Here is a 136,484-nt window from a genome sequence, read left to right as displayed (position 1 = left end):
TCTTCCGTATTCTTCCTAACTGAAAGATGGAATTTGATATCGTGTGTGTAATTCAAGATGGCCTCAACTATGCAACCGAAGGATGATCTTGAACTTGACTCCTAAAACTTATTATTGAGTGAATAAGCGTGCGCAAGCATGCAGTGGAGGACAGAGTACAGCTCTGCTTCTCTCCCACCATGTGGGTCCTGTGGTTTGAACTCACATTACCAGGCTTGGCAGAAAGTGCCTTTACCCAGTGAACCATCAGGCTGGCCCTTTTATTTGTAAAGGATTTAATCTAACTTTTTAAGGTTTATTTTTGTTTCTATGTATGCGGATGTGTTAACGTATCCCACACACACAGGTATCTGTGGAGGTCAGAAGAGGGCATCAAATATTCAGGAGCTGGAATTACAGGTGGCTTTGAATCACCCAACGAGGTTGGGTGTGTGAACAAGCGTGCGTGTGTGTTTGTGTGCGTGCGTGTATGCTTGTGTGTGTGTAAGACACAGAGACAGAGACACGGACCTATTGTGTTTAAGAGATGCGTGGTAGAGTATGGGGGTGGTTATTTGTGGGAGCAAGGGTACACCACTTAAGACTGATTCTGTTAGACATGATGGGGCTCACCTTTAATCCTAGCAAAGACAGGTGGATCTCTGTGATTCTCTGAGTTCCACCTAAATATGGAACTCCATATTTACATAGCAAGACCCTGTACCCAAAGAGGAAAAAAAGAAAAAGATTTAAAAGGGTAAGAGCATTGGCTCGGGGTTGAGAGCCCTCGTTGCTCTTGCAGGACTGGAGTTTGTTCCCAGCACCCACATCACAACTCAGTTCTAGGGGATCTAACACCTTCTTCTGGCCTCTGTGGTCATCTGCATACATGCAGACACAGAGACATACATTTAAAACTATACGATAAATCTTTAAAAACAGAAAAAGATTTGATATCCCTAGCAACCGCAAACACACACACACACACATGCACACACACACGCCTGTGAGTGAATGTGATCAGCTCCACCTTGTGCTGGGTTCCTCAGTACAGCAGTCACACACGTTCAGAAAGTGTGTTCCACAGATACTCCCCCTCCTCGGGCTGCCACATTCTCTTTGGCCTGTCTTCGCAGTGTTCCCAGGCTTTGGAGGTGCCAACACAGATGTCCTGTTTAGGGCTGAGCATTCAACTGTCTTGTTTCAAAACTTAAACCAGGGCTGGAGAGATGGCTCAGAGGTTAAGAGCTTTACCTGCTCTACCAAAGATCCTGAGTTCAATTCCCAGCAACCACATGGTGGCTCACAACTATCTGTAATTGGGTCTGGTGCCCTCTTGTGGCCTGCAGGCATAGACACAGACAGAATATTGTATACATAAATATTTAAAAAAAAACTTAAACCAGTTATGACTGTTAGCCATTGGCCACTGTAAACGGAAGCGAGCCGCACCGACCCAGGGTGTAACATGAAATGTTGTAAACGTGAACATTTAGATGGCAGTCTGAGCACACAGCCATGGCAGGGCAGCAGGCTTCAGCACTGATGACCTCCTTAGAATGGGCTTTTTTATTGGTTCTTTGTTTTTGTTCTGTTTTGGAGACAGCGATTCACTGTGTAGCCCTGGCTGTCCTAGAACTCACTTTGTAGACCAGGCTGGCATTGAACTCAGAGATCTGCCTGCCTCTGCCTCCTGAGGGCTGGGATCAAAGGAGGTACCATGCATGCATCACCATGACTGGCTCTAGAATGTTGTAATTGGAGCGGCAGGGCTGCGTCCCCAGCACCCCAGCCGCCTGGCTAGCTTATGCCCCGAAATAACAACACACAAACTGTATTCTTTTAAACACTGCTTGGCCCATTAACTCTAGCCCTTACAGGCTAATTCTCATATCCCGATCAACCCATCTCTAATAATCTGTGTAGCCCACGAGGTGGCTTACCAGGGAAGATCTTAACCTACGTCCATCCTGGGTTGGAGCTTCATCGATAGCGTCTGCCTCAGAGAGCAGAGCTATCGTGTCTGCCAGGGAGAGGGGAGCATGGCATCTCTCTGAGGCGTCTTACCTCACTTCCTCTTCCTCCCAGCATTCCGTTCTGTTTACTCCTCCCACCTATGTTTTAACCTATCAGGGCCAAGCAGTTTCTTTATTGCTTAACCAATGAAATCAACAGATTGATATATGACACTCCCACATCACTTCCCCTTTTTCTGTTTAAACAAAAAAAAGGCTTTAACTTTAACATAGCAAAATTACATATAACAAAACAGTTATCAAGTAAAAGTTACAATATTTACATCTATTTTATCTTTTTTCATAACTAAGGAAAACTATAACTATCTATATATTCTTTAACTCCATCAAAGACTCCAGAAGGATATAATATTACCCAAGCAAACAAGAAATCCAAAACTCTAGAAATGACAGAGACATCTCGCTGCCTGGACAATCACCCAAAGTTTCTCTGTACCGTGGGGGCATCCATCTTTGGCCTACAGGCCCATAGTTTCCAGCAGACATTTCCATGAAGCAGGAAATTTCAAAGGCAGTTCAGTCACTATCTGTTGTGTCCTGCAGAATGTCTCACAGACTCTTTCATGAATCAGAAACCCCGAAAGACCATCTCACCTTTAGGCAAGTTCAGCAGTCCTCTGCGGGTTCTTTGTGTCCAGTTTATGCATCAGTCCAGGCAAGAGCAGTTTCTTGCCCAAATGGCTATCAGATTCCATAAGGATCCTCTTCGATGCCCATCCTCCTCTTGAAGTAGATTGGTACTGCCAGGAGCAGAGTGTCTCATTGTCATGAAAAGCCCTAAGTTATTAAAACATTTAAAATGCCATACTCTATAATCTTTAAAAGATATAAAGAATGCCTATCTAAAATATATCTATGTACATCTAGAAATTCTTAACTAACATGACTACAAGCTTGACTATTGATTATCCATTAACAAACTATATACATTACATTTTAAGTGAACTACACAATCACAATACCTTAATCAAGATCAGAAATACATATACATATAACAAAATTGATCTTAAATCTCTATCAATAAAGCAGAATCTATACTAATGCAAATTATTCATACCTATATCATATCCTCCTTTAAATGTAAAAGAACATTTATAAACCATATTTGGGAACATGGGCACAGTTTTTTCTCTCCAAACTGCTTCCTGCTGAATGGGGGCACTGTTAATTAGGTCTTTCATGGTATAACCTATATGCTAGTTTCATCTCAGTTGGCAGTTGAGAGAAGCAACCCTTCAGGAGGGCATGGTCCATCATACCATATTGGAATAGAAGCAATCCACAGACTCTCATCCTCTGTGAAAACAAAATAAGAAACTCCTTTCCAAAGTATCATGTCCTTAGATCCAAATTTCAAAGTCAAGGCATTTTCAAAATATCTATGTTGGATTAGATCAGCAGCATTTATAAACAAATATCTTTTAGCAGCTGTTGCTCTTTCCTCAGCATTCAAACAATTCAAAGAGAGCATAATAGCATACAGTATCAAGATTCTCTGTGTACTTTCCATCTTTGTGCACTTTATTTTAACCTCTATTTTGTTTATTTTTATTTTTTGCTTTTTGAGACAGGTTCTCTGTATCTTTGACCTGGAATAACTCTGTAGACCAGGCTGTCCTTGAACTCTCAGAGAGCCACCTGTCTCTGCCTCCCAGGCATTGGGATTAAAGGCGTGTGCTACCACACCTAGAAGTCACAGAGGTCAATCTCCCTCTGCCTCCTAAGTGTTGGGATTCAAGGTGTGTACTACCACACCCAACAACTCTCTTCCTTTTTTTTAAATATTTATTTATTTATTATGCATACAATATTCTGTCTGTGTGCAGACCTGAAGAGGGCACCAGACCTCATTACAGATGGTTGTCAGCCACCATGTGGTTGCTGGGAACTGAACTCAGGACCTTTGGAAGAGCAGGCAATGCTCTTAACCGCTGAGCCATCTCTCCAGCCCTCTTCCTTTTTTTTTTTACTTTAAGAACTTCAACTTTTAGCCTGCATATATTTTTTTTTTTTGGTTTTTTCGAGACAGGGTTTCTCTGTGGTTTTGGAGCCTGTCCTGGAACTAGCTCTTGTAGACCAGGCTGGTCTCGAACTCACAGAGATCCGCCTGCCTCTGCCTCCCGAGTGCTGGAATTAAAGGCGTGCGCCACCACCGCCCGGCTGCCTGCATATATTTTTAACACACAGTAAACCATTTAGAAATTTTCTTTGTCCTTGAATCTCTCTTTACTGTATATCTCTCTTTTTCTGACCACACGAGCCTTTAAATTACTGAGCAATATGGGTGGGATTAAAGCCGTGGCTTTGGCAGCTAGATCCAGCCCATTTCTTAGCTTTCCAGCCTCATGGCTGAGGTACTGGCTGTAGCCATGTTTACTGCCACAACTCTATGGCATTGCAAGCGAGCTTCAGCAGCCTGTGCTTGCAAACCGCACGAACCGCCTGTGTAAAAGAGTCAGAGTTTATAAAAAAAAAAAAAAAAAAAAAAAGAGTCAGAGTTTGCCCTGGCAGGACAGCCCAGGAAGCCAGCATTTTTAAACGGCGCAGCTTTTTTCCTGCTATGGCTGAAAACCGAAAAGCATGCTTTCAGCTTTTCGTCAACACCGTTTAAGTGTTTTGTGGCAGGACCTCTTAAGAGCAGCAGGGTTTTGCAGCTGAAGCTGAATCAGGAAACCTCTCTTAGATGAGAGCGCTTGCTTGCCTCTAGCAAGCAGAGCAGACCCGAGAAAGTGTTGCTACCAAGAAAACATGCTTTACACTTTCCCAAGCTTTCTCAGGCTTTCAGTGGATTCAGTTGCCCCATGTTGGGCGCCATTCTGTTGTAATTGGAGCAGCGGGGCTGCGTCCCCAGCACCCCAGCCGCCTGGCTAGCTTATGCCCCGAAATAACAACACACAAACTGTATTCTTTTAAACACTGCTTGGCCCATTAACTCTAGCCCTTACAGGCTAATTCTCATATCCCGATCAACCCATCTCTAATAATCTGTGTAGCCCACGAGGTGGCTTACCAGAGAAGATCTTAACCTACGTCCATCCTGGGTTGGAGCTTCATCGATAGCGTCTGCCTCAGAGAGCAGAGCTATCGTGTCTGCCAGGGAGAGGGGAGCATGGCGTCTCTCTGAGGCGTCTTACCTCACTTCCTCTTCCTCCCAGCATTCCGTTCTGTTTACTCCTCCCACCTATGTTTTAACCTATCAGGGCCAAGCAGTTTCTTTATTGCTTAACCAATGAAATCAACAGATTGATATATGACACTCCCATATCACTAGAATTGACTTTTGACCATCCATGCAGGGTACCTCTGATCAACTTTGAAAAAAAAAAGTTTTTAAATTAGCTTACAAAATAGTAGGTTTACAGATGGCATTTTCATATTTCCTTAACAATGGATAATCTTCCTCCAGCCCCCACCCCATGCCAGCTTAACTTTCCACCTCCAGCACCCACCAATTCACATAACAGAAATCCTACTGTCCTCCCTGCTGGAAGGCCTCTCCCCAACCGGGTGCCCTTTGTAGCTTCCTGGTTTCTAGAAGCACTCTGGATCAAAGACACAAATCTAAACATTTTAAGCAACTAGAATCCACATTGAGATAGAACTTGTCATTTGATGCTTCAGGAATTTTTGTGAGGCCCAGCAGTGGTGGCACACGACTCTAATCCCAGCACTCAGGAGGCAGAGGCAGGTGGATCTCTTTGAGTTCAAGGCTAGCCTGATGTATAGAGTAAGTGCCAGGACAGGCTCCAAAGCCACACAGAGAAACCCAATCTTGAAAAAACCAAAAAACAAGCAACCCAATCAACTGAAGAAAAACAAACAACAACAACAAAACAGCAAACATTTTTTGTATCTATCTAGTATAGTGGTGCATGCCTTTAATTGCAGTAATAGGGGTGGGTGGGAGAGCAGAGGAAAGTGGATCTGTGAGTTCAAGACCACCTGGTCTTGCTGTTAAAACAAACAAACATACAAAAGCAATAAGGACCATCCTTTCAGAGTTTATGCAGTTCTCCATATCCCTCCAGCTTTAGTATACGTGCTGCTGACAGGAGCATATATAACCTTGAACTTCTAATTCTCCTGCTTGCTGGGAACACAGGTGTGTACCACCATGCTCAGCTGGTTTATCTGGTGCTGAGAGTGAACCAAGAGCCTCAAGCCTGCTGTGCCAGCGAGCGCTGTACCAGTGAGCTCTAGCCGGCTGTGATTACTCTGACTATTCAGCCAGGTTTTGTACTTCCTTATCAACTCTTCCAGACTTCAGGCTTGCTCTTTTCTTTATTATGATTTCCTTTTTTCTTCTGAATTTTCAAGTTTCTTTTTTTGTTTTTTTTTTTTTTTTTTTTCCGAGAGAGGGTTTCTCTGTAGCTTTGGTGCCCGTCCCGGAACTAGCTCTTGTAGACCAGGCTGGCCTCGAACTCCCAGAGATCCGCCTGCCTCTGCCTCCCGAGTGCTGGGATTAAAGGCGTGCGCCACCACCGCCCGGCATCAAGTTTCTTTTTTAAGTATCTCTTTTTGCTAAATTAAAAACACTGGGAAAAAAACCCCAAACCCTAATTTTGATAAGATTCAGACATAAACTAAAATTCTGACTGCTACACAATAGTTCCCCAGCCACCAGCAATCCTCGCTCTTTATGTATACATCAGGCTACTTTATGTACCTTGTATAAATGAGATCACAAAGTGTCTGTCCTTTTGTGACTTGTTTCACTTGGGTGTTGATATCCAAGGCTCATCCATGCACAATTTAGAATCTTCCTCCTCTCCAGGGAGGTTTAACATTCTGTTGCCAGTAGATCCACTTCCTGCTCTGCAGTGTCTGACACTGCTTTCTCTGTCTGGCTGCTAGTAAATACAATGGATTTAAATCATACCCACCCCCAACCAGTGCTGGACCTCCCCAAACATCCTCGCCTTCTTCAGCGCCACCCACTGGCACAGGGTCCACCTACTAATGGCCAAACTGCAGAATACTGACTCTCCCTCTCTTCTGTGGGCAAAGGCTCCTTGGTTACGGGTGGGCCTGGAGCTCCTGTGCAATCCATGCAGGAATGCTGCCTGACTTGGTTATGTGTAGATGCTGGAGCTGTGAGTTCCGGAGTGCAATGCCGCTGCCAGGTTCAGCCTTGTCCAGAAGACACTGAAGACACGGACATGGTTCTAGAGCAACCGAAGAATAAGGGTACTTTTTGTTTGTTTTTTAAATTATTTATTTATTTATTTCAAGTCCCAAACTGCCCTGGCTGTTCTGGAACTCACACTGTAGACCAGGCTGGCCTCGAACTCACAGAGATCCGCCTGCATCTGCTCCCGAGTGCTGGGACTAAAGGCGTGCATTTCCACTGCCCGGTCATTTGAAGGGCTTCTTTTTTTTTAAACCGGGTTTCTCTGGTTGTTCTGGAACTCCTTCTGTAGACCAGTCTGGCCTGAAACTCACAGAAATCTGCCTGCCCGCCTGCCTCTACCTCCCAAGTGCTCCCAAGGTGTGGTACACCACTGCCTGGCATTTGAAGGGATCTTGATCATTATTTTCTTCCACAAAATATCACATTGGTTCCCTATATTGCTGACATTATGCTGACTGGACCGAGTGAGCAAGAAGTAGCAAATATTACTTGGTAAGATATTTGCGCATAAGAGGTTGGGAAAGAAATCCAACCAGAATTCAAGGACCTTCTTACCTTAGTGTGATTCTTAGGAGTCCAGCAGTGTGGGACATGCAGAGATATTCCTTCCAAGGTGAAGGGTAAGTTATTGCACCTAGTCCCTTCCATCACCAAGACAGAAGCACAAGTTTAGTGGGAGCATTAGGATTCTGGAGACAGTCCATTCCCACTTGGGTGTGTTATTCCGCCCCAAATACCAAGTGACTTGGGAAGCTGCTGGCTTTGTGAGGGACCTGGAACAGGAGAAGGCTCTTCAACAGGTCCAGGCTGCTGGGTAGGCTGTTCTACTGCGTGGACCACATAATCCAGCAGACCCCATGGTACTTGAGGTGTCAGCGGCAGACAGGGATGCTGTTTGGGGTCTTTGGTCAACCCTGGAGGTGAACCACAGAGGAGACGACGTTTGGGATTTTGGAGCAAGGCTCTATCATTTGCAGACAGCTACTCTCCCTTTGAGTGACAGTTCTTGGCTGTGATTGGGCTTTATAGAAACTGAACATTTGACAATGGGCTACCAAGTTCCCATAAGACCTGACCTGCCCATCATGAGCTGGGTGTTACTGGACCCATCAGGTCATAAAGTAGGCTATGCACAGCAGCGATCTGTTATCCAGTAGAAGTGGTATATATATACCAGATCCAGCCTGAGCAGGTTCTGAAGGCACAAACAAGCTACACGAAGAATTGCCCAGATGCCTCTGGTTTCTATTCCCATTTACAATGCCATCTTTCAAGCATGCACCTGTAGCCTCATGGGGTGTGCCCTATGAGTAGCTGGCTGAGGAAGAGATGGCGAGGGTCTGGTCTACTGATGATTCTGCACGCTCCGCAGCACTGGACAGCTGGAAGTGGACAGCTGCAGCATCACAACCCCTTTCTGGAACAACCTGAAAGACACTATCAAAGGGAACTCTTCACTGTGGGCAGAACTTCAGCTCTGCATTGTTTGGAAGGAGAAAGGACCAGATGTGTGATTGTTCACTGATTCATGGGCTATAGCCAATGCACTGACTTGGAAAGAGCATGATTGGAAAGTTGGTGAGAAAGACATCTGGGGAAGAAGTATTTGGATAGTTCTTTACAAAGGAAGATGTGAAGAACCTGTGTTCCATGTAAATGCTCACCAAAGGTGACTGTAGTGGCATTTCAATTGTATTTTAATAAATAAAGTTTGCCTGAAGATCTGAGAGTAAAACAGCCCCACTGGTCAGCCTTACAGACCAGGTAATGGACACACACACCTTTAATCCCGGTAGTCACACTAGTTTGTCATAGGAATCGGGTGGTGCATGCCTTTTATCCCAATGATGCACAACTTTAATCCCAGCCCTAGAGAAGATTATAAAATGGGAAGAGAGAGATCTCAAATAGTCTCATTCTGAGATTCCTGGAGGCAGGATCGCCATTTTTAGGCTGAGGCTGAGATAAGAACCAGTGGCTGGCTATTTTGCCATTTGGGTCTTCAGGTTGAACCCCAATTTCTTTCCCTAAGCTTTTATTAATCATGCTTCAGGTGACTTCAGCTGAGGAGGAGTTCAGGAACCAAGTACATAGGATGACCCATTCTGTGGACAGTCAGCCTCTCTCCCAGCCATCCCTGTCACTGCTCAATGGGCCCATGAACAAAGTGGCCATGGTGGCAGGGATGGGGGTCTACATGGGTTTAACAACATGGACTTCCACTCACCAAGGCTGACCTGGCTACATCTGATGCTGAGTGCCAGATCTGCCAACAGTGGAGACCAACACTGAGCCCTAGATACGGCCCCATTCCCTGGGGAGAGCAGCTAGCAACCTGGAGGCTGGTTCACTGCACTGGACGACTTCCTCTGTGGGAAGGACAATGCTTTGTCCTTCCTGGAGTAGATATTTATTCCGGTCATGGATTTACCTTTCCTACACGTACTGCTTCTGCCAAAACCACCATGCATGGACTTCTCTACCATCATGGTATTCCACACAGTACTGATTCTGACAAAGGAACTCACTTTACAGCCAGAGACATGCAACAGTGGCCGACAATCATGGAATCCACAGGTCTTACCATGCTCCCCACCTTCCTGAAGCAGCTGGCTTGATAGAAAGATGGAATAACCTTTTAAAGGCACTGTTACAGCATCAACTAGCTGGCAGCGGCCAGGGGGCTGGGCAGGGCTCTCCAGAAGGTAGTATATACTTCTTAGCTAGGGTTACTATTGCTATGGTGAAACACACGACCAAAGCAACTTGGTGAGGAAAGTTTATCCGGCTTACACTTTGATATCACCATTCATCATCAAAGGAAGACAGGACAGGAACTTAAGCCGGGCAGGACCCTGGAGGCAGGAGCTGGTGCAGAGGCCATGGAGGGTGCTGCTTACTGGCTTGCTCCTCAGGGCTTGCTCGGTCTGCTTTCTTATAGAATCCAGAACCCAGGAATGGCACCACCCACAATGGGCTAGGCCCTCATCCATCAATCACTAATTAAGAAAATGCCCTATAGGGTTCAATGGGATCTTATGGAGGCCATTTTCAGATGACTTTAGCATGTGTCAACTTGACATGAAACCATCCAGCACAGCTTTGAATCAGCATCCAACATATGGTACGGTTTCTCCCATAGCCAAGATCCATAGCCCAGGAGTCAAGGGGAGAAAGAGGAAATGGTTCTGTTCCTGCAACCTCAAGTTCTGCCGGCCTAGAAGTTATGGTTCCAGATGGGGAAGCGCTCCTGCCAGAAGATACAACAAACATTCCCATTCGATTGGAAGCACAGACTTCCCCCTGGCCACTGTGGGCTTCTGATACCCTTGAGCCAACAGGCTAAGAAAGACAACAATGTTAAGAGGGGCAACTGACCCAGATTACCAAGGGGAAATTGGATTTCTTCTCCCCAGTGGAGGAAGACAGATTATGTCTGAAGTGTAGAAGATCCTCTAGGGTGTTTCTTAGTCCTACCGTGTCCTGTGATTCACGCCAATAGGAAACTACAACAACCTGATCCAGGCAGGATGACAAAGGACACGGGCCCTTCAAGAATGAAGGTATGGGTTACTCTTCCAGGAAAAGCCAGTACCTGCCGAGATGCTTGTTGAGGGTGGAGGAAACACGGAATGGAGGAAGGTAGTTAGAAATGCCAGCTAGGGTCATGTGACCATGGCAGAGATGAGGATTGTAACTGACATGAGTGCTTCTGTCATATTTTGTTAAGAAGGTGTTTTTACAGATATCTGTAAAATATCTTTTTTCCTTGATTTCCTTATCATGTAACATAACATCAATTAAGAGAGCATCAATGGTAATCATGTTCGAGATAATAAAGAATGTCCCTCAGGGGACAGTGACACCTATTCTGAAATTTATATTGCATTTGCAGTTGTGTGTTATAAGATAGTAGGCATAGTTATGAACTGGTTATTGTTTTCATTTGTAAATTAATATGATAGAGGAGATATGATTGTGTATCAAGTAGAGTGGACTTGTGATGGTCGTTCTTGGTTATCAACTTTCTGGAATTAACTAAAGCCCAAATGATGGGTACACCTGCGAGGGATTTTTTTTTATAACTAAATCTTTTTTTTTCTTTTTCATTTTTTTAATATTTATTTATTTATCTAATATGTGTACAGCATTCCTTCCATGTGTGCCCACAAGCCAGAAGGGGGCGCCAGGTCTCATTATAGATGGCTGTGAGCCACCATGTGGTTGCTGGGAATTGAACTCAGGACCTCTGGAAGAGCAGTCAAGTGCTCTCAACTACTGAGCCATCTCTCCAGCTCCCTAAATCTTTTTTAAAAATTATTTTAGTTTATGTGCATTGGTGTTATGCCTGCATGTATGTCTGTGTGAGGGTCTCAGATCCCTGGAACTGGAGATACAGACAGTTGTGAGCTGCTGTGTAGGTGCTGGGAATTGAACCGGGGTCCTCTGGAAGAGCAGCCAGTGCTCTTAACCGCTGAGCCATCTCTCCAGCCCCATAATTAACTCTTTTGAGGTGGGAAACCCCACTTTTAATCGAGACATCCCTTTTGCTGGCAGCCTATATATAGGACACAGAAGAAAGAAGCATACTCTCATTCCTTCACCGGCATTAGAACCCAAGTCTTTAGGACTGCAGCGTATACTGAAGACCAGCTGAGACATCCAGGCTCATGAACAGAAAAACAGGATTCTTGGACCTTCCACTGGTAGACAGCCATCGTTGGACTAGCTGAACCATAGCCTGTATCATTCTAATAAGTCCCCTGTATATATCTTATCAGTTCTTCCACTAGAGAACCCTGACGAAGAGACCTTGCTTTTGATTCTTTGAGCTATATCCCGAAGCAAAGCTGTTTGTTCTAAAGTGGCGACAGCACCATTCTACAGGCCCGTCAGCACTGAACAAGGGGCGCTATCTTTGATGACAGTTTTTTTCAAAGTGGGTCTCATAGATCTTCAACTTACTCCACATCTGGAAATGACCTTGCTATTCTGATCTTCTTGCCTGAACCTATCAAGTGCTAGGATTGCAGACATGTGCCACCACACGTCACTTACGTCTTGATGAGGATTGAACGCAGGGTTTCATGCATGCTGGGTAAACACTCAACACTTGAGTTGCACCTCCAGCCCCCAACTCCCACTTTGTTTTGTTTGTGGATGCAAAACCACAGATCTGATGTCAAAGGGAGAAGGGATTAATCTGGAGCTAGCTACAGCAGCCAGGGAACAGGTTCAAGTTCAGGTTCCCACCTGGAAATAGCTTCATAAGCTTTTTACAGTAACAAGAGCCATAAGTCAAGCCATTTGGAGAATGGCCAAGCGGGGAAATCTTGCTATCGGCTTAGATGTCATCTGATAGCATCCTTAGGCAGTCCTTTGATTGGTGGAAAATACAGTTTTGGTAACATATTCCAAAAGGCTGGCTATCTGGAGATGATCTGCAATCAGTGTCTGGAGCAGCAACACTCCAGCCTCTCCACACCACTGAGGTTCTAATGGGTCAGCAGCTTTTGCAGGCGGAGCTTTTTTTCAGGAATCCCATTCAGTTGACATTTGCCACCCTAATGGGGGTGTGGGGAGACTTCACTGTGACTTTCATTTGGTATACCAAATACTTAGTAACGTGTGCTTCTTTTGAACATGTCATTGGCCTGAAACGTTTTTAACCATGGCCCACATGACCCACACCTTTTATCTCTACAGAGCTGTTTGGGGATACACAGTTGAAAGGAGTGGGCTGGTTGTACGACAGTGGCCCTAACACTACCACTAATTTAAAAACTGCCACAATTGCAGGCTCTACAGCCCTCATCTAAAAGCCTACATGCTGGAAATGCTCCAAAATCTGAAATGCTCGGAGCGTTTAGCATGATATCCTAAGTGGAAATTTATGGGACGGGCCTGGTCAGGCATGAGTACAGGGACTGGAGCTGAACGCAGTGGTGCTCAGCCCCATGTGAAGCCACACAGTAAAGTCGTCTCCAGCGAATGACTCTAGGTAAAGGAACTCTCCTGCCAGGACAGACATTCAGGGCCTTAGAGACCCCACTAGAGGCTGAGGAGAGGCCAGTGCTGTCACCTGTGGCTTCCACCTGTGCTCTGCAGCAGGCTATTCTCTGGCGCCTTACCCGTCTTTCCTCACCTTCCGGGTTCTGCTCACCTGCGCCTTCCCACTGTCAGCACACAGAGAGCAATGCCTTTGCCCTCTCCCCTTTTCTTCCTCATTCTCCCCATTCCCTTGGGGAGATGCTTACTCCTGAAGGCAGGGACTCAGTGTGCTCCTCTGTTGCTCAGTGCTAAGGACTTGTGCTGAGGGAGGTGTGCTGAGGGCATGGGTAAAGCCCAAGATGGCAGCCAGAGTCACTGCTCAGGACGGTTAGTCCTCCAGATATTTCCTCTCAGAAGCCCCAGCAGGGCTTCCTAGTCAGCAGGAAAGTGCTCACTTAGCACATGCCCAGCTCCAAAGTCAATTCCACCAAAACCAAACAGCAGGGGCAGTAGCTCATGACAAATCCCGAGTGCCTGGCATGGTGGTGAGTGCTTGCAATCCCAATGCTAAGACAGGAGGCGCTCAGGGGCTAACCAGAGAGACCCTGCCTCAAAGAGTATGGTGGAGAGTGACGAGGGAGACACCTGACATTTTCTGGCCTCCACAGGCCCCATGCGCACGTGAGCACACACACACTGGTAGGGGCAGGGGGCTGCAGAGATGGCTCAGTGGGCAAAGTGCTGGCTACACAAGCATGAGGACTTGAGATGAACCCCCAGGATCCATGTAAGAGTTCTGTGCAGTGTGGCACACCTATAATCCCAGTGGTGTGTGTGTGTGTGTGTGTGTGAGAGAGAGAGAGAGAGAGAGAGAGAGAGAGAGAGAGAAAGAGAGAGAGAAGGAGAGGAGGGGGAGAGGGAGAGGTGGATCTCAGTGAGTTCAAGGCCAGCCTGGTCTACAGAGTGAGTTCCAGTACAGCCAGGGCTTTTACACAGACCCCATCTTGTAAAACCAAAACAGGGGGCTGGAGAGATGGCTCAGTGGTTAAGAGCATTGCCTGCTCTTCCAAAGGTCCTGAGTTCAATTCCTGACAACCACATGGTGGCTCACAACCATCTGTAATGAGGTCTGGTGCCCTCTTCTGGCCTGCAGACATACACACAGACGGAATATTGTATGCATAATAAATAAATATTTTAAAAAACCAAAATAAGGGGCTGGGGAGATAGCTCAGTGGTTAAGAGCATTGCCTGCTCTTCTGAAGGTCCTGAGTTTAATTCCCGGCAACCACATGGTGGCTCATAACCATCTGGAATGAGGTCTGGTGCCCTCTTCTGACCTGCAGACATACACACTGACAGAATATTGTATACATAATAAATTTAAAAAAAAATAAAATAAAAATAAAAAAAAATAAAAAACCAAAATAAACAAACAAAAAACACAAAACCAAAAAACTATCCGGTGGCAGGAGTGGGCTCCCTCTTTCGGAGTTGCCAACATTACAAGCTTAGCCATTGCTAAGAACTGGACACGAGTCACGGAGCTGATGCTCACCCTACCCAGCTGGCTCATACAGTGCAGGGGGGTGCTGTGTACACTGCAGAAAGTGAAGTGAATGTCTTCCTCCAACCAGGCTGGCCTTGAACTCACAGAGATCCTCCTGCCTCTGCCTCCTAAGTGCTAGGATTAAAGGTGTGTGCCACCACCATCCAGCAAAAGCAAATTATATACTTTTTGTTTGTTTGGTTTTGTTTTTTCAAAATAGGGTTTCTCTGTGTAGCTTTGGAGCCTACCCTGGAACTCAACCAGGTTGGCCTCAAACTCACTGGAAGGCCTGCGCCACCACCTCCCAGCTGGAACTGTAATGTTGCCACTGTTCTGAATTGTAATGTTAACAGCTGTGTTTTCTGATGGTCTTAGGCGACCCCTGTGAAAAAGCCATTTGAACTCCCAAAGGGGTCGCCACCCACAGGTTGAGAACCAAAGGAAATGCATGCACTTAGAGATAGCTCTTACTGGATGTGCTGGTGCACGTCTTTAATCCCGGCACTCGGGAGGCAGAGGCAGGAGGATCTCAGTGATTCTGAGGCCAGCCTGGGCTACATACCAAGTTCCAGGACAGCTAGGGCTACTGAGACCCTGTCTCAATAGAGATAGCACTAGGTGGACTCTGGGATTAAAAAACAGTACACATGAAGATGGGAAGGAAAAGTGGGACCAGGAGAGAGGTTAACTGTAGGGGGAGGGAGGTAGACTTTGTCAAACATATTAAATACATACATGAAATTCTCTAACAATAATAAAGGGGGAAACGCAGTGGCTAGTGATTGAGGCAGACAGCAGACATCTCTGCCCACCACGTACATTCATGCATGTGTGTACTTTTGCACAAATATCTACACATCTCTCTTTACTTTCCCCACTCCTAAGAAGGGCTGAGAGCTGTGAGGGAGACAGGCCTTCAAACACACACAGCAAAGGCAAGGTGACCCCAGAGGGTCCAGGCTGGAGATGGACTGACTGTTACCCCAAATGTGACTGCAGTTTTTAAGATTTTTATGTATGTGGTGTTTTTCCTGCCTGCATATCTAGGCACCGTATGCCTGGTGCCTGCAGAGGTCAGAAGAGGATGTCAGGTTCCCAGACTGGAGTTACAGGTATCTGTGAGCCACCATGTGGGTGCCAGGAATTGTACCCAGTCTTCTGCAAGAGCAGCAAGTGCTCCTAACTGCTGTCATCTCTTCAGCTCGTTTGTCCCCTCTTAAGATCAGACTGGCTTCAAACTTACAATATTCCTCTGTCAGTCTCCCAAATATCAGAGAGAACAGCCACGAACTACCCGTGTGCAGCTTGCTGAAACTCAAGAAAACGGTAATTAGGAGCCTGGTGTGGTGGCGCACACCTTTAATTTCAGCACGCAGGAGGCAGAGGCAGGTAGCTGTCTGTGTGTTCAAGGCCAGCCTGGCCTACAAAGAGAGTTCCAGAACAACCAGGGCTATACAGGGAAACCCTGTCTGAAAAAAAATGAAACAAAACAAAACCAACAGTTAATTAGGTTACAATGGCGTCATTAGGGTGGACCTAAAATATTCTGGCCAGACACCTACCAGATGTGAAGCCACAGGCCAAAGAGAGGCATCCACAAGTTAAGAGGCCTCAGAGGAAACCAACCCCAGCAACACTTTGGCATCAACCCCCAGTACTACGGTGATTCACCACTTCAGCCGCCAGTGCAGGGCGCTGTTCTGCGGCCCTAGCAGACAAACACATTGTCTTGGCAAAGAGACCTACCTAAAGCAGTCCCCTGAAGGGTCTGCCAGTCTGCTTCCACCCCACAGCTCTGTTCCAAACCCTGGAATCAGCCAGGTGGAAGCAATCCACACAGGTGTAACTTCCATGAAGACTGGACGGATCGCTGGGTGCCACGTGAGGAGCAGGGATGAGAGCTCGTCACAGCTCCCTCGTGTCTAAACTTAGCTGGTTCTCTAATAGTTTTCTGTCTGACCTTTCTAGTCCATTATGGAAGCGTGCAGATGCCACTGACATAGCAACCACACATTATCGTATGTTCTTTCCAAATTAAAACATTTCCAGCTTTAGGACCAAGAAGAGGAAAATCTAAGAGCAGAGATGAAAGTAAGCTATTGATGGAAGCCGTTGCCATGGCACTGTGCTGTCCTTGGAGCTGCCAGCTGCCACTTGATTTCCTCATTTTTCCTGCAAATGAAGGAGTACACGAAGCTAAGGACTTGCCTCCCACTGTGCGGGAGAAAATAAACTCTGCATTTTAACTAGAAAGTTAACCAGTGATGGGAATAGGTCTCTACAGTGGCGATGCAACCAAGGCACAGTGCTGCTCTCTCACGAGACGATCCCGTTAAAAACGCACACACTGAACTGCTAAGTCCGGAGCCTACTGTAAAGTACAGGGGCTGGGTGGGGGAGTGCGGCAGAGATGAGCAGTTAAGAGCAATGGCTGTTCTTCTGGGGTTAGGATTCGAATCCTAGCACCCTCAGGCAGCTTGCAACCATCTGTAACTCCAGTCCCAGGCAGCCCCATCTGGCCTTAGTGGACAATGCATACATGTAGCATACAGACATACACACAGACAAAACACCTATACAAAAGTAACTAATCAAAATGTAAAACGAATCTTTTAGCCCTTTTATTCTCATTTACCCCTCAAATTTGGTATGTAGCTAAGGATGACCTTGAACGTCGATCCTCCTGAGTTTAGAGATTATGCCGCCATGCTTGGTTTATTCTGTGCGGGGGACTGAACCCAGGGCTTCATGGATACTGGACATGCACTTTGCCTGAGCTTCATCTTCAGCTCCACCACAAACACCTCTGTTGTTGCAGGGTCAGGATCTTGCCCAGATTGCATGACCCATTTTTATTTTTCTTTCTTTCTTCCTTTTTTCTCTCTTCCTTCTTTTTCCTCTCCTTCCTTCCCTTTTTCTTTTTAGTTTTTTTAAAAGATTTATTATGTATACAACATTCTGCCTCGATGTATGCCCGCACGCCAGAGGAGGGCTCCAGATCTCAATACAGATGATTGTGAGCCACCATGTGGTTGCTGGGAATTGAACTCAGGACCTCTGGAAGAGCAGCCAGTGCTCTTAACCTCTGAGCCATCTCTCCAGCCCTCTTTTTAGTTTTTTTTGAGACAGGGTTTCTTTCTGTAATAGCTCTAGCTGTTCTGGAACTAGCTCTGTAGACCAGGTTGGCCTCAAACTCACAGAGATCCTCCTGCCTCAGCCTCTAGAGGGCTGGGATTAAAGGCGTGCGCCATCACTGCATGGCTGGCTGCATGACCCACTTCTAAGTGCAGAGGAAGGTTGGGTATATTATGCACATACCACTGTTGATGGAACCTTCTCTTTTGTTCCCAGCCACCCAGACCTGAAAAAAAAAATCACACAGAAACTATATTATAACACTGTTTGGCCTATTAGCTCAGGCTTCTTATTAACTAACTCTTACATCTTAAATTAACCAATTTCTATTACTCTATGTATCACCATGAGGCTGTGGCCTACTGTTAAGGTTCTGGTGTCCTCCTTCAGCAACTACATGGAGTCTCTGACTCTGCCTACTCCATATATCTCTTTCAGCCTGGCTATATTCTGCCTTGCCATAGGCCAAGGCAATTTCTTTATTAACCAATGGTAATAAAATATACTCAGAGCATACAGAGGAAAATCCCACATCATACCACCTCCAAAAATTTCTTTTCTTCTTCAGTGCTAGGAACATACCTGCTAGGCAAGTGTGCCACTATTGCTGAGCTGTGTTGCCAGCTCAGTTAAAATACATCCTTCAACAAGGGCACTCTACTTCCATTCAGTCCTCCCACAGTGACTGGGTGTGGCTAGGTCGCAGGTGCTGGTCTCTAGGCCCGATATTTGAATGTGAAGCTTTTATTTAGAACCATTTTTGATACCTGAACCTGAGGAAGCCAGCAGCCAGTGTGACATGCACACACAACAATGTTTTTGTCGTAATTTCCTGGATGAGAGAACAGGCAACGTGACTTTTGGCGTAGACAGCAAGCCTCCCTAGCTCAGAAACACGGCTAGAATCTGTACCGTGTGGGGAGACACAGCTGCTAAATCTTGCTCTTGTTTGGAGATGGTCTGAGTGACCTTCCAGAACTTTACAGGCTGAGGTTCAATTCATACCGTCAGGCATGAGAAGAGCAGATGCTTAGTCCGATGTTTAGACGGGGTGGGGTGGGGGCAGGTTGTTGTGGGAGCTGCGGGCCTCTTCCCACAGCCCGGCTCCTGGCCGCTTGACTAGCTTATACCCCGAAATAACAACACACAAATTGTATTCTTTTAAACACTGCCTGGCCCATTAGTTTCAGCCTCTTAACCCATTTCTAATAATCTATGTAGTACCATGAGGTGTGCTTACCAGGAAAGATTCAGCATGTCTGACCTGGTGGCTGGCTGTATCGTGTCTGCCCTGGAGAGAGCTGCATGGCATCTGAGCTCACTTCCTCTTCCTCCCAGCATTCTGTTCTGTTTACTCCGCCTATCTAAATTTTAACCTATCAGGGCCAAGGCAGTTTCTTTATTTAACCAATGACCTTCCTCCATCAGCAGGTGACTAAGATCATACAGTCAAAAGGCTGCAGCTGGGATGGCGTGCATCCTAAAGAGGAAAGAAGCACCCGGGAGGCAGAGGCAGGAGGATCTCTGTGAGTTTGAGGCCAGCCTGGTCTACAGAGTTCCAGAACAGTTAGGAATATACAGAGAAACCCTGTCTCAAAGCCCCTCCCCCTCAAAGGAAGCAAGATGGCCAAGGCAGTGTGTGTGCCGTTTCTTGCCATATGAAACGCTATGCTAAAAAAAATTCTCACCAATTGCCACACTGCTGTGTTGACTTGCTGAGATTGCCAGCCTGGTAGGAAACTGACGTGACATGCTTTCTTTTTGCCATGCTAAAACACTAGCTGGTATCAACGTCTTTACCCATGCTGCCACTTTCTCTTTCATTATTGTCCCGGGATATCCGATGGTGGCATCGCTAAGGTGACACTCAGTTCTCGCTGGGCCCAGGCATGCTGGCAGGCCAGATGCACTGCATTTATTTCTAGTAGGGCGCACACTACTTTACAACCGTACAGCAGCTGGCCTTTACCATTCCCATTTGCTGAAAGCAAAACCACCACCAAGACAGGATTATTCACTAATAGACACCTAATTAGCTCGGTAATCGTTAGTGGTGACAGGTAAGGGCTCTTGGCTGAACGAGGCAGGGGTTTTCATTGTTGATTCTTAAGCTTTGTCTCAAGCTGCATCAGCTCTTTGCACTATTGTCTGTGGTGGCTTGTGTGACATCAGAAAAAAAACCCAAGACAACAACAAGATGACTGAGTGGTTGAAAGTTCTTGCTTGCCGTACAAGCATGACGACCCACGTCTCATCCTCAGATACCATGGTAGATGCACAGTGGTCAGGACAACCTGTAGGAGTTGATTTTCTCCTTCCATCCACCCCCCCCCCCAACTCATTAGCAGGATCTTTCCTGTGTAGCCCTGGCTGTCCTGGAACTAACAGAGGTCTGCCTAGCTCGATTTCCTGCATGCTGAGATTAGAGCCTTGTTACTTTTTCCCAGACAGGTTCTCTGTAAGTAGCTCAAGCTGGAGCTTGTGATTCCCAGGCCTTAGCTTTGCCAGTGCTAGGATTACAGGCCAAGAACGTGCTTGACCCAAGGTCTACGTAAACACACTGTATCAATGGAGGGAAGGTAGTAAAATGAAAATTTTGAGATGGGCTCATCATAAAGTCCAGGCTAGCCTAGAACCTGTGTTCCTCCCACCTCAGCCTCCTTTTCTGCTCTCCAACGTGTCCTTAAGTTTCTTTCTAGGTTGAAAACTTCCCTTTCTCTTGTTGCCAGGGTCATACAAAGCACCAAGCCCTGTGGCTGGGCTGGGGTTGTAGCTTGGTGGTAGAGAACATGCTGAGCAAATACAAACCTCAGGCATCTGTTGGGATGCTGGAGGATGTTGCCTTATACAAATTCCCTGGTTGTAGTAGGAGCGGTGGGCAGCATTCCCAGGGCCCGGCTGCCTGCATGGTTAGTTTTACCCAAAATAATTACATGGAAACTGTAAACACTGCTTGGCCCATTAGTTTTAGCCTCTTACTGGCTAACTCTCACATCTTGCTTTAACCCATTTCTAATAATGTGTGTAGCACCACGAGGTGGCTTACCAGGGAAGATCTTAACCTGCATCTGTGTCGGGTGGGAGAATCATGGTGACTGCCTGACTCGGCTTTCTTTCTCCTAGAATTCTGTTCTGTCTACTCCACCCACCTAAGGGCTGGCCTATCAAAGGCCAAGCAGTTTCTTTATTAACCAATGAAAGCAACAGATAGATGACACTCCCAGATCACCTGGTGTATCAGGTAAGCTACTGGTGAAGCGGAGACTGTGGAACAATCATGATGAGACTATCCCAGAAGCAGACCTCCCATGGGTGCAGGTTGGGGAGCTCTTGGTCTCTACTCTGGAAGACTTGCCTTTCTGTCCTGCCTTGAGGAGTGGTAGTTTGGTTCTTGAGTCAGACCTGGTAAGGATTCACCACTGGGAACGGGCAAGCTGCCCAGCTTAGCCCTGTGGTGAGCGGGCTCGGGTGACCTCAGAGACTTCTTAGGGCATGTGACCTGGTTCTTGCTGTGTGCTTGCTGCTGAGACTGGGATGGAGATGGGGATGTCCTCGGCTGGGCAGGTCGGTGCTCACTTCTGACATCAAATACTCGGCATGACCTGTACAATCAAGGAAAAACAAAACTCAAAGCAAGCAGGATATAGGAGAAGAGGGAAAGAGGATGTGTCGGCAGGCCTTTGGGGTAGGCATGGTGAGACAGAGCAACTTCAGGCTGAGACCGACTTGTTTGACGCTACTCAATCACAGCACAGCTGGGTCTATACAGGATGTATGGGGGGATAACTAAGGCATGCCAGCAATCAGCCGTGGCCTGGCTCTAGCTGCCAAGGTGGCCCAACAGTGGCTCCTGGTGACCAGGGTGGACTTGTTTTCTTCTAAGACATGTTTTTTGCTCTCTAGTGAGCATCATTCTATGACCACAACCCATTCTTAAGCGAAAACAGCAGAAAAGCAGCCATGCAATGCCAAGTGGACTCTGTGCCAGTTCTACATGGCTTCGAGTCAAGCTCTGGCTGCTCCCTATGTGGGCAGAACTGCAGCCTGTGTGCTAGCTGACTGCTTACAGTCTGCAAACCCCAGTGCCTCCAGGGTGCACAAAGGGGAGGGGCAGAAGCATGCTGTTCCTTTCCTGACATCTTCTACTTTTCAAAAACAAAAGATTAAAATGCCCTTTGTGTGGTTTACTCACTCCCGGCTGCAGCAAATACTTCAGGCAGGCCCAGGGTTCCCAGCTTTAAATGCTGTGCCTCAGCCTGTTTCCCGGGATTAATCCCTCTTATCCTTATATTAACTCCTTTAACCTTTCCTTGGGGTGGGGTAGTGCCACCACTAACAGCCTAGTTTCCTTTGTTAAATGTTTTGGTATTGCATTTCCGTTACAACTGAACTGAGTTCAGCTAAGGCAGCTGCTTTGACATGTAGGGATTTAAAGTTAAAAAGCAAACAAACAATAACAAAAAAGAATTACTTCATGCGTCTGTGTGAGTGCAAGGGGTTCAAAGAATCAATCTCAGGATTAATGGCAAGTGCTCCTATCCTTGAAGCCATCTCAAGGGCTCAGAGATTTATTCTTAACGTAGCAGTAGCCAGTGCACCGTCTAACAAGGTAGGAGCAGGGTGCTACTCACTCCTGTAGGCAATGGAGCATAAAGCTCCATCTCAAGCCCACCCTCACCTCGGGAGTTGCCTTGGGCTAGACTCCCACCTCTGGGAAAGCCTGCTACGCTCTGACCCTGGAGGGTCAGGACCACCCCCACAGGCTATTTAGGCCAGAAAAAGGAACACATAGTCTTTGGGTGTTGTATGTGTTCTCCCTGTATCCCCCCCATGCTCTGGATCACCCGAGAGTGCTGCAGTCATTAAACATGGGCATCTTTGATTTGGTCCAATCTGAGTTATTTTGCATCAGCAGAGAGGCCTATTTTAAGATTTCCTATCGGAGCTTTCCCACGGAAACGGTTTGCATTTTCCCTGAGGGACCAGGGCCATGTGCCAGAAAAAGCCCCTCATTCACTCTCCACCAGGCAAGATCGGGTTCAGGTGACTTCCCCTTTTAAAGTTCCCGGGGTGACCCATTTGCTTTTCAGGCTTTCTGCTCAAGTTGTAGCCTGCACTGGAAGCCTGACCCACACTGACTTCACACTGAGGTGAAGATTGCATGCAGGGATGCCTGCCATTCAATTTTCACAGCCCCATTTTTGGCTCAGGGTCTGTCCCAGTGGATGCACGATGACAGACTTGAGTCACACAGGCATGTGCTTCTAATGGGTTGCTTGCGATTCCAAGCTGATTCCTAAAACACCTTTTGATGGCCTTTTACAAAAATCCTTTAAAATTGGGTTTAACATTTTAAGTAAACAAGACTCCAAAAGCCCGCGGTTTAGGCTACGCTCCCCTGCTCTCCCCTCTCCTGCTGTTTGCCTCATTCTGCTAAACTACACCAGGGTTTTTAAGTTGGTCAGCTGACACAGGTTCCCAAGAGCTTCGTCTGTCCATACGAATGATGTGGTCACAGTATGTCTCTGTGTGTAAATGTGTTTTCATGATGTGGATTTATGTTTCTGTGTGCTCATGTGCTCATTTTAAGATAACTCCAGACTGTGACAGCTCTGGAAAAATCCAAACACGTGGGTAGCTGCTATTTTGACCTCAGCACCATCTTTGGGCAAAAGTAACACATGTGCTATAATTCTTTGGCTCATTAAAATATTCCTTTTAATCTTCTTACATTACTACCATTGGTAAGCTAACCTATTGGATAGAATACACGCCTAAATTTAGCTTGTATGTCCAACTTAAAATAACAGGAAATGGTACCTAATTCTCAAGTGCCTTTACAGATCTGAGAATACGGCATTTAACAAAAGAGCTTCTAACACAGACATGCCAGCCTTTGCAGCACCCTTTAGCTCCTCCAAGACAGAAAACCTTCCACATCCTGGCCTTGCCTTTGGGTTTGGTAAACCCACCCACATAGCAAAAAGTGGCCTTTCACCTCTTCAGCTTCCTGCATTGATCTTCTCATTCTGCCGAGACAGGTAGACTAAATCTTCCCCACATAGGAAAAATCTTAGGGCCTCTTGTATTCAGCAGCAAGCACTGCTTCTAAGACTGGTGTTCTCTAAGGACTAAGGGAAGGATTTGGGATTGCCTGCACAGCTAAAAAGCTGTCTCATTTTTGCTAATTTAGGTACTATTAACTTATTACTTCATCCATGACATTTAATGAAGTTTCCTGCTAAAATACAGACAGGTGTGCCTCTTTAACAAGCTTCAGTCAGGATTAACAGGTTTCATGTGTATCCTAAAAGCAATAGCCTCTTCCAGTTTTCTTACAGGTTCTGGGAAAAGTCTTGCCATGCTAACCCCAGCCAGTCTCAAATATATTTTACAGGTCACTCCTGCTGCCTGGGCCAAGAACAACTTATAAAGCACTCTCCAGACAACGCCAACAATCTACACCAGCTACTGGGACTTCACCATTGGTATCTGCTACTGTGTCCCATCCCAAGGCTAGCCCCATTTCACAAGGCCAATAGTCACCTGCCTTCTCATCTCCCTCAAAAAGCAGCTGCCTGAGGACTCCAGGATGACCGTATACTGGATGCCATTCTACCCATACCTCTTGCTGAGTGTGAGTGCACCAACTCCCAGGTCCCCCTCTCCCACGTTGCCCCATGCCTGCAGGAAGTAGCCAGACTTGAGCCAACACCTCTATATCCAAGGACTCTGGGATGTTTGATTGAAAGTGAGACCCCAACCCCCTCACATCCCTATATCCAAGGAGATGATTGAAAGCATCACCCTAGTGTCATCTATTCTAGGAGCACCAATGGAGCACAATGCTACATCTCAAATACTCTCCCCCTGGGAGTTGCCTCTGGCTGGACTCTACTTCCCAGAAAGCCTGCCAAGCGCTGACCCCAAGGAGGGTTAGGACCACTCCCACAGGTTAGGCTGGAAAAAGAAAAACATAACCAATCTTTGGGTTTGGCATGGTCTGTCTTTCCCCTGCCATGCTCCCCAGGAACACTGCATTCATTAAATGTGGGAATCTTTGATTTGGTCTAATCTGTTCTAATTGAAGTTATTTTGTGTCGGTGGAGAGGCTCATCTTAAGATTATACTTAACACCTTGTTCTTTAGTTTTTTGAGACAGGGATTTATCTGTACTGTAGCCCTGGGTGGCCTCAAACTCAGAGATCCTATCTCTACCTCCCAAGTACTGGGATTAAAAGTGTGCCACCTGTCAGGCAACGCCTTTCTTTACAAGGTCTTGCTATGTAGCCGGTGCTGGCCTTGATTTCTACCATTTCTTTCTCAAGTCTTTGTCCCCTGTACATCACTGAGCCCAAACCCTGGGCAACCTTCCCGTCCTTGGCCTGGTCCAGCCTGGCACTCTTGTCACAAGTCCTGTCAGTCAAGGAGATCACCTCCAAGCTCTTATGTGGACAAGAACAACCCTCAGGCTGGAGGCAGGCTCAGTGACTGTGTCCTTGCTCTTGTTCATGCTGCAAACTATAGAGTTCACCTCTAGCACTGTAAACATCAAAACCCCCAAAATAATCACTTCTCTCCATTCTCTCATAAACCCTCAAGTTTGTGAAGAGGAAATTAGGAAATTGTAAATGAAGGGAAAGCAGGAAACAAAGCAGTTTCCCCAGACACTAATGATTAAACATGTCCTGAATTTCAAAAACCACCCAAGAGCTTATGTGCCCACAACCAAAGTCAGCAAAGGGTACCTAGTGGGCCCTGCTGATGTTCTCAGAATGTTAAGAAAGCTGTTTTAGCAGTGACTACTTTTCACATTCTTGTCACAATTGTTGCTTTTAAGTGAATACTTCGTGAATCCCCACAGGAATACCCCCAAATCTACTACAGGAAAGTTTGTTGTTTTTCTTTTGGGAGAAAGGTCTTGCATGTTACAGTCAAGCGTTCTCTCCCTTCTCTGCAGAGGCATACAACTCTGGTGGTTTCATGAAGACACCGATGGTTCTTGAGGCAGTCAGTAGCTGGCTTTGCAGGTTCCCAGCAGGAATTTAGTGTTTTCTGGATTCACTTGAAATTAGTAAATCAAGGGAAAGACACACAGACAAGTTTCTTTCACTGATTTTTATTTTATATATGTATTTTTTGAAACAAGGTCTCCTTAAGTATCTTCAGCTGGTCTGGAACGCCCTCTTTAAAGACCAGGCTCTGTCTCCAGAGTGCTGGGATTCAATGTGTATGCTATCATGTCTAGCCGCAACTGGACGATTACTGAAATGGACAGTCTCTTCTGCTCCTCCGTCCTGGCTATGTAGTGTCACTATGTGCATGGGAGACACACCCAGACTGTGTAAATAGTTCTACTGACTTTTCTGCCCTTCTGTGGAGATAGGGGAATCTGCCTTCTGCCTCCTACCGTACCCTCTCTGTACGAAGTGTCTACACCTCACTTACCTACACCATAGCCCTTTGCCCCTGGCCCTCTGCTGATTTTCTCACTGAGTCACCGCTCCACTGCCCTCTAGAGGATAGCCCTTTAATTTCTACTTCTCACAGAGGATCTTCCTCACCATTAGCCGTGATCTTTACTTCACCAAAACAAACAAACAAATAAATAAGACATATTGTGAGGCATGAGCCTGCTGTTTCTTCCCCACCTGAAAAATCACTGGTTTTAGCTATTCTTTATGGCTGAGTCACAGAAGCTGGCATCTATCTACTGTCCTTTTTCACTGACTATTTTCTCTTCCCTGTTGTCTCTTTCCTCTTAGACCTGGAGAAACACAAACCGTATGCTACAGAAAACCCATCACATTACTACTCCTATGGACACTCTCAGGCCGTATCCTGTTCACCTGGGTACTGGACCTCAAGGAGGACTTCTACATTTGTATCTACCTGCTGTGACTCCACTCCCAGTCTTAGTTCAGACTAAGTATGGCAATGAAGATGCTGGTCTGTCATGGCTGTTAAGGGCTGGCAAAGTAGGTCAACCATAACCATCAGGCTTCAGCACTGAACAAAGAAAATAGTCATTTCCATCGTTTTCTCCTGAAGATTTGAATGTGATATGCCAAGCAGCTCAAAACACCCTTCTGAACCATTCAGCTTAGGTGACACCATTTCTTGAGGAGTTTTCAAAGCAGAGATTTACTAGCACCATGCAACAACGTGCAACATCTTAAGAAACATTTGGGAAGACTTGGTACTCACTCAGTATTTGCTGTGTGGTATGGTGATAAGTACTTGAAATATATTTTTATACCTTCTGTACACATGGCATACTGATTCCCTTTCACAGCTAACAGTCTGCTACAGAGACTGAGCACAAAGAGAGCCAGTTACAGCTAAGAAAAGAGGGAAAGGTGGTCAAATTGGCGTTTAGTGACTAAAGCCACCCCAGCATTTAAAAAAAAAAAAAAACTTGCCCGTATCTCTAACTTGTAAATAAGTCACTGCCAACAACACTAAGAATCCAATGCTCAAGACTTGTTAACAGTCATGAATTTCTGGCGTGAAAAGAGACTGCACCTGATGTCTGCCTGTACTGGGGCTACTGAAGGCCAGGGGTTGGGGCGGGGGATGGAGGGGCCTTCTCTTTCCCCATAACCAAGGTCTCAACAGAATACTCAGAGTCACCCAGAGCATCCATCTGTGACTACTAACAGCTACAGTAGAGTCAAAGTCAGCAGGCATGCTATGTGGAACGACTACACCGTACTGAACAGCACCGTTACCTGGTAACACAGTGACACAATTTAATGATTCTAAGAATTTTTTTTGTAATTCTTTTTACAAGTCAGGTGCCATAAACATTCAAATAATCTCTCTTAAAAAGCACGTTTACAACATCAAAAGAATTAAGATGAAATATAAATTTCTTACAATTTTTATACACATTAACCAAATCACATAAATCACAGATAAATGCTCAAGTTTAACAATATAATGAAACAACATTTAGATTCTTAATAAAATCTTCCTTCAACATTTATTTTTTTTAAACTTACCATTATCCTAAATAATCTATGCATTTTGGGATACAATACCAAAAATGTACCAACAGTACAAAGCAGATACAAAGCAGTGTAAGAACTTCTGGAGTGTTCTGCAGGGATAAATGGCACAAAAGGGCAACAAGCTTTAGGTAAACCTGAAGCAACCCTAGAGACTCTGATCCTGCCGTTGTTGATCCACTATGTCAAGCTGGACACTGTATGAGAAGTCACACTGACTCCCCTCTTTCACGTTTCTCTTCTGGGTCTTAGGTACCATATTCACACAGTAGCACAACAATTTTAAAGCTCAAATGCTTTAAAAATGCGTAAGCAAAAGAACTGCTCAGATTTTCAAAACCATTATTACATTTACAAAAATATTTCCCTTAAACTTGGGATTGTTCCAAAACACTGATTTACAAATATAAAAGAATTATGATGGACCCAAAGCATATGCATATGAGTTTGTGTATTAACATACCATTACCATACTATGTAAGTCACCAAAAATTCAAATGTAACTATTAATATTAACATAAGTGTTATAAGCAGATGAAACTCCCCTAAGTGGTCTGAACACTATGTGGCATGCAGTGTGGATGGTCGACCTTTGTGATCCCTCAGAGACATCTGCTGTTAGTGCACAGCTTGTCAAAGCTAACGGTCACCTCCACCCCACTGTGCTATCCCACTCACAGGAGCAGGAATGAGGTGAGCGAGCACACATGCACACACACCATTCTTTACTGAGAGGCCTCAATGTAGGTCAGTGTTGGCTCAACACTGGGCAGAATGCTCATAATCTGTCTTGGATTGTTGGGCAGGTGTCTTCTTCAACTAACTAAAAGGAGCATAATTTTCTCACCAGTGTTCTGCTCAAATTTTCAGACATGGAAAAACCCACCACCTGATAGCTTATCTGTGTATATACATAATGGAGGCGCTCAATGTCACCAGTGTATCTTGGAAATGTGAGAAGAACCAAAGTCATGAGTGTGACCATACGTGATAGCTGTCACAGTTACAGAGGCTACATGGCCTCGGGTGTGTCACATGCCATGCACATAACGAAAGCTATCCTAGTTGTGGTACAGCGAGTGACTGTAGGATGCAGTGAGTCGTTTCAGGCTAATCTCACCCCACAGTACCAGGAATGGGAGCGCAGACAGCTTAGTCTAGAAGGTGAGGTTATGGTTTCCTTATTTAGAAGATTGCAAATTAAAGTAAAACCTCCCTTAGAAATATAAAGAAGAAATAAGTAGGAAAACTGTCAATGCTTTAAAAAAGAAAAAAGAACAATGAAAACTCACTACTAGTGTATTATTAGAGCTGAGTGGACTTCATGTGTGGAAGTGAAAGGCAGGTACTTAGGGCAAGAATTGAGATCTGGTTTGTGAGGAGGAGTCAGCCATGCTGCAGGCAGGTGAGGTGTGTGTCACTTTGAACCTTGCAGCAGGTACCATGGGCTCTGAGCAGCCCTTCTCATAGCTCTAGGGTCACACAGGCAGGAAGGCCCTTTTCAGAAGGAACCAGATTCCAGCCTGCTTTGTTTGGACTATGTCAGAATCATTTGTTGTCCAGAGAATGAGGAGAGGACCTTTCTTTTACTTGCTTTTTTGAGGCTGGGCCTATGTAGTCCCGAACTTTGCTATGTAAACCAGGCTGGCCTCCAATACAGACAGCCACCTGCCTCTGCCTTCTGAGGGCTGGGACTAAAGGTGTGCACCATCACACTTGGCAGAGGACCTAAGCCATCTTATATAAACAGCTGTGTGGGGCAGTGCAGGGAGGAGGTGGGTGGAGGAGTGGAATGAGGCCCAGGAACATTTCTGTCTGAAGCACAAATTGATTATGACTATCCACTTAACACACACCGATCCAGAGGAAATCAACACTGAATCGTATCATCGGTGTAAAGATAAAAAGATGTACATTTATTTCCATGAGTTACAAGTGCATTGCTGTTCATACTAGCAGGCAGTCTATATAGAATCCATTCTCCATTGCTGTCAAAAAACAAGGGAGAAAAACAACAAAGACAGCTGAGAAATGAAAACCTAACACTAGAATTATCTTTCCTAAGTTATCCTCTGGGTAGCAGTCTCTCTGTGGAAACAACTCAGAGGTCACAATAGATTTTGCTCAATCATAGGCTGTGACACTTAGACAGTGATCTCTGCACAGAAAGCCTTAACAGTCATGCAAGGGCACAGTAAGTATGGAACAAGGCAAACTTCTCACCAGAGAGCAGTGAGGGGGTCAGGAGGCACTGCACTGAGATAACACCATCAACTCCACAGCACACAGCGCAGGAACAGAATAGAGGCAATCAGTAAAGAGAGAGCTCGAACAGTTGCTGCTAGTTTTTTATGACATTAACTCAGCAGTACCAGAAACACCTCAACTTGGCAACAGAACAGAGCCTCATGATGAGAGCTCATGAAGGCTTTATTACAAGTCATTATACTGCTGGAAAGTGGGCTGGAGATGCTGACATGCTGTAAGAGAAGAACTGTACACTTTCTCATTTAAAGACGCAGCGTTCCTCTTAGCTAAATCCCAAGGCAGTGAATGTGGTTACGCAAACAGCCTTCTGTGTGAAATAGCTCAAGGTATATATGGAGCTCCTCCCTGAACATCTAGGTCAGCTTGCTCTCTACTTCACCAGAAACTTCTAAAGCTCAGTGCTTATACATCTTGCAGCAAATGACAAGCACAGCTGTTACTTTAAATCTCTGGTTAAGGACAGCACCTAACATGTTGGCAAGTGTACCTTGATTACAGTACAAGAAAACCTGCAGAATAACATTGCCAGTGCAAGGCTTCCTTTCTAGAACAATGATCAATTTTTTAGAAGCTGCGTAAATAGCACATACCTTAAATATGGAACTAACATGATACACAGAAAAATGCCCCCAAAGGACTCCCATGACAGAAGCACATGCCCCTGCAGCCTGCAATACCATCCAGGGATGTCCACAAGCTCCTGCTCTGGGTAGACAGTTACTAGTCAACCGATGAAGTGCAAATTTTGAGCTGTCAATGACTTAAAGTGCCTTATGTAATAGCATTCTTTACTGTAAAGCGAGAGCCAGTGACTGGGGCCAGTTTGGAAAGACTCTCGCTCTGGTGAGGCTGCATGGTTCAGCAGGATGATATGTAAAGGATTCAGGAGAGGAGGAACCACTGCATCTTTCAAACCAGAAAGCAGTTAGTGACTAAGCAACAGTATGCAGTAAGTGCACTCAATGTGCACACTGCTGCAGGGCACTGGTGCCACCAGGAAGCATCTCTGGACGAAGGGATTCTGTGAAAGTATAAAAGCCACTACTACCAGAAACTGCCCCTCCAAGCGGCTCAAAGGAGTCAGAGTGGGTAAGCTGAGACGGGCTGGAGACAGGACCAGGGGTCAAGAACTGGGAGGAACACCGACATCTGAGCACGTCCAGTCCTCTGAGCCCTTGTCCTGTAAAAAAAAGACAAACTCAGGAGTAAGGATTGAGCCATGTCACAATAACAGTAACAGTACAAAACAGCAAGGTAAAATGCAATGGGAATAAAGAGCCTTAAAAAGGTCACATACATGACATCTCTAACATGCGGGTCCTGAAGGCTGGAACGTGGCCTCATTTCACAGCCGTCTTTCTCAGACACTCCCCGCCCCCGCCAACCAGACGGTTTCTCTGTAACTTTGGTGCCTATCCTGGAACTCGCTCTTTAGACCAGGCTGGCCTCTGACTCAGAGATCCACCTACCTCTACCTCCTGAGTGCTGGGATTAAAGGCATGTACCACCACTGGCCGATTTTTCAGACAATGTTTAAGAGTTTAATTAGTACAGTGTGTTGGTCTGAATGAAAACGTCCCTCCATATGGGGGTGGTGTTACCACAAAGTGTGGCCTTGTGGGAGGAAGTGTGTTACTTGAGGTGGGCTTTGAGGTCTCAGAAGCTCAAGTCAGGCCTAGTGGCTCAGTCTCTCTTCCTGCTGCCTGCCAATGTGGATGCAGAACTCAGCTACCTCTCCAGCACGATGTCTTCCTGTATACTGCCATGCTGATAACCAGCCCCAACTAAATGTTTTCCTTTATAAGCATTGTCAATCATGGTATCTCTTCACAGCAATAGAAACGCTAAGAAAAGTAGTGACTAAGGGAAGACACATGCCCACATTTAATCATACTCACAGCATTGTTGGCTTCCCCAAATACCCTTCATTAACAATGTAGCACCCTCCACTCCAACAGCCAAACATCAGAGTTTAAAGGATCTTTATAAAATATTGCCTCTCTACTGAAAAGACCTTCCTATCTTAGAAAGTTCCCTTTCTGCTAGATGAATAGGCAGGACAGTCACCTATGCTTGCAATGGGACGCTGGGGTTGCTAGTGCCCAAGTTTTGTCTTACTGAGAACAAACTAAGCCCTGATGGGCAGTGAGAGCAGTAGCCTGGGATACTGAAAGGTAAGAAGCTGTAGCTGGTCTCCATGCTAGAAGGTGAAATGAAGCACTCAGGTCAACGGCTTGTCATCTATCTTCTGGTCAACAAAACATCCATCTGTCTGTGCTCAGCAAGACACCTCTCCCTCCCCTCCAGCAGCCTGCATACGGCCGGTCATCTGCAATGTCACTATAGAAAAAACACAAGTCATATCTCTTTTTACTTTTCTGAAGTATGTTTTTACTTGGGAGACACCATACACCAATCTACTCTCACCATAATGCAGTCCAGTGACTGAGTCAGGGCCCCCAAAGCCCTGTGTATTAGGAGTTCTTGGAGGGCTTGTTCAAGTTCACACTACTGGGGGTACACATGGCCGACACTCAGGCTGCCAGAGTACTCACTGCACAGAACAGGTCAGCCTCGTTAGTACCCATCATTTTGTACTATCTCTGAGAAGAGAAAGCGCTGCCATGTAAGTCCTATGTTGTATCCGATTCTGAAAAGGAAATCTAGTTGGGCTGGTATAGTGACCAAGTGCTTCTAATATTAGGAAGATATTCTCTTTGGAATTTTACTGACTTGATAAACTAGCACAAAGATCTGGCGGTGTTGCTTTGATAGGCCGCAAGCAACTTCAGGGATATGGCTTTCACCTGCCACTCAAGAGACAGGGTGGAGGCCAGATGTGTGGTGGCACATGCCTTTAATCCCAGCACTCAGGAGGCAGGGCCAGTGTTTTTCTGAGTTTGATGCCAGTCTGATCTACAGAGTGATTTCAAGGTTAGCTAGGGACACACAGAGAAATCCTGTCCCCCCCCCCCCCCAGTCAGGGTGGGAAGGATGTGTGCCATAGGTCAACTAGGCTGACAGCACTCCCTATCCTCAGCTTGGAGCTTGTCTGAGCTCAAAAACATTTCTTCATACTGTTGTCAAGTTCTTAGATCTATGACTAAGACTGAGGAGTATGATCACATGCAAAATGAACCTGAGAGGACCTGTCTGTCAGCATACACTTTCAGTGCTACCTTCTGGATTTTTACTTTTTTTAACTTAAAAAAATTATCATTTATTTTATGTGTATGGGTGTTTTATGTGTGTGTACAGTGACCATGGAGCCTGCAAGAGGGAGGAGGATCCCCTGGAACTGGAGTTACAGGTGGTTGTGACCACCATGTGGATGCCATTCCTTTGGCCCCTTATTTTAATGTTAAAGGAATAAACTGTAAGTCAGTATAGACGGCAATTTCTCCTTGAAATGTATGAAATAAATGAGATGGGTTAATAGGTAGATGGCGGAAGAGACAGACTGGTAAGAGGAGAAAATGAGCGCAGTCAAACGTCCATGGCACCTGGTGGTGGGATATGGATATGAGTATTTGATGGAGGAAGGTCATTGGCTAATAAAGGAACTGCCTTGGCCCATTTTATTGGTTTGAAGATAGGTGGGAGGAGTAAACAGAACAGAACGCTGGGAGGAAGAGGAAGTGAGCTCAGACTCCACAGCTCTCTCCTAGGGAGCAGAGAGCCTGAGAGAGACGCCATGCCCCGCTCCCAGGCAGACGCATGCTACGAAGCTCCGACCCAGGATGGACATAGGCTAGAATCTTCCCAGTAAGACCGGTGCTACAGTTTATTAGAAATGGGTTGATGGGGATATCAGAATTAGCCAGAGTAAGGGCTAGATAGAAATGGGCCAAGCAGTGATTAAATGAATACAGTTTGTGTGTTGTTATTTTGGAGCATAAGCTAGCCAGGCAGCCGGGGTGCTGGGGATGCAGCCCCACTGCTCATATTACTACAAGTATTTACTTAATTTTTTTTTTTTAATTCTCCAGAATAGTTGAAAATTGTCACTGAAAGCACTGGGAAAATACCAAGCTTTAAGCATATATGGTTCTCCAGCACTAAACTGCTGTAATAGTATTATTGGTTTCTTGTCAACACCACCTTGTCTGCAGTGGCCACGGACAGGACTGTTTGCCGAAGGCTATCATCAGCTCCTTTCATGCTGCTTCTCTAAGTCTTTTCCCTTGTTAGTACTTCAGTCCCATCTAGAATGCTTTACCTCACTGTTTTACATTCTAACACAAATTCTATTTTCTCTCATTTTACCATATTCTCCCTTAAATACCTAAGTTCATGAAGTTCAGTCTAGGAACACACAGATCCTTCTGAGAGATCAGTCTAGACTTTGCCTCAAGAAAGCTTTTCTCAGTTTCTCTAGCCCATAGTCCATGTGTAAACCAGTAACAGTGGTATCTGGCACAGTGACATTTATGGATCAGGTCCATCAGGAGACTCTCTAGCTTAAGTACTTGGGCGTTTTTTTTTGGATTTGTTTCATCTGGGGAGACAATTGGAAAACTCAAACATTGTGGATTACTTCTTCTGCAGCTGTACTTTATTCAAGAGGGACTCTGCCCAAGAACACAGAACAAACAAGAACTGCAGGATGAACAGAGCTGCCAACAAGGCTCATTCATCCCCTTGAGTACAGACAAGAGGGACAAGTAATCCCTAATAAAACTTGGTACTGTGGTGATGGTGTGATGGAGAGGATGGGAAGGAACATGACTCCTAATGAGTAAATCAACTTTAAAATAATCTTTAGTTCTAATTTAAAGGATTATGGAAAAGAATACAAAATGATGGACTACCTTGAGTTATAAGACAGAAGATGGAGGGACAGCTAGAGACCCGACTGCTACTATGAACACACAAAAGCTTAACAAGAGACCCCTCCTCTCTTTGAAAGCAGTGGAACCACTCATGCTTTCTAGCCAGCACAAGAAGTACTGTGCACTGCACGTTCCGATCCCCAACTGAATCCTTCAAAACATGAAGCCACAGCATCACAGCATGAAATCCATTTCCTTCCTTTTTTTTTTTTTTTCAATTGAGACAGGGTTTCTCTGTGAAACATTTCTCGCTATCCTGGAACTCACTTCGTAGACCAAAGTCACAGGGATCCACCTGCCTCTGCGTCTCAAGTGCTGGGATTAAAGGTGTGCACCACCACTGCCCAGTTATGGGACTGTTTATTACTTTTTCTCTCTTCCCACGCTGTGCTCCTCTTTCCTTCCTTTCCTCGATGTCTTCTGCACAGTCTCCATGATCCTCCCCTTACACACTCACTGTTTTCCTAGTTTGCTTAATTCCTACATGTAATTCTCTTTATCAGTGTGTGTCATGAATGGCTCCCATTTAGTTACAGTGTTTAGTGAATAAAATTTTATCTTTTCAAATCTTTATTTTTAAATGTATTTTATTATATATTAATTATACATAATAATGGGTTTCACTGAAATTTTCATACATGATAATGTATTTTGAGCATATTCATCCATTATCCTTTAACCCCCTTTGCCTCTTCTCAAGTCTTAGAAGTGTAGCTCAGTGGTACACTTGCTTAGCATGCATGAGGCCTTGGATCCAATCCTTAACACCACAACCAACCAACCAACCAACCAACCAACCAACCAACCAACCACATGGTCCCAAGGCCATGAAAGTTACACAATAGAATTTCTGAACATTTAAAATGTCATATAAAGTAAAATAAGGTTTTTCAGGAGTAAATGCCTCAAAGCTATTCCTTCCCGAGTAATGTTCTCACATATATCCCACCCCCACAATATACATCACTGTCATAGTGTCTAAGAGCTGCCACTTTATTTCATGTCCTCATATCTGTGAAAGATGAAGTCTAATTTCTTCATTTCACACCATGAAGCAATCAGAAGGAAAGCTCTATCAATCCAAGGGAAAAACAACTGAATTCCTTTTTCCTTCTAAAGATGTTTTTAACTTGTACCATCTCTCCCTTGCTAGGGGGTTAACTGTATAGTTAAAGTTCTAGATACCTGACCAATTTAAGATCTGTATCCTGGCTGGAATCTAGCAGTCTCTTCAAAAATGAGTTCTTTGAGCTTCTCCTTCGGTAAGTCATCCAATTCCATGTCAAACTTGAATGGTGCTTCAGCAATGGGCTTTAAGACAAAAACAATATTTACTAGTCACACATTGTCATGGTCAAGGCAGTGATTTACTGGCTTAAATTCTGAAATTTATACAATAGGATCAATGCCTCACAAAATCTGAAAAGTTCTGGGGCTTAGTGTGCAGCTAAGTGGTAGCATGTGCGAAGTTCTGCACACAGAAAGAGGGGGCATAACCATGGTTATTTTGAGAATTTCTTGAACTTATCACATCCCCTAGGATTTTCAAATGTTTTAAAGGTACTAAATATCTCAGTAACAAAAGTAGAGGTGTGGTTTTATATAAACAAAAACAAAACTAGCAAGAGGACTGTTGAATGTGAGATCAGCCTGGAAAACTTAGCAAGAACTTGTCTTACAGCAAAAAGAGTTGGGCATGTAAGCTCAGGGTAGATCACTTGAGACCTGGATTCAATGCCTAGTACCACAAAACAAAAATGTTACACTAAGACAAATACATTTGAATTATATGAAGATTAGTATTGTGGAGAAATACCCATGTCTATATAAGTAAATGCACCCTACTTTACTCACCAATGTATATAAAATAAAAATAATTAAAAAATTAGATACAGAAAAATATAAAACTGGGCAGGAAATATTTTCTTCATCCTAACTTAAAGACTTTTTGACACAGTTTTACTTTATGTCAAGTTTGGTTTTACATTTATAATTTTCTTGCCCTAGCCCCCTAAAAACTTTGATTATAAGTGCTAGCCACCTGAGACAGGAACTCATGTATCCCAAATTGGCCTCAAATCCTCTATGAAGCCTTTCACTTTTGATTTTCACACCTCCAGAGCACTGGGATTAGAGCATACATGACCATCATGCTCTTTTATGCATGGCTGGGGACTGATACCAGAACTACATTCATGACAGGCGAGAACAAGATCAAGTGAACAATACCCTCGCACCATATTTGATTTCTTGAAAAAACATTTTTCATTGGAGCTTGGAATAGACATTTAACTGCATTTACTCACTGAACCATCTTGCTGGCCCCATTTTTTTTTTTTTTTTAAAGACAGAGTTACTCTGTGTAGCCTGGCTGTTTTCAAACGCAGAACTCAAGTCCGTCTCTGACTCCCAAGTTCTGGGATTTAAGTCATGTGCCACCACCACTTGACCCATATTTTTATTTTAAATGCCTACAACCAAAATCAAAATATTACAGGACTATATGACAGACAATGATGTCAGCTATCAATCAGTATTTACCTAGACCTCCAGATCTTCTGTAGTACTTAATCCTCATACATGGTCATAAATACTGTATATTTTGCCCATGTGAAAAGAATTCCCATCCTCAAGAGAACATCTGTCCCTCAAGGACAGTGAGTGTGCAGGACCACACAAAGCATCCTATGCATGTCATGTACTGCCTCAGTTTGTTTGAGGATAACACTAGCACTTTAGGAAATAAATACCCAGTTCAAGGAAATGAGGAGAGTCTGAGCTCTCTGAGATCCCACTGACTTCTTTGTCATCACACTGTAGCTATGCTGCAAGCTGCCTCAAGTGCTTGAAGGGTGGTCTTGGATGTGGAAGGGAACATCACTTAAAAAAGACATTTTGTGTTGTGTTGTGAATAGGAATGGCCTCCACAGACTCATGTGTTTGAATGCTTGGCAGTATTATTAGAACGCATGGCCTTTTTTGGAGGAAGTGTGTCACTGTAGAGGTGGGCTTTGAGGTCTCAGATGCTCAAGTATGGGACACAGTTCACTTCAGCTGCCTGCAGATCAAGAAGCAGACAGAATTCTCATCTCCTCTAGCACCATGTCTGTATGCCGCCAAGTCCCACCATGATGGTAATAAACTGAACCTCTGAAACTGTACATCAGCCCAATTAAATTTTTTCCATTATATGAGTTGCTGACATTATGGTGTCTCTTCACAGCAATAAAACCCTAAGACATCTTTATTTCTACATTCTTTCATTTTATCACTTTTAGCTATGTTTGTCTTTTGCATCTTAATTTGAATGCTCTACTTGCTTTTTCCTACATTAAGAACAGGTTGTGTTTTCTATGCATAGAAGTCCCCAAGTAGAAAAACCTAAAATTTTAATTCACTTTGTATCTTCTTTTGTTATTCTTGAATGAACAAAGCTTAAACTGGAGCTGGCCAGGGGATCCAGAGAAGCAAGGCACTGGGTCTGCTCTGGAGAAAGCATGGTATAAAGTACACGAGTCTGTTCTCAGGAGCTATCACATCTACCTCTGTATTCATTGGAATGGCACAATGGGAACAGTCATGAGGTCAGTGTGAGTCACTGGCTAACTAACTCTACTTGCTGTCACAACAGAAGACTGCCTATCTCTTCACCCTCAACCCTCAGGACATAATTCATCTATGTCTTTCTGCCACAAGCCATTCCAATTTTAGCTGTGGGAAGCATAGGCTCATGCTTGAATACTTAGTCCTCAGTTGGTGGAACTATCTGGGAAGGATTAGAAGCTGTGGCCTTGTTGGAGGAGGTGTGTCAAGGGCTTTGAGGTTTCAGAAGGCTTTTGAGTTACCTCCCTCTGCTTTGTGCTTTTGTCTCAAGATGAGAGCGCTCACTCTAGTGTTTTGTCTGCCTGTTGCTGTGCCCCTGCCAAGATGATCACGGACTCTAACCTTTGGAACTATGAGCCCCAAATGAAACACTTTCATTTGTAAGCTGTCTTGGTCCCACCGTCCTCTTTCCATGTTCCACAGTGGTGCAGCCGCCGTCCTCTACATGCAATGCTTTACCCGCTGTGCCTGACAGCCTCAGAGAGAAAAGGTGGGCATGGCATTGTGTTCCTCGGAAAATTTTGACAAGGGCACGGCTAAAGCTTCTGCTGACTACTAAACAAACATCTCTGATGCATCAGCCAGGAGCATGGGCTCTTACCTCATCACTTGGGTCATAATACTGCTCCAGGTATGGGTGAGCCAGAGCCTGTTCAACTTCAATCCTCTTGTGAGGGTTAAATGTCAACATTTTATCCAGTAAGTCCAGAGCTACAAAGAGAAAAGATTTTACAGTGGTGAGAAGCAGAGCTCATTAGCAAATGTTTTCCATCTTCTATTAAGCTGACCCTTAAGACAGTGGGGTATCACTGTTAAATCTCTCTTTAAAAAAACAGGTGTATGGGTGTTTTACAGACATGCTGTGCACCATCTGAGGGCAATGTACACTGAGGTCAGAAGAGGAAATTGGATTCTTCCTGGGACTGAAGTTACAGATGATTGTGAGCAGTCATGTGGGTACAGGAAGTTGAACCTGAGTTCTCTGGGAAGAGCAGCTGGTATTCTTAACTACTTAGGCATTTCTCCAGCCTTACTGTAAATCTTTTTTTTTTTTTTTTTTGGGGTTTTTTGAGACAGGGTTTCTCTGTAGCTTTTTGTTCCTGTCCTGGAACTCCCTTTGTAGACCAGGCTGGCCTTGAACTCACAGAGATCCGCCTGCCTCTGCCTCCCGAATGCTGGGATTAAAGGCGTGCACCACCACCACCTGGCTCTTACTGTAAATCTTTTGTGACTATGTGAACATAAATGCTGACCACACAACAATCACAGATACTAATACTCAAATAAGAGGAATGGACAGCCAAAGGAGTAAAGTTTTGCTTACTAAACTTTGACATTTCCTATGTTACTTAGCTTTGTAGACATCAAAAGTATAGAGCTGGGGATATGGCCTCTATAACCACAGGCCTTGAGTTTGGATCTCCAGAACTTGCATAAAAAGGCCAGGCTCAAGAGTGGGATTACCAGAGCAAGGAGGCAGAGTCAAAGAGACTCCAGAGGTCACGCTGAATTGGTTAGCTACAGGCCCAGTAAAGTGAAAAGTAGTTCAGTAAGATACCCAACAAAGGCCTCTGGCCTCCACAAACATATAATTAAGCAATATCACCCACACAGCTATGTGTACAGACATCCATATACTATACTCACATATCCAAATAAGATAGAAAGCAACTGGAGACACCAGATGCTAATCTCCACGCAAACTCACACAAAAATGTGAGCATATGTATTTGTGCATGCATGCACACACGGTTAGGACAAAGTGTTTCTCTTAAATTCACTCCAAAGCCATTTTTTTTTTTTGTTACTGATATGCATGTGTGTGGGGCAAGCATGTAAGCATGGCCAACTTACCTGAAGAAAGCTGGCTCTCCCTGGGCAGCTGCCAAATAGGGGCTTTGAGAGCCCTAAACTGTTTTGCAGCATCTTCCCACACCAGAGATCTGTGGGTACTACTCAGCACAAATTATGGCTGCCTATGTTGTGTGTATGTAACAGGAGTGAAGGGGGCTTGCTAGCTTATACCCGAAATAATCACACAGAAACTGTATTTATTTACAGTATATGAACACTGAACGATCAGTGAATACTCTCCTTTCCCTACCCTTTAAAACAACAACAACAAAATACTGGTCCAGTATCTCTAGCCTCTTATTGGCTAACTCTTACACATTAACTTAACCCATCTCCATTAATGTGTATCGCCACGTGACTGTGGCTTACCGGCAAGATTTTAACCAGTGTCCATCTCAGACAGGAGAACCATGGTGTCTGCCACTATGCCCTTCTTCCCAGCATTCAGTTCTGTCTTCTCTGCCTACCTAAGTTCTGCCCTATCAAAAGGCCAAGGCAGTTTCTTTATTCAACCAATGAAAGCAACACATAAACAGAAGGACCTCCTACACCATGTGTATGTTTTCTTCTACAGTTTATTTTCCATTAAAGACTGAATAATATACCATTGGAAGCTGAGATTATATCTGACTAGGATCACTGATACCTTCTCACAATCCCACATTTTCTAGTACTTTCAAAGGTTATATATACATAGCCAGCCAATTCCTGTGGGACCAGGTGGGAAAGAAACTTCTGTCTACAACTGCGATTAAAGGTGTGTGTCATTGCTGCCTGACTTGTAAGGTTGGCCAGTGTAGCTGTTTTACTTTTCTCATCTCCATGAAAGCTTCATTTATTAAAATACAAAGATTTCCATTCTTTTGCCCTGCCCAGCCTTATTCTTGCCACATCCTGGGCAAGCCAACTAGTTCTCCAGGTCTGTTTAAATTCTCATCTTGGATCAATACTGCAACTTCAACTTGAACAGGGCCAGAGAAAACCAACTAATTTTCAAAACTGCCATAGTAACAGTGCTCCTCACACCTTTGACCTCAGAACCCCTTTATAGCTGTTAAAACTTATTGAAGACATGCTACTTTGAGAACTGATACAAAAGAATCATGTTTAAAGACAGAAAGACTGCCTCAAAATCACCACTACAGACCCATTTTTAAAAGTGGCTAATTTAGATCACAGCTCCAATAAGTGCATGAATACTCTTCTTCAAGAAAGCTGATGCATTCCAAATAGGGCAGAAATATTCTTAAATAGATGTCTTATTTCTTCACACAGAATAGCACAAAGACTTGTACTGAGTTTAGGAGTTAATAAAGGGTGAGGGAGACACTGGGGTCTAAGCAACACACTATTCAGCTACACTACAAAACTTCAGAATTTCTACCGTATCAAATCCTTCACCAGCCTCCTCCTGATTTAAGAGCCTATTCAACTGATGGACTATGGATCTCCTGCTGCTGATTGTTCCCAGAAGTGATATCCCTGGACTTCTGCCTACTCAGTCAACCTTCCCCACTGAGCTCATATCACGAGGCATCCCCTCCAGTGGTCCAGTCATTTCTGTCTCCACTTTGTGTTACAGATGTCTGTTTCAATCACACCCTCCTCCCAGGCTTGATGTGAGTGCAAGTATACAATCTACTGTTAATGTCTCCACAGGTATACAACCTTGGGTGTCAGCCCTCCCCTTCTACCTGTTCATTTCTGTATGTACCAGGTTAACTGACCTGCCAATTTCTGAAGATTCTCTTGTCTCTACCTTCAAATTTCATCATAGGAAAGCTAGGCACTTACTTGTTACAGATATGGACCAGTCTCCATTTTTAAAAAAAAAAGTTTTTCAAAGGCCACGGATTGGGGGCTGGAGAGATGGCTCAGTGGTTAAGAGCATTGCCTGCTCTTCCAAAGGTCCTGAGTTCAATTCCCAACAACCACATGGTGGCTCACAACCATCTGTAAAAGAGGTCTGGCGCCCTCTTCTGGCCTTCAGGCATACAGACAGAATATTGTATACATAATAAATAAATAAATTAAAAAAAAAAGGCCACGGATTAAGCAACATTCAAAGTAGTCTTTAGTTTGAGGTGATTGAGTTCCAGAATAAATGCAACTCTGTGGCACTAACATCACGCTAGCTTATGATTCCAATTATGACTCACATATACAGTATCAGAGTTTAAAAGAGTCCCAAATATTTGATGTGAACCACACTGGATTTTAGTTCATTGACTGAGAGACAGGGTTCTTTCCAAAAGTAACCATTGCGGGGTACTCCCTTCCATATTACAGCTACTGTCGGACTGCTTTAAATGCTATTCAGTTTAGACGTATTCTCTGTATCTCCACAACTAATCAGTCTAATGTTTTAAACCTTAAACATACTTAAAATTTTTGTTTGAATGTGTGTACAAGCTCATATGCAAGGATGCCAAGGTATATGTGAGTGTCAAGAGGACAATGTGCATGAGTTATTCCCTACTATGTAGTCCAAGGGATCAAACTCAGGCTGCAGAAAAGTCATCTCGTTGGCTTTAAATTATTTTAAATGTTATGTGACCAAACTTATTTTTTTCATATTTGCTTTCTTATTTTTTTAAAATATTTATTTATTACGTATACAATATTCAATCTGTGTGTGTTTGCAGACCAGAAGAGGGCACCAGGCCTCATTACAGATGGTTGTGAGCCACCATGTGGTTGCCGGGAATAGAACTCATGACCTTTGGAAGAGCAGGCAATGCTCTTAACCACTGAGCCATCTCTCCAGCCCCTTTCTTATTTTTTAAAAAATATTTATCCATTTATGGGTATAGATGTTTTGCCTGCAAGTGTATCTGTGTACCAAGTGCATACTTGGTACCCACAGAAGCCAGTAGGTGTCAGATCCCCTGAACTGGAGTTACAATTCTATGAGGGTGCTGGGAATCAAACCTGGGTCCTATGGAAGAATGACATCTGAATCATCTATATCCAGCCCTTCTTGGTTTGTGTTTAAAGCTTAGGAAAAAAGTACATGAAGAATTCAGAAAACCATGGAATACCTCGATATTGTTCTCAATAGTATGATTTAAAAAGCTGAGCCAGAGCTGGGCGATGGTGGCGCATGCCTTTAATCCCAGCACTAGGCAGGCAGAGACAGGCGGATCTCTGTGAGCTCGAGGCCAGCCTGGTCTACAAGAGCTAGTTCCAGGACAGGAACAAAAAGCTACAGAGAAACCCTGTCTTGAAAAATAAAATAAAAAAATAAAAAAATAAATAAACCCACTGTTTTAAGATTTGTTATTTTATGTATGAATATTTTTCTTACATGCTTGTATGTGTACCACATGTATGCCTGGTATTCTCAGAGGTCAAAAGAGGCATTGGATTCCCTTGAACTGGAGTTGTGGGTGGTTGTGAGCAGCAATGTGTGTGCTGGGAACTGAACCTGGGTCTTCTGCAAAGGCAGCTAATGCTCTAACTGTTGAGCCACCTCTTCAAACTCACAGCATCATTTAAAACTGCATTTGATCACTGATTCTTTAGGAATTCATTTTTCATGAATGAGCAATAATTTAAACCAAATGTATTCCAAATAAAGTTCCAACTAGCTTGTACCATCTGCTATAATAATTGTTTCCCTCTCACTGAAGTCACCTTGAAGAGAATTCTAAACTACGACTCCTTTGAAGAAGAAACTTGCAGCATTACTGGCTCAAAAGATTCAGCATTAAAAAACTTTCAACAACCATGTAAAACAATTCTCACTTCATCACCCACCACAGGGTTTTTCCGTGTAGTCCTGGCTGTCCTAGAACTCGTTCTGTACACCAAGTTGGTGAGAGATCTGCCTGCCTCTGCCTTCTGAGTACTGGGATTAAAGGCATGAGCCACCACCACATGACGTTCAATTTCATTATTAATTAAAACTAAACAAATTAAATACACATCCACTCTCAATGTTGGCAGAACCAAAAGATGAGTACCTAGAATTATTAGAACAAAAGATCCAAGCAAAACTGCCCAACTTCCCTCCACAGACTCAACCCACATATGTTCTGCTCTATTTCCCACAGCCTTAACCAGAAAATAAGTTCAACTCGCAATATCTGCTATTTTGATACACTGTTTTTTTTTTGTTGTTGTTTTAAAGAGTAGGGAAAGGAGAGTATTCACTGATCGTTCAGTGTTCATATACTGTAAAGATGAGTACTTTCTCTTATATTTAATAACACACTTTTCTATGAATTATTATTATACTTAAAACCTCTACTATTTCAGCTTGAAAATTGAAATCTCAGCTTTCCTGATATCATTCATTTATTTTCTTATGTCATTTTTATATAGATCAGAGCTATTAGCTCCCTGCAGGTAGGTTCTTATTGTTGATTTTGTGTCCAGGGCTGCAGCAGCCAGGGTGATACAGAACAAATGAACAACTTCTCTGGGATTAAACATAACACAACCCTTTGCAATTGCTTCTATCAATTCTTCTTATCTTTTTTAAAGATTTCTTTATTATGTATATAATATTCTCAGTACTCTGTCTGCATGTATGCCTACAGGCCAGAAGAGGGTACCAGATCTCATTACAGATGGTTGTGAGCCACCATGTGGTTGCTGGGAATTGAACTCAGAACCTTTGGAAGAGCAGGCAGTGCTCTAAACCTCTGAGCCATCTCTCCAGCCCTCTTCCTATCTTCTGTACTAGCTAACAGTATACTTTGACTTAATTCACTAAGTGTGACAGATCGTGGTTAGATCTAGTTTCTATTTATTTATTATGTATACAATGTTCTGTGTGCATATATGCCTGTATGCCAGAAGAGGGCACCAGATCTCATTCCAGATGATTGTGAGCCACCATGTGGTGGCTGGGAATTGAACTCAGGACCTTTGGAAGAGCAGGCAATGCTCTTAACCTCTAAGCCATCTCTCCAGCCCCTAGACCTAGTTTCTAAAAAGATCTTGTAGCTTCTGATGTCTTCTTCTGCAGAAGCGTAGTCTAGTCTATCATAGTGAGGAGAAACAACAAGAGCGAGCACCAACAGCAAGGCCACCCTGGACCACTCTACGAGAGGGCACCAGGATCCTCCTCCCTGCGTCGCTGAACCAGCCAAATCAACGAATACCTGGCTGTTATTCCAAGTCCCAAGTTTTGGAGTGGCTTGTTCAACAGTTAAATACAATAAATGTAACTCACGTGAGCTTCAACATCTATTATGAGGCTGAATAAGGATGCTTAAAGGTATTCCCTACAAGAGAACACTATGCACATTTTTAAAGCTACTGATATGTAAAGATCTTCAAAATACATAAACGAGAAAGTTTTACTTGTGGGATCTTAGAATCCAGAGTTATAAACAACTAGTATTATTATGAATTTTCACATAATCCTATGATATAAATACTATTACCAATCCTATTTTATAGATGAGATAATAAGTAGTTTCAAGTTAGTGTCTGGGCTACAGCTGTGTTCCAGCTGCACACTATTCTACTGTCCTCGGTGCTGTCAAGGCCCATTTCTCCACCTCCCACGCTTTAGAGTCACCTAACAGGTAAACTTCTAGGTTAACTTCCTGGGTTTTGCTGTTATTGTTAGACAGGGTTTCCCAGGCTTCCTTCAGACTTGTTATGTAGCTCAAACTGGCCTCAAAACTTATCCTCCTGCTCGAGCCTTCCATGTTCTGGTATTATAGCTGTATACTACACCACTCGTTTCATTTTCTGTTTTGTTCCTTTTTTAATTGTTGTTGCTGCTTTATTTTTGGAGATAGGGTTTCCCTGTGTAACCCTAGCTGTCCTGGAACTCACTTTGGAGATTAGACTGGTACCAAACTCATATAGATCTGCCTGCCTCTGCCTCATGAGTGCTGAGACTAAAGTGTGAGCCACCATCACCTAGCTAATTTCCTGGGTTTTAATGGCATCAATTCTTGTATGACTTTAAGTTAAGGAAAATAAGATGAAAGAGTCAAGCAATCTGATAGAAACCAAAAGCTTGTAGAGAAAGAGTAAGGGAACAAAGGGTGAGTCTAGGAACAGGTCAACTTATATCTTAATCACCTATCTAAGAGAGTAATTCTGAAAATCCAGTCTAAACGTAATGTGTTAGGGTTAGCAACCAACCAAGCCTGACCACCTAAATTTAATCCTAGAACCCATATGGTGGAAGAAGAGTACCAATTCTTGCAGGTTATCTGTCCTCAACACACAAAAAAATAATAAATGTTTTTAAAAAAGGTAGTATGTCATATGGGTTAAGTTCTAATTTTCAAAATTCACAAATAACAGTATGATTCTACATATATGATTTTGTTATACCCACAGCAAAACACTAAGAGCTATTTGGAACTAGGTCAGGTGGCCTATGAATGTAACCCCAGAAACTGAGAGCTGAGGAAAGAGGGTAACTTTTGAGTTCAAGGTCAGCCTGGGCTATACAGAAAGACCCTGTCATAAACAAGCTCTCCCCACAAAGATATTTTGAGATTCTCATTATTCATTATCTACAATAACAAACTGTACTATATCAGAGATGAAAACAGAGAGTTTCTCCTATAACCAAAGTAAATTATAAGCAATTATTTCTGAACCTTAACTTGGGCCCATCCATGTTGCTAGGGGAAGATAGCACAGTAGGTAGAATGTTTGAGGACCTGATCTCAACCCCAGAATGCACTAATGTCCGGGAGAATAAGCAGATCCTTGGGGCTTCCTAGCCAGCTAGAGACACTGTCAAAAAAAGGTAGACAGTGTCTGAGAAACGATATCTAATGTTGTCCTCCTTATAAGACTAGAGTGCACGAATGCGAACTCACTCACCCCCGTCCCCGTCCCCAGCCCCAGCTGTAAATGGGGAGGGACAGAATAAGAACAAAACTTCAAGAAATCCTAAACTCCCAGCACATAAAATCATTAAAGATAAGTCAGATCTACATACTAACATGAAAAGAACAGACACAATACTATGAACAATGACATTTAAGAAAACAATGTTAGAAATAAAATAGTATCAGCTGATTATAGACATTTTTATGGTTTGTCTTTTACACTTTAGACACTAAGCAGAACCTCTTAATCCAATTACTTTGAAAATTATGTTTCTTGTTTCCTTTTTTTTTTAGCTTTTTAAATAAAGGTTTATTTTTACTTAAAAAAAAAAGAAAACAATGTCAGGAAACAAATTTCACCTTTTAAAAATATTCCTGCAATTTAAAAAAACTATTACAAGAATTTATAAGAGTTTACAATTGTTTAAAAGCAGAAATTTTAGGTAAACTGTGTATGGATATTTTTTGGTCATAAGACAGAAGATGAGCAGTGTTATGCCGGCAAGCTGTGAGCTGCCTTCTCCTTGGCCTGTTCAGATCCTCTCTTCTACGTTGTTCACTTACACCAACCAATTGTGTGTGTGTTTGTGTGTGTGTGAGAGAGAGGGAGGGAGGGAAGGAGGGAGGGAAGAGAGAAAGAGCACTCTAGTAGTTAGTTCTAACAATGTCAACACCATTTGGCATAGAGACTGATATAAAAAACTATCAGGTTCTTTATAAGAGTGATCCACAATCTTATCCAAGGAAACATCTTTCCAGTCCATCACTTTCTATTTAAAGAATTCTAAATAGTTACAAGTTAATTTGCTGAGATTTCAGGTTGGAACCTAATAAGCAAACCTAGAGCTAAGCTTAAGAAAAAAATTATCACAACAATGAGGACACTAAGAGAGAATTACATAGATCTAATGTACATGGGAAGTAGAAAAAGACAAGATCTCCTAAGTAAATTTGAAGCATGGGGACCTTGGGGGATGGCTAAGGGTGGGGGGAGAGGCAGGGAGGGGAGCAGAGAAAAATGTAGAGCTCAATAAAAATCAATTTTAAAAAGGGATTAAAAAAAATAAGTATAAAATAAAATAAAATAACTTCCTGAGATAGCACAATCTCTTATTTCAAGCTCTAAATGGGATCAAATCAAAGACCCAGACTTAAATCCACACACCTATGGACATCTGATTTTTGAGAAAGAAGTCAGAATTATACACTGAAAAAACAAAACATCTTCAACAAATGGTGCTGACCAAACTAGATATCTGCACATAGGAGAATGTAAACAGAAAAACATTATCACTAAAGTCAGACTTACCTTTGGAGTCAGCGTTTGGGAACAGCCTGTTCCACGGCACCTTGTTTTTGTGCGGGAGAGAAAGCAAGTAGTTTCTAGCTTTTAAATTTATAATACAATTCAGATCTTCCTGTGATGGAGATCCAAGAATACCTATCAGACAGAATATTAACTGTTAATTGTCAAGGTAAGAACAAATTACTACTACACCAGCTATAGCACAGAAAGGACTCTGCACTTAATGTCTTCTTACCATGCCTGGTAATCACCCCTCATTACAAGTTTTCACAAAAAGATCTTAATATTTTTAAATTGGAGAATATTAAAACAAAACAAATCATCACCATCAACAACGCAACATCTATAGTGAGTCTCATGTAACCATGCTCAAGAACTTACCCAGGATGTGGTTCAGCTGGTCAAGGTAATGTTTTCCTGGGAAGATAGGCCTATTGGAGAGCATCTCTGCCAGGATGCAACCCACAGACCAAATATCAATGGACTTGGTATAACCCTGTAACAGAAAAAGAAAGAAGACAAAGTAATAGACTGTGGTGTCCATAAGAACACAATGAAATCTTATCTGATAACCATGTGGTAGACCAGAGTCTGAACATCTTTGGGACTCCCATTTCAAAACACACAGACACAGAATAAAACACAGTAATTTGGCTTTCAGAAATGCTGCTGGAGAGGGGTAGTGTACGCCTTTGATCCTAGCACCTGGGAAGCAGCGGCAGGAGGATCTCTGTGAGTTCAAGGCCAGCCTGGTCTACAGAGTGAGCTCCGGGACAGTCAGGACTACACAGAGAAACACTTAAAAAGTAAAAGCAAGGGCTGGAGCATTGCCTGCTCTTCCAAAGGTCCTGAGTTCAATTCCCAGCAACCACATGGTGGCTCACAATCATCTGTAATGAGGTCTGGTGCCCTCTTCTGGACTGCAGGCATACAAGCAGACAGAATACTGAGAATATTGTACACATAATAAATAAATATTAAAAAAAAGTAAAAGCAAATAACACCTCCAACCCCACTCCAAAGAAATTGGGGTAGGGGGTGGGGTAGTAATACTCAGTTTATGTCACTTAACTTGTCTTTATGACGTTATAAATAAACTTATAGGGACACTGCTATATTTTTAGAATAATTTTATCCATTTTATAAAGAATAAAAATATTAATATCAATGAGGCAGAGAAAAGCTCCATCTCTAGTGGTAGTGTTGGCACCAACATTCTCACCTTCTCTAGTGTTTCTTAGGTATAAATTTTCTTTTTAAAGTTGTTAAAAATCATGTAATTGCTTTATTTTATTGTTAACAATAAATAGATGATTCTATAAGGAAAACAAGCTGAATTTCATAGAAAATGTTAGGTACAGAAATAAATGGAAAGAGAAATATATACAACAAAGAGGGAAAAGGAGTCAACCAGTAAAACTGAAGAATGAGTTGATTTGGGAAACTAGAGAACCAGGGACTTGGTCCCTGAAGTAACAAAACAACAGGTAGAATTCTAAGTAATTCTTTCTGAAACTCTTGTAGTTTAAAATACCCATTGCTCTGGGCCAAAGCTAAATAAAGGGAACAATGAAAATCCTAAATAATAACACATACAAATTAAGAAGAATCTGGGTTCCTGAGAGAAATGGCTGTTCCAGGTCTGGGGCAGAGGGTGTATGTAAGACAGTCTAGTCTAGTGCAGCCGATGTCAGAGAACAGCAGGAAACTGTCCAAGGGTGCTGGGGAAAGGTCTACATCCCAGACAGAATAGATTATAACTCAAGAGAATAAATAATAAAGAACACCAAAACACAAAAGGGAAGACAGTTATGTTACCACAAAGGAGAGTAAGAAAAGCATTTGAGAGTTTGATGAAAAGAAAACCTCACAACTCTTTTCCCTCCAATTACTATTAACTGCAGTGTTCTAGAAATGACCCAGAAACTGCTCATGAGCATCACCTGTCATCAGTACAAATAGCTTTGCCTTCTAATATACTGAAGTTAGCATCGTTTCTGTGCATACACATTAAACGCATGACATAGAAGTCAAGTCCTGAGATGGTGCCACATGCTTCACCAATAGCATGGGTTAGAGCGGGTATTTGCTGTGCTAAGATGCCGTGACTGGTTCACAGCCATATTGGGTAGCTCATACCACTGCCTATAATTCAGCCTAAGGATCCAATGCCTTCTGGCATCTTTGGGCACTACATATGTGTACTCATAGACACATAACAACAAAACCAAAAAGCCTACCAGAAAAACCCAACAAACCCAAATGGAAGGAATCTCAACACCCTAAACAACCCTCAAGTTTGCCTACTAGCTTATATTTCTAAGAAAAAAATGCATACATACTTCATTTTTTTCCCCAGTCATGTTTGTTTGTTATTTGTGACAAGGTCCTAATAGCCCAGGCTGGCCTTAAATTTGTGGCAATTCTACCTTTGCTCCTGAGAGCTGGGATTATGTCTGCCTGCTTCTCCCTGCTCCACCCTCCCCATTCCTCCCTTTTCTGTTTTTTTTGAGAGATCTCTATGTAGCCTAGGCTATCCTAAAACTTGCTATGCTGAATCATAGAGATCAGCCTACCCTGCCTCCTAAATGCCAGAAACAAAGGTATGTGCTACCACATATTACCACGGTCCAGATTGCTGGATTTTTATTTCTTGAGACAGGGTTTCTCTGTATAGCCCTGGCTATCCTGGAACTCGCTCTGGAGACCAGATTGAATTTGAGACCATGAACTCAGAGGTTTGCCAGCTTCTGCCTCCTGAGTGTTGTGCTATATCGCCTGACTTCCAAGATCCAGGTTTTGTTAGCAGAGTTTGGAAGACCTGTATCTACTCTTAATAGCAACTCAGTGAAGAGGAGGGAAGGGCTTCATTTTGAAATACAACTATCTACCCTGTAATTTCAAGAGTCCACAGTGGTTCCTATTTTTTCCACACCCAGTAATTTTGCTGAAGAGAAATTCTTCATTATCAGGCAAACTGAAGTTTGTAGGACAAACAGCTCTGGAACATACAAAAATAAGAATTACTAGAACTGTAACAACATAAAAGCAGGTGTGAAAGCAGCTATAGGTAATGCCTCAGTACTGCAGATAAGGGAGGGCACAGACATTTATGGTTATGATGAATGAAGATGGTAAACCTAAGGCCCAAAAGTTAATTCTGAGAAAGACTAAGACAGCATTCTGGCTGTGGCCAGATATAGCAGACTGAAGGATGAAGACCAAGGTTTATAGCTATAGTTTTTTTTCTTACCTTGGAATTCAACATAATTTCTGGAGCTCTGTACCAACGTGTGGCTACATACTCTGTCAAGAACCCTGTGTGATCATGATCCGGATCTGCAACACGGGCAAGGCCAAAGTCACAGATCTAAGGGAGAAAAAAGTGGGATACCTTTTTAGAGACACCAAAGAGTTAATATCAAAACACTACGAAAATAAAAAGACAAGAGCAATGACACGAATAACAAACAAGTGTATGCTACCAATACTATGTTAGACACCTTTCTGGAAAGTACAAGCTCATTATTCTGAAGTGATGACAAGACACATGCTAGAGGTGAGGAAACAGGCTAAATGATAATTTATTAGGTCATAATCTGACATGTTTGGATTTCATCACTGTCAGCTAGTGTGAGTGCATAGCACTCTCACTTAGGTGATCTGAGAAAAGCCACTTTAGGGGGACTAGAGAGATGTGGTGGTTTTTTATTTATTATGTATACAATATTCTGTCTGTGTGTGTGCCTACAGGCCAGAAGAGGGCACCAGACCCCATTACAGATGGTTGTGAGCCACCATGTGGTTGCTGGGAATTGAACTCAGGACCTTTGGAAGAGCAGGCAATGCTCTTAACCTCTGAGCCATCTCTCCAGCCCCGAGATGTGTTTTTCGATAGTGAAAAAACCATAGATTCTCTTGCAGAGTAATATCCACACCAAGTGTCTCACAGTTGCCTATAAATTACAAGGGATCTGATCTGAGACTTTCTTCTGGCCTCCTTGGGTATCCGCATATTACAATGTACAGAAATAAAATCACCAAATCACCAAAACCACCTAGAGTCCCTTTCCTCTCCATGCCACTGTAGCTTACAGAATCACTGATGATTTGCTCCTTAATCTGTCTGCCCTGCCCTACTTCTCAAACTCCTCTATTTCTGGCCTTAAAAAAAATATTTTTTTGCTTGTTTCATTTCCAAAAATTCTTCTCACTTCCTTACTTTTCACATAGTCAATCGTGACAGTTTTTCAGCTTTCATGTACTTAAGAGAAATCATTCGTTCTGATGTTCATTTATGTACTGTATGCATGTGTCATAGGTGGTGGTCAGAGGATGACTTTCACAAGTTGATTCACTCCTATCATGTGAGTCCAGATAGCAAACGCAGGTCATCTGGCTTTATCACTGGGCCATCCTGTTGTTCACCACTGCTCTGTACGTATGGCAACCAGCTTCTCACATGCTGACTCCCAGGAGCACCTCCCAAGGCTCTCATCATCCAGCTGTCTAAACACTGTGATGCTACTTAGGTGGGCTTCCTTACAGACCCCAAAGCATATAAAATGCAAGAATACTCTACTTAGGTCAATATAAATAAAAAGATCTGGACCCCAGGAAACCAATGCAGGAAAGACACAAGTTAACAGATGGGACACAGTACAGTACAAGACTATTTGGAAAACAGATTAATATGGAGGCTTCATTGTATTAAGTCAGCTAAAAAACAAGGGCTGGCACTTAAGTTCAACAGTAAAAGACTGGTTAATGATAACAAATACCTTGTGAAACCCCAAGAAAAGGTGAATGTTCCGTGGCCCATAGCATTTTTAAATTATTCATTTTCAAAACTGGTACTTTTTTTTTTTGAATACTGAACTCACCTGCATTTATTTTCCATGTGTTTATATACCTTGACTCAAAAGGGTCAGGGGGAGAAGGCAAACAAAACTGGTACTTTTTAATAAAAACAATTTGACCAAAATTTTGCCAGAGAATTTTGAGATCCAAGAAAATGAGTTGAGAGAGAGAGGGAGGGAGGGAGGGAGGGAGGGAGGGAGGGAGGGAGGGAGAGAACAAGAAAATCCAAGGGCCAGAACTTTGGCTATAACAAAGGACAACAAAGGAAAAGCAAGTCTAAAAGATATAGGACATAGCAATTTGGACCTCCATCTCTGTTTAGACAGCCCAGAGAGTGTATCAGTAATTGAGAAAGATAAGCAAAGAGCCCCTACCCACTGCACAAATATCTTCCTCTAGATCACTGTGTAGGCCTTTGTTCTCAAAGAGCCTCTTGTTTACTTCAAGTACAACATCCAAGAAGCAGCATATTTATTTTACAGAATGTTATCAAAAGACGTAGACAACTTGCTAACTCTCCTGCAGGCTACTTCTCATGTGGGTTCTCATGAAGGGCAGAGAGTGAGGAACTCCTGTGGGAATTGGGAATTCCACAGGGAATGCCCACTCCAGTCTCTCTACCTGGCATACAAAATCTCCTGTGCCTGAGCCTCCTTTAAAAGACAACTTGCTTGCCAATGAGATTATAACCCTGATGGTGACTGGTTCCCATACAGGCTATCAAAGCACTCTACCAATGAGTTACATTTCTAATCCAGCTGTTATTTTCGCTATTATGTGTCTGTATGAAGATGTGTCTGTGCTATGGTGTGTATATAGAGGTCAGAAGATAACTTTTAGGAGTTGATTATCTCCTTTCACTGTTCAATACAGGGATCAAATTCAGGCTGTCAGGCTTAAGCAGCGCTTTTATCCACCTGAGCCATTTCATCAGCCCCCAGCTATCACTTTCGAGGAAGAATACAATTAAGTTCCAAATTCTGTCTGAATGATCTTGAGGCTTTCATTGTTTCCATTCTATGTGTTTCCTTAAGAGTCTTTTCTACCACTAGGTGTGGCAGAACATGAGTCCTAGCACTTAGGAGGCTCTGTGAATTCAAGTCAGCCCCACTTACATAGTGAGTTCCAGGACAGCCAGAGCAACACAGTGAGATGCAGTCTCAAAAAAAAGTCCTATCAATCAATTCCTTACATGAAGGGTTTCCAGCACGAGGCACTGTGGTAGTTAAGACTCAAACAAAAAAAAGCAATGAATAAATGATTTTTTTCCATGTCTTAGCCACTTTCACTACCAATACATTCATTTCTGAGTGATTTAAACTTTTCAACATGTGTGACTCATAGTGTTTCTCTTTTGCAGAGCTAAATGCTTCATTTTATGATTCACCTTCAAGCAAAGCTCACCACTCAGTCCAGCCACAAACAACCCCTCCTCTTCCTTCCCTCTCTTTTCTTTCAGGACAGGGTTTCTCTGTGTAGCTAGAACTCACTCTGTAGATCAGGCTGGCCTTGAACTCATAAAGATCTGCCTGCCTCTGCCTCTTGAGTGCTGTGATTAAAGGTATGGAACACCATGCCTGGCCACGAAGTTTTCTTAATATCACACTACTGAAGACGAACCAAATCAGCAAAGTAATAAAATAACAACAACAAAATCCAAACAAATCTATCATAGCTACAGATAAAGCCCTAGTAATACTCAGAGTAACTCTATAAAAGAAGCCAGACAACTAGTGCAGCCCAAGAATCATAAAAGGCCCTATAAATTTCAGCATTCCCATCTGACCACCTTTTGAACTATGTAAATGTTCATAAAAACATGTTTCATTTTGTATTTTTCTTTACAGGTGTAACTGCAATCAAACAGGCTATGGAAATGCTTACTGATAACTCTATGAGTTCTGTTTTGCAAACAATGACCATATCTTCCATTTTTTGTCCCACAGAAAATGTGCCAACAGAAGCTGTAAATAGTTTTTAAACCCCTTATGTGTTTCTGTGGACCTGGGAAACAAAGGATCATCATGAAGTTCCACAATGTGGTACTACTTGACGTACTCTAGAGCTTGAGTAGGTGAATCACCTCTCCACTATTGTTAACTCATATGGCATATAAATATACTACCGGACAGCCTATTCAGCATGCATATGCTTGCTGTGGCAAGTAAGAATCTCAGTAGAAAAACTACACTCGTTTTAGGAATGAAATGCTCTCCGTATGAATGATATACTCCAGATACACACCTTAAAAATATGAGTGAAGAGCTAGGCGGTGGTGGCGCACGCCTTTAATCCCAGCACTAGGAAGGCAGAGGCAGGCGGATCTCTGTAAGTTTGAGGCCAGCCTGGTCTACAAGAGCTAGTTCCAGGACAGGAACCAAAAGCTACGGAGAAACCCTGTCTCGAAAATTAAAAAAAAAAAAATATCAGTGAAGCTAGCTAGCTATGGTGGAGCATGCCAATAATAAAAAGCTGAAGAGAATGAGGCAGGAGAATGGAGAGTTTGGGATCGGGCCCAACTATACCTTGCTGGGCGTGGCGGTATAAATCTAAAAGGTTGTCCATATCTCATTTTCAGCCGATCTCTCTTGCTTATCAGTGACTGCCCAATCCCCAGTGCTGCCCCAAACGGAAAAGGATGTAGTACTTTTCTTAACTCATCCATTGCTTTTGACTTTTATTCCTCTGGTCTTCCTGCTTATGACACTCTATGTCCAACAGAGCCCCTCAATAATAAAAGCCAGTTCCATCTTGGAGGGCTAACATGGACATTACCATCTTCCTTTGTAAATAAGTATTATTTTCTATGGCCAGATGCAGCGTATGCTGTTAATTATACAATGTCTGCTAGGTTTCCATCTCTCAGTTTTCCACTTTCAGGGGCAGATATTCAGCATCTTGGCTTGGCCTATCTAACAACATCCTATTTACATAAAAATGTTCATTTAACTGAAAACTCAAGAAATTATTATTCCTACACATCTACATATATTTTAAAAATTTCTTTACTGGGATATTCTACACATAGTTAAAGTATACTATACTATAGTTTTTAATATTACAGCTACAGAGTTATGCAACCTCAAACAATTAACAACATAAAAAAACTTTAATGAATTAGTACTATCTCCCCTAATGCTCTCAACTATAAACTCTATATAGATCTACCACATATTATTCACAATTACCTGGACATTTGGATTGTTTACATTTCTCAGTGACAATGATTACACTACCATGAATACCTATGCACAAGTTTTTGTGTGGACACATTATTTTAATTTTCTAAGGTACATATTAAAAAAAAACTTTTTGTGATGTGAGATGCCCTCCTGTATGCTGTTAATATGTTGCTTTTACTGATTGATGAATAAAGCTGCTTTGGCCTATGGCAAGGCAGAATATAGCTAGGTGGGAAAGCCAAACTGAATACAGGGGGAAAAAAAGGCTGAGTAGAGGGAGACACCAGCAGCTGCTGGAGAAACAAGATGTGAAGTAATAAGTCAAAACTCTAATGATAAAATATAAACTAATAGATGGGTTAATTTAAGTTATAAGAGCTAGTTAATAATAAGCCTGAGCAAACAGGCCAAACAGTATGTAATGAATATTACACCACTGAGAGATTATTTTAAAGCAGCTGTGGGACCAGGCAGGACGAGAAATCTCCAGTTACATCTTTGTGAATGTTCGCTATCATATCTTTCTTCTTCTTTTCTTGCCAGCCTGGAACATGTCATATACACCAGGCGGACCTTAAACTTCCAAAGATCTGTTAGCTTCTGCCTCCTAGTGCTGGGATTTGAGGCATATGTGAACATTCCTGACATTATTGAACACTCAAGATTATATTCATCTCAGCAAGAAGCTGTATAATACCATGAACCTTGCTTTATTTTCTTGATACAAAGGATTAAAAAACAAAAACAATGCACATGACACTATATATAAAATATGTAAGCATACACACTCACGTAAGGGCTACTAACTTGCTACAGTAGCTACTATCTCTGGAAAAGAAGAGTGGGTTAAAGGAACAAGACTGATACTGTGTACTTGTGTTTTTGTTATACAATATTGTGTTTCTGGCAGTTTTGAATATAAATAACAATACCTCAAACACGAGTTGTTTTTAAAAGTATGTGTCATTCTTAAGAGTAATCGACTTGGCTGACCTTGAGATCACAAGTGGTGTTTAACAGGAGGTTGGAAGGCTTGAGGTCACGATGCAGAACGTTAGCTGAATGGATATATTTCAATCCTCTCAGGATCTGATAAAGAAAATAGCAGATATGGTCATTGCTCAGGTGTTGTGTCTTCAAGAGCTTGTAGAGATCTGTCTCCATGAGGTCCTGTACTATATATCTGTTTGACAGGTTAAGGTAAAACATCCAACAGTTGGTCATACTTAAGCAAAGCACCAAAAACAAATTCAACTTCTCTTAATCCTTTTCCCATACAGCAAGGGTCATCAATGGGAAGGAGAAACTGAAGAAAACATGGGTACACTCTCATGGAAGAGAATATACATCATCTCTGCCCTATGTGGGCCTAAACTGAGACTTGAAACAGAATATTGGCCAATCTTGAAGTCTCAACTTCCTTCCTTTCCAAAACTGTCCATTATCAGCCAACTGCCTTCAAAGCTTAAAGAGCGTGGCGGTCAACAAACATCAACATTCATCTCTTTGGCCCAGAAGCAATGTGCAATGACACTTGTTTTCTTTACTTCCTGCACCATTATCTTCACAGACCTAGAAATGACATTGCCTCTGAGTCCAAGTCCAATCTCTGCCCTTCTTCCTTATTGACTACTGTTAAATTCTGATACATATATAAGACTAAGGGAAGCAGTGTGAAAAAGGGGATGATGCTGGATTTTTCTCTTCTTCCTTTGCTGCATAGCTACTACTTAAGCACCCAAAATTTCAACTAAGACATATCATTTCTTCTAAAAATTATACTGTGGTGTGCAGTGGTGCCACCCAGCTCTTGGTGGAGAAAGAGGCAGGCGAATCTCTAAGTTCAGAGCTCCAGGACAGATGAGGCCACACAGAGAAACAGTCTTGAAAAACCCAAAACTTAACCAAACCAAACCTGTCATCTACAAGAGGCTCCATGACAAAAGGTAAACCAAGACTAACAAGTGGTGGCAGCAGGAGGCATTTCACTTAAAATACCACACCACCTGCTAACAGAGCTGTTTAAAAGTGGAAAAATCTGACTGGAGACATGGAGCTGCCATTCCCTAGTGGTGCAGACTACAAGGGGATCTTCTAGAGCAGTCTTGACCTCCAATGTAATACATGTAATGTAATGCAATTACGTGTGTCAGAGTTGATCCGGGCTTAAAAGACCAGGGGGCCCAGTTTACCCATTTTAAAGACAGGAAGTTGAGGCTGAAAGAGGAGCAGACTAGGACTTTCTGGAAGGCACTGATCCAGCAGGTGTATCCACTTCCTCATGTGAATGCTTGCTTGTTTCCATTTTCATGATTATAACAAGCACAACAGGGCTGGAAATAACAACACCTAAGATTTTCCAAAACTAAAATTAAAGAAAATTGTTATAGACTGATACAGAAAACACTGGACTCACCTAAAACATAACTAAAATTAGTTACCAAAAACTGATAAAATGTAGAAAAGAGTAAAATGCTTTAAACACTAAAGTAAGTGCAAACAGATTACAATCTCTCCTCTTAGCATGCTATATGTGTATGGGCAGAGTGATTAAAAGAATGCTTTTAATGCACTCTTCCTTGATTCCAGTTATTTAGTCCACAAAGAGACCAAGCAGCAGCAGCGGCTAATGTTAGAAAAGGATACACATCTTTCATTTGCTCAATGGTTGGTGCCCGGATGATGTCATTGATGCCAATGATATTCTCGTGTCTGAAGCGCAGTAAGATTTTTATCTCTCTTAGGGTTCTCTGGCAGTACGTCTGGTGCTCAAAAGGACTGATTTTCTTGATAGCAACTCGAACTTTGTTGAGATTATCATAGGCAGAGCTAAAAATAAAAATTTAAAAAGGTGCTATGAGTGAGAAGACAGTATTAAAAACAGCTCAAAGAATTTTTTGGCAGAAGGAATACAAACCTGTAAAGTATTAAAGTTTTAACATCTGTACTGGTACTTGAAGGTAAAGAAGGCAGCAGATGCTGATTGACACCTAAGAGCTACTACTCACAAGATGAATGTTCATTTCCATAAACAGGACACAAAACAAAACCCCCAAGACAAACGAACAACAACAACAAAAATCAGCACATTTTCCCATTTTCTTAAATAGCAGATACATTTTGTTAGAACATTTCTGCCTCCAAAACAACTATTGACAGTTGCATTGAATTCCCGGACTCAGCAGAAACATCACATAAAATCAACCAACAGGTTTGCCACTAAAAACCAGATTTGGAAAGCTTAACTGTCTTTGATCAATCTCAACCAAATATTTTTTTTTAAAAAGATTTGTTTATTTTTACTCTGTATATATGGATGCTTGTCTCCTTTATCAACCTCAACCTATTTTTTTCTTAAAAGAATTTTTTTGCTTATTTTTATTTTGTGTATATAGATGCTTGTCTCCATATATGACGGTGCACAAGTATACAGTACCTGAGGAGGCTAGAAAGAGCATTAGACCTTTCTGAAATGGAGTTACAGACAGTTGAGAGCTGCCATCTGGCTACTGGGAATGGAACCTGGAAGTTCTGCAAGAACAGCAAGTACTCTTAACAACCAAGGGATCTCTCTAGCCCAATTATCAACTTATGTGAACAAAACAGGACTATTTTTGTTGTTATTGCTTTCAAGAAACTAAATCATAATACTGGAGTAATTCTGTAACAAAACCTACAAAGTAATCTTCTAAAAAATACTTTCACGGATTCAACGCAATGCCCAGTAAAATCCCAGCAAAATTCTTCAAAGACCTCGAAAGAACCTTCATATGGAAAATCAAAAAAACCCAGGATAGCCAAAAAAACTTCTGGAGGCATCACAATCCCTGACTTCAAACTCTACTACAGAGCTACAGTACTGAAAACAGCCTGGTACTGGCATAAGAACAGACAGGAGGACCAACGGAACCGAATAGAAGGCCCAAATATCAATCCACACATCTTTGAACACCTGATCTTTGATAAAGAAGCAAAAAATATCAAATGAAAAAAAGAAAAAATATTTAACAAGTGGTGCTGGCATAACTGGATATCAACATATAGAAGAAGAATGAAAACAGACCCATATCTATCACCATGCACAAAACTCAAGTCCAAATGGATCAAACACCTCAACATAAAGCCAGCCACACTGAACCTTATAGAAGAGAAAGTGGGAAGTATACTTTAACGCATTGGCACAGGGAACCACTTCCTAAATAGAACCCCAGCAGCACAGACACTGAGAGAAACAATTAATAAATGGGACCTCCTGGAACGGAAAAGCTTCTGTAAAGCAAAGACAGCCTACAGAATGGGAAAAGATCTTCACTAACCCCACATCAGACAGAGGTCTGATCATCAAAATATACAAAGAACTCAAGAAATTGGACACCAAAACATCACATAATCCAAAAAAGATGGAGTACAGACCTAAACAGAGAACTCTCAAGAGAGGAATCTAAAATGGCTGAAAGACACTTAAGGAAATGTTCAACATCCTTAGTCATCAGAGAAATGCAAATCAAAACAACTCTGAGATTCCATCTTACACCTGTAAGAATGGCCAAGATCAAAAACACTGATGACAACTTATGCTAGAGAGCTTGTGGGGAAAAGGGAACACTTCTGCGTTGCTGGTGGGAATGCAAATTGGTACAGCCGTTTTAGGTATCAGTATGGCGATTTTTCAAAAATTAGGAAACAGCCTTCCTTAAGACCCACAATACCACTTTTGGGTATATACCCAAAGGAGGCTCAATCGTACCACAAAGACATGTGCTCAACTATGTTCATAGCAACTTTGTTTGTCATAGCCAGAGCCTGGAAACAACCTAAATGCCCCTCGATTGAAGAATGGATAAGAAAAATGTGGTACATTTACACAATGGAGTACTACACAGCAGAAAAAAATAACGATAGCTTGAATTTTGCAGGAAAATGGATGGAGCTAGATAACATTATTTTGAGTGAGGTAGCACAGACACAGAAAGACAATTATCACATGTACTCACTCATAGGTGGTTTTTAAACATAAAGAAAACCAGCCTACAAATCACAATCCCAGAGACCCTAGACAAAAATGAGGACTCTAAGAGACGTACATGGATCTAATCTATATGGGAAGTAGAAAAAGAGAAGATCTCTTGAGTAAATTGGGAGCATGGGGACCTTGGGGGAGGACAGAAGGGGGGTAGGGGAGAGGCAGGGAGGGGAGCAGAGAAAAATGTAGAGCTCAATAAATATCAATAAAAAAATGTAAAACAAAACAAAACTACTTTCACAGCCATGATAGGACTTTAGTTTTTCCCAAGCTATCCTAAAGACACAACTAAATATTCTGAACAGAAGCAATAAATATTTCACTTTCAATTTCAGGATGGTTCAAATTTTTCAATATTACTATTATCTTTTTGGGGGGGCAGTCATTTACTTAAATATTTTCTACAAAGGCATTTTATATTAATAAATGTCAACATCTGGCCACTGACTATGGCAATGAAATATTTTGTTTCCTCATTAAGTACTAGAACCATAACACAGTAAAAAGTTTATTATTCTAAAGTTCATGCTTCTAAAATGGTATTTATTTTTATTGATACCTCTGTTGAGTCCACCCGAAGATGATGCTTTAGGAGTAACCTTGGTGGTGGTTGCAATCATCTCACGATGCCATTAACACGCTGTATTGCCCCCAAATACTTTGAAATGAAATACAATTCTTAAACAGAATTAAGTATTTAAATGTTATTTTCCTTGGTTTGTACAGTAGGGCCCAAAGCAGTGGTTTTCAGGGAGGCAGGCAAAAGGATGTACAGTTTAGGCAAGTCTATCTATACTCGGGCCTACTTTAGGTTGTTGGTGGTGGTGCACACCTTACTGGGGAGGCATAGGCAGGTGGATCTCTGAGTTCAAGGCCACCCTGGTCTATAAAGTTCCAGGACGACAAGAGAAACTCTGTCTCAAAAACAAACAAACAAAAATAAATAAAAGAAATAAATACTCTCTTTGGTAATCATAACAAAGAAAAAACACCATTAAAACAGTTAACAAGGGGGCTGGAGAGATGGCTCAGTGGTTAAGAGCACTGACTGCTCTTCCAGAGGACCTGGGTTCAGTTCCCAGCACCCACATGGCAGCTCACAACTGTCTGAAGATCCAGTTGCAGGGGATCTGACACCTTCACACCAATGCATATAAAATAAAGTTAAATAGACCATAAAAATTTTTAAAAAAACCCCACAGTTAACTAATGTTTGGGATTGTCAGCTCAGTGCCAGAAAGCTGCCTGGTAGCATCATAAAGCTGCGGTATTTGATCCTTCAGCACGGCAAAAATTAAATTAAAAAAAAGTTGTAAAATACTGGTCAAAAACTCAACATTACAAATTCTTAGTTTTCACGGAACACCATAGTCAAATCTGGCCTGATTTACAGAATTATAATCTACCAGGATTGGCTTTTATGTTGTTTGTTCGCATATTTATTTATATTTACTAATTTATTAATGTTTGTTTGTTTTGAGGCGGGGTTTCTCTGTGTAGCCCTGACTGTTCTGGAACTCGCTCTGTAGACCACACTCAAACTCAAAGATCTGCTTCCTGAGTACTGGGATTAAAGGCATGTGCCACCACTGCCGAGCTATTTATTTACTTTTAAAGCAGGGTCTTTCTAGCCCTGGCTGTTCTAGAACTCAGATCTGCCTGCCCCTGCCTACCTGAGTGCTGGGATCAAAGGTGTGGCCAGCACAATGGGTTTGTTTAATGGGGCTGTTTAGGAGTCAAGCATCAGTGCAGCTTTCTACTATATCACCTGTCTTGGTGGTGAAATAAAACGATTTTTTTTGTTTGAAGGTTTGACACCATCCTCTTCCAGCTTCACATAAAAAGGAAGCCATGATCCTGTTCATATAGTGTGGCCTGCTCTTGTCTGCACAGATACACATGCAGGAAAAGGCTCATTTATATAAAGTAAAATTTTTAAAAGAAAGGGGAAAGTGAGCTACAGTATCTGTCCTGATGGCACATGCCTATAATCTCAGTACTAAGGAGGCAGAGGTAGGTGGATCTCTGAGTTCAAGACCAGCCTGGTCTATATAGGAAGTTCCAGATCAGCTAAAGTCATGTAGTAAATGACTCTGCCTGGGTGAGTGGATAAGAGTTCACACTGTTGTTCCAGGAGGCCCAAGTTCAGTACACAGCATCACTTCTGGATTGGATTTGAAGTCTGCTCTACAGGAGAGCTGTGTGTGTCTGGTACTAAAAGTCCACGGCCAGGGAAGCCATGGGTCCTTGAGGAGAATCTACTAATGCTGTTTTGCTAACTGGACATGCTGTCAAATTGCCTTCTAAATATATCTATACCCGTAAGTTTCTTTTAAAGGGTCTTTTAAAAAAAACTTTACTTAAATTTATTTTAATTTAAATTTAAATTCATGTGCATTCGTGTGAAGGTGTCAGATCCCCTGGAACTGGAGTTACAGACAACTGTGAGCTGTCATGTGGGTGCTGGGAATTCAACCAGGGTCCTCTAGAAGAACAACTAGTGCTCTGAGCCATTGAGCCATCCCTAAACCCATTAATTTCAATGCTTTCTCAATCTTGGTCAGAGAAACTTTCTGCAGTGGGCAGCAGTCAATGCAGAGACTTGAAAATGGTCAAAGTGCTGGGAACAAGTGACTGCTGAAATGTTCAGTCCTAAACTGCACATCTGTATCATGTCCCCATACCCCGGTCTCAGGAAATTTCATGGGAGATGGGGGAAAGAATGTAAGAGTTGGAGGATAGAGAGGAATGATATGAAACTCTGCATTATGATCACACCAGCATGAATGAGAGAAGCGTTCATGACATCCAATAATAGCTGAGGAGTAACTGGCAAGTGATGGTTGCTGGGAAAGAAGTAATTTTTCTTTGGAGGCACAGCTGCTGGTGGGTTGTCTATCTTCTGGTAGATGGCCCCATGTCCATGTAGGTACACTAATTGAACTCAAAGGTTATAAGAAAAATAAGAGAATAGGAATGTGGGAGGACTTTGGTGGAAGTGGGAAGAAAGATATGGGCTAGACATCACCCAGACACATTGCATATATGCACAAAATTATCAAGAATAAAAGAATTTAAAAGGGGGGGGGGAGAGACACAGGACTTTGGATATACGGTCTATTTCAGGGCTGAGATGAGTTGGAACAGGTTCCAGAAGCTGTTCTGGAAACGATAGACACAAAGGCCATAAAATTCTGGATATTATTTAACAGAAGCTTTGTGAACACTTAGGGAAGAAATGGGATTTAACATGAGTCAATTATGAATAGTCATGGTAAAGCAACTTCATTTCCTGTTTTTGATAGGGTTACCACAGCAACAAGAAAATGCTGGTCACAGCTTCTGGGGAACTCAAGCTATTCGAAATGTACTTCCTTTCTCAAAGACTTCATCTTAAGGGTGGTGGAGGGAAAAAAAAAATTCCTGCTCTTGAGCTCTGAATTTAGTGAGGAATGGAGATGTCAATACACAACATTACCCTCACACCCTCACAGAAATACTAACACAAAGAGATTAATTCCAAATAAGGATATTAGAGAAAGAATGAAAAATTGGTTCTAAACTCCAGGTGCACATTTTAGGTTTTTCGAGACAGGGTTTCTTTGTATAGCCTTGATTGTCCTGGAACTTGCTTTGTAGACCAGGCTGGTCTTGAACCCACAGAGATCCACCTGCCAAGGATTACATCACCATCGATGACCCAGATGGCCCAAGGTTATTTCAGATGCAATTCTGAAATTGTCCCAAAGCTTGAGGAAAAAAATGAAAAAAGTTACTTTACATAGGAAAAACCAAGCAGCTATTAGCCACTACCAAGAGGTCGCAAGGAAACGCGTACCTTCCAATATGACAGAATACAGGCTCTGCCTCTAATATTCTTGTGTAAGGTTTTTTCTCAAGTCTACAATCCCAACCATAATGAGAAAAATTCAAAATGGGGCCCTTAGGATGGGACCTGAGAATTTCCTCTACCTAAAGAGCAACTCAACTATAAAGCAAAGTTTATGCAGATACAATTCAAGGAGAGGGCCAGTTCTATCTCAAGGCAGAATTGAACAAACACATGGTTCTAGACAGAGTCAGGAACAGAATCTTCCACAGCTATTGAGGAATGCTGTTGAAGTCAAGGGTGTTCCTGTATGGAGGCCTGGAAAGCCACTGCATGAAGCTGTGAAAGTTAAGCCTGGATTCTGATGGAGGCTACAAGATGTTGGAGATGACAGGACAGTGCCATGGGATATCTGCTGAGGACAACTACCGAAAGAGAATGGAACCAGTCCAAAAGAGAGAAGTATGTTGCAGTCTACAAAGCTGGAAGGAGTTGAAGATCTGAAGAGCTATTCAAGCTTTTTTGACATGAGATGTAGAGCTACAGGATTTGGAGTTTGCCCTGCAGGGTTTAGGTCTTGTGTTGGCTCAGAAAGTAGAGGCAGGTGGATCTTGTTTTGGCTCAGAATTTCCTCAATAATCACTCTTTCATCCCTTTGGAAAGGCAAATTCTATGCCATTTGTTGGAAGTATGCAATTTGCCTTTTGCTTTTATAGGGCTTTATAGTTAAAAGATTGCCTTGAGTCTCAGAAGAGACTTCGGATTTTGAAACTGTGTTGAAACCGTGAAAGACTATGGGGACTTTCAAAGTTGGACTGAATACATTTTGTATTATGATATGGTCATGAGCCTCTGCCTCTAGGGGTCAGGGAATGGAATGTGGTAGTTGGAATAAGAATGATCCCCACAGGCCCATATATTTGAATGTTGGTTCCCAGTTGGAACTATTTAGAAAGAATTAGGTGTGTCACTGGAAGGTGGGCTTTGATGTTTCAAAAGCCCATACCAGGCCCAGCCTCTTTGCCTCTAACTTTTGGATAAAATGAAAGTTTTTGCCGGGTAGTAGTGGAGTATGCCCAGTGTCACAGTTCACTTCCTAGTGCCTTCTGATCAAGATGCAGCCAGCACCATGTCTACCTGCACACTACCATGCTCCCTACCATGATGATAATGGACTAAATAAATCTCTGAAACTATAAGCTATCACCTCAATTAAATGTTTTCCTTGTAAGAGCTGCTGAGATCACGGTATCTCTTCACAGTAATAGAAACCTTAACTAAGACAGTTGGTAAAGTACACGCCATACAAGCATGGAAACCTGATTCCTAGCACACACATGTGAAGCAAGGCTCGGTGGTGTGTGCTCATAATCTCAATCCTGGGAAGGTGGAGATAGACAGATTGCTAGGAATGGCAGGCCAGCTATTCTAATCCAACAGCAGAGCCCCAAGCTTCAGGAAGAAATACTATTTCAGAGGGGGGGGGGGGGGAGGAGAAGAAAACGAGGCTGGAGAGATGCATGCTGGCTTCTCGTTCAAAGAACTTCAGCATCTACACCAGTTGGCTCACAACCACCTTTAACTCTAGTCCCAAGGAACCAAATATCCACCTTTGACTTCCAAGTGCAGCTATACACCTGTGACATTTAACTCATATAGACACAAGACATAAAAAACAATAATTATAACAATTTAATTATAACATTTTTTTTTGCTGGACTTTTGAGAGGCAGAGGTAGGCAGATCTCTGATTTCAAGACCAGCCTAGTCTACAGAGTGAGTTCTGGAAAGCTATGGCTACACAGAGAAACCCGTCTTAAAAAACAAAACAAACACAACCAAATCTCTTAAAAGAATACAAGGTAGCCGGGCGGTGGTGGCGCACGCCTTTAATCCCAGCACTCGGGAGGCAGAGGCAGGAGGATCTCTTTGAGTTCGAGACCAGCCTGGTCTACAGAGCTAGTTCCAGGACAGGCTCCAAAGCCACAGAGAAACCCTGTCTCGAAAAACCCCCCTAAAAAGTAGAGGCACTTATGAGAAACCACACTCATTCATGCACACTCACACCCACCTTATAAGAACATGCACCCTTACACACACTGAGCTATGATACAAAATTAAGGGGCTGGTTTCTTTCATGGTTTGTGGTTGATATTGAAGGCAACTCCAAGGGAAATGTTCTGAACAGATTTTGATTAATGACAATACCTTTGGAACAAATGCCTAGCCTTCCACAATCTCCCTATGCTTTGGTATGGAATTTCTGAGTATGTTTAGCTTTTCTCTCTATCCTCTCTAGCTACCTGTCATGCAGTCATAGCGCATGGCAAAAGCTCAATAGTATTTGTCTAAATAAAGTGGTTATGTAAAACTATCACACACTGTACACAATGTTAAGCAACCAAAAAGCTACCTATCAACTGTGAATGGATTATTTTTAGAGGAAGCCATTAAGCTGTTCTCTAAGCCTCCCATTTTGGAGAACTTTAATTATCTAAACACAAAACTACAGTACTTCATTTCACAGATAAAAATTAACTCGTCTTCAGATGCTAAGCAAGTTAGACTGATCCAAATTATTGTTCCAAAAATAAGCAGGTAGATGATAATGATTGCTTTAAAAGTATTCCTTACTTTAACTTAGCTCTCTCATAGTGCACTAAGCCACTGCAACTGGGTTTTTGTCCTTTTCTTTTTCTTTTTTTAAAAGCGAGTTCAAGTCATTAAATGAGGATATAAAAGAACAGAAGCTAGCCTAAAGCCATTTTGGCTCTGAAACCAACAGTAATAAGTGCTTTGGAGCCACTCAAATGATTAGCGTGTAGGTTCCAATACCTTACAGGTACTGTAAAATCTGATGCCATAAGTAACCTCTAGGTGCTCTGGGCTAATGCTGATGGCTGCGAATGCATTGTTTGTTCAACACGTTCTGGCCTTAAAACTATTTTAAGTTTTCTTTCTTTCTAAGATTTATACAACAGGCATGGTGATGCACACCTTTAATTCCTACACTCGGGAGGTAGAGACAGGTGTATCTATCTCTGTGAATTTGAAGCCAGTCTGATCTATACAGAGAGTTCTAGAACAGCCAAAAATGCATAGTAAGACTGTCTCAAACAAAAACACCCCCACCTGCCAAAAACCAAACAGATTTATTTAATTACTTATTACCTTTATGTGCAATGAGCATATCTTCATGAACTCGTGTGCATAAGCATGAAGAAACTCAGATACCAGAAGGAGAAATTAGGTACCCTAAGTTACCATATATGGGTGTTGAGAACTGATGCTGGGTCCTCTTCTAGAACAGCCAGTGCTCTTAACACTAAGCCCCCCAAAATCTTACTGTTTATTACATTTTCCAATATGCTACTCTAAAAAAGAACTAATTTGTCAGAAGTATTCAAATCAAGAGATCTGAGTTTTTGTCCTGACCTAGATATGCCTTACATGTGCTGCAATACTGCTAAATTACAAAGTAAGAAAGCCCTGCCCACGCACTAATACAGAGAAGAGCAGCACGGCACCTGCACAAGGATGATGTACAAGTTCATGAAGAGCCATGTTTTTTTTGTTTTTTGTTTTTTGTTTTTTTTTGAAGAGCCATATTTTAAGAGAAGAAAACCAACCTGTAATAGCTACTCTTGTCAATCCGATCACATCTGGAACTAACTAAAAACCAAGTGTACGGCCAGGCAGTGGCAGCACAGATCTTTAATCTCAACAGAGGCAGGCAGAACTCTGGGAGTTCAAGACCAGCCTGGTCTACAAGAGCTAGTTCCAGGACAGCCTCCAAAGCTACAGAGAAACCCTGTCTCAAAAAACAAAACAAAAACAAACAAACCAAACCAAGTATCTGGGCACACCTGGGAGGGTTTTTTTCCTGATCAAATCATCTGATGTGGGAATAAATGAATTCCCCTTTGATCGGGACCACATCTTCTGCTGGCAGCGGATTTAAGTACATGGAGAAAGGAAGCTTGCTCTCTGCCTACTTGCCCTCATTTTCACTGGCAAGTCCTCTCTCCGCTTTCTAGTCTGGTAATCCAATTATACTGAGGAACCATCTGAGACATCCAGCCCTGTGAACGGGAACAACTACTGGATTCTTGTACTTTCCACTGGGAGCCAGCTACTGTTAGAAGAGTCAGATCATAACCGTAAGCCATTGTAATAAATCGTGTGTGTGTATGAGACAGAGAGAGAGACTGATTTTCATTCCATCAGTTTTCTTTCTCTGGAGAACCCTAAGTAATACACTACCTACCACATATTGGACAGAAGCTGAATACATTAATGTGAATTCGTGTGTAGTATATCCTGCAGAAGCAAATGAATGAGGAAGACAGCTGTGGAGGTTCATGTTTCTAATCCTAGCACCTATTAGAGGTACTTTAAGAGAATTTCACAGAAAAATAGGATGGTAGTTGTTATCCCAAATGGAATAAATACGTAACAAATCAACTTAATTGTAACACAAATGAATTGCAGAACCACACTAAGAACAGTAGGGAAAATTCTGTAAGACAGTACTTTAGTGGGATACTTTAAAGCTAAAGGCATAAAGAAATAAACTACACACAGAAGCTAGAACTTTTGAGTTACGGGCTCACAACTGTAGTCCTGGCTGGCCTCAAATTCACAGAAATCTGCTTGCCTCTGCCTTTTGACTGGTAAGATTAAAGGTATTGAGTGACACCTAGGCAAACAGTCAGTTAACACATACAGAAAAAGACACAATCCGTATACATTTTCCTAGCTCTTCCTACTGAGACCTATAAGCATCAGAACCCCAGGAACAATAAACATACAACTATACTCAAGAAAAAGATGGGGTTTGTTGAAGGAACTTAGGCTAAAGAAGCAAACAACCCTAAAGTTGAAGATTTTGAATTGGATTATTGTCTGTAGAATAAACAGGGACAGACAAAGCAAACATAAGATAATGAGCCACACTGATGAACAGATTACAAACAAGGGAGAAAGCTAAAACTGTGCAGTGCTAGGACCTGGGTGCTGGATCAAAGGTGTGTACCACCATACCTAGTTATAACAATTCTAAATGAAGCTTATTCTACTGTCTATCTTCTCATAATAAACTAAAGATTTAATTAATACCCAATTTCTAATGGATAAACAGCCTAATTATTTAAATAGAATTCAAATACTTGATAGAAGCGCAAAACTGAGTCAAAGATTTAGCTTTACAAAAAACCCCAATAGAATAAGGCAATTCTAACTACCCAATACTCTAAAAAACAACAAAAAGGCACGCGCACACACACCCTAGGCTGTTCTCAACTTTTACATAGCCAGGGATGACCTCAACTTCTAATCCTCCTGCCTTGACATCCTGAGTGTAGGAATTACAGGTGTGCAGCATGCTATCCAGTTTATACAATGTAAGATCGAACCCAGTGCTTTATACATGCAAGGCAGGCACTCTACCAACCCAGCTCTGCCCTCACACATCTATTTAAAAGTAAAAGAAAATCACATCAAGGGGGACTAAGGAGGCACAAAGATATTGCTAACAAGTTTAATGGTATCATAAATGCAAACCCGTTTCTGCATACAGGGCAATCTAGTCATGCACTACAAACACTTTTTTATTTGATCTGGACATTCCATTTCAGATAGAGTCTGGGAGCACTGTGTACTAAGAAAAAGCTTAGAATTGTTTCATTTAAAAATAGTGTCTTACACTTTTAATCTTAGCACTGAAGGCAGAGGCAGGTGGATCTGAGTTGGATGCCAGTCTGGTCCACAAAGTTGAGTTCCAGGACAGCCAAAGATCCACAGAAAAACCCTGTCTCAGAAAACTGGAGATAGAGACAGAGACCCACACTGGAGCACTGGACTGAGCTCCCAAAGTCCCAATGAGGAACAGAAGGAGGGAGAAGATGAGCAAGGAAGTCAGGACCAAGAGGGGTGCACCCATCGACGGAGACAGTGGGGCTGATCTATTGGGAGCTCACCAAGGCCAGCTGGACTGTGACTGAAAAAGCAGGGGATAAAACCGGACTCTCTGAATATGGCGGACAATGAGGGCTGCTGAGAAGCCAAGGACAATGGCACTGGGTTTTGATCCTACTTCATGTTCTGGCTTTGTGGGAGCCTAGCCAGTTTGGATGTTCACCTTCCTAGACATGGACGGAGGGAGGAGGACTTTGGACTTTCCACAGGGCAGGGAACCCTGACTGCTCTTCAGACTTGAGAGGGAGGGGGAGAGAGGTGGGGGGAGGGGGGAGGAGTGGGAGGCTGGGAGGAGGCGGAAATTTTTTTTCTCAATAAAAAAAAAGAAAGAAAATAAAATAAAAAAAAAAGAAAACCAAAACAAACAAAAAAATGGTGAAGCAAAAGAAAGCCAAACAAATGAGGGACAATTTATTTTAAATAAAATTTAACTTTAGGTTGCTAGTACACGTCGTAAGTAACTCACAGATATGTGAAAGAGATAGTAATACACAATCATATAGTGTAAGAAGTACACAGGGTAAAAAACACCAGAAACAAAACACACACAGAAAAACCAAGGGACTAGTTAAGATGGCTCAGTAGTCAAAGGTGCTTGCTGGCAAACCAAACCTGAAAACCTGAGTTCAATCCCAGCGGATCCAATAAAAGAAGAGGAACAGGGTAAGAGAGTAAATAAAACTCAACAACGCCAGGCAGTGGGTGGCACACACCTTTAATCCCAGCACTCGGGAGGCAGAGGCAGGAGGATCTCTGTGAGTTTGAGGCCAGCCTGGTCTACAAGAGCTAGTCCCAGGACAGGCTCTAAAGCTACAGAGAAACCCTGTCTCGAAAAACCAAAAAAAGAAAGAGAGAAAGAAAGAAACTCAACAACAACTAAATAAAGCAAAGTAAAAACTAAATAAACTAATTAAAGTAAAAACAAGTAAATCAAGAAACTCAATAGAGTAATGAGAACTTGAGCCTGAAGTGAGGAGAAGGAAAATCAATAAATAGGAACCTAAAGGAGAGACAAGCTGAAGCAAGAACTGCCTTTACTTTTAGAATGCAGAGCTATGAGCACTTTATGCAACACAACGGCACAAGAATTACGGAAGCTGGGTATGGTGACCCAGGCCTTTAATCCCATCAGTCTAGGAGGCAGAGACAGGTGGTTCTCTATTGAGTTCAAGACCAGCATGGTCTACCTGGTGAAGTGCATGCGAGGCCAGCCAAGACTAAACTCGTGAGACCAAACCTTTAAAAAAAAAAAAAAAAAGGAGGGGGGGCTGGAGAGATGGCTCAGAGGTCAAGAGCAGTGGCTACTCTTCCAGAGATCCTGAGTTCAATTCCCAGCAACCACATGGTGGCTCACAACCATGTATAATGAAATCTGGTGTCTTCTTCTGTAATGCAGACAGAACACTATATACATAATAAACAAATCTTTAAAAAATAAAGAAGAAAAGAAAGCATAACAATCAGCTGAGCGAGCTGGTGGCTGTTGTGAGCAGTATTATAACCAGGGCACATCTTCATTCCATTCTTGCAGACAATCTCCACTCTTCCCATGGCTAACCCTGCGCATAGGGCCAGTGTTAATCTATTTTTTTTTCCTATTAACTTGCCTTCTTAGCTCCCTCAGGGAACAGATGCCTGAGGTCTCCTGGATGGCAGCTAACTTCTTCACCCATACCTCCCATTGGGCGTGAGCCCACTGACTCCCACACTGATTCCTCAACTTCCCATTCCAACATTGTCTTATGCCCGCAAAAGTAGCCAGATATAAACCCAGTGCCCAAATACCTAAAGAGACAGGGATGTTTAGGGGGAGCTCCATCTCTCCCACCCCCACTCCAAACCCTACCCAGTCTCAGAAAGCCCTCTCTAAACAGCGGCTCCTCCCCTCAAAGATGACAGGGACCATGCTAACAGGCAATTTAAGATGCAGTCCACCGACTTGCCACATGGTTCTCCCTCAAGATTTTCTCTTTATCACTGAGACTACCCAGCTGTTGTCTTACTCATTAAACCTGGACTTTTAATTCTTAATTCAGTTTGGTTTGTCAATGGAGAGGCTTAATATCGGGGTACAGAAATCTTGCAGCCCTGTCAACACAACCCTTACCCTTCCAACCAACCAAAACTACCTATAACGAGTCAAAGACTTTGTTTTGATTTTTTTTTTTTTTCGAGACAGGGTTGAGTCAAAGACTTTGAAAAGACTAGAGATATCTCGTGGAAAGATGTGGAGGAAACTTTTTTATAAAGGAAATGGCTTTTAGCATGAAATACTCGAGAAAAAAATGTATTTGCCTTAGATAGAGGAAAAAGAAGTTAAGAAAAAAAAATACCATTTCAAAAAAGACCAACAGGGAGACAGATTAAATATTGGGGAGTGTACATGTTTCAACTGAGAAAGAGTGGTAGTAGTGGAGACATGTGGCTACAGCAAGAAGCAAGTTCAGGAGGAACAGTACAGATCATCCCTGAGACAATCTGTGAAGTGGACAATGACAAAAGGCAAGACCTGGGAAAGCTCAAGACTAGATCAAGAGGCTGGAATGATAGTTCAGTATCAAAGCATAGACTGCTCTTCCAGAGAGGGCCCAGGTTGGACTCCCAGCACCCACGACTCTCTGTAACTCTAGTCCCAGAGGATCTGACACCCTCTTATCACCTCCATGGGCACTACACACAACTATATGGTACATAGACACATATGCAAATAAAACACTCATACATATAAAAGTCAAATGAAAAAATTAAGAACCTATTCAACCATACATGGTAATGTGCAATATAAGGTCATTCTCATACAAGTGTATGTCATACAATGTTAAGTAAATCCCTTGCTCCATGGCCCTACCTACCCTCTGCCTTCTTCTTTCCCCTTCCCACTGGTCTTGTTTCTCTTCTCCAGACAGTTCTGCTTTGCTTCTATTTTCACGTCAATATACAATGCATGACTTTATAGCCTGCAGGAAAACTAAGAACCACAAATGATTTTTAAAAACTCATCTGTGGGGGTTGGAGAGGTGGCTCAGAGGTTAAAAGCACTGCACTTGGCTGCTTTTCCAGAGATCCTGAGTTCAATTCCCAGGTGTACATGCAGGTAGAACACGTAAGTAAAACAAACCAAAACCACCTCATCTTTGAATGGCTTAATTTGCTTTATGATTATCTTCAGTTGCATTTAAAAGGGAATTCTGACACAGGCTATAGCATGGATAAATAAATCTTGAGGACATTAAGACCAAGATAAATGAAGTAAGTCAGTCACAAAAAGCCAAATTAAAAAAAAAAGCCAAATTCATATAAGGCAGAATGGGAATAACTGCCAGGGAATAAAGAGAGGGAGGAATGGAGAGTAGTTATTTAATGGGTATATGTTTTCAGCTTTGCAAAAAGAAGAGAATTCTGGAGCTTGATTATATAATGTAAATATACTCAAATACTGAATGTATTTATTAAAATAGTTAAGATGCCAAGGCATCATCATTTAAAAAAAATTTATTATTTTATGGGTATAGGTGTTTTGCCTATGTATATATCCGTGCACCATGTGCCAGAAGAGGACACCAGATCCCCTAGAACTGGAGTTCCAGATGATTGTGAACCACTACATAGGTGCCAAGAATTGAACCTAGGTTCTCTGAAAGAGTGATTTAACCACTGAGCCATCTCTCTAGCCCTGACAGACAGGGCACTGTCAACTGTAATCCCAACACCTAAGAGGCTGAAGGACAGCTGTGAGTCCAAGGTCACAAAAATCGAACCTTGTTCCACAAGAGTAGGAATAAGATTTTTTGTTTGTTCAAGGCAGGATTTCTCTGTGTAGCCCTGCCTGTTCTGGAACTCTTATCTATAGATCAGGCTGGCCTCACATGCAGGAGATTTGTGTGCCTCTGCCTCAAGTACTGGGATAAAAGTGTGTACCACAACCGCCCAGCCAAAATGGTAAATTTAAGAGTCTTTTACACAGTTTTTTTTTTCAAAGCCTTCATGAAGTTACCTATGTTCAGAAACATTAATTAGACTACACACCCATCATTTGCTTCAGGGCTTTCATTTCCAGCCCTAGTCTCAAGACATAGTTATTTAGCCGATGCAATCATTTCTATACTTCAAAGGTATAAATATGTCTCACCCAGGAGAAAGGAGGCTAAGGTTACAGCAGTAAATGTTAGCATTCCCATCATTCAGGAGATCACCATGAGATCCAGGACATCTTGGGCTATACAGTGAGTTTCAGACCCATCTGGGCTACTGTGTAAGAAAGATCCTGTCTCAAAAACGCAGTGTCTAAGTAACCCAGTGTTGAAGGCCAGAGCTAAGATTTTAAAAGTGGTGTTATAAAACAATACATGAGATATTTCCTGCTTGAAGAAGGTTGCAAGGAAGTAAACAGGAATATCAAGACACCCCAAGGCACTATCACTAATATTGTTATGCATCCTTGAGTACTGTATATTGTGCTGTTGGAGATGAAACAAGAACAAGTAATTAAGTAACTTAGAAATCCCTCATGCAATTGTGACAGACACTCAACTGATAATTCTCTTACATATACTTAGTTTGACCAGATTTTAAGGTAAACCAAAGCCCAAGGAAAAGACTCACCTCTTACATATACTTGGATCGACCAGATTTTAGGGTAAACTGAAGCCCAGGGAAAAGACTCACACCCATGTTTAAAGATTACAAGGCTGGTTAGAACTTTATGATCCTAAAGATGTTTGGGCATGGCCCAGACACATTGATTGATAAAGCACTTGTTGCTTGCTATGCAAGCATGAGAACCTTGGCTCAATCAACCCTGAGTACTCACACCCATGTAAAAAGGGCAGGGGTAGCAGTGAACACCTGTTATCCCAGCAACAGAGACAAGGAACCCTGAGATTTCCTGGCCAGCCAGTCTAACTGGATCAGTGAGCTACAGGCTTAGTGAGAGACCCTGTCTCAGAAACTAAGATGGAGAGCCATAGAGGAGGACACCCAATGTTGACTTCTGGTCTCCACAGGCACACACAAACTCCAAAGCTAGGAATGTCACTAGAGAGCTTCTGAAACCGAAAACAGAGATCTTTCTGTGGGGCCCAGGGCAGCAGAAGGTTCCAGGAAAAGCCATAATTTGGCATTCCCCAGGAACAGACCATCCAAAGGAAATTCCTAACATTCCAACCATTGTAGATCACCTGTCAGCACACACCCATTGCTTTTCACCAGGACACCCCTAGACAAATGCCAGCCCATCAGGGGTCCTGAACCTTTGCTGCTATAAAAACCCAACCCCAACTGAGCTGGGGGGGGGGGCTCTCCGATCACTTCAATATGTTGGACACACGGAGAGTCGAGTTTGTACACTTGTTCAAGAATAAAGAAAGGCTCTTTGTTTTTACATCCAGAACGTGGTCTCCTAGTTGGTTTTGGAGGGACTCTGTGATCTGGGCATTACACTTTCCATTTTGCTGAAACCCACCTATCTGATGTTCCGGGCCAGTGAGGTGGCTGTGCTAGTAAGCATACTTGCTCCCTAACCCAATGGCATATGTAAAAGGAAAGAACCAACTCCCACAATTGTCTTCTGACCTCTACACACACACCACTGTATGCATGCACCCACACACGTACACACGTAAGATTTAAAGTGCAGAGTTATGATTTCCTTTTGTTCTGTAACTATAAAAACTATGAAATGTTTCCACATTGGAACATGGTATTTGGGGTAACCTGAATCTATCTGTGTTCCTGGGCCAAGGATATTCACATTTAACCCAAGAATAAACTGCTACTTCCTGTGAAGTGAGAGCTGTGCTTATGTCCACAGCAGTAATTTATCTGCCTCACAGAACTTTCTTTTCTGTATTTGACAGGGAAAGAGCTCATCTGCATTTCCCACCATCTTGTAGTGTACAAGTGTGTGTGCATGAAACTAGGGAGGCTCAGTATATGCCTGGTTCCTGCCTTCCTAACAAACCCTTTCCCCCCTATCTATTTCCACAGTGTTGCTCAATTCCAGTCCCCAGCGGTGAAGTCCCATCTTACCCGGGACCCAACTCTGGCTGCCCTTAGCCCGCTCAGGCGACTCCTGCTTTCCTCCAGTCTGTCTTGAAGGCAAGGCAGTTCCCCTACCCCTGCTCCCTCCATCCTGCCAGGCTTTCCCTCTTCCTACCCGTCTACTCTCTCGAATGCTACTCAGTCCCTTCCTTAAGGTCTAAACCTCAGTGAGCCCCACCCCTGAACACCTCCTTTTTTTATTGTCCTACTCTCTCAGTCCCTAATCATCCTTTTTCTCTAATATTGTCAATGTATCCAACAAAAAATTGGAGATTTCTCCATTTGGTACAAACAGCTTATAAATGTTTTATCTCTCACTGATAAACTATACACTGTTAAGCTTTTTTCCCTTTTTTTTTGGGGGGGGGGATGCTTTGGAGCCTGTCCTGGAACTTGCTCTCTACATCAGTCTGGTCTCGAACTCAAGAGACCCACCTGTCTCTGCCTCCTGAGTGCTGGGATTAAAGGAGTGCCCAAGAGAAAAACAAGAGACTTACATTAGCTCAGTTTGAACTCCAATACAGAGGACTGAGGGGAGGCAGAGAAGCATTGGCAGGCGGGGGAGGGAGCAAAGAAGTGATCATTGCATTGTGGTAGGGTGCACCACAGCTCCCCCTGTAGATTCTTTACTCTATCCATGTTCCTAACCCATTGGATGGTGCTGTACACATTCAGATGTGGATCTACTCCAGTTAATTCTCCTTGAAATGGCACTCAAAAAACTCACAAAAACATCTAGGGATGTGTTTTAATCATTTCCTAGGTGTTTCTCAATTCAATCAAGGTGATGATAATGAGGATTAACTGTCACAAATGCTGATTGTGAAGCCTGCATGCACGTACTTTCCCTACATTCATTTCAGTCTCTACAACTGTGTAACAGAAATAATCGTCTTCCCTACATATAAGGAGGTTTGAGGCAACAGCAGTGAAGGAGATATAAAAAGGACAAAGTTTTATGTAAGAGACATTTTCATAATTACTATACTTTCATATGACATCTTTTATTATGTCAAAGTACACGTTCAAGTCTTGTTTTGTGCATAAAAGCAAATACCAAGTCTGGCACTTGCCACAGAAACACTCACACACACACACTCTTTCTCTCTCTATTCCCTATTTAATGTTCACCTGGAAAGTGGTGTTTTTCAGTGTAACTGTGGCATTTGTAGCCAATCTTAGTATTATACTAAGGCCATAACAACAAAGAAGCCAGATAAACTTGGGTTTTCAAGAAATCTACTACAGCAGACAGGGAAACACACACACACACACTTTTTCCTAAGCTACTGAAGAGTGTTTCTGGGCAGGTGAGAGGTGGCTCAGAGGGTAAAAATATTTTGTTGCAAGCTGGGCAGTGGTGGCGCATGCCTTTAATCCCAGCACTTGGGAGGCAGAGGCAGGCGGATTCTGTGAGTTCGAGACCAGCCTGGTCTACAAGAGCTAGTTCCAGGACAGGAACAAAAAGCTACAGAGAAACCCTGTCTCGAAAAACCAAAAAAAAAAAAAATAAAAATAAAAATAAAAAATTGTTGCACAGGCATAACAGCTTAAGTTCACTTGCTGAACTCTACTTGAACTTCCAAGGATTGTCCTCTGACCCCTACACACAGAACTAATTAAAAAAAATAAATTGGTGCAGGACAATTCTGTATTCTGTCAATGATGTTTTAAACAAATGCTGATTGGCCAGTAGCCAAACAGGAAGTATAGGCGGGACAACCAGATAGGATGTAGAGGCGGGGTAAGGAAAACAGGAGAATTCTGGGAAGAAGGAAGCCCATTCCTCTGCAGTCCTGTCCAGACACCTAAGAAGGAAGATGTGACCTGCCCTGCCAAAAAAGGTACCAGAGCCACATGGCTAACACAGATAGTAATAATGGGCTATATAAGTTATAAGAATTAACTAATAAGAAATCTGAGCTAATGGGCCAAACAAGCCGGGCAGTCAGGGTGACAAGCAGGCCCTCGTGTTACAATAAATAAATAAAAAGATTATTTCTTGTGATCTCACAGTGTTAAGGTGACAGAAATAGTCCAGGTCTGAGAATTTTCATAAATACCCCTGACTTGCAGATGTATAGATGGCTATACCCTTAGGAGTGATGGTAAAAATCAGAAGTAGGCAAAGCTGTACAAAAACTGCAGCCAATCTTTAAATCACAGTTTAAAATCACCTAACTGGACTCAGGTGATGTTATCACATTCTATCTGCCTGTTAGAGGCTCAGTGAACCTCTCTGGAGGAAGAGAATGTCACCTAGGGTCTTTATAAACTTCACACACAGTATCTAGCATTCACTTGATTATTACTACACAAGAGACAGAAACAAGGCAAGAAGGATGGTAGAGATATCTACAGATGCTTTATTACAGGTGAGCTTTTTTTTTTTTTTTTTTTTTTTGGTTTTTCGAGACAGGGTTTCTCTGTGGTTTTGGAGCCTGTCCTGGAACTAGCTCTTGTAGACCAAGCTGGTCTCGAACTCACAGAGATCCGCCTGCCTCTGCCTCCCGAGTGCTGGGATTAAAGGCGTGCGCCACCACCGCCCGGCTTTTTTTTTTTTTTTTGGTAGGTGAGCTTTTTTTTTTCTCCAGTTTTTTGAGATAGGGTTTCTCTGTAGCTTGGAGCCTCTCTGGACCAAGCTGGCTTCAAACTCAAAGATCCACCTGTCTCTACCTCCCGAGTGCTGGGATAAAAGGCGTGCGCCACCACCACCCAGCCACAGGTCAACTTTTTTTTTTTTTTTTTGATTTTTCGAGACAGGGTTTCTCCGTAGTTTTTTTGGTTCCTGTCCTGGAACTAGCTGTTGTAGACCAGGCTGGCCTCGAACTCACAGAGATCTGCCTGCCTCTGCCTCCCGAGTGCTGGGATTAAAGGCATGCGCCACCACCGCCCGGCTACAGGTCAACTTTTAAATAGCCGTGACTCATATGCTTAACAGACAAAATGATCAATTCCACCTGAGAACTGAAATCTGTAATTACAACAAAAAAGATTCCATTAAGAGTAAGGAAAAGTAACTCAATCTAATATGTTCTCCTCCACTTGGCCTACTGCTTAGCCATGCCCTGCTCAGAGGGAAAACTTAGCCATTGTCTCTTCTAGTAAGTAGGCTTGGCCTGCAAGGGAGATCAGCCACTTTGTGTGGTTATAAGACCACTACACAGACTTATACCAAAGAGTCCTTATGAGCTGCTGGCTACAGGATACAAGTTGTACAGTGTGCTCGGCTACCCAGAGAAAATAGACATTTAGAGAGTTGTCCTTTCTGGTATGTAGATAGTAACAAAGATAAAGATTACTGGAGAAATGTCGTGCTCTGTATGTCGTTTAATTTTGGGAAAGAGAAGTCTGAAGTAAAAATGGGTGATTGAATAGTCATTTGTACACAGATTTATTTTTTAAATCTGGAAACAGAAGTTGAAGTTCAGGATGACACTGAAAGTCAGGATTCAGAAGATTTAGATATTAGAAAATTTATCTACAACAGAAAATGAAAAGATTTCTTAATAATAACAAGGACTGAAACATTTTGCTGTTTCAATACTGTAAACATACACCTAAGCTTCTAGAAAGTACTCATAAAGCTACCTGTTAGGATCTGTCTTAGTTAAGGCTTCTACTGCAGTGAGAATGACCACAACACTCTTTTTTTCCCCCACAGCAACACTTATATGGCGGCTTACATTTTCAGGGGTTCAGTCCATTATCATCGGAGCAAGCAGCATGACAGAATGCAGGCAGACATGGTTCCGGAGAAGTAGCTCAGGGTCCTACATCTTGCAGGCAACAGGAAGTCAACTGAGTGTCACAATCAGTGAAGCTGGAGTAAACAAGACCCCAAAGTCCACCCCTACTGCAACAAGGCTACACCTTCTAATAGTGACACCACTCCCTATGAGATTATATGGTCAACTACTTTCAAATCATCACAGGATCACAAGTCATTTTACAATGTTTTATGCAACTGATGGCTACACGTAGAATTGTGCTATAGAACTGTTTTTATGTTACATTTATTGGATGATGTGCTGACTGACACATACCTTTAATCTCAGCACTCCGTGAGTTTCAGGCCAACCAGAACTACAAAGTAAGACCCTGTCTCAAAAAAAGCAAAATAAAAACCTCAAAACAAAAAAGCATTTATCTTGGGAGAGGGGTATGGAGGTCAGGGGTCAGTTTGCAAGAACAAGTTCTTCCCTTCCACTATGTGGGTCTGAGGGATCGAACTCTGAGGTCATTAGGCTTGGTGGCAAGTACTTTAAAAAGCTGAGTATCTTGTTGGCCTAATGCAAATTTTTTAACCAAATCTACAATTACAAATATAAAAATTTATTTTAAAGCATAATATCCTTTTAAGCAACAGAAAAAGGAAAAAAAAGGGAACTCAAAATGGAGGAAATACTTGCAATACATAACAGTAATATGGTAGAAGGGACAGAAACTCAGTAAAGAGATGGTTGTATGTGGGAGTGTAATATATCAATCTGTTGATTTCATTGGTTAAGCAATAAAGAAACTGCTTGGCCCTGATAGGTTAAAACATAGGTGGGAGGAGTAAACAGAACAGAATGCTGAGAGGAAGAGGAAGTGAGCTGCCCTGCTCCCCTCTCCCGGGCAGACAAGATAGCTCTGCTCTCTGAGGCAGACGCCGATCGATCGATGAAGCTCTGAGCCAGGATGGACGTAGGCTAGAATCTTTCCCGGTAAAACTGATGCTACACAGATTATTAGAGGTGGGTTGATAGGGATATGAGAATTAGCCTGTAAGGTCTAGAGTTAATAGGCCAAGCAGTATTTAAAAGAATACAGTGTCCGTGTAATTATTTCGAGGCATAAGCTAGCCATGTGGGCGGCCGGGTGCCAGGGACACAGCCCCGCTCCTACTACTACACATAAGGACCTGAGTTTGATCATCAGAACCCACAGAAAAAGCAAGGCATGGTGGCATGTGTTTGTAATCTCAGAAGCAGAAACAGGAGGATCCATGATGCTCATTGGCCAGCTAGCCTAGCCAATCAGTGACAGCCCAGGTATCAGTGACAGAATATAAAAAAAAAAGGTGGGCAGCTCCTGAAGATTAACCTCTGGACTCCAAACATGTGTGCACCACACACACACACACACACACACACACACACACACACACCACACATACCACAAACAACTTCACAGCAAAAAGTGTGAAACTTCACAGCAAAACCAAAGGTGGCTGAATAGAACTGCACCACTAGTGTGGGTACTGTAAAATCTAATCACTTTAGAGACATCTGAAACTACGCATGTTGGTGACACAGCCATTCTGCTCCTATGGTACATATACACCTAAGAGAAACATGTATAAATTCACTAAACACATTTAAGATAACCACGGAAGCACTGTTAATTACAAACCGAGAGCAAGCTGGCTGTGGTGGCACATGCCTTTAATTCCAGCACCTGGAAAGCAGAGGCAGGCAGATCTTTGTGAATTTGGGGCCAGCCTGGTCTACACAGTATGTTCCAGGACAGCCAGAGCTACATAATGAAAACCCACTTAAAATAACAACAACACACAAACAAACAAAAAAAATGAAATGGAGAATAAGGATTGGGAATGTAACTTAGTGTGGTACTTGCCTAGCATGCATGAAACCCTAAATTAATCCTCAGCACTGCACAAACTAGACATGGTGACTCATGCCTTTTATCCCAACAGTTAAAGGTAGAGGCAGGATGATCCAAAGATCAAACTCATTCTAGGCTACAAGTAAGTCTGAGACCAAGCTGGGTTACATAAGACCTTGTCTCAATACATGAGTAAGAAAATAAACAGAGCTAAAAGCTGGCAACAGACCAAAGGCCTATTCTCAGACTGAAAAAAATAATTTTTATCAAATACTATTAATACTGTAATACAGATGAATCCTCAAACAGGAGCACAATGTTAATAAAAAATAAAGACATAAAAGAGAACATGTTACCTGATTCTATTTATAAAAGAACAAAACCAAATGAATCTGCTGTTAGATGCCAGTAAAGAGGTTTCTTTATGAGAGTAATGACTGAAAGGGAATTAAAAAGAACTTCTTTGATGCTGGGGTTCAAACTTCATTTGGTTGGAACTAAGTTATAATGGGTACATTTGATTTGTGAAACTATATCACACTGCAATCTTTTTTTGAGATTTTATTTTTTATGTGTAAGTGTTTGCTGATGTGTATCTACATATCACATTTGTGACACAGACTGCCTGCAGAGGTCAGAAAATGGTGTCAGTGTTGTAATTTAAAAAAAAAATTCGGCTTGTAGAAGACACCATGTGACAGAGCTCAGGTGGAGAGTTTTTTTTTTAATTGGGGAAAAGTGATTGGAAAAGGAGCAGAGGGGAGAGTGGCTTCTGGGGACAGGAACAGCAGAGGAGACAGAGAGACAGAGATAGACACAGAGAGAGAGAGACAGACACACAGAGAGAGACAGACAGACAGACTGACTAGAGGAGGGCAAGGCCCTTTTGAAATGGAAGAAGGTCCTGTCAGGATCACAAAGGCAGGCCAGTGCAAAGGCCTGAATACTGACAGTCAGATCCCCTGGGACCAGAGTTCTAGACTGCTGTGAGCCACCACATGAATTTGTGGAATTGAAATGAGTCCTCTGAAGAGCAGTCAGTACTGTTAGCACTGAGCCATTTCCCCAGCTCCTCAAGTTGCAATCTTTAACTGGAGCTCTTCTGGCCTCTGCACTCACTGCACCTGTAACGCAGCACACATGTGGAGGTCACATAGGAGAACTTTGGGTAGTCAGTTCTCTCCCTTTATCTCTACATGGTTCAGGTCATAAGGCTCGTAAGACAAGCACGTTACCTTGCCAAGTAGACCTGTTAGCTCCAAATCCATTTTTCTATATGTGTATCATGATTCAGTAAAAGCAAAAACTATGAGACAAGACTGAAAAGAAAATGAGAATCACAAAAAACTGAAGACAGTAACCAACTTCAGAGGGGGACTGGTTAAGGGTGCTTGTGCACATGGAGGCCAGAAGACAGGCTTAGGTTGAACAATCTCGCCAGACCTCTAAAGCACTTATTTTATAATCTGCACAATGATAATCTATGTATTTAATTTATTCTTTAAACAATGTTTAGATATATTTGAGTAAATGTTCCAAGGTCAAATTAAAATAACTTCAATAAATACAAGAATAAATTTATAGAAAAACAACATAGTAAAAAGAACCAGAAAGGGGCTGGAGAGAGGGCTCAGGTTTGGTTCCCAGTACCCCCATATGGTGCCTCATAACCATCAACCCCAGTTTGAAATCTGATCCTTCTTCTGACCTCAGAAGGCACACGGCATGCATATGGTACACATACATACATGCAGGCAAAACACACACACACAACTCATTAGTTAAAAGCACTGGCTGCTTTCCAGAGGACCTACCTGGGTTCAATTCCCAGCACCTACATGGCAGCTCACAACTGTCTGTAACTCCAGGATCCAACTTCCTCACACCAATACAAATAAAAATAAATTAAAAAAAAAACTTCAAAAAAAGAAACAAAGTGAAGACATTCATATAATCATCTAGAAATAATTTTAATAGAAGTATTTTCACACCAAAATCAAACTACCCAGAAAAACAAAAAGTTAAGTCCAACCTGTTTTATAAGCAAATTCTATCAAGTTTTAGTAATCAAGCCATTCTAACTTTCAAAAATAGGAGAACAGGAGAAGGAACATGCTCTACTCTCTGTAAAAATGGTCTAATTTTGACACCAAAAACAAACGAGAAAAAACAGTAACTAGCTGGCAATGCTGTTCAGAAGAGAACTTGTTAACAGGTACAAGGCCCTGGGACACACACACACACAAATTATTTACTAGCAAACCTAAACCAGCTCTGTAAAATAATGCATTGTGCATTTCTATAGCTGCAATTAAAAACAGTCAAAGGTGGAAATGCCATCATTCAGAATTTTCTAAAAGCTAAAAGAAAAAAAAAATGTGCCAGGGATGGTGACTCACGCCTTTTAATCCCTCCCTACACTCATGAGACAAAGGCAGGCAGATCTCTGTTGAGTTCAAGGCCAGCCTGGTCTACAGAGAAAGTTCCTGGACAGCCAGGGCTATACAAAGAAAATTTATTTTGAAAAATGAATCCACTCCAGCTAAATGGTCAGTTTCCTGAAACCAGGCAATTAGTATTTCTGACTTGTTCTCCTAGATTCCCAGTATTGCCCACTGCAGACCCTGCTATTGGCAGAACGTAAGAGATTTTTATCAAGGCAGGCCCTAGTGGGGCACACCTTTAATCTCAGCACCTGGGAAGCAGAGATAGACAGTGTTACATTCAGTGTGGTCTCTGAGTCCAGCCTGATCTATACAAGTTGAGTTCCAGGACACCCAAAAGTGAGCTACATAATGACATCCTGCCTCAAGCCTTCACTGTGACATTCTTTTACTCATGTCTTACCATTCTTGTCGCTCCTGGCAAAGGCCAAACTCAAGTGTCCTCCCCACAGATTTTTCAACCTCCTCCCTCCATCCTCTCTCCCTGCCCAACAACTACCTCAGCTTGTAAAGAGACAGACAGGATACTCTAATTCTTTTTTTTTTTTGTTGTTGTTGTTTTTTCGAGACAGGGTTTCTCTGTGGTTTTGGAGCCTGTCCTGGAACTAGCTCTTGTAGACCAGGCTGGTCTCGAACTCACAGACATCCGCCTGCCTCTGCCTCCCAAGTGCTGGGATTAAAGGTGTACGCTACCACCGCCCGGCGATACTCTAATTCTTATAGATTCTTACAGGTTCCCCTGTGCAGGAAAGGCCCACACTGTCTTCAGTCATTTGTCTAACCTTGCTGATCTTTTCAAAATCCAGCCAGCATCTTTAAACAATGGCAAGCAGGAATGCCCTCTACCAACACTGTGCTTCCATTTCAGTTCTGTTATGGACGGTCTGGTAATTAAGACAGGATAAAAGACATCTAAATTGTCGGTGGTGCTTTAATCCCAGCACTCAGGAGGAAAAGGCAAACAAATTTCTTGAGTTTGAGGCCAGTCTGGTCTACAGAGAAGTTTCAGGGCAATCGGAGCTACACAAAGAAACCATCTCAAAAACAAAGAAAACAAAAACAAACCAACCAAATAAAAAAGAAACCTAAGTAATGAAGAGACAAAGCAGAGACGATAGACAACCACAAGTTTATTTTCTCTCCATATTTCTTTGTATTGAAGAAAATTTCTAATATTCTTTGAAAATATTTTTTATTGTCAATGATGTATGACTAGGAATGTCCCAAAAGATTACTCGAAAATATAATCAAAAGGGATGGGAGCTGGGCATGATAGCACATGTATTTAAATCCCAGTACTCAGGAGACAGAGTAGATCTGAGTTTAAGGCTAGTCTAGTCTACAAAGTGGGACCCTGGTGCAAAAAGATGACTCCACAGTTAAGAACACCAACTGGGTTCCCAGCAACCAAGTCTGGCAGCTCATAACTGTTTTTAACCCCAGTTCCAGGGGATCCAACACCTCTGGCCTTTGCATCTGCACGCAGAGGCAACATTAAAAATATTAAAAACAAAACAAAAACCCCAAATACTAGCAAAATGTTATCACAGGCAGAATGTCAAGTCATGTTGGCGACTTGTTTTTTGTTTTTTTTTTTAAAATGTAGGGCAATGATTCTCAACCTATGGGGGAGTCAAACGACCCTTTCAATGCCTAAAACCATTGGAAAACATATTTACATTATGATTCACAACAGCAGCAAAATTACAGTTATGAGGTAGCAATGAAAGTAATTTTATGGTTGGGGGTCACCAAACACAAGTAGCTGTATTAATATTAAAAGGTAGAAAACCACTGGGGAAGGGAATCACACACACAAGGCAAAAATGTCCTACCACTGAGCTAAATCCTCAATTGTTCCCACAACAGTTTTAATATAACAATTAGCTGTTTTGTCACTGACATAAGTATCAATCTTCTTTTTGTCTTTTGAGATATGATCTTGCTCTGCAGCCCAGGCTGGTCTCCTTCCTCCACTTCCCAACAACTGGCTGTGTGACTGTAGCCATTTGCCATAATGGTCTATCATCATATATTCTGACTCGTGGGAAAGGTCTAAACTTGTATGTATTTCTTTTTTAAAATCAACTGATTCAAACAATGAAACAGAAACAAAGATTATCTAACGGGAAAAATATAAATTTTAGGATGGGTTTTAGCATTGCTGGACTGAAAAGTAAGCAAACATTTTCGTGTATGTTTAAGCAGAGAACCTAGATTGGTTCTGCTGATTTCCAGACCAAAGTTCTTCAGTTGCCGTCTTCAAGGCTCCTCTCAAGTTTTGGCAAATAATTTATAAAAACATCTTCTTCAGAATAACTAACAACTTTTAACTGAAGAGAAACAAAATACAGTTCTTCAAAGTAAGTCTGCCAATGATATCTGACCTAATATTTTATTATACATCTTATCACATAACTCATTAACATTTGATACATTACCAGCAACCTAATGCTTAGATTCCAATCTAGTCTTGCCAATTCAGAATAGAGTACTATCTATAACCATCATGGCTTTAGACTCCTTCAGTGTGAAACTATTCTGTGGCCTTTTCTAAAACAAAATAAAAAAGCCTGAGTTATTTTGTTGTTGCTTTTGAATGGGCATTGGCATGTGCTCACCATAGCTTCTATGTGGAGTTCAGAGGACAGTTTTTAGGAGTTGGCTCTCTCCCACCACACAGATCTCAGGGATCAAATTCAGGTAGTCAAAATTATGCCTGCTGAGCCATCTTACAGACCCAAATTGTTGGTTAGGTTATTTTGTCACAGTAATGAGAAAAGAGACAAAGGCACCAGGTACTCAGCACCAACTCCTCACTACATACAAGTGCTGGTAATTTCCCACAGCCGCATATAAGTGGACAAAACCCATGCTATTCCTTGCTGCACTGCAGAGACACCATAAGCAAGATAAAATGCTGGAGTAAGCTATAGCCAGGCATTAGGAACACTAACCTTAGAAAAGTACAGTCCAGAATGTCTCAGCTGGGTAGTGGTGGCGCCACACAAGCCTTTAATCCCAGGATTTGGAAGGCAAAGAAAGAAGGATCTCTGAGTTTGAGGCCATCCTGGTTTATAGAGCAAATTCCAGGAAAGCTCCAAAGCTACTGAGAAGCCCTGTCTCAAAAAACAAAACAAAACAAAAAAATAAACAAACGAACATCTCTTCATTTTTGCTATACTGGGCTTTATTTCCCCAGCCCCAAGAACGTCTCTTGAGGACCTTGGGGATACGACTCACAGGCAGAGTGCTAGCTGAACCAAACATGAGGACCTGAATTCGGAACCTCAGAACCCACATAAAAAGCCAGGCACGACTGTGCATACCTATAACCCCAGCTTGGGGAGCAGACTCAAGGGAATTTCTAGGTATCCAATTTCTGTAAGACCTTGTCTCAAAAGAAAGAGAAAAGTTAAGACAGATAGGTGGCTCTCTAGTAACTGCTTAGCCTGCTGCCTCTTGCAGTATGATCAGTAAGTCAAACTGCCTTCTCAAAGGTGAGAACAGAGGAAAACTGATAGCAACATCTGACCATCACAGGGTGGCTCTTGAGCTGGGTGTAGTCATTTGTGCCTGTAATCCTTACTGATTAATAGGCAGAGGCACGATTCCTCCGAGTTTGAGGCTAGCCAGGTCTACATACAGTAAGGCTATTGAGTTCATTATTTATAAATTTTAAAAAGGAAAGAGCATGAATATGAAACTAGGTGAATTAAGACAGGTTTACAACCACAGTCTATCAGTTGGCTGTGGCAGATTCCATGACATTTCACGTTTTAGTTTTGACTATAGGTTCCTGACTAAGAGCATGTCCTAAGACTTCTCTGTTGCTGTGATAAAAACACCATGACCAAGACAGGTTAAGGAATAGTTTATTTTGGTTTATGGATTCAGAAGGGTCAATAAGTCCAAGATGGCAGTGACAGCATGGCTGCAGGCAGCAGGCATGTCGTCTGTTAACAGCAAGCTAAGATTTCACAGCTTGAACCACAAGCAGGAAACAGAGGGCACATAGGACCAAACCATGCTTTCAATTCTCACAGACCTCCAGAGACATACTTCTTACAAGGCCACACCTTCTATCCTTTTCAAACAATGCCACCAACTGGAAACCAAGTATTCATACAAGCCTATGGAGGACATTTTCATTCAATCCACCACAGGGACCCTGGAGAATAATCTATTCCATTGACTTTCCCCCCTAAATAAACAGTTTCACCCCCTCCTCTCCTCCTACTCCCTCCCTACCATATCCCCTTTGTTCCCACCCCCCAATTCCACTCCTCCATTTCTGTTCAAGGAAGGGCAGGTATCCCATGAGTATCCAAAAACATGGCACATCAAGTTGCAGTAAGACTAAGCACCATGTATTAAGGCTGGAGAAGGTGAGCCAGTATAAGGAGCAGGGCCCCAAAGGCCTGTAAAAGAGTTGGAGCCGGGCGTTGGTGGCGCACGCCTTTAATCCCAGCGCTCGGGAGGCAGAGGCAGGCGGATCTCTGTGAGTTCAAGGCCAGCCTGGTCTACAAGAGCTAGTTCCAGGACAGGAACCAAAAGATTCGGAGAAACCCTGTCTCGAAAAATCCAAAAAAAAAAAAAAAAAAAAAAAGAAGAGTTGGAAACAGCTCCTGTTCCTGCTGTTAGGAGTCCCACAGGAGGAACAAGCTGCACAATTTTAACAGGTATCAAGAATGCCTAGGCTATCCTGGTGACTTTTTAATGCTTTTAAAGCAAGTGAATCCTTGCCTTATGCTGCTGGTCCTAATAATCATGTGTGAAGGTTAATAGATGAATGAAAGGAAAACAGAAAAGCGGAAGAGGAGAAGGGAAGGGAGAAGACAGAATAAAGACAGGCCAAAGAAGTGTTGCTTCAGTAGGGAAGAATATGCTGCACTAGTGGTAAAGCTGTGACGGCCCTAGAAAAGGCAGCAATTTGAAAACCCCAGAGAGAACACAATTGATTTGTCTTTTTTGTCAATGAAACAGGAACCTCTAACTCTGTTGTTTGTAGCTTTCTCCTTTAGAGGTTCTGCTCACAGTCTACTAAAGCTACTGTAGTCAAAATCCTCCTAGCATCTTTCTCCTTGCAGAGTAGGCCATGTCAAAGCTCAGTCAGCCAGCCTTCACTAGTGGAAACAGAAGCAATGAAGCTATTGGATGTATTTTTAGGCATCTCTCAGTGTGGGAACCCAAAGTGAAAAGGAATAAAAGCAAAGGAGGATTTAGGGAAAACATCAAAGATTTATTTTTGTGTAGTTGTGTGAGAGAACACACACACATGTGGAGGTCGGCAGACCTAAAGGCTGGTCCTCCTTGAAGCAGGGCTTTTTACTTGCACTGTGTTGCATGCTCCAGGTTAGCTGGCCCATGAGCTTCTAAGGTAATCTTTTGTCTCCACCTCCCATTTCAGGTTCAGGAATGCTCTAATTACAAACATATGCCACCGTGTCTGGCTTTTACATGGGTTCCAAAGATCCAAATACAGGTCCCTCAGGCTTGCAAAAACTTTTACCCATTGAGACATCTTCCCCGCCTTCAACTGTTTTTTTTTTCCTCTTATTTTTCTTTTCTCAATTGTTTTTGTTTTCTGAGACAAGGCTGACATTGAACTCAGAGACTTGCCTGCCTCTGCCTCCCAGCGCTGGATTAAAGGTGTGAGCTACCATGCACAGCTTCAACGTTTTTTTAACTAGTAAGTACATACAGTTGCCAGGGAAACTAGGATGCTTTTCATAAGAACCTTCAAAATACCTAAGAATTGAAAGCAATCCAAGTAAATTCGTATTAATAGTATTAACAGTTACAACTCTTAATCCCAAAATGGATGTGGTGGCTCACCCTATAAACCTAGCATTTGTGCCAGAGACCAGAAGCCCAACATCCTCCTCAGTTACAGAATAACTGAGTCAGTGGCCAGCCAGGTCAAGCTACTAGACCCTTTCACAAAACACACACAAAACAGAAATAAAAGTAAGAGTGGATACAAACTGCAGAAAAGGCCATCCTTTGATAAGTCCCAATCATCTACAACACCAAGTTCAATCAAACTCCCAGCTGTTATAGCCACACCTTTCTCCCTAAGGTGTCCTTTACTCTAGCTGTGGCACTTTGTGGTTTTCCTGACCACATATGCTATTTTCATGCTCTTGTGCCTTTGCATGTATTATTTCTCTCTGCCTAGAAAGCATTTTTAAAAGTAAACCACTCATAACATTAACACTAAGTTCAACATCTAAAAGGCCTTCCATTACCTAGCACATTATGCATCCTTCCTGTACAGCACTGGCAGTCTGTACTGCCCAAGTATATCCTATTCAAAGTTACCACCATGCAGGAACCAAGTGAAATCAATCCTGTGTTTGATAAGCTCCTCCTGAGCAAACCACCTTATATCAACAGTTTTAAGAAAGGCTATAATGAGAGGCAAGAAAAAGTAACATTTTTGTTACTGAAGTCATTATTTTCTCAACTTCATCTTCCCTCCCTGTTAGTTTTCAACACTGAAGATGAAATCCAGAGAATGCTAAGCAAGCACCACCACTGACTCCCAGGGCCCACCCCTAATCTATAATCCTCTGAATGCCACTCAGGAGCCAGCAGAATGGGTTGCCTCACATGTATCAGGCCCAAGTCCTCTACCATGGAGTCATACTCCTAGTGTTGTCATATTTCTAGCTATGTCCTAGAGCAACTCACCCAAATACTCTCAAATCACCTCACGGAAAAGTACAAAAGAAAAGCTAATCCCTTTTACAGTTGCTTGATTTGATATACACCTTCTAAAACACACATACAAAACAAAGTACAGGATAAGTGATACGTAAGTGAATATTTTAAACAAGTCTTAAAAGAACAAAATACTGTAGTATCAGGAAAAAGAATATAATAGAATTTTGATAGGAACCATCTTTTTATTTAAGAGGGGAAAATATGCCAGGTGGTGGTAGTGCACGCCTTTAATCCCAGCACTCAGCAGCCAGAGGCCGGTGGGATCTCTCTGGATTCAAGGCCAACCTGGTCTACAGAGAGAATTCCAGGGCAGGCTCCAAAGCTACAGAGAAACCCTGTCTCAAAAAAACTTAAAAGAATGCAGCTGAAACAAGCTATCATTATTTTTCACTCTTTTGGGGAGTTTGTTATTTATTTATTTATTTCTTATATTTTTGGTTTTTCGAGACAGGGTTTCTCTGTAGCTTTGGAGCCTGTCCTGGAACTAGCTCTGGTAGACCAGGCTGGTCTCGAACTCACAGAGATCTGCCTGCCTCTGCCTCCCGAGTGCTGGGATTGAAGAAGTGCGCCACCACCGCCCGGCTTTCAGCAGCCTTCTTTTGCTCTCTGGAGTAACTCTTTAACGACTACTATGTCCTTCCTTGGGTTCCTGTAACAATATCAATCCTGGCCCCTTTCACCACAACTCCTGTCCTCTTTGTGTGACTTGCCTTTCATTGACACCTAGAGGTAGATACTCCCGTCTCAGTTCTCAGATAGTTTCTCACCACTTCCATTAGCCTGACCTTAAATTAAGAATCCCCCAGCCCCTGTCACACACTGAAACATATTTCAAAATTAAAATTATCCAGGGATGGGGAGACAGCTTAGGGTTTAAGGGTGCTAGCTGTTCTCACAGAGAACCCCAGTTCAGTTTTCAGAACCCACATCAGGTGGCTCACAAAGCCTTCTTACTCCCTCTCTTTTGGCCTCCAAGGAGACACACCCACATACCCATATAAACTGATTTTTTTTTTTAAAAAAAATTGAACTCAGTCATCTTAGTAGACAATCAACTACAAAGCTTCCATTTCTTCCTTTCATCTCTGCCACTCTGTAGCTTTGGATTCTGTACTGCAACTTGCTTTTGCAGACCAGGCTGGCCTCGAACTCACAGAGATCTACCTGCCTCTGCCTCCCGAGTGCTGGGATTAAGGCATGCACCACCACTGCTCAGTTTTGTTAAGTCTCATTACTTCCACAAGAGCTCCTGACTGATTCTGTCGGCTCAAGATTCCTCATCTCCACTGACAATTACTGCACCCAGAGATGGCTACAATGGACTCATTTCTCTATCACCACCAAAAATTAAAATTTGATCATGACTGACTGTAAAAAAAAATGCTTTCTTTCCCATTCAACGAATAAAATCATTTACTTTTGCTGTTATAGAGTCCTTTACAGTTTTCACCCAAAGACTTTTCTAAGATTAGATTCAACAGCTCAGGCTGTTACTAGTCCCTATTATCTGACTATCAAAATCACACCCACTCTTAAACGCCCAACTCAAAACCCAGTCTTACTTTCTTTTAATAAACATTTTAAATTATGTATACTCCACATGCATGCATATTTGGGCACACACACAGGTACCCACAAGAATTCAGAGGCATTGATTACTTGGAGCTGGAGTTACTGGCTGTTAGGAACTGAATTCTAATAAGAACTCTTAGCTGCTGAGCACCCACCACCCAATCTTATCTTTTAGTCTTCACATAGTAATTAGGAAAGAGAACCTAAATAAAATAGGCACAATTTCCAGTGAACTGCTTTAGGGAAAACCCTGCTAAAGAATAACTAAAAATACCTGAAATAATTTTTAACGATTTTTAAAATTATTCTTTAGCATGTATGTGTACCCAATGAGTTTTCTATGTACACGTGTGCAGATGCCCTTGGAAGCCAGAGGGTCACCTAATGTAGATGCCAGGATCTAAAGGAGCTCTTAACCATAAAGTCATTTCTCCCGCTTTTTAAAAATCACAACGATTCAAGAAGACATTTAATTCAAGATGCCCTTCATAAGTCCAGCACAGATAAAATGCTAATTACCTTTAATTAAGAATATTCTATAAATATTAAAATGTTTTCAACCTGGAGATAGAAGGATGCACCCAAAATTTAAATTCCAATTGTATCTTCAATTTTCTTAAAACTAAAATTTGTATCTTTAAACTTATTTCATGCATATGAGTGTTTTGCTCAAAAGCATGTCTAAAGGGGACATCTGATCCTCTGTAACTGGAGTTACAGATAGTTGTGAGCTGCCCATGTGGGTGCTAGGAATCGAACCCAGAGCAGCAAGTGCTCTTAACTGCAGAATCCTCTCTCCAGCCTCTAAAATTTGAATTTTAAAGAGAACTTTGCACAGCAGCTGGGAACTTCAAAGGTCAAGTAACTCCACAGTAGCAATAGCACCAGGATCTAATAAACAATCCGTTTTATCAGACAGGTGGGGGAGAGTCCAAATGACATAGCCTAAATTTATCACTCCTACTTAAAATAAGCCAATTATTAAAATAAATGAGACTATGACAGGCAATCTTGAGTATCTGTAACAAGAGAGTTACTGGGATGTTTACCTGCAGGTGCAAGAGCAGTAACAATAGATGCAAGACAGATGTGATGTGGAAAGTACTTTTCCTCTATTCCTTTATAAAGGTCTTTTTTTAATTGTGACTAATTTAATCTCCCTTTTGACTCCCAGAACTAGTTCTCTTCTATCTTCATAGTTGTACACTACGAAATATTTTGCTTATCAAGAAAATAAAATTATAGTCTTTTTAAAAAGAACATTAATTATTCTATCTAGTTAAGACACTTGGTAAAAAAAATACATCTTTCCTAGCATTTCTAAAATGGCCATTCAAATTAGATGCACTTCTGAAAATAGACTTGCTCATCAGAAAAATACGCTAAAGTCCCGAGATTATTAATAACATGAAGGAAAGGCGGTGTAATGACTGAAGAGCTGCAGCATTTGAAACAGGATCTGTCTATAACCAAAGCCTGACTCTAGTTCTGCACCCTTGGGAAAGGACTTCTTACAACACCTTATCTGAAAAAGAAAGGTATCTTTTCTTTCCTCAAAATGGCTATCCTGGTAAAATTAAACTATGAGGATAGCAGAGTATCTAACTTAGAGATCTTCAACAAATTTGTTTACTTCATGTAGCACAAAAAACAAATTTAAAAGAAAATCTACTTCCCCGAGTTTTCAACGTACAAAATACCAGCAGCCCGTTTTAATAAATACACTTCATCATTTCACAATCTGGTGAGAAATCTTGCAAGTGACCACGCAAAAACTATCAGGGCTGTACGTATACCGAACACTAAAATGCGAAGGAGAAACGGCCACAGTAAACTGGGCTAAAACGTACGGATACGTTTACAATGTAAAGAAAGCGCTCTCGATGGTAAGGAAGGAGGAATTTAAAATCAAATTGGGCCCAATTCCAAATACATCTTAATAACTCTCAGAGTGATGCTGGTTTATCTTTCCTAAAACGCAACCGCTACGATATTTAAAGCCATTTCGAAACTCTTCAAGATTTAAATATCCTCACAACCAACCCTGGTGTCATTAATGCTTTTTAGAAAGCCTTAGCAGGAACGCATCATTAGCTCCACTGAAGCTATTTGGTGAAAGCTGTTCATGTGCAGAAAGAAGGGAAGAGAGATATTCTGGTGTTCAGCACACAAACTGAGGATTCTGGCTTGCAAAACCACGGCCGCCTCCACCACCACCACCACGGACAAGTATGTGATGGAATTCCTGGTTTTACAATCTAATGTCAAAAGAAGACGATTATAAAGCTATAAATTAAGGGGCACGGTGCACTTCCGTTCCCGTCCCGAGGGAAAAGACACGAAAGTGCGAGCCTGAGAGCAAGCCCTCGGGTCCTGGCTTCATTCTGGGGGTGCCCTTCCAACCGCAAACGGGGGTCAGCCCAGGAAGCACACAACACCACATAAGCTTCGACGGGCTTCGTGAGTGTGGACCAAAGAGAAGTCAGGCGTCCAGGGCGCCGCAGAACGCGAGGCCAAGGCGCGGGAAGGGCCGCGGCTGCGCCCAGAGCCACGGGCAGAGGCATGAGGTGAGCGGGTGAGGCCGGGCTTGCACACCAGCGCAGACACTCACCAAACCATGCCGTAGGCGCCCTCTCCGATGTACGAGAGGTTGGTGTAGCGCGGCCCCACGTCGAACACCTGCCCGCGGACCATCTCCGGGCCCGCCGCCGCCGCCGCCATGTTGGCTGCCTAGCCGCCGCTTTGGGCTCGACGCTTCGCGGCCGCCGCTCGGCTTGTGCAGCGCCTCCCGCAGGGACCGCGCCGCCACCCGTGCAGCCGCCGCCGCCGGCGACCGGGAACAAGAAATGGAAACAACACAGAGGGGGAGAAGTGACCGCCAGTCGAGCCACTGCCTGCCTTCCTGCCTGACGAGCGGGCAGCAGCGAGCGGGAGGAGGGAGGGGCTGCGTCGAGGGGCGCTGGGGCGGAGTCAAGGGCGTGCTCTCTTATTGGCTCCTCGCGGCGCTGGGGCGGAGTCTCGAGAGCCGGCGGAAGCAGCGAGCGCAGGCAGGAGCACTGCGGCTGCGGGGGAGGCCCGTCACGTGCGTTTGGAGAACCCGGCGCTAGGTGGCTCTTGAAAGCCAAGTTGGAACCTGGGAGTAACGACCCCATAGAGTGTCCCTCTGTGCCCGGTCCAGAACGAACTCGTGTGGGACCAGGAACTTGGTGAGACCGGAGGACTCACCATACACCAGCCACTGGACCCCTGAGACTGGCCTCTGGGAATCCGTGGCCCACCACTCTCTGATGAACTTAGACTACCAAACTGAGACAGAAACCAAAAACCATGACCCAGACCCAGATAGATATTTTCATACATAAAAGTGTGAGACAGAAGTGAAAACCAAAACACAAGGCATTGAATCCTTTAATTAGAGGTTTGTTCAAGAAGATTTGCTGCATACTTAAAAGAGTGTTGGAGCCAGCAACCTTGCTAAAGAAAAGAGATAGACAAAATGCAATACTTTTAACTGCAAGTGCTGTTTAGAGAGTTGTGGGTGGGGACACTGGGAAAAGACTTTCAAATTCAGAGACTGAGACCCCGGTGTTGTGTAAGAGTTTCCTGAGATTGAAACATTTTATCCTGAGGTTCTCCTTAAACAGGAAGGTAAACAGCAAAGGAACTATGGGAAGTCCTTGAAACTGACCAGATTCACCAGGCTACTTCTTGCTAGAGTAAGCAATAAAACCTGAGAGTCCCTCTCAGATGAACTCAGGGGAGCTGCAAAGAAGACTCTCAGCCAAACTGTCTGAGAAGCAGAAACCAGCGCCCCCTCCCTGGAAGAGGTTTAGAGCAACTTAAATATCTGGAAGGACACTCTTCAACTTTGGTGGTAGCCGTACTTTGGTCTGTCCTGAGCTCCCTATCAGTAGTGAGTAGCTGCGTGTTGTGTCTCTCCAGGAATCCTTTTGTCACACAACACTCGTTTGGTACAGATGAGCAGAAACGTAGAAATACAGCACGTTTAGAATTGCTGAAACATCTGAACAAGATTTAGGAAAGAAACACGATGTCGTGGGTCAGAACCAGTCACAATCACCACTAAACTGAAGAATAAAATTGGAATCCTATAGTAGTAGGTGCCAAGGAAAGCAATGGTGAGATAGGGACACCGTTTGTGTCCCTGGGAGCAGACTCCTCTATGGCCAACAGTGCCGTCTACCCTGAGACACCAACCCTGCCCTTTTAGACATCAATAAGGATCAACTGGGCAATCCCAAAGATAAAAAAGTAAATCTTTAAAGGGAAGAACTGGGGGTGTCCCTGGGTGGTAGAGTGCATGCTTATCCTATGGCAGGCCTTGGATTCATTTCGCAACACTAAAAGGAACAACATCCCGAAGGGGAAAAAACAAAGCTCTGAGAGTTAAAATTAGTCCTTCGAAATGTATTGGGCCACTCAGCAGAATCCTTTTTAGAAGACAATACCATGGTTCGATTAAGATATATTTTCTTCTGAAGATCAGGATAAATGGATAGGACCATGAAATTAAACCCACATTCACCAACACAAAAGTAGCGGTTGAAACAGTAAAACAGACCTGATGATGCAGCACGTAGGCAGTGTAAACGGTGGACGTGAGAAGAGTTTATGAAGTCGTAGAGTTCCTGAAGGAAACAAATGATCAGGGATAGTGCTGTATGCTTTTAATCACAGCATTTCCCTGCCAGGGCTATGTACATAGTAAGACCTTGTCTTTAAAGAGAGACAAAGTAATTGAGATAATCGTAGGGGTTCAAACGATACAGAGTCCAAGAATAAAACTGAGGGAACCAATTATAAGTAGAAGTCTAAGTGGAAGAAGGTTTTCCTCAGTAGAAGAGAAAATTCAGTGGGTTTGCTAGGTTCCAGAAAATTAATAAGCAGAAGCCAACCTCTTCGATTGCTGTGTCAGAATGTGCTGACAAAAGCAACGTATGGGAGACAGGGTCTATTTCGACTCCCCGTTAGAGAAAACGTGGCTAAAAGTCCTGGTGGCAGGCGCCTGAGGCAGCTGTTCACATTGCAGAAGCCGGAAGCAGAGAATGATGTTAATACTCAGCTCCCCTGCCCCCCCCCCCTTTTTTTTTTTTTGGATTTTCGAGACAGGGTTTCTCCGTAGCTTTTGGTTCCTGTCCTGGAACTAGCTTTTGTAGACCAGGCTGGCCTCGAACTCACAGAGATCCGCCTGCCTCTGCCTCCCGAATGCTGGGATTAAAGGCGTGCGCCACCACCGCCCGGCTCCTGCCCCCACTTTTAAATATAGTCTTCGACTTCAGCACTGAGAAAGGTGCTCTTCGTAGTTAAGGTGGGTCTTCCACCTTCCATTAACACGAACTAAATGTTCTCTCACAGGCATGCTCAAATCCTGTCTCCTAGAAGATTCATCAGCCGGGTGGTGGTGGTGGCATGCGCCTTTAATCCCAGCACTCGGGAGGCGCAGAGGCAAGCGGATTTCTGTGAGTTCGAGACCAGCCTGGTCTACAAGAGCTAGTTCCAGGACAAGCTCCAAAACCACAGAGAAACCCTGTCTCGAAAAACCAAAAAAAAAAAAAAGAAGATTCTATCAGATTGACAGTATTGACAATCATGCATCTTTAAGAGGAAATCTGGGTGAGTGCACACGTTTAAAAATGACATATGTATTCTATGTGTATAACTGGCCTGGTGTGGGTAGAGTCAGAAGAGGGTGTTGGATCCTGGAGTTACAAACAGTTGGGAGCAGCCATGTGGATGCTGAGAACTGAACCTGGGTCCTCTGCAGGTGCAGCCAGTGTCCTTAACTGCTGAGCCATCTCTCCAGCTGCCAAAAGCTGATGCATTTCAGGGATAAAGAACACACTAGTAGCATCCTATCAGAGGATAAAATTACTTATTTGAAAAGCTAGAAACTAGCTCCAGAGTGATGATAGATACCCATAATCCTGCATGTGGAGGCCAAGGATCATAAGTGTAAGGTCATTCTTGGCTGCAAAGCAAGTTGGAGGAGAGTCTGAGCTACAGGAGACCCAGTTTCAAGAAAAAAAAAAACCCAGATACCTAAATACTGACCTTCAGCTATCTTCTCTGTAATAATAAAATGCTAAAGGAAAATGAAGCAAAACTGGCAGCTGTTGGAAGGGTTCATTGTGATTCTCCTTGGCTCATTTCATTCACTCTGAAGTCTTGGTTGCTCTGAATAACTCTCTTAATTTTGCCTTTGCACTGGCTTACTGGGTGGGCAGCGCATGTCGCAAACAGCCTGTCTATGGAAGTCGGTGACAGCTCGTAGGAGTTCTGTCCTTTCTACCATGTGCGCTCTGGGAACCAAACTCAGGTCATCAGGTTTTGTGGCAGGCACCTTTATTTTCTGAGCCATCTCACTGGCCCAAGAATAACTCTTCTTGAGTGCCAGGTCAGTATATCTCCTACACACGGGACAGTGCCATGTGACCTCCCACATTTACGTGAACTCTACATGGCCAAATTACCAGCAGTTAATTGATAAAACCTTAGCTTCGATTTCCCCAGACTTAGAGGGGTTTGCAATAATACCCACCTGAGATACGTATTGCACAGAGTAAATAAGATAACACACAAAGAATCCGGTACATAATACTATGTACCCAATAAAGGTTATCTGTTACTGTTATCTACCCCACCCAGCTCTGTTCCTCATCTTGTATCTAGTGGACAGTGATACCTTTACATAGATACAAACTGTAAATAAGGCTGTAATTGTAATGCCTCATAGGCTGGCGGTAGCTTTGTGGTAGAATATTTATCCAATATGTATTTTGCCCCACTCCTGAATGTAACACCACCTACCCAGTCACAAATTCCCATAAAGTTTAATGTATATGAATCTATTTAAGATTTCTTTTGGTAACTTTTTATGTGTAAGGTGTGTCCTATGTATGTGCATGTATGCGTGTGTGAGTGTACTTACGTGTATGTGTCCATGTGGAGGCTAGAGGTTGACCCTGGGTGTTTTCCTCCATCACTCTCTACTTTAGGTATTTTTTGAGACTGCATTGCCCAGTGAAACTAGAATTCTCATTTCTGCTAGACTGGCTAGCCTTTCGGCCTTCTGCCCAAAACTGGGGGTACACATGCATACTGCTAGACCAGGCTTGTATGTGGGTGTTGGGGCTCTGAACTCAGTTTATCATGCTTTTGTAGCAAGCACCCTACGTTCTGAGCCCTCTCCCCAGTCCTAATACCTCTTTAATATATTTTTGCTACTCGAAAGTATGGTCCCCAGACCCAGCAGCATTTCTAAGAGTTTGTTGTAGCATCTCAGGCCCCACCCCTAACCTCCTGAATGCAGATCTGCATTTTAACAAGAGCCTCTGGTCATTAGTTTCCATCTAAAGTTTGAGAAGCAAACTTTGCATATAACCACTTGTTGGTTAAAGCCTGTTGTATCATCTTACTGAGACTGCGCAATGTCTTGACTCCTCCCAGTGGTGTCTTCTCCAGTTGTTTCTTCTTGTACTGGGATTGGTCTTTCTATAACAAACTTAATCATAGTCATGTCCTAACTCCCATCTTCCTTTTCCTTTTTGTTTTTGGGGCTTGAACCCTGTGCCCTAGTATCCTTCCATACTTCCCAGATAATCAGGAGTTTTGACTGGACCTTAGAACACATATCAAGATTGTGAGGAGCCAGGCGAAACCCAGTAACTATGGCACTGAAACAGATATGATACCACGTAAATGAGTTAAAAGCTCTGGAGGAGCCCTGAAAGTTAAGTGTGAACACCAACACACAAATGCTTCAGTTAGGGGCTGAGAGATGGCTCAGTGATTAAGAGCACTTGCTGCTCTTCAGAGGACCCAGGTTCAATTCCCAGCTGGCAGCTCACAATAATGATTCCAGTTCGAGGGGATCTGTCACCCTCTTCTGGTCTCTGAAGGCACCACACACATATGGAATGCGGACAAAACATCCATACACATAAAATTATTGATTATAAAAACAAAACAAAACCAGAGTTCTAGCTCTGAAAAAAAATTTATGCTTCAGAATGGCAGAAATGGAAACCTATCTTAAAGTTCTAGATATTTTTTGAGCATTAAATGTGCTGATATGTGGCTTTGAACATGCTATTCAATAGTTACTGCTTTTTTTGAACCATGTGTATTCCTCAAAAATCTTGCTTAAGATTCTGATTTCTACCCTATTAGTCTTCATTAATATCAAGTTGTTTCCTGGTCTAAATATTTTTCTTATTTTTGTTTTTTATGTGTATGGATGTTTTGTCTGCTTGTATGTCCGTGTACTACATTTGTGCCTGCTGCCCTTTGGAGGCCGGAAAAGAGCACTGGATTCCCGGTACTGGACTTAGAGATGGTTGTTAAATGGAAATCAGCCCTGGGTCCTTTGGAAGAGTGGCCAGTGCTCTAAAGAATTATGTAGTGTTGACACTTGACATATATGCTTGTAAATTAGAAATCAGTGTTTATGTGGCATGTGGTTGATTCAACCTGTAGAAGATTTCCATGTTTGTACATTTGATTTTTCAGCTGTTGATATCAGAATTATGAGAACACGTTTTAAAACTCCTGACCTAGGGCTGGAGAGATGGCTCAGCAGTTAAGAGCACTGACTGCTCTTCTAGAGGACACAGGTTCAACTCCCAGCACTCACATGGCAGCTTACGACTGTCTGTAACTCCAGTCCTGAGGACCTGACACCTTCACACCAATGCACATAAAATAAAAAAAAAAAAAAAAAGAACCTTCCAGATCCACACACAATATTAGTAAGGGGATAGTTCAGAAAGGGGAAATTTCTTTTTAAGATACCATTTGTCTAAAAATAAAGTATTATTTGGCCATTGATATGTTTTGTGTTTATTTTCCATTTGTTCTAATCTCATGCCCCCAAACAAGATTAACATATATGTATTGCTTACTAATATTTTATCGACATGCTTATTATTGCAGTACTTTAAGCTGTAGCTATAAAGCTTGAATTTGATCAATTCATTGAGAGAAAAAGAAGTTCAAGAACTAGGTACTATTTCTTGAGGCAGCAGATGTCTCAGTGGGTAAAGGAACTTGTCATCAAGCCTAATGACCTGCGTTTGATCTTCAGATGCTGCAAGGTGGAACGAGAGAACTGACTCTCGCAAACTGTCCTTTGAATTCCACTGGTTAAGGTGTTGGAACCAGGAGGCTCAGAAATCCAAGGCCAACCTTAATTTCATCAGGGTTTGAGGTTGGCCTGGGTTAGAGACTCCATCTAAAAGAAAAAAAAAAGTTCAAGAAACAAAAAGTTGATTCTTGTGACCAGTTTACGTCATCATAAAAATGTAATTGGTAATGAAAGTCTGAAGTGTAAAACATCTTTCCTGGGGCTGGGGAATGAACTCAAACCAGTAGAGCTCTTGGCACGCAAGCATCCAGGAAGCCCTGGACTCAATACCCACAAAACATGAACTGGGAGTGGAGGTGTAGGTATAGAATTCCAGCACTTAGGAGCTGGGAGCAGGAACATCAGACGTTTAATGTTAGCCTTACCTGCATAGGCAGTTCAAGAACAGCCTGGGTTACCTGAACCTTTGTTTAAAAAATAAAACAGCTATACAAAGTCCTTTCTTCAGAATTTCAATGGAAGAGGCTGTTTTTATTGCACGGATGTTCACTGAGATGGTGGCAGAACTTGAGGCTGAGCAAAGGTTTGTGGCCTTAAAGAAATTGCTGTAATAGCATTGTTTGTGTCCTAATTAAAGGACTTTTTTTCTTTCAGAAGAAAAAGAACTAATGCTGGGGCTGGAGAGATGGCTCAGTGGTTAAGAGTACTGACTGCTCTTCCAGGGGACCCGGGTTCAATTCCCAGCACCCACATGGCAGCTCACAACTGTCTGAAGATCCAGTTGCAGGGGATCTGACACCTTCACACCAATGCACATAAAATAAAATTAAATAAACCATAAAAAATATTTAAAAAAAAAGAAAAAAAGAAAAAGAACTAATGCATGTACACGGAAGTCTTCCTGTCCCAGCAGCCACTTTCCATGTAATCTCTCAGAGGCTTGCATTAACTATAACGCTGGCTGGTAACTCAGGCTTGTTAACCACCAACTCTTACATTTAAAGTAACCCTTGTTTCTATTTATGCTTTGCCACGTGGCTCATGGCTTGTTACCTCATTTCCTACATGTCCCGCTTGCTTGGTAGTTGGCCGGCATCTCTCAACTCTACGCTTCTCCTTCCCAGCATTCTCCATTTGGCTTTCCCACCTAACTTTATCCTGCTCAGCTGTTGGCCAGTCAGCTTCTTTATTTAACCAATCACAGCAACAACTCTTCAGAGTGTACACAAAATTATTCCACAGCAAATACATTATATTTGACCACTATGTTTTTCCTAAAGAATTTCCCTTACTTGGGTCCATGGACATTACAAAACTGTATGAGTTTGGCTGCGCTTGAAGTTCTCTAACAGGCCAAGTGCCCTACCAGCAGACAGCTCCATTCAGGTCCTGTGCGGATTACTATTCATGCTAGGATGGGGTTTAATCTCATCAGTGTGTGCTGAGTCAGACCCAGAGGGAAGCATAATCCGGTCACTCCACAGGATACTGTGAGACATACTAAGCTGTCATCTAGGGATAGGGCTGTGCCTGGTTGGTCAGGTGACCACCTGAGTGTTTCTACAGAAGGGTAACTGGTCACAGGAGCCATCTTAGGCTGAGTGTTTCTACAGAAGGATAACTAGTCACAGGAGCAATCTTAGGCAACAGTGGGAGCTGTTCCATTTACCTGTCCATCAGGGATGTCTCCCTTTCCTAGCAGTAACAACTCAGTTTTCCTTGGGTAAACTGTATTGTCTACACACTCCTGTAGTTTGAAGGGCTAACCCCTCCCCCACTCCCACCCTTTAGCACCGGAGCCTGTCTCTCCAACCAGAATCACCAGTGTTGGCTGGAAGCTTGGGCATGTGACCTTGTGCAGGTTAATGACACTCAGCTGAGACTCTTTCAGAAACTATTGGAAAAACAGTGTTGCTCTCTGCAAGGATGTCAGGGTAATGAATGCAAATCACTGCTTTCTGAGTATGAAGGCAAGGCAGGAAACATAGACTTCAGAGCTACAGATTCAATTTCCTGCGGCCAGAATTTGCTCTTGTATTTCAGTTGCTCCTGGACTTCAAAGGATGATGAGCCAGCATAGTTTGAGCTCGTTTTCTGTCACTTAAAACCAGAGTTACAACACATGATTAAGCTCCAGTTTTTTTCAAATATTGCTTAGGAGTGTTCCATAAATCAGGGGACATCAATCAGAAACTCATGAATGATGAAACGAGAGGGAAGAACTGGCGTCAGCCTCAGAACCGAAGATAGTTGAGGTCGCTGAATAAAATCGCCACTCAAAGGAACGTGGGGTACTGAGAAATCTAAATATTGGTAATAAGCAGAATGCAAAAGAAAACTGAGAAAGATGATGATAATGCTTTTAAGACAGTGTCTTATAGTGCAGTCCTGGCTGGCTGGGAATTTGTGATGTAGACCAGGCTAGCCTCTAAATCAAAGAGATCCACCTACCTCTGCCCCCTGAGTTCTGGGATTAAAGGGATTAACATTATTTGACAAATGAGTAATGAAACAAATTTTAAAAATCAATGAACAGTGAACATCCTGCTAGATACTTCAGAATTAGGACATTATACTAAGCCAGCAGTGGTGGCGCACGTCTTTCATTCCAGCATTTAGGAGACAGAGGCAGGCGTATCTCTGAGCTTGAGGCCAGTCTAGTCAACAAAGAGAGTTCTAGGACAGCCAGGGCTATACAGGAAAACCCTGTCTAACTTCCCCTCAAAGACATTATACTAAAGAATTTTTTGGTCAAGATGGAATACAACTAGCACACTAATACACTTCAGGAAACCATGAAATAAGATGGCTTATTTTGGGTTTTATTGCTGTGAAGAAACACCATGACCACAGGAATTCTTATATTTTGGTTGTGAGCCTAGCCTTTAATGGCGGAGCCATCCCTCCAGGCCACCACAGGAATTCTTATAAAGGAAATATTTAATTGGGACAGGCTTATAGTTTCAGAGGTTTAATCCATTATCGTCACAGAGGGAAGCATGGTGGTATGCAGGCAGACATGGTGCTGGAGAAGAAGCTGAGAGTTCTACATCTGGATCTACAGGCAGCAGCAAGAGAATGCCTCACTGGGCCTGGCTTAAGTTTCTGAGACTTCAATGCCCACTCCCTACTGATAACGCTTTCTCCAGCAAGGCCACACCTCCTAATAATGCCACTTCCTTATGAGCCTGTGGGTCCCGTTTTCTTTTAGACCACCACATATGCCAAGTACCATTGCCCAAACTTAGAGGATAATCCTTTTACTACCAGGCACATGATCGCCATGCTCACTCACAGAGAAACTGCTTATTTATTCCTTTGCAGGGTCCTCTGAGTTATCTGTCCGTTTCTTAAGTTCTGCTGCCCTCTGTCTTGCTAGTCCAGAGATCCTTGGACCATACATGGCTTGAACCAGGGTGAAGCAAGCAAGCAAGTGGTGGAGCGCTTAAGGAGCTCTGCTCTCTGTGGTGCTGACGGGAGCACTGAGAGGAGACCTTTCAATATGCTATCCAGGGGCCTCACATCTCTCTCTGGGCTTGTCTCTGTCAAGCAAAATTGACACCAACAGTAAGGACTTCCTCATCAAACACAGGGGAGGTGCTCTGCCCCTCTGCTGTTGGTGAGTGTCTCACGCCTCTGAAACATGAAATCAATTAGCAATGCCTTAGTCAAGGGACTGCTCGGTAAGGGTCCTCTTGCTGCATTGTATGGCATCAGGAAAGAAGCCTGCCAGCTCAGGGCTCCTACTCTCGTCCTGAAAACCACTAGTCTCATCACTGGGCTCCACATTCATGACCAGTTAATGGTGTAGCTTGGATATGAGTACCCCAAAGAAGCTCACATGTTGAAAGCTAACGTTCTGCAGCTAATGGACTCACTGTGAGGTGATTATATCAGGAGGTCTCTTATATACCTTGTGGATTAACCCACTGATGGTTGCATAATCTGATGGTCTTATTTGGAAGTACTAAAATTGCATCTGGTGGTGGTGTCTAGCTGGATAAAATAGATTAATATGTGCATCTTCTTAGGGCTGTATCTTGTTCTGGCACCCTGACTCTGCTTCCTGGATATTAGGAGGTAACCGTTTCTGATCCATCACACCCCCTCCACTTGATATTCTGTCCCACCACAGTCCCACAGTCCCAGTGGAACCAAGCAAGTGTAGACTAAAATCTTTGAAACTATGATCCAAAATAATTTTTTTCTCCTTTTAAGTTGTTTAGGTCAGGAATTTTGTCACAGCCACAAGAAGCTAACTAGCTTCCCTAACTGCCACCAAATACCACCAATATATGAATTTGAAGGATTGAGTTCCCAACACAAGAATTTTGAAGGGACAGTAAAAATCATTCTCAGACCAGTAGGGAGTTAGTACAACAGCCCCTGGCAACACGGGTACCACACTGTAAAAAAGGCAGACAGGAGCTGTCTCTTTGGGGATTGCTTTCTTGGTCCCAACAGTCTCATGTGTTTGAAAAGATGGTCTCTGGCATCTTTTCACATGGTACCTTCAAATGGTGCAAAAGATGGTACTGCCAAAACTTCTGGAGGTTGTGGGGCTTTTTTGAAATGGGACCTAACTGACATTTATGGGCGTAGGGCTTTTGGGTTAGAGTCACATAAGGTTGGAGCCTGAGGTCTGTGGCGTCTGATTGGCTGCTGAGATGTAGGCAAGTTGCTTTGAGTCTTCACAGAAGTGTCTTCTGCTGCCATGAACACCATCATGCGTCTCTCCATGAACACCATCATGCTTCCCTGCCATGAACACCATCATGCTTCCCTGCCATGAACACCATCATGCTTCTCTCCATGAACACCATCATGCGTCTCTCCATGAACACCATCATGCGTCTCTCCATGAACACCATCATGCGTCTCTCCATGAACACCATCATGCGTCTCTCCATGAACACCATCATGCTTCTCTCCATGAACACCATCATGCTTCCCTGCCATGAATGCCATCATACTTCCCTGCCATGAAATTATGAACTAAAATAAATCCTTCACCCAAGTTAATTCTGTCAGACATTTTGGACATGCAATGGGAAAAGTCCCCAGTGCCCCTATCAGGCTCCCTTCATGATTAGCATCTTATGCAAATGTGGCACCTTCATTACAACCCGCAAACCATTGCTAATATGTACTCTTTACCAAAGCCCATACTTTAATCAGGCGCTCTTGGTTTTTGCTTAAGGTCCTTCCATTATTTGAGAGTAAGACACCACATAGAGGACATCTTCTCAATCCTCACTGGGAGGCTGGGTCAGTGACCATCACACGTCATCACAGTAAAAAGTGTGACTACCATGAGTGGTTGGGATTTATGCCTGTCTTCCTGAGAGAGCGAGTCTTCTTCCTAGTCACATGTCACAAGGGAGCTGTGCACACCACTCAAGTTGGTGAGCCAGCACAAACAGGGAAGAAAATATGGACTATAGAGAAGCATGCTTCCTCTTCTCTCCTTGTCTTCAGGGTCCAGACATTCTAACCCTTCATCCCAAATGTCCTCCCAAATTTCTCTCTGTCCACTGTTTTATATTTTACCCAAGAATCTCTCCTATCTTTACAGTTCCCTAAGCCAAAATATAAACATCTTCCCCAACCTCATTCTTTACCAACTCCCACATTTGACTCACAACCACATTAACTCACAGGACTGACTAACACACACACACACACACACACACACACACACACACACACAAACACACAATGTCTTGGTTAGGGTGAAGACACACCATACTGTGAAGATACATCACGACCATGGCAACTCATATGAAGGTAAACATTTGATAGTTTGCTGACAGTTCAGAGGTTTAGTCCATTATTTTCACAGCAAGAAGCAAGATAGCATGCAGTCAGACATGTGTTGGAGAAGGAGCAGAGAGTTCTTACATCTTGATCCTTAGACAATAGGAAGGAGTCTCAGTGTGACACTGAATATAGCTTGAGCAAAGGAGACCTCAAAGCCCACCCTGGCAGTGACACATTTCCTCCAACAAAGCCACACCTCCTACTAGTGCCAGTTCCTATGAGCTTATGGGGCCAACTACATTCAAACTGCCACACACATACTACACATATAGACACACAGCACACACATGACATACACACAAACCTCATACACCACACACATAACACACATATACACATACAACTACGCACATAAACACACACACCACATATATTTTATGACAAAGTCTTACATCTCGCTGTGTTGCTCTAGCTGACCCAGAACTCACTACATACACTAGACTGACCTTAAACTCGCAGAAACCCACCTTCTTTTACCTCCCAAGTTCTAGAATTAAAGAGGTGTGTTACCATGCCTAGAAACACTGTTTACTTTTAAAAATAAGCTTTAATGTTTAGAACATTTTTGTCTATGTTTGTATCTTCCGCCATGTAAACATTGAAATCCTAATTCAAGGATGGCGTTAAGAGGTGGGTTTTTGGGAGCTGACTGAATCATAGGAGTGGAGCCCACATGGAGGATGGTGGTGTCCTTATGAAAAAAATCCCAGGGAGGTCATTTAGCATGAGAGACTGTAGCCAACAGATGGCTTTGAGAACCAGAAAGTACATCCTTACCCGACACAGAATCTGCTTCCATGTTAACCTAGAATGTCCCTCCCACAGCACCATGAAAACGTTGTTTTTAGCTACCTAGTCTGTGGCATTTTATCATATATCGTGGTTACTGCTCTATTGCTGTAAAGAGACACCAATACCGAGGCAACCCTTATAAATCATTTAGTTGGGGACTTGTGTAGGCAGAAGCCGCTTGTTCATTCTCAGCTGCCCAGACCTGAAATAATCACTCAGAAACTATATTGTTTGCAATAATGTTTGGCCAATAGCTTAAGCGTATTTCTGGCTTACTATTGACCCATTTCTATTAATCTGTGTATCACCACGTGGCTGTGGCTTACCAGGTAAAGTTTTGTCCAGCATCTGTCTCTGGCGGGGCTACATGGCTTCTCCTGACTCCACCTACTCTCTCTATTTACATCTAGAATGAACCCATTTCCATTATTTTATTTTTTACCATGAGGTTTGTGGCCTACCGGCAAGCTTCCAACTGACAGCTCGCAATCTTTCCCCTTTGGCGGCTACATGGTGTCTTCTGACTCTGCCTGCTGTCTCTATATAATTGGCCAAAAGCTGTTTCTTTATTAACCAATAAAGGCAACAAATATACAGAAGGACTTCCCACATCAGACTTGTTTACAGTTTCAGAGGTTTTGTCAGGCTTGGAAGCTACATCCTGATCCACAGGCTGAGAGGGAGGAGAGAGGGGGGGAGGGAGAGGGGAGAAGGAGGAGAGAGAGAGAATATGAACGAATATGGATCCTAGCATGAACTTTTGAAACCTCAAAGCCCACCCCCAGTGACACACTTCCTCCAACAAAGTCAAACCTCCTAATCCTTCTAATCCTTTCAAATAGTGCCATTCCCTGGTGACCAAGCAGTCCAAAGACATAAAATCTACATGGTCATGTCCATTTGTACCCCACTCCTGGTACCAATACTGTCCTGGTATTATTATTTGGCTTTGATAAAGCACTTTGACCCAAAGCAACTCAAGGACAATCCTTCAGTCTCATCCCAAGCCTTGTAGCAGATCGCCTGCTTCCTACCTTCCCTCTCTGCCTCCATTCCCAGACCCTTGAGGTACCCACCTTTCCCCCTTCCTGTGGACCCTCTTAGCACTCTTCTCCATCTAGACCATCCCCATTCCTTCATGTCACCCCCCATACTAAACAACTAAATAACAGGAATCTGTGAGTTTGAGGCCAGCCTGTTCTACAGAGTCAGTTCCAGGACAGACTTCAAAGCCACAAAGAAACCCTGTTTCAAAAACCAGAAAAGAAAAAGAAAAAAAAACAAAAGAAAAGAAAAGGGCCATCCTACCAGAAGTAGTCTATAGATTCAAGGCAATGCCCATCAAAATTCCAACACAATCCTTCCCAGAAATTGAAAGGACAATTTTCAGCATCGTATGGAAACACATAAACCCAGGATAGCTAAAATAATTCTGAATAGTAAAACCTGTGGAGATATTACCACCCTCAATCTCAAGATGTATGACAAGCTATAGTAATAAAAAACAGATGGTATTAGCATAAAAACAGACACATTGATCAATGGAATCAAAATGAAGTCCTAGACATAAGTCCACACACCTATAGACACCTGATTTTTTATTAAGGAGCCAGAAATTCACACTGAAAAAAACAAGACAGTATCTTCAACAAATAGTGCTGGTCAAACTATATGGTTGCATAAAGAATGCATATAGATTCACACTTATCACACCGCACAAAACTCAGCACCAAATGAATCAAGGACCTTCGTAAGGCCAATGTCCTAGTCATAACTATTGCTATGACAAAACACCATAATCAAAATGCAAGTTGGGGAGGGAAGGGTTTATTTGACTTACACTTCCATATTACTGTTTATCATAGAAGGAAGTCAGAACAGGGAAGGAACCTGGAGGCAGGAGCTAATGCAGAGGCCATGGAGGGATGCTGCTTACTGGCTTGCTTCCAATGGTTTTCTCTGCTTGCTTTCTTAAAGAACCCAGGACCACCAGCCCAGGGATGGCATCACCCAGCATTGGCTGGGTCTTCCCCTTCAATTACTAATTAAGAAAATGTGCTACAAGCTTGCCATCTTATGGGAGCATTTTCTTCCTTCCTTCCTCCTTCCTTCCTTCCTTTCTTCTTTTCTTCCTTCTTTCCTTCCTTCCTTCTTTTCTTCCTTTCTTCCTTTCTTCCTTCCTTCTTTTTTTTGTTTGATTTTTTTTTCCAGACAGGGTTTCTTTATATAACCCTGACTGTCCTGGAGCTAGCTCTGTCAGATTGGGCTTGAACTCACAAAGATCCACCTGCCTCTGCTTCCTGAGTGCTGGGATTAAAGCATGCACCATTACCACCCAGCATGGAGGTGTTTTCTTAACTGAGGTTCCCACTTCTCAGATGACTTTTGCTCATGTCAAGTTGGCATTAAACTATCCAGCACAGACAGATACACTGAATCTGCTGGAAGGGAAAGTGGGGGAGTAGTCTTGAACTCATTGGCACAGGAGAAGACTTTCTTAGCAGAACATTGATAGCACAGACACTAAGATCAACAATTAATAAACAGATCTTATTAAACTGAAAAGTTTCTGTATGGCAAAGGACAGCATCATTCAGATAAAGCAGCAGCCTACAGGATGAGGAAAGATCTTATTTTACTAACTATGCATCTAATAATGGGCTAAAATCTAAAATAAATAAAGAAAAATAAAGCAAAAACCAAACAATAACAACAATAAAAGTCCCAAACAACAACTGTGCTTCAAGAATACAAATTATAGTAGGGCATGGCAGTGTACACCTTTAATTCCAGCACTCGGGAGCCAGGTAGAGGAAGGCAAATCTCTGAATTTAAGGCCAACCTGGTCTACAGAGCAAATTCCAGGACAGCCAAGACTACACAGAGAAACCCTGTCTTGAAAAACCAAAATGAAGAAGGGAGAAGAGGAAGAAGAAGAGGAGAAAGAGGAATCCAATTTAAAAATAGGGTACACAACTATATCTAAACAACAAGTTCTCTAGAGATGAAATACAAACGGTTGTGGAGCATTTAAATGTTCAACATCCTTAGTCATCCAGGAAATGTAAATCAAAATAAAGCAAATGACAGTTCATGCTGTCAAGGATATGGGGAAAGGAAAAGGCTCATCCATTGTTGATGGGAGTGAAAACTTGTATAGCTATTATGGAAAGCAGAGGTGCAATTATTCCTCAGGAAGCTAGGAATATATCTACCTCTGATGGAGGAAGGTCATTGGCTAATAAAGGAACTGCCTTGGCCCATTTTATTGGTTAGAGGATAGGTGGGAGGAGTAAACAGAACAGAACGCTGGGAGGAACAGGAAGTGAGCTCAGTCTCGACAGCTCTCCTCTCAGGAGCAGATGCCTGAGAGAGACGCCATGCCCTGCTCCCGGGATGAAGCTCCGACCCAGGATGGACATAGGCTAGAATCTTCCTGGTAAGCACACCTTGGGGTGCCATACACAGATGATTAGAAATGGGCTAAATTAATATGTGAGAATTAGCCTAGAAGAGAATGGGCCAAGCAGTGTTTAAATGAGTACAGTTTGTGTGTTGTTATTTCGGCCATAAGCTAGCAGGCGGCTGGGGTGTTGGGGACGCAGCCCCGCCGCGCCCCTTATTACTACATACCTCAAGATCCAGCTATACTACACTTGGGCATTGCCTTATAGAGTTTCTATTGCTGTGAAGAGTCACCGTGACCATGCCAACTCTTATAAAGGAAACATTTCACAGGGGTGGCTTGCTTACAGTTTCAGAAGTTCCATTATTATCATGGTGAGGAGCATGGTGGTATGCAGGCAGACATGGTGCTGGCTATATCTTGATCTGAAGGCAACAGGAAATGGACTAAAACACTGGGTGGTATCCTGAGCATAGATGAGACCTCAAAGCCCACCTCCACAGTAACACTTCATCCAACAAGACCACACCTCCTAATAATGCCACTCCCTTTGAGAGCCATTTCTTTCAAACCACCATAGGCACATACCCAAAGGATTCTATATCTTACTATGCAGAGACACTTGTTCAATCATGTTAACTGCTCTGTTCATAATAGCCCAAAATTGAAAGCAGCCTATATGTCTGCCAGTGGATAAATGGATAAAAAATGTGGTACATTTACACAATTGAATGTTACTTAGCTGTTTACAAAAAAAAACTCACATCATGAATTTCACAAGTAAGTGGATACAGCTAAAAAAATATCCTGAGTGAGATAACCCAGACCCCAAAAGACAAATATGACATGTGTGCTGGCCAGTTCTCTGTCAACTTGACACAAGCTAGATGATGGAGGAGGGTCATCTTTCTATCTGTTGTTTCATTGGTTAAGTAATAAAGAAACTGCCTAGACCCATTTGATAGGCCAACCCTTAGGTAGGCAGAGAAAACAGAACAGAATGCTGGGAGAAAGAAGCTGAGTCAAGGAGTCGCCATGATTCTCCCACTCCAGACAGTCGCAGGTTAAGATCTTCCCTGATAAGCCAGCTCGTGGGACTACACAGATTATTAGAAATGGGTTAGATTAATATGTAAGAGCTAGCCAATAAGAGGCTGGAACTAATGGGCCAGGCAGAATACATTTTCCGTGTAATTATTTTGGGTATAAAGCTAGTCGGGTGGCGGGAAGCAGCCCGTTGCTCCTAATACAACAGCTAGAGTCATCAGACAGGAAGGGGCTTAGTTGAGAAACTTCCTCCAGAAGATTGGGCTGTAGGTAAGCCTGTAAGGTATTTTCTTATTCATGATTGATGGGGGAGGGCCCATCCCATTGTGAGTGATGCTCCCGGGTTCTATAAGAAAGCAGGCTGAGCAAGCCATGAAGAGCAAGCCAGTAAGCAGCACCCCTCTGTGGCCTACACATCAACTCCTGTCTCCAGATTCCTGCCCTATTGAGTTTCTGTCTTGACTTCCTTCAGTGATGGACTATAATATCTATAAGTCAAACAAGTCCTTTCTTCCCCAAGTTGGTCGTGATGTTCCATTGCAGCAATAGCAACCCTAACTAAGACAGTAACATGTTTGTTCTTATATGGATGTTAGCTGTTAAGCCTTTTATAAACAGGCTAAAAGCTGTACAACCATGGATGATAGGTATTAGAGTAAGGGACTATGGGGCAGGGAAGGATCTTCCTAGGCAGGGAAATTAAATGGATAGTTGGGTGGGAGGCTGGAATGGGAGGATCACATGGAGAGTGGGCACAAAGAGGGAGGTAAGGGAGTGAATTTAGGGAGGGCCAGTTAAAACTAAGAGGCATTTGAGAAGTTGTATGGAACATTGCTATAGTAGAGGCTTACTTAAAACATATACATTTATGAAATAAATCTAAATAGAATCACCAAAAACACATACATACATGAAAGAAATATAAATAGAATCACCAAATAATAGGGAAGACAAAGCCCCGACTAGACATCTCTTGCCACCAAATGAAACATTAAACCCCAAGAACAGATTACATCTAATCAAGTTGTTGGCCAAAGGGGCTCCAAGGAAAATGCTAAACAACCCAGGCTATTGACAAGGCAATTGTTGCTCTCCACAAACTGATAAGGCTCTGCTGAGGAAGATAGCACCTATGTGTAGTGAGCAAGAAGTCAAGCTGTGCCTATCTAGAGCTTTTACCCCTACTGACTAGTGTTCACAGGACTGAAAGGTGCTCTGCATGCTATCACAGGGAAAGGTAAACATTAACTCAGCCAGAAACCCTGAAATCCACCATGGTGACCTGCCTGAAAGTTATACTGGTGCAATATTCGTACAAAAATAGGAGTAACCAACTACTATTTTATTGGAATTAAGGTCCACCCTATGAGATGGAACCCATGCCCAACACTGCCTGGTGGCCAAGAACCTGAGAACAGATTGGTCATGGACCTAGGGGAAATCCAAATACTATTGTTCTGCTAAAGGAATGTAGCAATACAATAACTCCCAATACCATTCTGCTATGCTTGTAGATCAGTGTCTTGCTCATTCATCCTCAGAAACACTTCCTTCTGGAACAAATACAGAGACCCACAACTAGACAATGTGCAAAGAGTGAGCGACATAGGACACTCAGTCCTAAATGGGATGCCAATATCAAATTCCTCCACTCAGGACTCAGGGAACCCCGTGGAAGAGGAGGCAGGAAGACTGTAAGAACTGATGGGGACAGATGAGACCAATAACAGAAGATCTTCTAGACACAGCAGGATGGATGCACATATGAACTCCCAGAGACTTTGTATGGCGGATGCACAGATCTAAGCCAGATGGGGTCCATGATAGCTATTCTGGGTTGCCAATTTGACTACATCTGGAATTAACTAAAAACCATGTTTCTGAGCACACCCATGAGTGATTTTTAATTAGTTGGATCATTTGAGGTAGACAGAACCACCTTCAGTCTATACTTAAATCAGAATCATTTGAGATCAGAAGAACCACTCTAAATCTGGCCACACCCTCTCAGGGCAGCCTGTATAAAGAACAAGGAAGAAGGAAGCGTTGCTCTTTGCCTGCACGCCTTTGCTCACTTCACTGGCATTAGAGCCACTTCCTCAGGTTTCTAACGTGTACTGAAGACCAGCTGAGACATCAGCTGGGTTCTTGGACTTTCCATTGGTAGACAGCCATTGAGGGATTATCATGACCACAGCCGGTAAAGCCACTTTAACAAATCCCCTTTTTACATATCTATACGTCTACATAATTTTATAATATAAATATAAAATTCTATCATTTCTATTATTCTATCAGTTCTGTTCCTCTAGAGAACCCCAAGACAAGGGTCCTAGTATTGAGAGGGGAAGTAGACACAAACCTCCAGGCCTAACTCAGAACTATCCACAAAGGAAAATATAGTTTTCTCCAACAGAGTCTCTCAGGATATGCAAACCACACTTAAGGGCAGGCCACATATGCAGAAGTAGATGAACAACAAAAAGTGAACTTGATGGCGTTTTTGGTTTTTCTTTGGGGGGGGGGGTCCATAATGCTTTGTCTGGTCTGGTCTGTGGTTTTTTGTTTTTGTTTTATCTGTCTCTCTTACAGATTATAATGATATATGGCACAAGATGGGACTGCGGACAAGCACACCATCAGACAGAGCTTACATGGGAAGGAAGCTTCTTAGGAGGAGAGAGAGAGAGAGAGACAGTGATCTCCCTTCTCAGAGAAACAGCAGAAAGAGAGAGAGTGAAAGAGGGCAGAGCTTGTCTCTTAAAGGGACCTTTGCACCTGCAGCCCTCTGCCAGGTCCCCAAAGGGGTGGGGTCAGGTTTGCATTTGCCTGGATATTTGCCTGGATGATAACACAGATCTCATGCTATGTGTTAAGGTTTCCAATTTTGTTTTTATGGGTCTCCCTGTGTGCAAATGTGTGTGTTTAAATGTCTGTGTTTCTTGTGCTTTTTCTTTGGCTCTTTTTCCCTGTTTGTTTTGTCTTATTTTGGTTTATTTTTATCTTATTATTATTGCCTGTTTTTTTTTTTATTTTGGTCTTTTTAAGATAAGGCCTTTCTATTATGCATCTCTGGCTGTCCTGGAACTTGTTCTATAGACTAGGCTGCCCTTGAACTCACTGAGATCTGATTACCTCTACCTCCTGAGTGCTGGGGTCAAAGGGGTATACCCCCACACCCAGCCTATTATTTTTTTAGTTGCCTGTTTGTATTCTAATGAAAGAAAGAAAGGATTTAGATTTGGATAGGTGAGACTGTGGAGAGGAACTGGGAGGAGCTGGGGGATGGGAAACTATAATCAGAATATATTATATGAAAAAAATGTTCAATTTAAAAAAGCAACTTAAAGAAGGGAAGGATTCGTCTGGCCAACATTTCCAGGTCACAGTTCCTCTTTGAGGGAATTCATGGCTCTCAGGAACTCAAGGCAGAAGGAACCTGGGGCAGAAATCATAGAGGAACTGCTCGCTGGCTCATCTAGAGGTGCACGCTTAGCTAGTTTTCATACATGGGGCAAGGCCGCCTGCCTAGGGATGGTGGCACCCACCATGGGCTGGGCCTCTCCCATCAACAAATAATCAAGTCTATAGAGACACTCCCATGGGTCACTCTGCTCTGGACAGTTCTCAGCTGAGGCTCTCCTCTCAGATAACTCCAGGCTGTGTCAAGTCAGCAATTAAAACTAACCAGGGCAATAGATCATAAGCATCCATAAGGCCATCCATCCATTTCCTTTAGATTCTCTAAATTGGTAGAATGTAGGTGTTAAAGCATGATTTTCTTTCCTTTTTTTCTTCCTTTCTTTTTTTTATTTTTATTTTTGTTTTTTGTTTGTTTGCTTGTTTTGAGATGGAGATGTGGTGATTGGGGTCTGTAAGCAGGAGGGAGTTGAGACACAAAGCAGTTTTGGCTACCCAGTAAGATCCAGACCAGCCTCAAAATTAGATTATTTTGCACTTGGTTATGTTGATCAGAATTCCGAAGGTTGTCACCAAGAATATACTAAGGAATATATGGAAAGGAAAAGAAAAAAGGGATTAAAAAATACAGTAGATAAGTAATAAACTTAAGTAACAGTGATGGAGGAAATTCAGGAACCAATAGCATACAGGATACACAGAAAATCGACAGGCAAGATTAAATCTTTCCCCATCAATTGCTTTGCTTTAAAAACATTAAACTCTCTTATGAAGCAGAGGTTGTGCAAGTGAATTAAACATTAACTGTATTTATTTTCTTAGTAAATTCCACTTGGCTTGTTATGATAAAAGTACCTTAGTTTGGGGGAACTCGTAAGCAACAGAAATCTGAGGCGCTAGTGATCAAGTCACTGCTCGGTGTGCACCAGATAAAGGCTTGACTTTGCCTCACAGATGACTCCTTGTTACCAGGTGTGTGGTGCATACCTATGATCCCTGTACTCGGGGGCTGAAGCAGAAAGATCATACCTGGACCGGGTAGTAAGACTATGTTTCAAAAATGGGAGCAAGATTGTGGAGGAGACAACTTAGTGGTGAAAGCATTTACCATGCAAGTGCGAAGATGGGAGTTTGGATTCTCAGACCCCACTAAAAGCCCAGTGGGTTTAGCAGCCCACCTGTAATTCCACACCCAGGAGGTAAGAGACAGGGGAGTCTCCAGAGCAAGGGGGCTAGCAATACTCATCATATTGCTGGGCTCTAGGTTTGACAGAGAGACCCTACCTAAATTAATAAGATGGAAAAGCCATCGAAAGTGATTCTTTTTTTTTTTTTTTTTTTTGTCGAAAGTGATTCTTAATATCAACTTTGGGCCTCTGCAGGCACATGCACACACACAAACACAAGTGCTCACACACATGCAAAATGTGCACACACACACACACACACACACACAAATGGAAGGAAAAAAAACAAGAATGAGTCAATAAAAGGGTAAAAGGAGATGATGAAAGAGAGATGGAGGGAGGAGGAGGGGCTGGGGAGATGGCTCAGAAAATACACAGCTAAAATGAGAGTCAAATCTTTCACAGTTAATTGCTGTATTTTTATATAGTTTATGACTTTTTATTTTATTAAAAAAAACTATCTTTTTTCATTTTACATACCAATCCCAGTTCCCACTCCCTCCCCTCCTCCCCTTCCTTCCTCCTTTACCCTCACTCCACCCCCATCCACTCCTCAGAGAGGGTAAGACATGTGACTTTGAGGAAGAACAAAGTCCCCCCACACTATATCTAGGCTGAGTAAGGTATCCCTTCAAAGAGAATGGGTTCTAAAAAGCCAGTAAAAGCAGTAGGGATAAATCCTGGTCCCATTGCCAGTGGCCCAGCGATCAGCCCCAGACATACAACTGTCACCCACATTCCGAGGGCCTAGTTTGGTCCTTGGCTGGCTCCTTCCCTGTCCAGCCAGAGTTGGTGAGCTCCCAGTAGCTCAGGTTAATTGCTATGTTTTAAATCATTAAAGTTTCTTATTGTAAAAAAGAGGTTGCTAGAATAATTTAAAAAATAAGATCTATTTGTTGTCATAGTAAATTTCATTTGGCTTGTTATAATAAAAATGTGTTGGGCTGAGTGCTTGTCATGAAAACATGAGAGTCTGAGTTCCATCCCTAGAACTCACATAAATGAACAACCAAATAAACAAACAAAAGGACATGATGGTACACAGCTATAATCCTGGAACTTCGGAGGTAAAGGCATCAGATCTCCTGGGACTGGAGTTATAGATGGTTGTGAACTATGTAGGTCCTGGGAATTAAACTTAGGTCCTTTGGAAGAGCAGCCAGTGCTTTTAACCACTGAGTTACCTCTCCAGACTTATAAAATAAAAATGTAAAAAGAAGGTATAACCATTGTAAATATTTGTGCATTAAATATTGGAGCCTATAGTTTCTTAAAATAAACAGTAAATGCATAAAGGCCATGATTGTCCTGACACAATAATAGTGGGGGCTTTGGTACCCCACACATAATTAGATATGTCTTTCAAACTAAAATTAAATAAAGCAACTTCAGAGCTAAAATATAGTGTGGATCAATTGAACTTAATAGATATACACAGAATACTCCACCCAACAGAGTCTCCCTTTTCTTGGCAGCACATGGAACTTTCACCAAAATTGATCACATCATAGACTACAGATGAAGCATTAACAAACACAAAACTATCGCAGGAATTTCTTGTATCCTATCATACCACAGTGTAATAAAAGTACAATGTAACAAGAAAAACTACAAAAAGACTGAACAATTACCCATCTCTTTGATTGTCAGTCATTCTAGAAACCAGAGGAGATATTTAAAAAAAATTCCTAAGTCAAATGAATACAGTTACAATCAGAACAATACCAGAGCCTCTGGGATGCAGCCAAGGCAGCCCTAAGAGGAAAGTGTGTAGCTGTGAGTGCTCATATTTAAAGCATCTCAAATACCCCAATGATGTACCATAAGGCTCTAGAAAACAACAGACCCAGTAGATGGCAAGAAATCATACAAGTTAGGGAGGACGTTAATAAGATAGATGCTGAAAACAATACACAAAGTCAACCAAAGAACTGATTCTTTGAAAAGCTTAGCAAGGTTGACAACCTCCCAGGCAAAATGACAAAGAAAGAGAAGACCCAAATTAACAAAATTGGAGATGTAGGGTGTGGTACAATAGACTCCAGAGAAATCAAAAACATGATTAGAGGAAAAGAGCCTGTCTATCTCGTCAGCATGCAAATTTGTTGTGGTCTATAATCAATGGTAACATATGTATACTGAGAATTAATTTATTCTCCTTTTATCATTTGTGGTGCGCTTTTTCTCATGGTGCTGGGGATCAAACCCATAGGCTTGCACTAATGTTAGGCAAGCTCTCTACCATTGAGCTATAGCCACAAGTACTTTAACAAGGAGTTAAAGCACTTTCCAAAAATCATTGGAGGTATTGTATTTCATTAGATTCCTTTTCTGCATCAATTGAGATGATTGTGCGAATTTTTCTTCCTATTCCTTTCTCCAAGTGGGATATGACATTTTTTTGTGTCAAGCCACAATCCTGGGATAGATCCCATTAATTTTATTAATACTTATTTTATTTTCAGCTTACTGACTAACTCATTTATTTATTTATTTGTGTGTGCGTGTATGTGTGCATGCATGCCTGGGCCACAGAGTGCATGTGGAGATCAGAGAGCAGCTTGCTCTCCTTGTAGTTCATGGGACCTGGAGATTAAGCTCAGGTATCAGACTTACATTCACCTGACAATATTTTGCTGAGGACTTTCATGGTTATGTTTTTAGGGATATATACGTACACTTTGTGGTTTTGTTTTTTTGAGAGAGGGTCTCATGTAGCCCAGGCTGCCTTTGTTTCACGACACTGGCATTATAGGTATGTACAGTCTAGGAATTGAATGCAGAGTTTCTTGTGTACTAAACAAGTACTCCACCAGTTGAGTTATATATCCACTCTTTGTAAAGGATATTGATATATAATTATTTTTCTTATGATTTTTAAAAATAGAACTTCAGTACCAAAATAATGCTGATCTCAGTTGAGGGCTTTTTTTAAAAAACTTTTTCCACTTATGACTCCCTTTCACCAGAGAAAATTTTTAGACATGTCCAACCATATAAATATATAGAATAGGTATACAAGTCAAACATTAACCAATAATAAACAAATCATAAGAAAATTTGTTCTAAACAGTTCTAAACCAGGTGTGGTGGTTTATGCCTATAACTCTAGCACTCGGAAAAGGGAAGGCAGAATCTCTCCTGGCTTCACTGTGAGTTTAAGGCCAGCCTGGTTGATATGAGAGCTAGTCTCAAAAGAAGAAGGAGGAGGAGGAGGAAAAGAAAAATTATTTTTCTCTGAATATTAGGGCATTTTTAGCAGTGGGTGTTATGATAACATTGTCAGTTAATTCTAGTTTCTCTGATGTGCCAATAGACTTTTCACCTTTTTCTGATCAAGCTGACATTTTTCTAGCATGTTTTTCCTTCCAGTGTTGAAGACTGAATCCAGGACCGAAGGCCTCATGCTTATGAGGCAAGTGCTCTGTCATGCAGCCGCAGCTGGAGCCAAGGCGTAGCTCAGTAGGCCTCCTGATCCTCCTGCCTCTGCCTCTTCAGCACACCCTCCTGGAGTGCATCACCATAACTGGCTCCATGATTTTTTGTTGTTGTTGTTTTGTTTTTTTGAGACAGAGTTTCTCTAGGTAGCTTTGGAGCCTGGTACTCACTCTGTAGCCCAGACTGGCTTCGAACTCACAGAGATCCTCCTGCCTCTGCCTTCTGAGTGCTGGGATTAAAGGCGTGTGCCACCACCGCCTGGCTCCCATGATTTTTTTTTTTTGCATGCTGTGTAATTCATTATCATTGTTATAAATGTTTTGGCTTATGTCTCAGTTAGTCTGGAATGCTGTACCACAGCACTGGCAGGTTTACAAACAACAGAGACTTATTTTTCAGTATTTTGGAGGTTGGAAATTTTAAACTAAAAGTGCTGGCAGATCTGGTCTCCGATATGTGCTTGTTTTCTGGCACACAGATAGCTGTTTTCTGTGTCCCACGTGACTGAAGGGGAGAATCTCTGGGATGCCATCTTTATAAGGATACCATTAGTGAAAGACTTATTCCCGCCCAGCTGAGGAAATATTGGCAGTAAATTTTGATGAAAGGGGTCACTTTGTTTCAGAGGTCCACTCACTGATAGTTGCCCATGGTCCAGGAACTAATTCCACATTCTTATTGATGCCGGCAACCCCGATTAAACCCCATGGGTTTAAGACAAAAGCATGAAAACAAGATGGAGGAAAGATGTACTTCAGAAAGATTAGCAGGGCATATGAGAAGGAAATAGGGGAGAGAATATGACCATAATACGCTATTTATATGTAAGAAATTGTCAAAGAATAACATGAGTTCCCTCTGGGCTGCTGCTAGTCAGGTCTGTATTTGTCTGATGTTTAAATTACAGTATTCATTGCGTTACAAGCATACGTAGAAGGGACCACACTATTTGGAGGGAGGAAAACTCTGTAGTAGTTGCAAGGAAAATTGTAAGGTTCAATCAGATGGGACACTCACATCAATGACTAGGTTGTCTCATTAAGTAGACATCTGTGCAGGGCTCATGTCTAAATGATTAGGTGGTGTCCCAGTATTTTGCTGAGACTGAGTTTCACAGTGTGGGTTGTTCCTTATTGGGACTGGTTATGTCGAATGTTGTGGGTATGAGTCCACGATAAAGTATGGAATTCTCTATAGCAATGTCTTGGTGCCCTAAGACAGATAGAACTTGTCTGTTATGGTCAATTCCTGATGACATGCAGTTCCTGCTCAGAAGTAACAATGGCCTTGTTTCTACTCTACCCAACAATAGCATCCTTGTTCTGAGGCTACAATAGCTCAACACAGCCATCATCCTAGAATGGCAACCAAAGTGTTTAGTTTAAGCTTTATATTTGCTATAAAGAGGAATAATATATATTTGAGGCTATCAACATGTATGACCTATTATAAACTAGATATACAGCTGATAACTCAGAACAATAACTTCTTCCTCCTCCTCCTTCTACTTCATCGATAATCTCTTTCTATGTGGTCCCAGCTGGCCTGGAACTTATTATGATGTAGATCAAACTGGCCTGGAACTCAAAGAGATCTGCCTACCTTTGCCTCCCAAGTGCTGGAATTAAACATATGCACCTCTATGCCTGGCACTCTTCTTGGGTCTTAGATATAAATTAAGGCTTCTAGAGTTTTAAAATTCACTTGGTAATTTCATAAACTTTAAAAACTATAAAATACAAAATAGAGGACTTGGGATGTATATAGCTGAGCCAATAGTGCTTGCCTAGCAGGTAAAAACCTGTTAAATCAAGGGCACTGCATGAACCAGGTGCATGTTGACACACCTTCCTATATTTCTGGCACTTGAGAAGTAGGGGCAAGAAGATTAGAAGCTTAAGGCCAAGCTGACGTAGCCAGACCCCGTCTTAAACATATGAGAGGTGACTCAGTGGTTAGAGCACGCCCGGCTCTTGCCATGGCCTTGAGTCTGATTTCCAGAGAGCTCACAATCTCCTCCGACTCCGGCTCCAGGGAATCCAATGCCTTGAACATCTCCACAGGCACCTGCAGCCACGTGTGCACACACACACGGTCAAAGTAAAATAGTTAACGTCTAAAAAAATAAGCTGGAGCAGGATAGTTTATCAAAGGTGGTGCACACCTTTAATCCCAGCATTCTGGCAGCAGAGGCAGGCGGATCTCAATGAGTTCTAGGCCAGCCTGGTCTATATAGTAGGTTCCAGGTCAGCTGGAGCTACATAGTGAGATCCTGTCTCAAAATAAAACAAAAGATGGCAAGCTGTTAGGAAAGATGTTCAGTACTGGTGCCTGGACATGTACACCATGCACTTATACACAGACACACAAGAAATGAAAGGATAGAAAAGGAATTATATTTATATTTATATGGGAAAAAATAAAATGTTCTAAATATATGAATATATTTGATAGTTATTCTTAAAAACTTTTGTATAAATTTATTTATTATTATTATCATTATCATGTGTGTATGTGATGTCTGTGTGTGGGCATCTATATGCAGCAGCATATGTGTAGAGATCACAAGATAACTTTGAAGAGTCACTTCTCTCCTTCCACCTTTGTATGGTTCCAGGGATCACACTGACGTCATCAGGCCTGAGCGGCAATGCTTTTATCCATTCTACCATCTCACCAGCCCCCATATGAAGTTATCTATATGATACAATAAGATCATAAATAAAGATAAGGCAGGGGCCTGGAGAGAATGCACCTTGCAGAAAACCCAGGTTCGGTTCCCAGAATCCACATGGCAGTTCATAACCATCAATCACTCTGGTTCTAGGAGGTCTGATGCCAAAAATAATAAACTCTTCAAAATTGGCTGTGGATTCAGAGACTAACTTTTCTCAGTTGATGAGCTCGCCTTTAAGGATTTCAACAGCAATGCCAGTGTTGTTAAGAGTCCTGATGAAGAGGAAGGTGAAGAACAAGCTGCTCTGCTCATAGTCACTCTCTGGCCGTCTCCAGGTAGCACAAAAGACGCCATTCTGGGTGAGTGTCCCTGGCTCCCAGGATAGGATCTCTCAGCCGTCAGTAAAGTCAGGCCAAGTCAGTGTGCCTTCTGCTAGACACAGAGGAGCTTTGCCCAGACCGGTCTCTGAAAGGGAGGCTATCAGGAACATACTGATGAGAAGCAGGTTTTCTGGGCTATCTAGTACTATGTTTTATTAATCATTTTCACTTACTTAAGCCTATAGTTTTGCCCTATCTTTAACTATCTCAGATGTATTTACTTTATGTGTAGGAATATTTACCTGCATATGTGTCTGTACCACGTGCCTGCCTTGTGCTAGCGGAGGTCAGAAAGCTCCACCGTTGTGTTTGCAGCGTGTTGGCTCTGTGCTCTCCTCTCCCCAATGGGGCCAGCAGCACCACCATCAGCGGCAGCGTGCCTCCTGTCATCTGGTGACGTGACAGGGCAAGGTGGAACCAGAGGCGGCCCGAACCTCCTGGCCTCCCCAGGATCGGTTCTACTTAGCAACAAAATGCTTCTTCATTCGCTTTGGGGAGCCCCCATACCTGACGCTGCCCTTGGACTGCAAAGACTGTGGTTGAGGGCAGGACGGTGTACAGCACGCTGTTTGGAGCTCTCGAAGGTCCTGTCCCGACACACCGTGCCCAGCCACAGATCACCCTGACTCTGAGCACCAAGAGCATATCTAAGATGAAATGGTGCATTTTCTGGGCTGAGTCTCCTCAAAGGCTTTCAAGATCTGTGCTGCCACTGGAAACCACATTGATGTCTGTGATTTGTGCTGCTATAGGCAGGGAGGTATCGTTTGCAGTGATCTCAATGACTACAGATTCATAACTGGGAATGAGAGACATGGAAGGCTTCTGTGACAACCTCCCTGCTCCCCCCACCCTAAGAAACAGTCCAGACACGAAGCTATTGAAGAGAGTCCTCCAAAGTTGTGATAAAAAAGCTGAAGTGTAGCTGTTCACAGTTGATGGCTTCTGGAGGGGGTGGGGAAAGACTCAGTTATCTTTAAGTGGCTGGCCACTGGGAGTTTGACCATGCCCCAGTGAGTATATGAGCCACACAAATTGGACTTGGTCAGTTTTTTCGAGGGTGGGTGGGCACAGGGGTGGGAGGGACAACCTAGGAGAAATGGGAAGCAAGTGTGATTGGAGTGCACTGAATGAAATTCCCAAATAATTAATAAAAGCATTATGTTGGGGAAGAATAAATATTTCTCAGATAACAACCTCCCCCAAAACACTTGCACATATTGCTCTGACCTGCGTAGTAGATGCCCCAAACAGAATATAAGCTCAGTCTACTCCACAAAATGTCTTTCTAGGAAAAACTAGCTCTAAGGTACACCCTGATGGCAAAATTAAGGTGACATTAAACATAATCAGCTGGCCAGGACTTGTTGCTCCATTGGTAGAAAGTTTGCCTGGTATGCACGTAGCCCTACACTTAGCCTCTAAAACTACATCAACTGGGCAGGACTATACGCACCCGTAATTCCCCTCTCAGGATCCGGAGTTCAAGGTCATCTCCAGCTGCACACCAAGTCAAGGTTAGCCTGGGGTGCACAAATCTCATCTCCAAAACAAACCAAGCAAATAGGCAGGCAGACAGCACACAACCTAGGACTTAACTTCCACACACTAGATGGTTAGAAATATTAAAAAATTAGAAGTCAGGGTTCCTTTAAGATTGGTCCCACCTGTTTTGGACAGGTCCTTATTTAATTTTATTTTCCTAATTCCAGAAAGCATCTCTCTTAGATAACTTGTGACTCCTTTGAATAATCAATAATACAAGAGTAAGAGGGTACAAGAACAGTCAAGCGAGCCTCCAGGTGCTGGCTCTGTGGACCAGAACCAGGACCCATGGCAAAGCAAGAAGTCAAAAAATAGACAAACTCAATCAGTAAGTGAACCTTTTTGTCCCACCATCTTAGCTGATCTGTTTGTTTAGCCTTAATTGTATAAATGTGTAGGTTCTTTTACATTTCATCATATTCAATGCAACTGTAGTATAAGATATGACAGTAATTATCCCTTTTCTCTTATTTTTTTCAGCTGGTCTACTTATTTATGTTTTAACTTGAATTCTCTGGGACATTAAGTCCTAGGGAATATTTTGGGCCACCTAAATTACCAATGTAAAAGGTTACTGATTTTATTCATGACTGATGCCATATTTAGATGTGCCTTAAAATGTTTTGACAGAACAGTATATAAAAACCTTAAAAAGACATTATAAGATTACCTCAGGCCTTGATGTAAGGGGAGGACCTCAGTCCTGCCTCAACTTGAGGTGCCAGGCTTTGTGCAAGGCCGGGAGGCCTGCCGCTTTCTGACTGGAGACAGAGGAGAAGCTGATGGGAAGAATGGGTAGATGGGAAAGGGGAGGGGACAAGAAAGGGAGGGAGGGAGGAGAGGAGAAGAGGGAGGGAAATTAGTTGGTATGTAAAATAAGTGGAAAAATTTTATTTAAATAAAAAAGTAAATCTCAAAAAAGAAAAAAAAGAAAGAAGAATCAAAAAAAAGATTGCCCAGGCTGTCCTAAGACCTATTCTATTCTAGCTATAGCAGCCCTGTCTGGAACGAAGTAGATTCAGAATATAACTCCAAAGAATGGCAGCCTGCAGGGAGCGCCAGCTCTTTCCGGTCCCTCTCCCTCCCTTTGTGACTTTCAATATCCAAGACCCCTCCCAATCAGGGTCCCTTTGGCCTGCCCATGTGGTGTGGAGACACAGACCACCCGAGCTCCCTTTCAGGGCACCAGGAGCTGCCACCCCCTCCCAACCCCTCTCTTTTCTTTGGGTTCTCAACCTTCTCTCCACAAGGGACTCCCTAGCCAGTACCTGCAGCACCTAGGCCCTTCCTTCAAGACTCAGGGGGCCCTTCCAGCTGACTGACAGGGACCCTTCAGGCAGAGACAGAAGAGGAATTTGTTAGCAGCTAAGGAAGGTGGCCACTTGTGGAAACTTGCATGCTAATATGTCTTCAAATAGCACTTTCTTTATTTTCACTGAAATCTTTTTTTTTTTTTGTTTTGTTTTGTTTTGTTTTTTTCGAGACAGGGTTTCTCTGTGGCTTTGGAGCCTATCCTGGATTTTTTTTTGTTTTTTTTAAAAAGCAGATAAAAACCCCTTATTTGTGTGTGTGGGTACACATGTGCCATGGCGCATGCGTGGAGGTCAGAGGTGCCACGGCGCATGCGTGGAGGGCAGAGGACAGTTTGGGGTTGGTTCTATTCTTCCACTGTGTGAGTTTAGGGGGTCGAGCCTAGATTGTCAAGTTTGGTGGTAAGAACTTTTTCCACTGAATCATTTTGATGACCCTATTTTCAGGGTCATGGTGCAAATAAGAATGTCTAGAACAGTCTCTGCCTATCATTTTCCTCTCTTACATATGTGAGCTAAGAATGTCCCCAAATGCATTGACTAGCTTTTGTTTTAAATGATGACCTTAAAGTGAGTATGACTAAGAATATTCTCCTTAACTGATCATGCTTAGGAGTGGACCAACCATATATGAATGTCTAAGCTTCTGAATAAACCCTTCCTGTGTCATCTATTCTGAAAGCGCATGGATTTGGAGTGCACTCCTGTGCTGCCCTGGCCTGCTACAGTAATACATCTCACTCTTCTGGATTTTAGCTGTGCTTGTTTGGCTTTGCGCTCACCATGATATAAGCCCACTGTGTCCAGTTGCAGTGATATTTAAAATTCAGTAGCTTTGTCTAAGATGCCAATGTCTACAGCTGGATGCCCAAGATCTGGCCCAATCTTACAGCGGCATTCAATGGGCGAAACAGGATACAAATGTGTGTATGTATGTGGATCGAGATGCACCAACTCCATCTTCTCTGGAATATTCCTTTTGTAGGCTGTCTTCCACCGGGATGCATGGCGGCACTTCAGGCTCTATGTAGTCTTGCTCTTTTTTTTAATTTTTGTTTGTTTGAGTCAGAGTCTCACTATGTAGCCTGGCTATCCTGGAACTCACTCTGTAGACCAGGCTGGGCTCCAACTCACAAAGATCCACCTGCCTCTGCCTTTGGGCTGCTGGGATTAAAGGTTGCGCCACCAGCCGGCACCAGTTCTTTCAGTGACAGAGGAGAGAGAAGGGAGAAGAGAGAGAGAGAGAGAGAGAGAGAGAGAGAGAGAGAGAGAGAGATAGTATGAAGCAGCAGGGCTGTGTCCTGCCACCCGGCTAGCTTTACCCGAAATAATTACATGAAAACTATATTTTTTTAAACACTGCCTGGCCCATTAGTTCCAGCCTCTTATTGGCTAATTTTCACATCTTGCTTTAACCCATATTTAATAATCTGTGTAGCACCACAAGGTGTGGCTTACCAGGAAAGATCTTAACCTGCATCTGTCTTGGGTGTGAGAATCATGGCGACTGCCTGACTTGGCTTCTTTCTCCCAGCATTCTGTTCTGTCTACTCCACCTACCTAATTTTCTGTCCTATTAAAGGGCCAAGGCAGTTTCTTTATTAACCAATAGACAGATGACCCTTCTCCATCAGAGAAAGAGAGAGAGAGAGAGAGAGAGAGAGAGAGAGAGAATGGTTCACACCTACAATCCAGTACTTTGGAAGCAGAGGCAGGAGGAATGTTGCAAGTTTAAGGTTTGATAAAAGTGAGAGACCCAGGAACAACAAATAAAAACAAACCAGTAAAAGAATGCTATAGAGTCTCTTTATGTGATTATTTGTTAGAGGTAAGGACAATGAAGGTGGAATTAATTATTATGATGCTCATTTTCCCTCTACTTTTAAAATACATTAAAATCAAATCAAAACTTTCTTTGTGTGCCTCTAAAGTATTAAGGACACATTGGTCCTGTCTCGGTGTAGGTGTGTCTGATGTTCTCTTTCCTTTCTCTCTCTCTCTTTTCTTTTTTGACACAGGGTTTCTCCATGTAGCTCTGGCTGTCCTGGAATTGGCTCTGTAGACTAGGCTGTCCTCGAACTCAGAGTTCTACCTGTCTCTGCCTCCTGAGTGCTGGGATTCAAGCTGTACACCATCATGACTGGCTTTCTGATGTTTTCTTAAGATTTAACCTAGATGATTGCTGTAGAGATTTTTGTGGGGTATTCACCAGAGAGGACTGACTAATCAGACATGGGTTTAAGCGAACAGAAAATCTTTATTAGCTGGCCGGTGACTACACTGGGTATTCAGCATCCTAGTGTAGCCTTGAGTCTCCCTCAGGATGAGGTTTTAAGCACAAAAACCATGTTCTGGGTTGACATAGTTCAGTTAACAAGAACAGTTCGTCAGAAGCAGAACTACAGAAGCTAAAAAGGAAGGTTAGTACAATTAGAGATTCTCCCAGAACTATGGACTCTGGTGGATTAGGTCTTTGTTTTGGAAGGCAGTACTGTCTACAGGCTGAGTTTTACAGCCCGAATGGCATTTCTTTTAGGAAGTTTGTTGTGCTCGGGTCTGGGACTCTGTTACAAGATGATGCTGTGGGGAAGACACATCTCACCCCATTAGAGGGTCATGCTGATGACCTTGGTACCATGGTCAAGTTGGTATTTCCAACGTGGAATTCCTATAGAGGTGTCTGATACTCTGTCAACACTCACATTATCGATTTTTGCCTGCTAAAGTGTTATGACATTACAAAACATAATGTCATTATGGGTTCTATGGGTTAGGAATCCAGGCAAAATGTATCAGGCTTGACTTTTGAGTCTCCTCATCACCTCTGGCCCTGAGATGATGCAGTTTTAAAAATAATTTAAATGGTTGGTAGTTCTATGTCTGTCAGGGTTCTTTAGAGGAACATAAATGATAGACTGAATATGCACACACACACACACACACACACACACACACAGAGAGAGAGAGAGAGAGAGAGAGAGAGAGAGAGAGAGAGAGAATTTATTAGAGTTGCGTAACAGGCTTCCTAGAGGTCTCATTAGTCCAGCAATTGCTATCTCCCCAGAATCCAGCAGTTGTTCAGTCCATGAGGCTGGATGTCTCAGCTGGTCTTCAGTAGATGTTGGGATCCCAAAGAGGAAGGCTCTAATGGCAGTGTAGGAGAGGACTTGCCAGTCAGAGTGAGGGCAAACATGCAAAAATCACAAGCTTCATTCTTCTATGTCCTTTATATAGGCTGCCACCAGAAGGTGTGGCCCAGATTTAAAGTAGATCTTCCCACATCAAAAGTCCAGATTAAGGTAGGTATTTCACCTCAGATGATTCAATCAAGAAAAATCCTTCACAGGTTCTAGTTAATTCCAAGTGAGGTCAAGCTGACATCCAAGAACAGCCACCACACTCCAGAGTCACTTCTAGGATGATACCCTAGGATATGGGGGCTGGAAGACAGATGAGGACGGACCTGGGAATTGCCACAGCTTGGTATCTTCCAGGCTGGGAGGAGGTCTTCTGGACCTAGTCTTGGGAGTTACATGGTGTCTCTCCTGCCATGTTCTAGGGGCCACAGAAGTTTCAAGGGAGAGAAATGAGCCTCACTTTCTCAGGAGGGTGTGACAGGGGTATGTGACAGGTGAGTGTGACGGGTGGGTGTGATGGGGATGTGATGGGAGGGTGTGATGGGAGGGTGTGATGGGAGGGTGTGATGGGTGGGTGTGATGAGAGGGTGTGATGGGGATGTGACGGGGGTGTGATGTGGATGTGACTGGAGGGTGTGACGGGAGGGTGTGACAGGGGGGTGTAAAGTGGGTGTGACAGGGGTGTGACTGGAGGGTGTGATGGGTGTGACTGGAGGGTGTGATGGGTGTGACTGGAGGGTGTGACAGGTGTGATGGGTGTATGTGACGGGTATGATGGGAGGGTGTGATGGGGGTGTGACTGGAGGGTGTGATGGGGGTGTGACTGGAGGGTGTGATGGGGGTGTGACTGGAGGGTGTGATGGGTGTATGTGACGGGTATGATGGGAGGGTGTGATGGGGGTGTGACTGGAGGGTGTGATGGGGGTGTGACTGGAGGGTGTGATGGTGTATGTGACGGGTATGATGGGAGGGTGTGATGGGGGTGTGACTGGAGGGTGTGATGGGTGTATGTGACGGGTATGATGGGAGGGTGTGATGGGGGTGTGACTGGAGGGTGTGATGGGGGTGTGACTGGAGGGTGTGATGGGTGTATGTGACGGGTATGATGGGAGGGTGTGATGGGGGTGTGACTGGAGGGTGTGATGGGTGTATGTGACGGGTATGATGGGAGGGTGTGATGGGGGTGTGACTGGAGGGTGTGATGGGTGTATGTGACGGGTATGATGGGAGGGTGTGATGGGGGTGTGACTGGAGGGTGTGATGGGTGTGACTGGAGGGTGTGATGGGTGTATGTGACGGGTATGATGGGAGGGTGTGATGGGGGTGTGACTGGAGGGTGTGATGGGAGGGTGTGATGGGGGTGTGACTGGAGGGTGTGATGGGGGTGACTGGAGGGTGTGATGGGTGTGTGTGACGGGTATGATGGGAGAGTGTGATGGGGGTGTGACTGGAGGGTGTGATGGGTGTGACTGGAGGGTGTGATGGGTGTGACTGGAGGGTGTGATGGGTGTGACTGGAGGGTGTGATGGGTGTGACTGGAGGGTGTGATGGGAGGGTGTGATGGGGGTGACTGGAGGGTGTGACAGGTGTGATGGGGGTGTGACGGGTATGATGGGAGGGTGTGATGGGGTGTGACTGGAGGGTGTGACGGGTATGATGGGAGGGTGTGATGGGGTGTGACTGGAGGGTGTGACGGGTATGATGGGAGGGTGTGATGGGGTGTGCCTGGAGGGTGTGATGAGTGGGTGTGATGAGGGTGTGACTGGAGGGTGTGATGGGGGTGTGACTGGATAGTGTGACGGGGTGTGTGTGTTGGGGATGTGATGGGAGGGAGTGACAGGGGTGTGATGTGGTGTGATGGGGGTGTGACTGGAGAGTGTGACAGGAAAGTGGAGGGAGGGGAATTCTGTTGGAATAATCTTCAAAATATACTTTATATTTTGCAATATCTTGTTCCTCATCAAACCTCTACCCTACTGCACTAGCAGCCACGGCTACATTATGCCTGTTCTCCCTAGACCAAGTGAAGCTGACTAGATGGCCCCTTTTTCAATGGTTGTCCTTTCTATATTCATGAGTTGTTTCTGTGCACAGAGAAGAGCCCCCATCCTCACTGAACAATATGGGCTCGTAGAGGTCTCTATAAGGCAGTAATTAGTAGTCTTCCATCTTTTTTTTTTTTTGAGACAGAATCTCATGGAGCTCTAAGTGGCCTTGAACTTCTTATGTAGCCAAGGATACCCCTGAGATTCATCGGATGCTGGTGCTAGGATCAAATCCAGAGCATTGTGAATGCTAGGAAGCAGTCACTCACTGGACTGCATATATTATCTGCTCAGTATTTTTTATTTTTGATGCTCCAAAGGCCAGATAGAATGTTGAAGGGGAGCTCTTTCAGGCTCCTGTGTCTTGACATCTATGCAAATGTACAAAGAGAGTTAACACACATATTGAGAGGTTACATATATTGTTAAGAGTTCATATATATGTCCTTAGATACATTTTTATACATGTATTGTGTGTCTGTTTCCTTCAGTATTGCCATGGAGGTTCTGCATCACGACAGGCCTACAAACAACAGCGCCAAGTCACCCAGAATTTAAATCTCAGAAACCTCGAGCTTTTCCCTTTAGAGCTGATTATCAAGGACGTTTGTCTTTGCCACAGTGATCGAGAGCTGGTAACTGCACACACACATACTCATAAAAAATTCAGCTCCATTTCTTGGGGTTTTACATAAGAGCTTTATTTGTCATTCTCTCCAGCACTGAGAATCCTGCCTTGTGCTGTCCTCAATATATTTGCTCAGTTTTCCAACCATGCCAACTGCCTCCTTTGGCTCCCAGCCATGTCGTCATTTCTGAGGGGATGGCAGAGAAGGGAGGAGAAGGGCAAGGAGGCAGAGGGTTGTGTGCGAGTCTTCTGTAGCCCAGCCCCTGCCACATCTCCATTGCCTGGGTGGTCCTGACCCGACTGCCTGATCTCTCTGTCGAGCACTTTTAGTCCTTCCCGTCACCTAAGCCTTTACCTCAGCCTAGTGATCCGGCAGTTCTTTCTGTCTTCTAATGCCCTCAACCTCACAGAGTCCTATGTAGCTCAGGCTAGCCTCAAACTTGCTACACAACCAATGATACCCGTGAACTCCTGATTCTCCTGTATCTAACTCCCATGTATAACCATGCTTGTCTATTATTTCTATTTTAATTATAAAGTATTTCCTGTGGGGCTTAGGCAGGAAAATGATTTCTGCGTGTGCGTGAGTACTTGAGTTATGATCTCCAGTGTCTACATCCAAATCAGCGTGGCACCACAATACTTGTATTCATAGTACTGGAAGCAGAGACAGGGGGCCCTGGAAGCCTGTCAGTTCGCCACCCTCGCTGGATCAATAGGCTCTGGGTTCAGTGAGAGACCCTGCCTTAACAATGAGGTGGACAAGTGCATATACACACGCATGCATCCACATGTACACGTATGTATGCTACACATATGCGAGTACCCACACACACACACATACACACACAAAGAAGAGAACTATTTCACGCTTAGTGTGGCTGTTTGACTGAGAATGCCCCTCCCCCCAGGCATGGTGGTGCATGCACTGGGGGAGCAGAGATAGGCGGATCTCTGAGTTCAAAGCCAGCTTAGTCTACAGAGTGAGTTCTAGGATAGCCAGGCTACACAGAGGAACCCCGTCTTGAGAAACAAAAAAAAACCCAAAACATAAAAAAAAACCAAGAATGGTCTTCATAGGCACATACATTCCGATGCTTAGTCACCAGGGAGTGGCCTTATTTGGAAGGATTAGAAAGATTAGGGGTGTGTGGCCTTGTTGGAGGAAGCGTGTTACTGGGGATGGGCTTTGAGGTTTCAAAGGAGCCTATCAAGCCCACGGGCTCTCTCTTAGCCTGTGGACCAGGATGTAGTTTTCGGTTCCAGCTGCATGTGTGCTGCCATGCTCTGGAGCTGCCAGGATGATAATGCACTAACCTCTGAAACTGTGAGCAAGTTCCCGATTAGATGCTTTCCTTTAATAGAGTTGCCTTGGTAATAGCGTCTTTTCACAGCAAAAGAACAGTGACTAAGACACTGAGTTTTACAAAACCAAGAAGTGATGTAACTTGTGTGAAGCAGGCCATGAAAGTTCGCATATTTCATTTACACCAATTCTAAGACGGAACTAGATTCTTCCACGTGATTTTCAGGACAAACATATGCAATAATACTTATTTTTTTATATGCTAACCTAAGAAATTAATGAAGGTATTGATGATGAGAGGAGAGAGGCAGAAGAACACGGATGCTGTAGCTATAGCTCAGTGGTAAAGCACTTGCCTGTTACGGGGAGGCCCCATGTTCAATCCCCAGCATTGGAAAAAACACCAGTCTTATCAATTTCAATGCTAAAATAGAATGGTTTTGTGTTCTTTCATTGCTTCCTCTTGCCCAGGTCTGAGCACAACTCTGGTATCATCTTTTAAACAGACATACAGGGATCCATCATCAGAATATGCCACCATTTATCCTTTTACACACAGGCCACACCACCGAGGGACACTGCAGTCTGTGCCAAAGGCCTTCATTAACAATGTCATTCAATCTTGCTCTGCCCTTTGGACTGGTTCTCAGGTGGATATGACTAGAAGCTTCTGGAAAGAGCCTGGTGGGTAGGAGAGGAAAAGCACCAGAAGGCTGAAGGTTGAGTTCTCTCACTTCTGTGCCTGGCCCTATTCGTCCTCTGGCCTTCATGCTTGGGTAGGGCAATGGCCCCAGGCTCTCTCTTGCTGGCCCTACAATTTCTTCACCTTTCACACGCTTTAGTATAGTTCTCTCACTGCCCAACCTTGTGTGGGTTCAGTTTTCCATAGTCATGTGTGGTTTCAAGACATTAATTGGAAAGTTATAGAAATAAACAATCTGTCAGTCCTAACTTGCATGCCATTCTGAGTAGGGTAATGAAGTTTGCACTAACTGGCTTCATTCCACTCAGGATGTGAGTCACCCCTTTGTCTGGTGCATCCTGCTATAGATACCATCCACAGTGGATTGTATTGGTGTTATAAATGCTTGAGTTTCAGAAACTCTCACTTACTTTACTTAGTATTGACTCCAAAGCACAAGAATATTGGTACTGGGCGTGGTGGTGCACACCTTTGATCCCAGCACTCAGGAGGCAGAGGCAAGGCAGATCTCTGGGATTACAAGGCCAGTCTGGTTTACAAAGAGAGTTCCAGGACAGCCAGAGCGGTTATACAGAGAAAACCTATCTTGAAAAACTAAGAAAAACATATTGATATTGATGATTTTGGTATAACAAAAATGCCAGAGGCTATGGAAATCTACAGCATACAGCAATTGATAATTCAGGAGTCAACCCACTAGAGGAGTGACTCTGATGAAGGTTAATCCTGTCCAGGCAAGGCCTGCAGGACCACTGACTCTGGAAACT

The 136,484-nt window shown here is 42.8% G+C and overlaps 1 protein-coding gene and 1 pseudogene across 2 annotated transcripts; one reads left to right on the top strand and one right to left on the bottom strand.

Annotated features, from left to right (window-relative positions):
- Positions 1-27,551: 27,551 nt before the first annotated feature.
- Mapk1 (mitogen-activated protein kinase 1) lies at positions 27,552-96,712 on the bottom strand. 2 transcript variants are annotated; one of them, XM_041677759.1, is made up of 9 exons: positions 96,385-96,712; positions 59,198-59,380; positions 57,545-57,734; positions 51,763-51,879; positions 48,891-49,005; positions 48,513-48,644; positions 39,136-39,245; positions 36,117-36,242; positions 27,552-31,279 (listed from the first exon to the last, which is right to left on the bottom strand). In XM_041677759.1, the coding sequence occupies exons 1-8, from the start codon at positions 96,492-96,494 to the stop codon at positions 36,126-36,128; spliced, it is 1,074 nt and encodes a 357-aa protein (XP_041533693.1). In that variant the 5' UTR covers positions 96,495-96,712; the 3' UTR covers positions 27,552-31,279; positions 36,117-36,125. The 2 variants fall into 2 exon arrangements, with proteins under 2 accessions (XP_041533693.1, XP_041533694.1); XM_041677760.1 differs by having other exon boundaries at positions 36,122-36,242.
- On the top strand, positions 68,901-68,975 carry LOC121465208 (annotated as a pseudogene).
- Positions 96,713-136,484: the final 39,772 nt, after the last annotated feature.

Source organism: Microtus oregoni, unplaced genomic scaffold (genome assembly GCF_018167655.1).
Source record: "Microtus oregoni isolate MIOR12 unplaced genomic scaffold, Mior012 000029F_ref0000214, whole genome shotgun sequence".
Classification (NCBI taxonomy): Eukaryota; Metazoa; Chordata; class Mammalia; order Rodentia; family Cricetidae; genus Microtus; species Microtus oregoni.
Note: the sequence above shows the minus strand (reverse complement) of the source record. Positions and strands in the feature narration are given on the sequence as shown.

What these genes read in the sequence shown, in the direction of transcription:
- Mapk1 (XM_041677759.1), bottom strand. Translation starts at nt 96,494, where the DNA reads ATGGCGGCGGCGGCGGCGGGCCCGGAGATGGTCCGCGGGCAGGTGTTC. An exon ending in GGCGCCTACGGCATGGTTTG is followed by an intron (nt 59,381 to 96,384) that starts GTGAGTGTCTGC and finishes TTTTATTTTTAG; the next exon opens with CTCTGCCTATGATAATCTCA. An exon ending in ATTGAGCAAATGAAAGATGT is followed by an intron (nt 57,735 to 59,197) that starts GTATCCTTTTCT and finishes CCTGTCAAACAG; the next exon opens with ATATATAGTACAGGACCTCA.